General features: G+C 49.8%; 4 protein-coding genes and 1 long non-coding RNA gene across 8 annotated transcripts; 4 read left to right on the plus strand and 1 right to left on the minus strand.

Annotated features, from left to right (window-relative positions):
• Positions 1-11029: 11029 nt before the first annotated feature.
• On the plus strand, positions 11030-22345 carry TRIM63 (tripartite motif containing 63). Its single transcript, XM_032303112.1, has 9 exons — positions 11030-11423; positions 12275-12447; positions 14518-14686; positions 15443-15538; positions 16722-16955; positions 17712-17734; positions 18059-18183; positions 20392-20466; positions 21741-22345. The coding sequence occupies exons 1-9, from the start codon at positions 11265-11267 to the stop codon at positions 21749-21751; spliced, it is 1065 nt and encodes a 354-aa protein (XP_032159003.1). The 5' UTR covers positions 11030-11264; the 3' UTR covers positions 21752-22345.
• A 5924-nt stretch (positions 22346-28269) lies between these two features.
• SLC30A2 (solute carrier family 30 member 2) lies at positions 28270-35849 on the plus strand. Of its 2 annotated transcripts, none has more exons than XM_032302281.1 (8): positions 28270-28407; positions 29072-29292; positions 29989-30135; positions 31052-31205; positions 31915-32071; positions 32809-32914; positions 34022-34156; positions 34653-35849. In XM_032302281.1, the coding sequence occupies exons 1-8, from the start codon at positions 28346-28348 to the stop codon at positions 34796-34798; spliced, it is 1128 nt and encodes a 375-aa protein (XP_032158172.1). In that variant the 5' UTR covers positions 28270-28345; the 3' UTR covers positions 34799-35849. The 2 variants fall into 2 exon arrangements, with proteins under 2 accessions (XP_032158172.1, XP_032158171.1); XM_032302280.1 differs by having other exon boundaries at positions 34658-35849.
• A 1291-nt stretch (positions 35850-37140) lies between these two features.
• EXTL1 (exostosin like glycosyltransferase 1) lies at positions 37141-52944 on the minus strand. Of its 3 annotated transcripts, XM_032302277.1 has the most exons (11): positions 50849-52943; positions 44899-44989; positions 44524-44631; positions 43334-43453; positions 42587-42719; positions 42283-42389; positions 41405-41494; positions 40526-40612; positions 40001-40161; positions 38583-38754; positions 37141-38423 (listed from the first exon to the last, which is right to left on the minus strand). In XM_032302277.1, the coding sequence occupies exons 1-11, from the start codon at positions 51619-51621 to the stop codon at positions 38253-38255; spliced, it is 2013 nt and encodes a 670-aa protein (XP_032158168.1). In that variant the 5' UTR covers positions 51622-52943; the 3' UTR covers positions 37141-38252. The 3 variants fall into 3 exon arrangements, with proteins under 3 accessions (XP_032158168.1, XP_032158169.1, XP_032158170.1); XM_032302278.1 differs by lacking the exon at positions 38583-38754 and having other exon boundaries at positions 50849-52944; XM_032302279.1 differs by lacking the exons at positions 37141-38423; positions 38583-38754 and adding an exon at positions 39741-39865 and having other exon boundaries at positions 50849-52944.
• Positions 52945-69116: 16172 nt separating this feature from the next.
• Positions 69117-100727, plus strand: PAFAH2 (platelet activating factor acetylhydrolase 2). Its single transcript, XM_032301912.1, has 11 exons — positions 69117-69277; positions 76154-76294; positions 77258-77411; positions 77977-78073; positions 82641-82709; positions 83087-83228; positions 84206-84319; positions 87869-87960; positions 89782-89952; positions 91743-91897; positions 98802-100727. The coding sequence occupies exons 2-11, from the start codon at positions 76205-76207 to the stop codon at positions 98894-98896; spliced, it is 1179 nt and encodes a 392-aa protein (XP_032157803.1). The 5' UTR covers positions 69117-69277; positions 76154-76204; the 3' UTR covers positions 98897-100727.
• A 22374-nt stretch (positions 100728-123101) lies between these two features.
• Positions 123102-137542, plus strand: LOC116567468. Its single transcript, XR_004276224.1, has 3 exons — positions 123102-123379; positions 130319-130385; positions 137480-137542. It is a non-coding gene; the product is annotated as an uncharacterized LOC116567468 (long non-coding RNA).
• Positions 137543-139374: the final 1832 nt, after the last annotated feature.

Raw genomic sequence — 139374 nt, forward strand, 5'->3', positions numbered from 1 at the left:
CTCAGGAAGACCTCTCAGATTGATCTGGGAAGGTTAAAAATTTTCCCTAGCCCTAGAGTAGTGGAACTCATGGAGAATGAAACCTGGCATTGGTCATCATCATAATGTTGACAGAGGACCTTCTCTGTACCGAATACCATGCTTAGAGTTTTAACATTACTTTTTATTTTTAAAAATTTTAGCATTACTTTTTAAAAGCCTTACAATAATTTTACAAGTTGGATATTAATTTATATCATCTTTATAAATGAGGCAATTGAGGCTCAGAGAGGTCAAGTACCTTGCCCAGGACCACCAAGTAGCAGAACCAGGCTCAAAATCTAGGTCTTCCTTGGTTCCAGAGCCAAAGCTGTGGGTGACCTCGGGCAAATGGCTTCTCCTCTGAACCTCAGTTTTTTAAATCTGTAAAATGGAGATGCTAATACCTACCTCTTGCAGTCCTAAGGATTGAATAAAACCGCTACGTACAAGGCTCCTAACCACTGGCTGTTGTCCCCCATCCCTTACCCCCAGCAATCCGTAAATACCTTCTTCTAAGCTACTCAACTAGGCAGGTGACATTGGACTCAGACTTCTTCAGGGACTTGAATCCAAGACCTAGGCTATTCTAGTTACCACTGCCCATTGCCCCAACCTTGTTTCTTCCCAAGAGTAGGGGCAGAGGAATGAGGGGGGTAGAAGGGGCATTGGGAGGTCACCGGGTGGCTGTGGCACAGTGGACTGACCACGCTCTCACACATGGGATCTATTTTGGGTGGAGCCAGCCTCTAGGCTGCTGGCAGCCAGAGCTGGAGGTTATTAAGGCTGAGTTAACACGGCAGCCCCTGGGGCCAGATTTAGTGGTTGAGCACTGACCCCAGATGGGTGGCATGGCTGCAGGTACTGGACAGGACCCACTTTTGTAATTCCTAATAGGTGACCCCTGCAAAGACCTGTGGGCTGGGTTTCTGAGTCTTTGCTGAAAGCAGTCAGCTCATATCTGCTATCTTGGGCACCTCCCTCCCCAGCCCCGTGCACAGTCTCTAACTCCAGGTTCAGACAGATCTGGGTTCAGGGCCTGGCTATTCCATTTTCTACCTGCGTGGCTTTTGGCGAGGTACTTAACCTTGGCGTCCTGATCTACAAATGGAGATAATCATACATCCTTCCTAGGGCTGTGATGATTAAATGGGGTCCCCTCCTTTGTTCCCCTCCCCCACCACCACTAGGGCCCCTTGGGCAGGGCTGGTTCTCTTGTCCTCCCCCTGCCCGGCAGGAGCTCTTAAATGCCTTCTCCCAGGCCTTGACCTGACTGTTCCAGGGGTCCCAGGCTGCCCACCTCTTACTGTGCTTCCAGAAACCCTACTTCTAAGTCCTCTCTGGCCTGCTGGCCAGGGCCCAGCTCTGACAGAGGTGAGGGCCCAGGTCACTCAGCTCCAACCCTGATTTCCTGCTGGGCCTCCTCAGAGAGCCTCAGTAAGAAGCCTCTGCTCTTTGAGACCTAAAAACCTAAAAAGTCACAGGAACAGTGACTTTTTAACAGGGGGATCTCTTTCCAGCCGTTTCTATGTATAATATTTCTCATATATAAGTATATTTATGTAAACATATATATAATTTTAACCAAAAAGAATCAGAGTACATACAAATGGCATCTGTTTTTCTGCTTGTTGCTAACAATACATTGTTAACGTCTTTTCATATTGGTATTCACTATAGAAAGCTCAATGTCATTTTTTAAATTAGAGGAATGCTTACATATGCATACATGAAATATGCTTTGTTTTTTGTTTTGTTTTCTTGGGAGGGGAGGGGCAGAGGGAAAGGGAGAAAGAGAATCTTTTTTCGGTAGGGGGGGTACTAGAGAATCTTAAGCAGGCACTATGCCTAGCCCAGAGCCCAACACCGGGCTTGATTTCACAACCCTGAGATCATGACATGAGCCAAAATCAAGAGCGGGTCACTTAACCGACTGAGCCACCCAGGTGCCCCTGCTTTGTTTTATTTTTAAATAAACTTTTCCTTTCAGTATAATATGCATTCAGAAAAGGGCACAGTCCACAAGGGTACAGTTCAAAGCACCCTCACAAAGGGGGTGTGCTTGAATAACGCACGCAGATCAAGAACCAGACCTTGACCAACACATCCAGAGCCTAGCTTCTGGCTTATGCACCCCCTCACCCCTCCCCACCCTCCCCACCTCAGACCAAGGGCCGCACAATCTTGATTTCTACCAGCTTAGATTAGTTTGGGCTTTTGGAACTTTATACAGACAGAACCATTATGTATGTGCTCTTTTGCTCAACAGTCTTTGAGATTCATCTACCTCATTGCCCATGGCAATAATTGTTCACTGTTGCCTCTGTGCAGTCTTCATTATATGACCAGAAAACAATTTATTTATTTGTTTCATTGAGGGATGTTGGGTTATTTCCAAAGTTTTGCTACTATAAGCCAGATTGCAAAAAACATCTTTGTATTTAAATGGATCTATATAGCTGGTTTTCTATCTCTCTGTCTAGCTACAGCTAAATATATCTTTTGGTTGTTATCTTTCTAGTTTTTGGATAAGACAGATGCCTCAGAATATAACTGCTGAGTCACATGTGAACATACTCCACATTTTGATTTTGTAAAACTGTACACCCGCCCCCAAGGTCAAGGGTAGTGCCAGTGTCCATTGCCCTTCATGTCCACCAAACTTGTATATTATTAATCTTTAAGAGTTTTTTGCCAATCTGATAGAGGAAAAATCAGATTTTATTGTGGTTTTAATGAGATTTTAAAAATTAGTGAGGATAAGCCTCTTGTTTGTTTTTGTTTTGGGGGAGGAGGTATTGGCACTTACTGTTTTGTGAATTGCCTTTTTGTACCCTTTGCTTGTTTCTAAAACTTTAATGTATTATGGGCATTGACACTTGGTGTTCCCAAGTGTTTCTACTGTTCCCGACCGTCACTTGTCTTTTAGCTTTGTTTATGGAGCAACTGCTGGTTTAAATATAGTTTGTTTTCCTCCCGCTTACTGTTTATGATCTGGATTGCCCCGAGGGTGTGTGTGGCAAACCCCAGATTCAAGCTGTGTCGGGGGGAGCAGCGGGCCAGGTTGGGTGGGAAGCTGGCCCCCAGGACTGTCTCTCTGAGGATACAAGTGCCAGAACATCTGGGCCAGCACTGAGCCCTAGACCTTGAGTTTGCCACGAGGCTTCCTCCAGTCCCCTTGCCAGTCTTCCCAGCGCCATCGGACCCCACTGTCAGAGGAGAGTCTCTCTCTCTCTGCACAGCGCCGGGGCCAGGCAGGGAACAGAGCAAGTCATGGCCAGTGCTAACTGGGCAGTAGAGGGAGGGAAAGTTTGAGAGCAAGGGCTGAGAAGCCCATGCCTCTGAGTTCGAATCCTGTTTTGGTCTGCTCAGGTTGCCATAACAAAATACCATGGGCTGAGGGACTTACACACAGTGATTTATTTCTCACAGTTCTGGGGGTGCTAGAAAGAGGTGTGGGCAAGGTGGGCTCCATTCTGAGGCCTCTTCTCTTGGCTTGTAGATAGCTGCCAGTTTGCTGCATGCTCACATGGCCTTTCCTCCGGACATGAGTGTGAGGAGAGAGATAGGGAGCGGCCTCCCTTGTGTCCCTAAGGGCACTCATCCATATCGCCCAAAGGCCCCATCTCCAAATACCATCACAATGGGCGTCCGCACTTCAATGTACGAATTTTGGAAAGACATGGATATTAAATCAACAACAATGCCCCAAGCCATTTCCTAGAAGTATAACCTTAGGCAAGTTACCTAAATCTCTCCGTGACTCCGTTTCCTTTTCTATAACATGGGAATGATAATAGTATCAACTTCATGAATTAATAAATAAATTAATAGCTATAAAACACGAAAAGCAGACCGCGATAGCCTCCAAGATGGTTCCCAATAGTTCTCGTCTCTTGGTATTCGTGCCCCTGTGTGGTCTCCTCCTACACTCCATTGTGGTTGGTCTGCCTGACCAGTAGAATATGATGGAAATGATAGTGTGTTGTGTCTGGGGCTAGGTCATAATAGGCTGTTTGCTCTTCTGGATCGCTCTGTCTGGGGAAATCAGAGCCACCATGCTCTGAGGATGCTCAAACAACCCTGTGGAGAGGTTCCCGTGCTAAGGAATGGAGGCTTCTCGCCAACTTGCCAACCACATGAGTCAGCCATCTTGGAAGTGGATCCTCCAACTCCAGGCAGATCTTGAGATAAATCACACTGCAGCCCCAGCCAGCGTCCTTACAGGTCCTTAGACGCACCGAGCCAGGAGCACCCAGCTTAGCTGCTCTTGAATTCCCAACCCACAGAAACTACTTGAGATAATCAATGTTTATTATCGTTGTAAGGTGCTACGTTTGGGGAAATTCTGTTCTGCAGCAATAAATGATACACAGACCATGGGGTTATTCATAGTAACCGTTCAGTAAATGCCAGCCCATATTATTGCCCTGACTGTGAAAATATTAGCAACAGTGTTTTTCAAGTGTCTGTCATGCGCCAAGTATGGGCCACATGCTGGGCAAATGGACTCCTACCTCTGTGCCATCGATTTTCAGCCCATAGAGTGTTGGGGGCAGACAGTCACCTAGAATCCTAGACTCTTGGGCTTAAAAGACTGGAGATACCATTACTTGACCCAACTCTTGTTTTACAGTTGAGCAAACTGAGACACAGGGGTTATGCAATCCACTCAAGGTGACAGAACTCAGATCTGCCGGTGCCTGGGCGGCCTCTTTGTAGTTGCTCTGCTCTCAAAGACCTTATAATGAGGGACGATTGCTTCTCACTGTGCATGAAGTGCTTCCCATACTTTATTTTGGGATCATTAGTGCAGAATCCCCTCCAGATCCTCTAGGTGTCCCATATCCCCTTGAGCAGTCCTTCTCTCTAAAGGCCATCCGTGGCTCAGAGATCTCATAGCTGCCCACAACAGATGTCTGGACCCAAGGCCAGTGGAAGAGATGCTTGGAGCCCTAAGTGTTGAGAGCCCAGAACACTCTGGTCCCCTTCCATGGCATGTGGGCCAGGCCCAGTAGGCATTGCACCTGGGGCACTGCATCATACCCCAGACCCCATCGACCTGCCTCTGACAGCTGGTCTGTCTTTAGCCTCTGGGTTAAGTACCTACCAGTTTGATCTTGTGATTTGGGATGATTCTTTGTTGAGGATGACCCCGAAGCATGTGACAGAGATCTCAAGCTGTAAGAAAAACAGATTTTGTCCTCCCCACCCTCATCTGAGGGTGCTCAGGCACCACGGAGGCCTGAGGGGAAATCCACAGGAAGAGGCAGGGCTGCCCCCATCCTCCTGGGGAGGTCATGGGGGCAGGGGAGAGAACAACACACACGTGGAGGGCATCCGATCCACAATGTACCAAGGAAACATTTAAGCAAGCCCCAAGCTATGCGGAAATGAAAGCGGAGATGGCGGGTACTTTCCTCTCCAGCATCACCGCCCCCAGGCCTGCGTCAGCCAGTCATCCATCCCTGCAAGAGCTCCTCCAAGAATCCAGCCACTGAGGACATGGAGGGACCCTCGAGGAGCATTTCTTCATGGTCGCTGCCTTTGGCAAACAAGAAACTGAAGGTGGGTGTGGCTGTTGGGCATCACATTACTGGTCTCTGGCAGGGTTTTCTCCATCCAACCTCAAAATCTCAGGTTTCCAAAAGTCCCCTCTCTGGTAACAATCAAAAACAGCACAGAATTTGGGGTTAAGTTGACCACTTTCAGCTCTGCCTACGCTAGTCGTGGGACTTGGTGCAACTCCATATGCCAGTCTGTGCCTCGGTTTCCTTATCTGCAAAATGGGCATAAGTATGACCTACTGATGTGAGGCCTGAATGACATAGTGCCATGAAGCTCTTAGTAGATGTCCAGCCACTTGGAAGCCGTCAATCAAAAATAATAGTGTTTTAATTATTATTACCTTCCAACTCTCTTTTTCCTTGTCAGGTCCAGACCATCTCCCCCGACTGCTTTGCCTAACTCCTACCCAGCTGGGAACCCCTTGGTTTCCCATGGGTACCTCCTCCCATGGGTAACAGACTTTGGGGCAGTCCCAAATGAAGTCTGTTTCTTAGCTAGGTGATATTCTGCAAGTCACTTGACTTCTCTGGACTTCAGTTCCTAATAAGTCCAAGTGAGAATCATAATACCCTGAATCATTTCCTGACAAGTCAATGGCACAGAAGAATGGGAGGAAAGGCAATTACTATAGATTAAAAGTGATCAATGAGACAAAATCACCAAAATGCCGTGTGTAAGACCTTATTTGGATCTCATTTGTACAAATGAACTGTAAGAAGACATTTGAGGCAATCTGTGTCCTCTGAAAATGGCTTGGAAACTAGATAATGTCAAGAAATTCTTGTTATTTTTGTTTAGATATGATAATGGCATTGTGATTATGTAAAAAAAAATCCTTATTGGTTAGAAATGCTTACTCAAGTATTTATGGATGAAATTACTTGATGTCTAAGATTTGTTTTAAAATATATCAGACTCAGGGCACCTGGGTGGCTCAGTCAGTTAAGAGTCTGACTTGAGCTCAGGTCATGATCCCAGAGTCCTGGGATTGAGCCCCACATAGCAGGAAGTTGCTCAGCGGGGTGTCTGCTTCTCCTTCTCTCTCTGCCCCTCACCCCACTTGTGCTCGGTGACACTCTATCTCTCTGTCAAATAAATAAAAGAATCTTTAAAAAAATGTTTCAGACAAAAGAAGTGTGTGTGGGTGTAGATGAAATAAGATTGGGGAACTATTGGTAGCAGATGAAGCTGGATTTGGTTACATGAGTTCATTATACTCTTCTCTCTGCTTCTGTGGGTTTGAATTTTTCATTAATAAACAGTAAAAATTGGGGCGCCTGGGTGGCTCAGTAGACTGGGCATCTGCCTTTGGCTCAGGTCATGATCCCAGGGTCCTTGGATTGAGCCCCGTGTCGGGTTCCTTGCTCAGAGGGGAGTCTGCTTCTCCCTCTGTGTCTGCTCCTTCCCCTGCTCATGATTTTTCTCTCTCTCACTCACTTTCTCTCTCTCAAATAAATAAAGCTTAAAAATAAATAAATAAGCAAGGAGACGTGCAAAGAGGGAGACAGTAAAACAGTGGTCGAAAGCTCGGACTCAGACGCAACACTGATACTCCTTGTTTGTCTCTTCATCTGTCAGCCCATAGCTTTCCAGTATGTTCCAGCAACTGGTAATGATACTAGTTTGTAACATCTTGGTTTTGATCCTGGCTCTGCCACTTACTGGCTGGGGTACTTTGCCAAGTGACTTAACCTCTCTGAGCCTCCTTGCTCAGCTGCAAAACAGGGAAAATCATGATCCGTGCCTCACTGAGTTATTTTGAGGACTGAAAAAGAGAGGATGGACGGGAAGGACTTAACCCAATGCCCAGCACGCAAGAAGCACTCAGTAAATGCTTCAGCATGAAGAGCACCGGGTAAGGAGTCGGTCCGTCTTAGATGTGAAATCCAGCTCTGCGCTGCCACTTGTGGCTCTGTGACTTTGACCAATTAACTCTCTTAGCCTTGTTTCCTCCTGGGAAATAAAACGGAGATCATAATAACCCCCTTGCAGAGCTGTTGGGAGGATTAAGTGACAAGACATGTTTTGATGCCCAGCATGGCCCACGTGGGAATTCCCCTTCCTCACCTCTTGACTTTCAGCAGCGCTGGCCTGGCCCAGGCCCAGGCTGGAGTGGATCCCACTGTCCATTTGCGTGACTTTTGCACCTGGACTGCCAAATGTCCTGGACAAAGTCAACGGAACCATGTGAATGGCCGCTCGCAAATAGAAAACTATGGTTATGAAACACCAGCGAGGCTCCTCTGCCCTCGCACAGCCCTTTCAGCCCTCTCTAGGGGACTTCCTCCTGCAGGCCCGCATTGGCTGGTCTGCCCACCCACGCTCCCCTTCCCCCGGCTAAGCCTCGGAAGTTGGCCTCAGTTCATTCTTGACTGAGATCATGATAGGACCACCTTTCTCTCCCCTTCCCAGCATCTGATTCTCACCTCCATCTTCTCTTTTCTGTCCTCCCAACTTAAGACACAGAGTCTCCTCCTTTCTGAGCCTGGATCATTTACTCCATCCCTCCCCTCCCAATCTTCCAGTACTTTCTCTCCAACGTGTCCGCCGAAAAAACTTGCTCAAGTACCTTAATCTTTCCCTAGTCTGACAGTGACCCTGTTGCCCTTTTACTGAACTCACTCATTCACTCTCCATTCATTTAAGAAGTATTTGTTGAGTGCCTACTGTGTGCCAGGTACTGGGGGTACAGAATCAACAGAGGCAGCCTTTACCCTCAAAGTCTTCAAGGTCCAGAGGGAGAAACAGACTCACAAACAGATGATGGTAAGATGACAGGTGGGAAGCAAAGATAGGCCCATGCTTGATGTAGAGATTGACCAGGTGTGCAATGAGGGGATAGGGAGCCCTAAGCCAGCTCTCAGCTTTTTGGTCTGTGCAAATGGGTGAATGGTGGTGGTGTTCACTGTGACACGAGACAAGGAAAATGCAAGGAGGAGCTAGATGTGGGGGAAGATGGTGTGGTCTGTTTGGGGGGGTATGAGGAGTCGAGGGGCTGTTGGGACATCCCAGTAGAGATCTCCAACAAATCTTCAACTTAAGGAAAAGAGAGGTCTGAATTGGAACAAGAGATGTGAGAATTGTTGGCATATGGGAGGTAGAGACTTGAATGTACACAGAATGTTCTCTGCTGCAAGTAACAGAGTAATTCCACTATGATCACATTTGTTCTCTCAGATCTTAAATAGTCAGGTGGGGGGCAGTTCCAGGGATGGGTGAATTGGCAGCACAGTGATGGCATCAATGTTCCCTGTGCTTTCTACGGAACCTTCTTGTTGTTTTCAGAGAGTGGACATGTCCCTGAGACTTGTCTCCCATCTTGGCTGTAAGCTTGCTGCCCCACCCTCTCACAGCCCCATTCAAAGGCAAGAATGAAGCTTTCCTTTTGCCCTTCACTTTATCCTTTCCCTACTTCCTCGAGCCCTTTGGGTCTTCTAGGCCACAGCTACATCACCAAGGCAAAGGAGAATGGGATTAGCATGATAGCTTTAAGCCTTAGTCTCCCGTGGCCTTGGAGAGGTCCACCTTCCTGGAGAACAGTGCTGTCTGATATCTGAACAAAACTGAGATATGAGCAAGGAAGAAGGGATGGCCTCTTTCCAACCCTCCCCATCTTCCAGCCCGTAGCTGGCCTGGCAGTGTTGACCTGCAGTTCAGTAGACAGAGAAGGAAGATAGAAGGAGCTTGGGGTGGGGTTGGGGGACACTTGCATGCTTCAGTGGGTAGAGCTTTTGACTTTTGATTTTGGCTCAGATCATGATCTCAGGGTCATGGTATCGAGCCCCACATCCCATTGGGCTCCTTGCTCAGTGAGGAATCTGGTTTCTTTTCTCTCTCTCCTTCTTCCTCTGCTCCTTCCTCTGCTCAAGCATGTGCACTCTCTCTAAAAATAAGTAAGTAAGTAAATAAATAAATAAATAAATAACAATGGGAGTTTGGGCTCCTGAGTCAAGCATGCCTGCATTTGTGTCCTAGAGCCATTTTCTTGCAAGCTGTGTTACTTCATGGCAGCTGTGTTACGCTCTGTACTGCAGTTTCCTCATCTGTGGAATGGGGATGGAACAGGTCTTATGTGCTGGCTCTTGGGGTGATAAAATGAAATAACACTTACGAAGCGTTTAGCATGGTGCCTGGCACTCAGCAAGTGCTCAGCAAAAACTAGCCATTAACATTTTGGTGGGGACCACCCCTTCCTTAAAGTTCTGCAGTCTCATGGGGTGCCAGGCTGGCTTAGTTGGTGGAGCATGGGACTCTTGATCTCGGGGTTGTGAGTTCAAGCCCCTCATTGGGTACAGAGATTACTAAAAAATAAAATTGTAAAAAAAATTCCCTAGCCTCTTGTCCTCTGGGCCTCCTCCTCTTTCTGTGACTGGTTCTTGCTCTCACTTCTTCCCCTCACCCCACAGTTGGCTCCTCTATGTCTTCTCTCAGGGCTCTAACCATCAACTCTTCTTCAGGCAGAGGGGATCCAACCTCCTCTCCTACCACCCTTCTTTCATGAGACCCTGGACACTCCTGTATGTTCTATGGTCTCTTAGGCTCATCCTTGAGGCCCATTGTCACTGCCCCCACTCTTGCCCCAGTACCTGACACTGGCTGGCCCTATATCCCTTTGTGTGAGATTCTACCTTAAAAATAGTCATTGGAAATACTCTAATAACTTCTACCTGCCAACACAGAAGATGTCCAGAAGAACGTAGAGAAAAATTTAAATTTTTGCAGAGAGCAAAGGGGAACATCTGGATAACCTCTAAGTATCCAGGGCTTCATGGTACCCATGAGAGCAATTTCTGTTTGCCTCCCTCCCTGGGCTGTGAGATTCTCAGGGCAGGGAGAGGGATTACTCATTTAGCTGTCACCCTGGTGCCTGATGTATAGTTAGTACTCAGAGAAATGTCTGATGAATGAAAAAGATTCCTGGCTTTGCCACTGACTTATTAAATGACTATGAATAAATTCCTTTCTTTCTCTGGACCTCAGGGTCCCCACCGGGGCACTGGACTATGTCTCAAGGAAGCCCTTTCAACATTAGAGTGAAGTTAGTGGCCAATGGATGCAGGAGGGATGGGCTCGCTGGAGTGGGGTCGCGAGATGTCTAGCAATATTCTGTGCTCAGGGATGGGCTCAGAGAGAAGGGCTGCCCTGACCCCTCTTCTCAGGAGCTACTCGGTACTCTAGAGGAGGAGGTTGAGGGCAGTGAGGGACTTCTGGCAATTAATCCTGAAAATCTCAGTGGCCCCATTCCTTGGGTCCCCTTGCTAGCTTACCTGCCTGCTCTGGGAGACTAGTCTCTGGAGGAAACTCTGGTAGCCTTTCCTCCCCCCATGCCAGCCCACGAACAGGCTGTTCTTGTTTACGACCCTCCTCCCAGGAGAACAGCGATTGCTCATCCCTCCATGTGATTTGAGAGGGCCGGTCTTTCAGGCCTGGAGGAAACTCAAGCCCCAGCCAGCCACTTGGCACTGGAATGCTCAGCTGGTCCCCTCTTGGCGCTCATGTGACCGGGACCCAGCTATAAATATCAGAGGGGCCTCAGACCAAGACAGAATTCGGGCACCAGGAGAAGAAGGCAAAGAGGCTCTGTGTGGGTATTTTGTGACAAAGGCAAGACCCCAGGTCTGCGTAGAGCAAAGCCGGTGAAGGAGGCAGCCAGGTGAACCCCCACAGCTCCCGACAATATGGATTATAAATCAAGCCTGATCCAGGATGGGAACCCCATGGAGAACCTGGAGAAGCAGCTGATCTGTCCTATCTGCCTTGAGATGTTTACCAAGCCGGTGGTCATCTTGCCTTGTCAACACAACCTCTGCCGGAAGTGTGCCAATGACATCTTCCAGGTCAGTGCCGGGCGGGGCCGAGTCCCGGGCCCCAGGTGGCGGCTCAGCATTCCTGTGGTGGAAAGCCATTCTCTCTTAGTCAAGGGCTTCTAAACAAGGGCTGGCTTTCTCCGGGACAGAGAAAATCCTGGAGGAGACCTAGGGGCTGAAGGAGGCTCAGGGGCAGCTCTGGCTGCCCCATTCCTTCTCCATGACGCGCGTTTCCCGTCCCCACCCTGCCCCCAGCTCCCCCACTGCTGCCTGAGCCTGCAGTTGACTCTCCAGTCAGGAGTCAAATGCCTCAAGCGATAAGTGGGAGAGGCAGGCGGAGAGGAGAGAGAAACCAGACCCCAGGGGCTGGAGCCAGCTCCCTGGTGGCAAGGGGCCCAGAGCTTTAGGAGGAGGAAGGTGGCCAGGAGACACTGGGCAGTAGAGGCATCTTCCTTCTTGAGGCTGGTTCCATATAATATGGGGCTGGAGGGAATCCACGTGCTTCACAAGGGAATGGGAAGAGGCAGGACTCAAGGTTCCCAGAAGCACTTTACAAAATATTCTCTCACAATTTCGTCTTTGAATTAGCAGCCTTCCCAGCTGGGTCTAATAATCATGCCCCTTGCGTGAATGGGTTGGAGGCTTGGGGAGAGAAGGTTGCTTGCCCAAAGTCATTCAGAGGATGACTGTGACTTGAACCTAGGTCTGCTGATCCCAGACTTGCTTAGCTGTTTCAGGTGCTCCCCGCTGTGAGTGGGCTGGCTCTCATCTCAGGGTGGGGAGCTCCAGGTCAAATGGTTTGACAAGAATGGTTGGGGGGAACAGGAAGAAGGACAATCAGAGATTGTCCCAGGCTTCACCTCTGTCCTTGTCACCTGCAGGCTGCAAATCCCTTCTGGACCAACCGGGTTGGCTCCGTGTCCATGTCTGGTGGCCGTTTCCGCTGCCCCTCCTGCCGCCACGAGGTGATCATGGATCGTCATGGAGTATATGGCCTGCAGAGGAATCTGCTGGTGGAGAACATCATTGATATCTACAAGCAGGAGTGTTCCAGGTCAGTCCATCTGGCAGACAGGAGCCCATCCTTCCTCCCCAGCTGGTCTGTGCCTGGCTCTCCCAGGCTCCTTCCCATCTGCCTGGGGTCCAGTGCCCTGGCTGGAGCAGCTAGACTCTCCAGTCCAGAGAGCCATCTCCCTCTTCCTCAAGTAGAGCGGAGGCTCATCTTTATCCCCCAGCCCTGGCTCTCAGTGTCACTCAGGGAATCGGAAGAGCCCAGACATTAGGCTGCCCTCCTAGCAGAGACTGAGATAGGAACCAGGGGAAGGGCAAAATGTGACAGGGAGAGGGATGCACTGGGGCCACCTAAGTGGCCGCGACAGGCAAAGAAAAGTGCCCAGAGAGAACACAGCCGGTCTCTCTATGGTGAAGGTGACCGCTATCACTGCGGGCCCTGGGGAAGCTTCCTCTTGCTGCCCCACCACAATCCTGTGGATCAGGCATGACTTTCATCAGCCCCATTTCATGGATGAGGAAGCTGAGGCTTAAAGAGATGATGTCAATTGCCCAAGTTTTCCCAGCTGGGAAGAGAAGTGGCCGGAAGCAGCTCCGACAAGTCTTCCAGGCTGCTGCCCTCAGGCCTTTTGGTCCCAAACCGTCACTCAGTGGCTGCCTGCAGGCAGTGTCCTTCCCAAGCACAGGGGACAGTCCAATCTTCGTGAGAAAAAGCCCTGACTGGGCGAACCACTGGCGAGTCTGACTGTTACTAAGGCACTGTGGGAACTTGGGTGAGTCATTTTCCCTGCAGAAGAGGACGGTAGGGCTTGTTTTTGTGACTCTCAAATAGGGTGTTGATGGAAAATGTTAAAAGTATCAAATATTTGTGGAGGACCTCCTGTGTGTACCCACCATACTAAGCATTTTCAGTGCGTGACTCTGGTTTAATTCTGACGGTAATCCATGCAGCATTCTTACCCTCGTTCTCCAGTGAAGAAATGGAGGCTCAGAGAGGGTCAGAGGGTGGGGGTAGAGCCAGGTGGCAAAGGGAGACCCCTGCCAGGATGGGGGGCCCTGGGCTAAAGGATGAAAGGAAGGTAAGTCTGGAAAGGAATTTATTTAAGAACGGGGAGATAATAATGCCTGGGGTGTGACCAGTTGTGCACGGCTGTTCAGAGGCGAGGCATTGCCATGGGTGGGGGACGGTCATCAGCTGACATTTGTGAGATCCTCGCTGTGTTAGGGGCTGGGAAAGCAGCGGCAGTGTAGACACGGGGTTGGCTCTAAATGAGCGTATAGTCTAGCTGGGGAGGTAGGACTGAGGCCCAAAAACTGAGCCTCAGATGGGAAGAAACTGATGCCCCAAGAGAAACACAGATAACATGCCAGAGTCCCAAAGGAGAGAACACCACCGAGGGAGAAAAGCATTTGAAGAATGTGTGTTTGGGAAGGAAAAACCTTTCTGGACTTTAAGTCGAGGCTTAGGCTGAGCTGTTAGCCATCCCTGGGCTGCCGTGTTCTGGCTGTGTGACTTGGGACCCACACATAGCCTCCGTTGCTGAACCTGGGGCCACCCTCCCGACGTGTTTACTGATGTGTTCTGCCACCTGCCCCGAGTCACGCTCGCCTCCACGCCACGCGCTTCACGCTGCAGAGATGAGGAGAGGCAAGTCTCCTTGCTCTGATGGCCGTTACAGTCTGGTGGATTAAATATAGAATTCAGTGAGGCTATGAGTATAAATTGCTTTGTTCAGAGTCCGGCCCGCAGTCACCAAGAGCTACAGGGGCTATAATTAGAGCAAGTGCACTCTTGTCTCCCCTGCCCTGACCAGATGGGTGACCTTGGGCAAGTCAGTTCACCTTTCTGTCCAGTTCCAACCCTGGGATTCTACAGCCTTTACCATGTTCAGCACTGGCGGGGCCTACGGCCCACCACCAGCCTCAGAGTCCCAGGATATGAGGACAGCCTTGGTGTCACTGGCTTTCCTGTTTCTGGGTCTCCAGAAAATGAAGAGGACTGGAGACAGCCAGTCACTGAGAGCTCAGGCCCTAGATCGGGGGTGAGGGGGCGCTGGAGCTGGGCAGGAGACAGGGCCTCCCCCATCTGACTTGCGCTTCTTCTCCACTGCAGTCGGCCCCTGCAGAAGGGCAGCCACCCCATGTGCAAGGAGCACGAGGACGAGAAAATCAACATCTACTGCCTCACGTGTGAGATGCCCACGTGCTCCATGTGCAAGGTGTTTGGGGCTCACAAGGCCTGCGAGGTGGCCCCGCTGCAGAGTGTCTTCCAGGGACAGAAGGTACTGGCCAGGGTGGCCTCCACCTGGGCCCGCGGGGCATGGCTGGAGGATTCAGGATGTGGATTTGATCCCTGTCGATCTGCTGAGCCGGCCTTTCAGGAATAGTCCCTCTGGAGGGACTTCCCAGGCCACAGGAGGAGGTGGCTGAGCTCATGGGTTATACTTAGAGCCACTTGAGAGCACCTGGGTGTGGCCACAGGGGAGCGACCAGACCCCTGTGTCAGGCCACCAGGGTCCTCTCAGGCCACGACTTCTAAATCCCAGGGTGCTTCGGGTCCTAGATACCTCTGTGCTGTGCTCATTACCTCTCCTGTGGCAGAAAGTGGCCCAGAACCCACCCACCCCCCCCGCCGGGGTCCCCAGGCCTGCGGGAGTCCCATCATCCTTCCAATGCACTAAGCTGTGACCCCTCTTTCTGGACACTTCTTCCTTGCCTCCCACTCTTCTCTTGATCTCTCTCTTCTAGAACTTTCCAACTCTATTTCTTTTCTGCGTCCCTTCTTTCCTAGAAACAGACCCTTCCTCTGATAGTACATTGCTATTGTATTTTGGTCATGTCCCCTTTTCTGGGCCTCATCTGTAACATCAGGGACGCAATATCTCTCTGATGTTCTCTGCTCTGGCCCCAAACGGCAGCTCAGAAAGAGGCTCTTTCTGGCAGAGAGGGGAGGGCGGGTGCCACCCCCGAGAAGACAGGCTCTGAGACTATTTCTGTCTCTCCTCTCCTCATCCCCCCTCCACCCGTCCTGCCACTAGACTGAGCTGAGTAACTGTATCTCCATGCTGGTGGCGGGGAACGACCGCGTGCAGACCATCATCACTCAGCTGGAAGACTCTTGTCGAGTGACCAAGGTGAGAAGGAAGGGAGTTCTGTCTGGGGGTCCGACGCCTCTCGGGGCAACTTGGTTTCTGAGGTGAAGGTTCACCTGGGGGTAGTGGCTGCTGGTTGGGGCCTAGAGGCTGGGGTGTTCAAGCGGGGTTGGTGGGGTGGGGACTAACTGTTCCATTCATCCACTCATTCACCAAAGGCTTCTGGAACACAGCTGTGGGCCGGGCCCTGCCAAAGGCACTGGGGATGGGGTGATGACCAAGACAGACCTGATCCCTGACCCCAGGGAGCATCCCAGCAATAATTCTCAATATTTCTTCAGCACTAATAGTTTCCAGAGTGTTGTCTTCAATGTGTGGTAGACTAAAACTTCTCAAACTTAAAAGCGGTTCAGATCACCCCGGGATCCTGTTAAAATTCAAGTTCTGATTCAGTAGGTCTGGAGAGAGGCATGAGGTTCTGCATTCCTAACAAACTCCTGGGGTGTTGCCCAGCTTGTGGGTCCATGGCCCACACTGTGAGTAGCAAGACTAAAGAAGCAGAAGGAAAATTTTCTATCTCTGCAAAAGCAGCCATGATTTTCCATCTCCACTTGAGGTAGGGGAGCTAGAGAGGAGGTGGGGAGAAGGATCATCTTACTCCTGGTGGACGAAGAGTTGTGGGAAGGGAGGCTTCAAGAGAAAGAGGGGTGCATTGCTACTACTCATGAGATGCTCCCAGTCTGAGAGAGGGTAATAGAGGCCCCCAGTCTGATGAGATACTATTATTATTCCTATTTTATAAGTAAGCAAACCAAGAGGTAGCATCTGTGTTGGAGAGAAGGGAGCCTCAATGAGGAGGCCTAGAAGAGGCCCTGCTAGGACCAACTGAGGCAGAGCTTCCTGAATCCAGTCATGATCCTAAAATGGGGTTGTGGGGAGGGAGAGAGTGACTTAGGTGCACACAGAGGGCCCTGGAGTCTCTATTTTTGAGGAAGGGGCTAGCTTTCTCCACGACACCAGCCTCCAAATGTCACTGGTCTGCTAAGTAGCTATGAGATCTCAGTAAGTGCTTTCTTTTTGCTAAGACTTCATTTGTCTTCTGCAAAATGGGGACATAGTCAGATCTCTCCCAGCTTCAGACCTCTGATTCCTAACACACCCATCCCAGTGCCGGAAATAGGGAGGAGGACCCCACAGGGTGCGACTCCGAGAATTCTGTCCCCAGGAGAACAGTCACCAGGTGAAGGAAGAGCTGAGCCAGAAGTTTGACGTACTGTACGCCATCTTGGACGAGAAGAAGAGCGAGCTGCTACAGCGGATCACACGGGAGCAGGAGGAGAAGCTCAGCTTCATTGAGGCTCTCATCCAGCAGTACCGAGAACAGCTGGACAAGTCCACTAAGCTGGTGGAGACGGCCATCCAGTCCCTGGACGAGACTGGTGGGGCCATCTTCCTCTTGGTGAGCAGAACAGGAGGGGGTGGGCGGTCACTTCAACCAACGGGTCTGACTAAAGTGCAAGTCATGCTCCGTCACTGGTCACCCGTGTGCTCCTGGGAAAGCCCTTTAAGGCACTAAGCCTCAGTGTCCTCTTCTGTAAAATGGGCGCACAATGATTCCTAACTTCTTTCCTCTTAACTGATTTTGTGAGGATCAAATACGAGGATGTTTGTGAAATGGCATTGTAAACTGCAAAATACAGTGTCCATGTAGAGACTGTTCATCGAGAACATTCTACGGGTCAACCACAGAAGCAGAGACAACAGAGATGAACAAGACACAGCCCTGCCCTAGAAAAGCTTGTTGGGGGAGCACAGAAAAGGATCAACGATAGATTTCACAGCGCAATAAAAATTTCCCAAGCACATACTGTGGACCAGGGTTTGGGCTAGACATTGGGCATAAAACGGTGATTAGGGTATGATTCTCATCTTGGAGACTTGGGGGTTTAAGAGTGTTTAGAATGATACCCTGAAAATCCAAGCTTCCTGCCACGACCGTGGAAAGGTCCTAGAGTGATGACCAAAACCCGTGTAGACCATGAACAGAAGGAAAAAACCCAAATGCTGTTCAAGTCAGAGCAGGGAGCAGGTCCCACTGAGGCTACGGAATGGCACCAAGGGCCCACCTGTGGCCCAGTCACCGTTTTTGCTGATTTCTTGGGGCCACTTCTTCTGTATTCCTAACCCTTCGCTCTCTCTCTCTTTCCCCCCACAGAGTGCTAAGCAACTCATCAAAAGGTCAGTATCTCTCCAGGACTATGATCCAAGGCCCCAGCTCCCACCAAGGCCTTTGACCTCTGTCCAGTGGACCTCCCCCTGTGCATGAGGTCGGCTGGGAAGGTCTCAGCCCAATCTAGCTTTCCTGGCCTTTGCATCCGCTGCCTTTTTGTGACCGGACAGAAATACCCCACCCTCCAGGGGGAGCCTCTAGGTGCAAGGCCTGGGTGTGGGCGTAGATACATGCACTGATGTGAAGTGGAGCTAAGATACCCCCTTCTCTCACTGAGGCCCAGAAATCTCACCCTGCCCCTCCTTTCTCTCTCTCCCACCCCACCCCCACAGCATTGTGGAAGCTTCCAAAGGTTGCCAGCTGGGGAAGACAGAACAGGGCTTTGAAAACATGGACTACTTTACTTTGGACTTGGATCACATAGCAGACGCCCTTAGGGCCATCGACTTTGGGACAGGTAAAGGAGGTGGCAGTGCCACATGTCTATTTCCCCGATAACATTAATAATATTAATTATAATATTAATAGAATATATATTATAAAATAATAATATATTATATATTATAAAATAATATTATAATATTAATAATATTTCCCCGATAACATGTCTATTTCACCCCTGGTAATCTGCTTCCCTTCCACTGAGCCCCACCTGGACGCAGGTACACTAGTAAACAGCCAAACTTCGACAGCCAAGTTCTTCAAGAGCCCAGAGCCTAGCACAGCACCTGGCACATAGTCATCACTCAGTCAATTACAGATGGACCCGCTGCTGGGAGGCACATGGCAACTGTAGTCAGGCAGATTAAGTTCAAATGTTCGTTCTGCCAGTTGCTATCTGTGTGACCTTTGGTGAGCCCCTCTCCTTCTCCGAGCTGCATTTTTTCAATTTTTATTTATTTTAAGTAATCTCTACACCCACCATGGGGCTGGAAGTCATGACCCTGAGATCAAGAGTCACGTGCTCCTCTGCCTGCGTCTGCCAGTCGCCCCTGAACTGCATTTTCTAACTTTAAAAAATAAGTTAAAACATGGGCCTACTGGTCATGACCACACCAGGGTGCTCTTGCAACAGATAAGATAGTGATGCAGGGGAGTTTGCCACGTACTAGATAAAAAGTAGTTACTGCCTAAGGCTGGGCTTAGCTTCCGCTTCTTAATTCTCCCATCTCTGATACTTGTGCACCTTAATTTACCTGTTTTTCTGTCCTCATTTCTGTTTGTAATTACTCTACCACAGAGTACCTATAATAATTATAACAACATAACCATAACAATAATTAGGAGAAAGTAATAAGGGGAGATGAGGAAGCCAGATGAAGAGCAAAGATTTAATGATTTGCCCAAGGTCACACAGTTGCAAGGTAGCTATTTAGAAAGAGAGAGCGGATCCAATTTTGCTAAGTGTTGTACTGATTTGAGAGGCGATGCTCCAATGACCCGCTGGGAAAGCCAGAGCTGGCCCGTCCTGGGCTGTGTCCCACACCGGCTTTCAGAATCTGATGTTGAAGCTATACTCAGAATTCCAAAATACCCAACTCGTTAAATTCTGTCATTTAACTTAATGAGATAGTTTCTATTGTTGTCTCCATTTTGTAGTTAAGGAAAGAAAGCTAAGAGAGGGTCCGTAATTTGCTGGAGGCCACACAGCGAGTAAGTAGCCCAAGCAGACTCCACCAAGGAATTTGGCTCCCAAGACCCTAGGGAGGATTCTATGAGACGATATGTGTAAAGTGTTTGGTGCGCGCGTGTGTGCGCACACACACACACACACACACACACACGATGCTTGGCACATTTGGCACATAGTAAGTGCTCAGTAGATGCCGCTAAGAGCACTTAATTATGATAATAATTCAAAAACAACAACAAAACCCCCTGGGTTATGCACAGGTCCCGGCTATGTAGCTGGAAACTGGACTGATGTTTTGGAGGCATGATCTCTCTCAAACCTCTCCCTACACATTCTTGACAAATGCCCTGCTCTCTGGTGATTCCCGCACGGCCCTGAAGCATTAAGGAAGTGGCTTGGGAGAGGGTGGGGTGGAGAATAGGCACATTCCCTGTTAGCGAAGCTTGACGGCGACTTCCCGGGATGGGAAGGCGGGGACATAGGTCACCGTCTGTCTGTCTGGGGTTCAGCTTCAGAGAACTATCAAGGAGATGGCCCAGGAGCATCCCCCACCCCACAGCCACCCCTTTGTAGGCTGTGGAATGAGGAAAACCGGACAAAGAGTGGTAGGCAAGCAGATTTCAAAGTCTGGGCACATTCCTTCAAGACAAGGACTCTGATCCCTGAGGGAGTCGGGTCTCCTCAGGTGGTGTGTCTCTGTCTAACTGGGAGGCGTGCAGAAGCACAAAGCGTGCTCCCCGCAAAGTCCTCTCTGGACACTGGCAGCTCAAGCGATAGGAGCTGCTGTTGCTACTTTGGAGGGGTGTGAGAAGGAAGGAGGGCGCCAGGGGGAGGAGGAAGCAGGTCTCCGTGTAGCTTAGGTTCGGCAAGCTCGTCACCTCCGGGGCCACTCATGTCACCACATGGCCATGGGGTCCCAACTGGGGGTCAGCAGGGGTTTGGATAAGTGCTGTCTCCAGCCTGGTGCCCCTTCGAGCAGCTCTTCTGAGGAGCTGGCCCCAACCTAATACAGTGGTTCTTTGTCACACACAGATGAGGAAGAGGAAGAGTTCATTGAAGAAGAAGAAGATCAGGAAGGGGAAGAGTCCACAGAGAGAAAGGAAGAAGGTAAGAAATTCATCGTTTGTTTGTTTGTTCAGTCATTCAACACCACGAAATCCTGACTGTGTGCAAAGTCCTATGCTGGACCCCGGGGGATGAGGCCAGTATGTGGTGATGGCCCTGATATGTGTTTTATCCCTTCTGAGGGTAAAGTCCTGTTCTCTTTACCCTGAGAGGGGAAAAAAAAAAAAAAAAAAAAAAACCACCAAAAAATTATTCACAATAAAAAGCTCTCATTTTATATCTAAATGATCTTCCTGAGTGGAAAGCAATACAGTGTAACATAAAAAAAAACGTAAAAGACAAGGGAGTTATGAGCCAGGTTGGGCCCACTAACTTTTGTCTGGCCAGCACAATGTTTAAATTTTTAAAAATTAGCTGCCAACATTTAAAAAATTAGGAGATGGGGGGAGGTTTTTTTTGTTTTTTAAGAGAGGGAGAGAGAGAGAGGAGAGGGAGAGAGAGGATCCCAAGCCGGCTCCATGCCCAGTCTCACGACCCTGAGATTGTGACGTGAGCCAAAATCAAGAGTTGGAGGCTTAACCAGGCGCCCCTGTTTTTTTGTTTTAAGGAACTTTCAACTAAGAATCTGGATCTCTACCTTCTTGTAAAATTTTGGGAAGAGCTAACAATGCTTGCCCCCACCCGCCCCACCAATCCCAGAGAGCGGGCGCTGGGTAGGGACCGCCCCCTCTGCCAGTTTGCTCCTCCCACCACTGTCAGTCGGCCACTCAGTCTAGTCCTCCGCTGGCCCGGGAGCATCTGATCACCCACGTGCCCTCCCGCAAGTCATTTAGAAAACTCTCTGGGCTGCAGAGCGTGGTTAAGTGCCTGGGTTCTGAATGGCAGCTTTCCCAGAAACGAATGCTATAATCTTGGGCTGCTCACAACTTTTCAGAGTCTCAGGCTACCTATCTGTGCACGGGGAGCGATACTACTGACCTCAAAAGGTTCTGGTGAAGAGTAGATGTGATCATTTAACACAGTGGTGCATAGAAAGGACGTGTTTGCTAATTAGCACATGTTTGCTAATAGAATTTTTCAAGCCAAGTTACTATTGGAACTCAATTCCAATCCAGTTGAAAAATACAGGATACTCTTTCGGAGTTTTGTGTTGGATGTGCAATCCATCATGTTTTGACGACTAAATTCTATTTTTCTTTAAGAAGGCAGAGGCCAGGCAGGAATTGGAGTCTGATAATTTTGTCACTGGAGTTTGTTAAACCCCAGATCCCCCTGTGCCCTGATTCACCTTGTGTTTCTTTGTCTTTTTCTTGCAGGACACCAGTAAGGAACTGGATGAGGGAGAGACCTTCTGGATGCAGAGATGCCGGGGAGGGTGGGGAGGGGCCCAGCCACCTTGGTGACAGGCCCAGGGTGGGAGGGGTCGGGCCCCTGGAGGGGCAATGGGAAGGTGTGTCTTCTCTCCACTCAGAGAGCAGGGACTAGCAGTAGGACCCCCACTGCTGTGTCCAGTAGCCACTGAACCAGAATTGGAAACGTGCTTGAAACAACCACACAGGACACTTTTCTATGTTGGTGCAAAATGGAATATTTTGTACATTTTTTAAATGTGATTTTTTTTGTATATACTTGTATATGTATGCCAATTGGTGCTTTTTGTAAAGGAACTTTTGTATGATAATGCCTGGTCATTGTGTGACCAGCTATTGTTAGAAAGAGGGGAGGGAAGTCAGGCTGACAAAGCTGCCCTTTTCCTTTCCCGGGAGGGAGGGCTGGGGATCACTCACAGGCCTAGAAAGGGGTACTGTACCGAACAGGTGTCAAAGACCATCGATGACGTAGGGGATGGCACCTGAGTTTGTGTTACATGTTGTTCAATAAATGCACAGCGCTCTCTTTCTGTTATTATCAAAGAGCTGGGGTTTCATTCAGCCTGTTGTTCTGGAGAGATGAGCTCAGAGCGGATGGACAGATGGCCTGATGAGAAGTGTGCTGTGGGCTTGGTTTCTGCCCCACCAAAGAAGAAATTCTTTAAAATAGCATTTCCCAATGGGAGGGGCACGGAAAACTGACCCTGAGAGGGGGTCCCCAAGAAACAGGTTTAGTGCCTTGTTCTCTGGTTCTCCCAAACACTGGGACGGAAGCAAAGCCTCAATGCTGTAGCCTCGGTGCGATCCCAGGGCAGCCAGAGGAGCGGGAAGTGGCAGCGGGACAAGAAAGCAGGGAAGCAAATGTGACATGGGATGTGGGGCATCACTGAGCCAGCCACAGCATCACCAAGAGACCCCCTGCTGCTTGCTCAGTTCCATGAGATGTTTCTAGCAGGTCATAAAGAGCACTGCTCAAACCGGTTCATCAGAAGGAAGGAGGGAGGGAATTCTGTCTCTGTCTCAGGATATAAGTCTGCCTCCCAGAGTGTTAATTCCCTTGCACTTCTGGGTTTCACTTCCGGTTCCCTCCACCTTGAGGCAGCTGCAGGGGTGAGGGGTAGGCTAAAAGGCACACCTGACTGCAGGTGTTGGGATGAGCAGAGCCTCCGGGCCCAGTTAGGTTGGACATGGGTGCTGGCTTGACATGGTTGCTGGTGCGGCTGCTACTCTCACCACAGGCGGCCCAAGAGCGGCTCTGTGGGAGCCCAGCCTAATGCAGGGAAGGCCGAGCCAGCCACCAGAGCTAGGGGATGGGTGAGGCAGAGACCAAGGCTGAAATAGCATCCAGGGTCTCCAGGATCAAGGAGCCAAGGGGCCAGTAGAGAGGTGAGGCTGAGCGGATCCAAGGAGGGACTTACTGGGTCTGAGATGCTGCAAACTTATGCATTTGAGAAACACTGCAGAGTCTGTCCCATGTTTTGAACATTGAGAACACAGCAGCAAGGTAAGAGCTCTGAGCAGTCCTGCCATAAAGAAGGCGATTTAACCTTAGACAGTGATTGGTCCATCTAGTTCATGGTGTTTGAAATACCGCCGCTTGATATTTCCTGGTGGATTGAGTATTTAACCCAACATTTCCCAGCTTATTCATTCACGGGATGTCATCCAGAACTAGTATCCTGTGGAGTTCACTTTACAAAAGTGCTTTAAACCCATCACACCTTTGTCCATTCTTATTCTGGGACCAAGGCTCACTCAGTCCCTAACTTTGAATTTTTAAAATTTTCTCTCATTTCTAATCCTTTCTCAAGTTACTATTTTTTTTAACCAGTTACGGTGTCTAAATGGGGTGTATCTCCTGAGAGGATGAGGGCCCCCACATGTAGGGTGACATTGTGTGGAAGTCAGTGGTGCAGGCTGTGACAAGAATTCACCTGAGGTGGGACATCTGGCTGGCTCAGCTGATAGAGCATGTGACTCTTCTTCCTCCTCCTCTTCTTCTTTTTCTTCTTCTTCTTCAGATTTTATGTACTTATTTGAGAGAGAGAGTGAGCAAGCACAAGCAGGGGTGAGTGACAGAGGGAGAGAGGGAGAAGCAGACTCCTTGCTGAGCAGGGAGCCTGACGTTGACGTCGTTTCCATCCCAGAACCACAAGGTCATGACCTGAGCTATAAGCAGACTCTTTTTTTTTTTTTTTTAAGATTTTATTTATTTATTTGACAGAGAGAGAGAGATGACAAGTAGGCAGAGAGGCAGGCAGAGAGAGAGAGGAGGAAGCAGGCTCCCTGCTGAGCAGAGAGCCCTATGCGGGGCTCGATCCCAGGACCCTGAGATCATGACCTGAGCCGAAGGCAGAGGCTTTAACCCACTGAGCTACCCAGGCGCCCCTGAAGGCAGACTCTTAACCTACTAAATCACACAGGCACCCTGAGCATGTGACTCTTGATCTCAGGGTCATGAGTTCAAGTCCCACACTGGGCATGGAGCCTACTTTAAAAAAAAAAAAAAATCACCTGAGGCAGAATAAAGGAGATAGAAGTTTACTGAATATACCTGGAAGGGAGCAGAGGGCAGGACAGCAGAGGCCAGGCTGTCTGCAAGGAGGCAGGGGTCGCCGCTGTTTATAAAGGAGGAAGGTGAGACAGTGTGGTGAGGCATGGAACCTTCCCCCTTTTTGGTACTTGTGCCGTGTTATAAGTAGCCCATTGGTTACTTCAGGCCTATGGATATTTTGAGGGGGGGTCCCCGTTTGCCTAAAAGCGGCCCCTACACAAAGTAAACAAGTAAACAAAACGGGCTATGGATTTAAGAAACTGCTGCATAATGCTATTCTGAGTTGGGACTGTGCAAGGCAAGGAAGAGAACACTGCGAGCCCCTGGATGCCCAGGCGGCCCCCTCCTTGGAGGTAGCCACTGTCGTGCCTTTTTTAGGTAATCACACACTTGCTTTTCTTTATAGTCCTGAAATATCTTCCGATAGGCCATGACCGATGGAATTTCCGGACAGAAAGAGAAAGGTCTCCATCATTTTGAAATCACAAGAATCAGTATTACAACGTGTCCACATTCTGACTCCAGGTTGCTGATTACGTGAGAAAAGGCGTAACAGTCCACTATCTTCTGGACTGATCTCTTATCAGAAAGAACAGAGAAGGCAGTCAAAGCTAGTAGACAATGTTTTAGTTCCAGGGAAGTATCTCTTGATTGCAAATGGGAAGGTCTCTACTTGGCCACACAAAGGGCTCTGCTTATTCTCGAAAACCAGAACACTTAAGGGTAGTACGAAAGGCTCTTGATCAAAAACTTCCTTTAAGGGGCCCCTGGGTGACTCAGTGGATTAAAGCCTCTGCCTTCGGCTCAGGTCATGATCCCAAGGTCCTGGGATAGAGTCCTGCATCAGGCTTTCTGCTCAGCCGTAGCCTGCTTCCCCCTACCCCCCACCCGCGCCTGCCTCCCTGCCTATTTGTGATCTCTGTCAAATAAATAAATAAGATCTTTAAAACAAACAAACAAACTTCCTTTAAGATCATTGCTGTAAGAAAGGAAAGCTTCAAAGGGGTTATACCAGTGAATCTTCAATATGGTTCCATAGCCTGCTGCATTTGAATCACCAGAAAAAGTTAAATTTTTTTAATGTTTATTTTTTATTTTTTAAAAGATTTTATTTATGTATTTGAGAGAGAGAGAGATCCCAAGTAGGCAGAGAGGCAAGCAGAGAGAGATAGGGAAGCAGGCTCCCAGCTGAGCAGAGCCCGATGCGGGGCTCCATCCCAGGACCCTGAGATCATGACCCGAGCTGAAGGCAGAGGCTTAACCCACTGAGCCACCCAGGTGCCCCAGAAAAAGTTTATTTTTCCCTAAACCTTTAATTTGGGAAAATTTCGAGCATATGGAAAGGTAAAGAGAATAGTATAATGTACCCATCAGTCAGTTTCAACAGTTTTTGACACATTTGTTTCATCTCTATCATTACCCATTCCTAGCACTGAGATTATTGGGGTGTAAATCCCAAATATCAAATCATTTTATCTTTCAATACTTTAGGTAAAGGTACTTTTTTTTTATTATTAAAGCTTTATTTATTTGAGAGAGACAGAGGGGAGAGAGCAAGCACAGGTGCTGGAGGGGGGATGGGCAGGGGGAGTGGGGAGAGAGAATCTCAAGCAGACCTTGCTGAGTGTGGAGCCTGGCACAGGGCTCAATCCCACAAGCTTAAGATCATGACCTCAGCCAAATCAAAAGTCAGACACTTAGCAGACTGAGCCACCCAGGTGCCCCTGGAATCTCTATTTTTAAAAATAAAATTCCTTAGGTTGAGGTCTAGGAATTGCTAGGTCATTCCCTTAGGCCTCCTGGCATAAAATAAGGGGACCTAGCACTTTTTCACTGTATCAAAGTGTTGACTGGTCATACTCTTGCAAATCAATTAAAGTACATCTTGGAAAGTATTAATTTAAAGGAAAATTGCCATAAAAGGTTTTTACAAAATGAATACATACATCTGAATCCAACTTATAAATCTGCATCTATTAAGACTTACAATGTGCTCTGAATTGAAGGGAACGAGGGACACAAAAAATATGTTTTTGTTTTTTTTTTAAAGATTTTATTTATTTATTTGACAGAGAGATGGCAAGTAGGCAGAGAGGCAGGCAAGGGGTGGGGGGAGCAGGCTCCCCACTGAACAGAGAGCCTGATGCAGGGCTTAATCCCAGGACCCTGGGAGCATGACCTGAGCCAAAGACAGAGGCTTTAACCCACTGAGCCACCCAGGCGCCCCCAAAATATGCTTTTTAAACCGTAAACATTTGCCATCAAATAAGTCATAAGATTCTTTTTTTTTTTTTTTTTTTTAAGATTTCACTTATTCATTTGAGAGAGTGGATAAGTGGGGGGAAGCAGCAGAGCAAGAGGGACAAACAGATTCCACTCCCCACCCCCACCCCCACCCCCCACTGAGCAGGAGCCCCATGTGATTCCTGGCTCATTCTGAGGCTGGATCCCAGGACCCTGGGATCATGACCCCAGCCGAAGGCAGACACTTTACCCACTGAGCCACCCAGGTGCCCCAAGTTGTAAGATTCTGATTGAGTTAGTTTGATGCAGCCTTTTGGGAACCTGCATTTTAACACCTTTTCCAGGTAATGCTGGATCTTCTGGTTCTTAGATTATACCAGGAAAACCACAAAGCTTAAGGTAGACCTTTCTCACACTCATTGACCACAGAAGGTGGAAAGGCACTCAGTGGGTACCCAGTCTGGGTAGGCATGGTGCTGCCACCCTCACTCCTCACACCTGGTCTCCAAATAAAGTGACTCTTGTCCAGGAAAGACTGAAGGAACCGCTTTATCCCCAATGGTGTGGGCAAGTAGCTTGCAACTTAAACACTTGTCTACCTGAAGGGATGTAGCCGAGCCATGGTCCCCTAGACCAAGCGTACTGGGGATGATGAAGTGACTGGGCTGAGAGGTCAGCAGTCCAAAGAGTTTTCTATATAATAGGTCCCTATCAGAGTCCACCCATAAGGCTAGGCCATAAGGTCCCGACACCCGCGCCGAGCCCCAGCGAGAAGACAAAGCTTAAAGTGGGTAGGGCACCAAGCCAACCCAGTCGGGCCAGCTTCTCTGGTGGAACACCGCGTACAGCACCTTCCAGGGGCTTCCGTGAGCGGCGGAAGGGCGGGGAAGGGAGGGGGTTGGTGGTGTCGGTTCTCTGCAGATGGGGACTGCTGCTGAAGGCTACACTGCTCTACATAGGGCTGGAGATAAAGCTACTCCAGATAGTAATCGGAGCGCGAGCGCGCGGGAGGGGAGGAAGAGGCGCAGCTGCGGTGGCTGGGATGGGCCCGTGCGTCACAGCCAGTCCTAAGGAGGGCTCCTGCCCCAGCCCGAGGGTCCGCATGCCCCGCCCCCAGGAGACCCCCCACCCCGCCCTAGTCTGAGCAGAAGGACGCAGCCAACCCCAGGAGCCTTCAGCCTGAGGGGACAACACACCTAACTTCAGGAGCCACATTCCTGCTCTCAGGGGACCGAAAGCGGATTTCAACAAACCGAGATCCAAGAGCGCCTCGGCGGGCTGTGGCCAGCCGAGCGTAGGGGACAGTGCGCGCAGCAGTCGCCTAGTCCTAGTCACGTGGGGTGGGCTCCTCGGGCCCCAGGGGCGCTGAAGACTGGGTGTTCGGGGGCAGCGCCGGGAAAACCTGCGCAGCCGGCCTCCCCTCCCCCTTCCCGGCGGGCTTTTGCACACGACGCGCAGCGAGCGGCTTCACACGGGGTGGCCGGGGCAGGATAAAGCGGGCGGGCGCGGGGCGCAGCTGTGGGCGCGGACTGTCTGGAGCGGCCGGAGCAGCAGCGGAACGGCCCCCAGCGTGGTCCGGGCGGGAGTTGCAGCGCGGAGCAGCAGGCGGGCGGGAGGCGCGGGCGCAGGGGCGCGGGGAACGGCGCGCGGGGCCCTCCGGGCAGGTGGGCGCGCGCTGCGCAGCGTCCCGCGCGCAACTTCCAGGGCGCACTGGGCACGGCGGCCGCGCGCCCTCCCGGACCCAGCGCGGGGCATGTGGGGCCCCATGGAGCCCACGGAGAAACAGCATCTGGTGGACGCCAGGGTGGGAGCCCGGTAAGGCGAGAGTCTGCGGAGCGGCGGGGATTTCAGCGGCTCCGGACGCATCTCCTGGTTTGCCGTTTACAGTGGACGGTTTTGCCGGAGGCTTGAACTGGGACGGGGAAGGAGAGGGAAAAGAGGGAATCGAACCTGGACGCGGGGGTGGGGGGTGGGGGAGCTCCCCCGCCCCCGCGGCTGAGCACGGATCCTGACCCCTGCCCACTAGTGGGCAGTCGCATGCTTGGAGCCCTGCCCTTGGCCCGACACTTTGCCCCCCGGGCAGCTCCGCCCTGGGAGGCCCTGTGTCCCCAAGTGCGCGAGAGGGGCGTCTGCTCTCCTAGAGCTTGAGTTCTGTTCCTTCTCGGTGCTTGGCTGCACTGGCCCTGCCCCATGGCCGCGTCCCAAGGTCTTTTCCTTCTCCGTCTTTGACCCGGGTGGGGTGGGGGAGGAAGGAACACCCTGGGCCAAGACCTCAAGACCCCTGGACTGGTCATTTCCCCAGCACCCCACTCCAAACACGAGTTTTTGGTCACTCCTCAGCTTGGAGTGCCCTTAGGTATTCCCTGAATTGGACGCGTGGGAACGTTTGCCAAGACCCCAAAGAGAGATGGGACTGGAGTCCGGCCTCCTTGCCCCCAACTCAGAGCTGAGTCGGGCCTCTCCCATCCTCTCTGGCCAGGTCTTACACGGGATCTCTGTGGCAGGAGGGGACTGGCTGGATCCCTCTGTCCCCATCTGGCCTGGACTTGCAGGCCATTGATCTAGTCACTGAGAGTAATCATTACTGTCATGCCCAGAAGGGTCCTGGCAATCACTCCGACCCCAAGAAGGAGCGGGCCCGGCGACAGCTTTATGTGGCCTCTGCCATCTGCTTGGTGTTCATGATTGGGGAAGTCGTTGGTAAGAACTTTTGTGCTAATTAAACGAAATTGGGTGCATGGATAGTATCATGATCTAAAAGTTTTTTCTCCAGGATGTTCCCAGTAATATTAATTAACTAATAGCCTTGGGGCATCTGTCTGGCTCAGCCCAGAGCATGCATGGCTTGATCTCAGGGTCTTGAGTTCAAGCCCCACATTGGGTGTGGGGCCTACTTAATTAAAAAGAACCTACGAATAGCCCCATTTATTGAACATTCACTATGCTGAGTCTTTTACATGCAGGTTATTTCATCCAGTTCTCATGACACACTAATACTATTATGGGTGGTGGTCTTATTTTATAGTTGGTGAAACGGAGGCAGTTAGGATTAAGTAATCTGCCCAAGATTATGCACAACCAGTGTGTAAGGGATGGCCTGGATGCCGAGAAGGAAAGAGCATTTACCGAGTGCCTCCTAGGCTTTACAGGCCCTATTTGAACTTGATTTTCACAATTCCCCTCTCAGTAGATCGTGTCAGTCCCATTTCACAGATAGAAGTTGAGGCTCACAGGAAGTTAGTGACTTGTGCATGGTTACACAGCTCATGGGTGGAGAGGTCCCAAATCCATGGTTTTTCTCCAGACCCCATGGTTTGCCTGCTGCACACACAGTCTGAGAAGTTGACTCCATGGGTTGCTGATAAGGCCCCTCCATCTCGGGTCCTGCCCCTGCAGGTGGGTACCTAGCTCACAGCTTGGCGGTCATGACCGATGCAGCCCACTTGCTCACTGACTTTGCCAGCATGCTGGTCAGCCTCTTTTCTCTCTGGATGTCCTCCCGACCAGCCACCAAGACGATGAACTTCGGCTGGCAGCGAGCTGGTGAGGACCCCGGTTGGGGTGGGAATGGGGTTGGAAGAGGGGGCAGGTCAAGATGTGGGTTCTTTCGTGGCTACAGCAGGTAGATCCCTGAGTGAGGCCGGGAGGGTGACTTGGGGTGGGGAAGAGAATGTCAGTTTTAGCTTCTGTCGTTTGGTAGCTCCCAGTCTGATGGGAGAGCCCTGGTCCCCTGTTCTCTGGGAACCTCCAGAGGGAACCTACAGGGAAGGAGAGTTCACCTTTTTTTTTTTTAAAGATTTTATTTATTTATTTGACAGAGAGAGATCACAAGTAGGCAGAGAGGCAGGCGGGGGGGGGGGGGGAAGCAGGCCCCCTGCTGAGCAGAGAGCCCGATGTGGGACTCGATCCCAGGACCCTGAGATCATGACCTGAGCGGAAGGCAGAGGCTTTAACCCACTGAGCCACCCAGGCACCCCGAGAGTTCACCTTTCTAAGAAATGAAATGGCCAGACTTCAAGAACAAATGACTATGGCATTAACTCTGCACATAATTGCATATGGAATAATTTCCGGGGCAGGGAAAGGTCAGCAAAGCCTACTGGAAGATAAAGGCTTTAAGCCCCCTTTAGTTCATCTCTGGGCCGCACTATCATTTTCTTCTTGCCCCAGTCTCTCCTCAGAAGCCTCAGTTCTTCAGCTGAGCAATAGGTACATATTTTAGTAAGTCAGTTTCTTCACAAGTAAAACAAAAAGGGTTGACCTGGGTGACTTAAGTTCCTTCTAGCTCTGACGTCCTCTGAGGTTGTAAGGCGTGACCATGCCAGCCATACCTTCGGCAGAGCCCAGGTGGCTCCAGACCCTGACTTTGCAGGGATGGGGCAGGAGGATCGTGGAGGGCTGGGGAGGCCGCCTCAGTCTTAGGGCTGCATGCTAAGATGGGTGTTGGGTTCTTCCTCAGAGATCCTGGGAGCCCTGCTCTCTGTACTGTCCATCTGGGTCGTGACTGGAGTGCTTGTGTTCCTGGCGGTGGAGAGGCTAATCTCTGGGGACTATGAGATCGAAGGGGGGACCATGCTGATCACATCGGGCTGCGCTGTGGCGGTGAATATCATGTGAGTGTCGCTTCCGTTCCCTGTGAGTCCTCCTTCCCACTTTCCACACACATGTCTGCGTGCCTGCTCTCAGCAGAGGGAGGCCATGCACAGGCCACAGGATGAGAATTTCCCTAGTCTGAGCTCTAGTTTCTGGAATACCTCAGTTCTGCCTGAGGCCTAGGCTGGAGCCGTTGAGAGCTGGGAGTCTGGGGTGGCATCAGCTCGGCCACCTTCCCACCATATGTGTGCGGGAATAAACAGGGAGCCTTCATACCTCAAATGGGAAGGGGTCTAGCTCTTACAGGAGCAGATGTCTGTAAGGGCAGAATCCAAGTTCTTTTTCAAGCCGCTGGCCCTAAAAGTGGTGTCAGTGAGAGACAGAGTATGTGGAACATGGGTGTCTTGTTTGGGCTTCCTCTCCTGGCTCAGTGGTCTTGGGCAAGTCACTTCCCTCCCTAGGCCCCCGATGGGGGGAACAAAATGACCTCCATGGTGCCCTCCTGTCCTGAGAGTTAGCATCTGTGTGCCCGGATTTAGGCTGGCATTGGAACTGAGCCCATTCTCCCATGGTGCTCTGAACGAAGGCCATGGTGGTTGGGATCCTCACCAGGCACAGGGAACAGGCAGTTTGAAGATTAGGATTTTTGTCCCATAGGCAGGCCAGCCCTACTGGGGGGCCTCTCCCTGCTACGTCAGTGAACGCTTGGCTTTGTCTCTGCTTCTGCAGAATGGGGTTGACTCTTCACCCGTCTGGCCACTGGCACAGCCACGACCCCAGCCAGCAGCAGGAGAACCCCAGTGTCCGAGCTGCCTTTATCCATGTGATTGGAGACTTTCTGCAGAGCATAGGCATCTTGGTGGCGGCCTATATTTTATACTTCAAGGTCAGAGCTGGGGACAGAGGGAGGAAGGCTGGGGGGTGGTGGGAGTGGGCAGGAGAGTATACATCAAGTGGGGGCTCCTCTCTACACATGGCCCTTCCCAGGTTCTAGCTCCCTCCCCGCTATATGGGGAGAGGAAGGAACATTTTTACCCAGTGCCTACCAAGTGTCAGCACCTCCGATCTTCACAGTAATCCTGAAGAGCAGCTGGTGGTGTTTCTGCAGCTCAGAAAGGTTCAGTGACTTGGATGGTGTCACACAGCTGGGAAATTGTGGAGTCAGGTTCAGACCCCCAGGCCTGCAGGCTGCCGATGCATTGCCCACCGCACAGAGAAAGAGTGGTGTAGTGGAAAGAGCCAGGTGTTGGGATTGAAGCATGGCTCCAGCCCCTGAGAGCCACGTGATGGATAGTCCCCTTGCACTCACTGATCCTGTTTCTCCACCTATAGAATGAGATGGTGGACCATTGGTATCTAGGATTCCTTTTAGTTTTGTTCACACTTCAGTCCCTTGGGCAAGGAGGGGTGGGAAGGGCCTGTCTTATCCTGAGCTGTGATCTCTCCTGCCTGTTCCTGTGAGCACAGGATAAAAGGCAGAGAACTGGGAGGCAGAGCCCGGGGTGAGGCCTGTACCCACCCCGCAGAGGGCTCCTCTCCCCACCGCAGCGCTGGGTGGGAAGGGAGAGAGAGGCTGAGGTGTTGGGTGGTGAGCCGCTGCTCTGCCTTCCCCTTTTTCTGTAGCCAGAGTACAAGTACGTAGACCCCATCTGTACCTTCCTCTTCTCCATCCTGGTCTTGGGGACAACCTTGACCATTCTGAGAGATGTGATCCTGGTGCTGATGGAAGGTAACCTGGGCTTGGGGCTCTCTTTTTGTTCTGGGCTCTCCAGTACTAACAAGTTTGGTGGGGATCAGGGTGGGGGGAGCAGGAGAGTCCTAGCACATTGGCAGGGAGCCATGGTCTGGAGCCTTGCACAGGCTGGAAAACCTCCTGGGGCCCCAGGCCAGTCTTGGCATCAACTGGAGCCCTCAGGTGTGACTGTTCCTGGAAATTTGACCCTGACCGAATCTTCCCTTCCCTCTAGCCCCAAGGTGTCCCCCTCCCTGCTGGGGTGTGTCCTCCCTGTCTAGTCAGATTAACTTCTAGGTGGTGTATACCAACAGCTGCTCCGCCCCTCCCCCATACACCTCTGCAGTCTCTAGCTGCCTCCCCTTGGGCAGAGAGGGACAAGGATTCTGCCTCCCGTTGCACAGGTGGCAGACTGAGGCTCAGAAAAAAAGGGTGGTGGGTGTTGGACAAGACTCCCCAAACCCCTCCAGCTCGTTGACTTCTTTTCTGAGGCCTCTGCTCAGGTGCACTTGGCTCAGCTGGGGGCAGGGGGTCTTATTCTGCACTGGCAAATGGTCCACCCTGAGTTGCCACAGTCACCAGCTTTCTTGTGCCCTAGGGTCACGGGACCCTGGGGCTATGTGTGGCCAGGGTGCAGTCCAAAGTTGGGTGCTGATGTGGAGTCAGCCGGAGTGTTTGGCTGTGATTCAGAGCATTTTCCCCCAGAGTGTGACAGCCCTAGATAAAAGTGATGATGCTGATGGCCCGTGTGGGCGCGGGGGGTCCCCTGATGCCCATCTTTCCTTCTCCTTTCTGTTCGGGAAAACAGTCATTGGGCACTTGCTCTGGGCCAGATACTGTTCTAGGCACTGAGGATACAGCAGTAAACAAAGCAGACCATCCCATGCTCGTGGAGTTTCCGTTTTAGAGGGGGACATGAGGAAGGGACTGACAAGGTCATTTCAGACAGTGTCAGGCATGAGGAGGAAAATACAGAAGGGTAGTATGATGGAGATCATCTGGGGTGTGGGGGCAACATCAGATTTGCTGGCCAGGGTGCTCAGCAGAAACCAGCAGGGGCAGGAGGGAGCAGGCTCCTTCAGCCCCTATCCCCGCCCCCCTCAGGGACCCCCAAGGGTGTGGACTTCACGGCTGTCCGGGACCTGCTGCTGTCGGTGGAAGGGGTGGAAGCCTTGCACAGCCTGCACATTTGGGCCCTGACCGTGGCCCAGCCTGTGCTGTCTGTCCACATCGCCATCGGTGAGTGGCCAGGATCCTCAGGGCGGGGTGAGGGACAGAGGCTGCCGGAGGCCTGGGGCCATCCCTGAAGCACCCGAGGGCCTCACAAATCTGCAGCAATGCGGCTGGTTTTGAACTTGGCCCCACGCGGAGTACTTTATAGACCTTGTTCATTTGGTCATCACAGTCATGCTTATAGATGAAGAAACGGAGACTGGGGCTTGGGTGGGGGGGTCAGGTCACTTGCCCAGGCTCTGACAGTGCCTAGGTGGCAGGGCCAAGATTCCCAGCCTTAAAGCCAGGGCGGCCCCTGCTCTGGAGGGATGGTACCAGGTGTGGGAACTGGAGGGTGGCCCAGTGCAGGGATGGGACTGGGCGGGGGGGAGGGGTGCTCCCTGATGCCTGTACCATGTCCTGCTGTGGTTAGGGAATGAGCTAGGCTCCTGATCGTTCCTCAGGGCCCGAGTGAGTAAATCGTTGTCCAGTGCCTCCCCTGGTGTGTCCTCTCTGCCCCTAGCTCAGAATGCAGATGGCCAGTCTGTGCTGAAGGCAGCCAGCACCCGCCTGCAGGGCAAGTTCCACTTCCACACCATGACCATCCAGATCGAAGACTACTCGGAGGACATGAAGGACTGTCAGGCATGCCAAGGCCCCTCGGACTGACTGCCTGGCCAGGTGCCAGCGGAGGCATGGACAGGACCTGCAGCCGCTGGGGCTGAGTGTCCCCCAGGCCCAGCTGGGACTCGGGCTCCCCTGGCTGTATTATAAAGCGGGTCCCTCTCCTGACCTCTCCTCTGTGTCGAGTGTGAAGGAACCCATCCCCTGCCTCCCCCATCTGACTAGATAGCCAGTTTAAGGATGGAGACGTGGCAAGTGTAAAGCTAGTATGACCCTGCTCCTCCAACTTCTGGGTTGGTGCCTGGCAGGGCTGGGTTTGGGCCCCATCCTCATCTAATGCCTTCCTACACCAGCTTCTGGAAAGGCAGGGAAGCACAGTGGGGGGGAACAGAGGGGAGACTGGCTCCAACGTCCCCTTGCCCGCCTGCCTTATTCCTTATGTCAGTCTGGCCTTTGCCTTATGAATCTGTGAAGAAGCCCTTCTCCCTCTGCCTCTGACACTGTGGTGTGATTAAGCCTTGGGGGTTGGGAGTTGTGAAGACCCTGCACTCTCTGACCTGTCCCCCTGAGATGGGAAACCAGTGGGCACCTGAGGCCTGCCTGTGCCTTAGTCATTTCAGCTCTGAGCCACATTTCCCTTTCCTGGAGGGAGGAGGCTTCTGACCATGTCAGGACCTGGCCGGCTGCTTCTTTCCTTATTCCCCCAGCCCAGGAAGCCTTGTCCCGGTTGGTTGGGGGGTGGGTGGCAGCCCCACAGCCCCACAGCCCCTGGCCCACTTCTCTTGTCCTGATAGAGTCTCAGGGATCTCAGAGCCTGACTTCCGTGGGCCAGCGCTGTGGCTGGTGTGGCCTGACCTGCTCCGTTGGTGGCACAACGGATGGGAGGCATTGGCTTCCTGAGGCGTATGTAGATTTCTGAATTAGGGGCCACTTGTGTTGGCAAGATACAGAGGGGAGACTTGTCCCTAGTCTCACAGAGAAAGCAGCCACCTGACTCATTAGGTGGCTCTTAGGTCTCAGAGAATGAGAGACTAAGAGTGAACCTACCTCACAGGGTTGTTGTGAGGACTGGAACCAAAGTCTGTTAAGCACCTGGTGTTGTCTGAAGAGTGCGTACTTTGACTATCATGCTGGAAAGGTAGCAGCCTGAGGCCACCTTGCCAAAGAGCCAGGTGGGCTTCTAGCCTCCCCAGGGGCAGCACTGATTTTGTCTTGCCTCTGCCCTGATTCGTGGCAGGATGAGGAAGGCTTGGTCATTTGGCCTTCCTCTGTGCTTCTCTTTTCCCATCTACGAAATAACCTCTTGATGTCTTTCAGGCATTGTCATCCAGGCTTACCTGTGATAAAGGTCAGTGGCTTCTTCAGCCCCTCAAAATCTGTGGGAAGTCATCGGGCCTGGAAGTGTGAGGCAGGGGGTTGCTGTTGGCTGTGTTCTGCTCTGTTCCATTCTCTGGGGTATCAAACCCCTTCTCCCCTCCAGGCCCCAGGAACCTGGATCCTGAGAGGCTATGTACCTCTCAAGAGGGTCTACTTTTCCAGATGAAAAGACCAAAGCTCAGAGGGGTTGAGTCTCTGAAGTCACATAGCCACTGTGAAGCAGGTCTGGGGTTTCTGCCTCCCTCTACATCAGGAGCTGAAAACCTTCTGGGCTGTCACCAGGCCTTCCTCTACAGCAGGAGCTGAAAACCTTCTGGGCTGCATGTTGGTACAGTGTGAGCCCTTGGGCCTGGCAGTGCCCTCCATGGGTAAGGCCATGCCCAGGCAGTTCAGAGCCTGGGTGCCGAAGCTGTGAGTGGGAAGGGGAAGCCTCTTTCTCTTCGCTGGGCCTGGCACTCAGAGCCCTCCCCGCCCTGGGAAGGCTGCCTGGGACACAGCTGTGTGCTTCCTCACCCACCTTCAGCTGCTCTTGACCCTGGGCCAGAATGCCTTCCCTCCTTTTTAACTCCCAGGCCCCCGTCCACCTCAATAAGCTAGCAACCCCATGCTTTCCAAGGGAGAGTCCTCTCTGCACCCCAGCTGTGACTGGTTGCAGGGAGGACCCAAGTCATCCAGGGGCGAGAGGTCAAACTGGACGATGGGGGTGGAAGGCCTTGGAGAAGCCCTGGGGGACGGCATGTTCTGGCTGGCCAGGGTGAGCTAGTCAGGAAAGTTTCCAAAGCGGTGAGGCCGTCAAAGCAGGAAAACACCTGACGCCCTGGACCTGGGCTGGACCCAGCACCCCCACCTCTCTAGGGTCACCCCACTCCCCTGTGAGCCCTGAGTCCCCCACCCCGACACAGCCACTGTAGGAGTTATTTATAGCCTGAGCATGAGGGAGCAAGGACATGCACTTTATTTCGGAAGTGATAATTCTAGTTCCAGGTGGATGAACCCTGGAGAACCCAGCAGCCCTTACCCCACTCCACAGTCCGCCCCACCCCCGACCACGGCCCAGGATGCTCTGGACCACCCCATCTCCCACCCAGCCAACCTAGAAATGGCTTTTTAGTCCAGAGTATGTGAGCCAAAGGAGTGGGACTGTTCTTTCGAATTCCTCCCCCCAGTTTTCGGACCTCGGGCTGCACTCCATCAACACCCCACAGCCCCTTGCCGGGTCACCGGTGCCTTGACCGGAGGGGCGCCCAGAACTCCGGTCCCATTCCCGGAAGAGAGAGCGCGGGGCGGCGCTGACCTCTAGTGGTCATGTTCGGTAATGCAGAGCCCTGGGCTGGGCTGGGCTGGCAGGCCCCCTGGCGTTCCCGTCTGTCTGCCCCACCGGCCCCTGCTCTGCCAGATTCGGGAGGGAAGCCCGAAACTGGCTTCTCGGCGCCTCTTTGTACGAAGATCGCGCCTGGCAACCCAGGCATCTGCGGGTGGCTGCCTTACTGCCGGACTGAGAACCCTGAAAGGGGCGGGGGGACGGAGTTTTGTCTCACTTGGCACACTGTCCGCACTCTCGACTATGGCACAGGGCCAGGCACGCAGTTGAGGTCTTCTCTGTTCGTCAAATACTTGTGAAGCACCTGCCAGGCCAGAAAGAAGAGGACATGGCCCTGCCTTCCCGGGGATTCCAAGCTGGTCCTGGGGCTTGACTGTGTACTTTGCAAAGCAGCATGAACAGTGGGGAACGCTCAGCTGTAAAAGAGCAGAGGAACTGGGTCTGGGATGGGGTTCAGGCAAGTCCGTGGAGGTGGCGGAGATCTGAAAGACAAGTAGAAGTCAGCTCCTGCAGAGAAGCTGGGAAAGGCATTCCAGGCATAAGGTCACAATGGCTGAGGGCACAGTCCCAGAGCGAGGGCCCTGCACTTGTGACCTGCCACAAGCGGCGGGACTGGAGGGTGGGGCGATGCCCCACAGCTCCGGGCATTGGGGTGATTGGCTAATAGGGACCTGACGTGTTGGCTAACTGGCAGCCTTGATTGCTCTTCAGACGTCCCAAGGGAGGGGGCTGAGCCCCTCCCAACCCTCTGCAGGAGCAGCGCCCCCCCAGGAGCAGGACTGGGGGCTCTGCTGGTCCAAGCTAGGGCTTCTCCAGGCTGCGGTACTTCTTGCGCAGCACGGAGACCGGGTCCTTGAACAGTACTGGGTCCAGACGAAGGCGAGAGGAGACCAGAGGCATGTAGCCAAACTCGGCCACCATCTGATTGATGCAGTCCTGGGCCAGCGGCTGTGGGTCTGGGTCCCCAGGCGCCTAAGGGGGAGGAAAAACGCTTTGGAGGTCTTCTCTGTCCTCTAAACCCACCCCCCATGCCCCCGAACCCTGCAGCAAAGAAAGACTGGGGTTAGTGAGAGGGAATCCCTTCCACCGCCGGCACCCTCCCAGTTCCGACCTGTTCCCCTGGATCCTCACCAGGGGAGGGCTGGCCTCCAGATGCTGCTTCCCATAGGGCACCTTGATAGGGGGCAGCTTGGTGACTGCTGCTACCAGGGAGTTCATCAGGATGTCCACACAGCTGGGTGCTTCATCTGCCAGAGTTCTCAGAGCCTTGGGCAGGGAGTGGGTGAAGAGGGTGTGGTAGTATCTGGGCAAGGGGAGAGGAAGGGGCTGCCGTCAAATTTACCCACTACTTCTCCCTGCCAGGCCCCATTCTCCTCCTGACCCCACTCTCCCTTTAACTTCAATCCCCATGCCTCCTTAGAAAATCCTGCTCACCCCCACTCCCCCGCCCCAAGCCCTGGCGGCCTCAGAGAGCTCACACCAGAAATACACATCTCTCTCTCTGCTGTCCTGCACTGTGTGGGTTTGTCTGCAGCACATGGTGTCCTCCCTGCCCCCTCTGTTATAGTTCCATGGGGCCACCATGGAACTGAATTCAGACAGAATGGGGGGGGGGGTGTCAGTTGGTTCCAAGGCCATAAAAAATGGCAGCCCCAAAGACCAGCTTCAGGAAGGCTGTGGATTAACCAGACCGATGCTGCTCAGGGTGAGCCTTGCTCCACGCAGTCGTCTTCTACAACAACCTAGGCCCACCCTGCAGACCTTAGGGATAGTCTTCACTCTGCTGAGACTCCCTCGCAGAGCTTCTGGGTAAACCTACTAGAGGTTCCAGCCAGGTCACACATATTTGGTTTAAGCACATCTACAGAACCCTTCTAAAGGGGCCTTCCAGAATTCAGTCCCTACCCCAAAGATGGGTGCTTCAGTCAACTTCTGGAAGGCCTGGGGCAGTCCCCAGCCCACCACACACACATTTATAAAGCTTCAGGGTAGGGAGCCTGGTTGGCTCAGTAGATTAAAGCCTCTGCTTTGGGCTTAGGTCATGATCCTGGTCCTGGGATTGAGTCCCACGTTGGGCTCTCTGCTCAGCAGGGAGCCTGCTTCCCTTCCTCTCTCTCTGCCTGCCTCTCTGCCTACTTGAGATCTCTGTCAAATAAATAAAATCTTTAAAAAAAAAATGTCTTCAGGGCCATTCTCTTGCCATCACCATCACCATCACCAAATTCATATCCCTACCCTCTGCCTAGCTCTGTTTAAAATGACACTAGCTACCATTCATTGACCACCTGTGTGCCAAGGCATTCATATGGTTTTCTCATCAGATTATCATATCAGCCCTGTGAGGTGACAAAGAAAGTTGAGGCCTCACAAGAGCTGAGGAGATTTGCCCATCATACGACTCGGATGTGGTAGATCTGAGCCCAGAACCCGGGTCTCTAGGCCCTAGCTTGACGCGCTCATTCCCACACTGCCCTGCCCAGGATCAAGGTGGTGGTGGTGGGGGGGGGGCTCTGGCCCTCGGCTCCCAGTGCCAGGCCGGCCATCCGTACCTGTGGTAGAAGGCAGCTGATGTGAGAACCATGGAGAACTCGTTGGCCTTCTCGGCAGTGTGGCCCCAGCCACCCCGGGCCTCATCCCAGAAGTGGCTCCATGTCAGGAAACCCACCATCCGCTCCGGGAAGCTCTGCCATACCACAAAAGCGAAGTCCACCTGGGGAGATACTGAAGTGAGGTATGAGGAGGGACTTCCCGACCAGCGGAGAATATCTAGAGACATGAAGGCCAGGCCAGCCCAGCCGAGGGGACTCGAGAGAGGACGTGCGTGCATGATAGTTCCCAGGACTGCTGCGCTGGGGTGGGGTGGGGGTTCCCAACGGGGAGCTGGAAACTGTTTTTAAAAGTTTGCTGAAAGCTTCTGCTAGATGACTAAGGAGGAGGCCGACAGGCTCTCGGGGGGTGGTTTCAAAAGCAGGAGGCTGCACCCGGGCGCTGGTCCCAGGCTCCTCACTGCTCTGGGAATCTGAGGTGTCTCTGTACCCCCTCCACCCTGGGCTCCTCTCGGGCCGTGACCTCACCTCGCTTGTGGTAAGACTGCTCTGTGCGTCGAGGCTGAGGAGGGCATCCGTACTGAGGGCTCGGTGCGGGAAGAAGCGGTCGCTGGCCTGTGGTGGGAGGGAGGTGAGGCCGACTCAGCCGTGGCAACCGTCCCCGGGCTCCCACCGTGACAGTCTACACAGCCACGAAGCAGGAGCCCTGGCACGCAGGTGTAGAAGGCAGGACTTGACACAGCCGGGCCGCCTGGACCTGGGACCCGGAGCAGATGGGGCAGAAGGTATCCAGGGGCCCCTCCAGTTTCCACCCTTTGGGATTCCTCTTATCACATCACATGCTCGCCTCAACCCTGGGAGGGACTGTCAGACATCCTCTCTTTGAAAGAAACAGGTCCAGAGAGATGAAGGGACTTGCCCAGAGCCACACAGCATGCAGGGGCCTCCCAGCATCCCGGGTTCTCAGAAGCCACCCTCCTCTGGCTCCGTTTGCTGCCATCTGTTCTCATTTCTTCAAGACCCCACGTTTCTCCTCTGGCTCATCCGTGGCAGCCAACATATCCCCTCTGCCTTCCCTCATCACATAAAACCCCAGCTCTCTGGAGGCACAACCCACAAGGGCCAGGCATGGGAGAGGATCATCTCTATCGGGCCCACAGCTGAGACCTACGTCAGACAGCCCACCGTCCACTCCACGGAATTCTGCTGCACCCACACGGCACAAGCAGTCCGCCTGGGGAGATCCTTAAGGGACAAGTGAGGCGCGACTTCCTGACCAGCTTCGGGCCCGACTGGAAGTCCAGATCTGGCTCGGGCTCAAGCAAAGCACCCATGTGTGCCCTCCCCAGTTCCCAGCATGCGGGGGCTGGAGCCCTCCCTCCCATGCCCCTCCCCCCAACTCCTCACCTTCCTCTGCCCGGCCAGCACTGTCAAGGGCACTGCTGTCTTGGGCCACCTGGAAGGGGGTGGCTTCTCACTGCTCCAGAGAACCAGGATCTAGGAGGAAAAGGGGGTGTTCCTGAAGGCTGGGAAAACAGCTGTATTTCTGAGTTTGGGAGAGTTTACTTGGAGCCAAGGTCCGTCCTTTGCTGCCCTGTTTTTACCTCTGGGCATCAGGAAGGCAGGAATTCTGGTGTGACCCGAAGGTAGCTACCTACAGCATCGGAACTGGGGACAGTCAGTTGTGGTAGCCCCTCACCTGGGTCTTGGCCCCTCGTCCCATCCCCATCTTCTCTCAGAGGCTTTTAATCACTTCTGGTCCTTTATCATTCGCTGCCCAGCGCAAATGTCCCCTCTGTGGAGCTGCTCTGTCTGTCCCTGGCCGAGCTAAGGGCTTGCTTCCCCTGTTAAGTCCCCTCAGGAGGCTATGTGGCTTCTCTGGAAGTGACACCTGACAGCATGTGCTGGAAAGTGCTAACTGAATCTGAATCCGGGGCAGAATCCTTTCCTGCTTTTTCTCGAAGTCCTCAGCATCACCCCCACGGGCCTGGAGCTGAGAAAATGACTGATGGGTGAGTACACGCGTGATCGCCTGTTCACCTCTCCAGTGGCCGCAAGGGGTACCTGCTTTTTACATGATTTCATCAGTTTCCTTTGCGGGGGGTGGGAGGGAGAAGGAAAGGAACAAGAATGTTGGGACTTAAAAAACAGGGCAGTGAAAACCCCTCCTGGGCTTACCCCCAAAACATGTGGTTACGCTTGGGGTCTAGATGTCTTCAAGGGCCCTGCCCTTTCCCTCGCCCCCGCCCTGGATCCCAGGGCCCCCACTGGCAAAGGGGACAGACCTGGGCACAATGCTGGGAGCCTGCCACCGCCTGGATGAGCTTCAGTGGGGGCTGGCCTGGGGCCCCCACCCAAATCAGGGCACTGAACCTGCCGGCAGGCCGAGAGCCTAGGGAAATGAGACACAGGCTGTTAGGGTGGGAGGGGACAGGACCCCCTAAAGGGTGGCCTGAGCTGGGGACTCCAGGAGCCAGGAGAGATGTGGGTGAATTGGGGAAGGGCATGGCAGGGCTCTGTGGTTGAGGCTAAGACAGACTTGGGAAGAGCTGGTGAGGGGACTTCAAGTTGTCCCATCCCTAGGCATACCCCGCTGTAGGTGGTAGAAGGGGAAGTCCGAGGGGCTTGTAGAAAAAGTGGGCAGGGCCAGGAGGGCGCCTGGAGGGCTGTTCCACAGGAGCGAGGGGTGAGCAGGTGCTCCAAAGATCCGGTCCTGAATAATCTGTGAAATGAGAGAGGGCTGTGCGGGTGTGGTCATGGGCAGGGTCTGGGGAAGTTCAGATCTGGCGTAGCCACGCCCCTCCACCCCTCCCCCCCCCCCCCCCCCCCCCCGCTCCCCCTTCAGGCTCCTGGGAGGGCAACAGCTGCATCACTGTCCGAAGGGCTCAGGTGCAGAAGTCCAGAGTAGGGGGCACTCAGTGATGGTGTCCAGAAGTGGCCAGTGATGGTGAACTTGCTGCCTCCTTGTCCTTCCTCACTCAGGGCAGATGTGGCTAACGAGTTGCGAGTGCGACATTCTTTCCGGACCCAGACTCCCCTTTAACACAGCACTGAAGGCAGCCACTGACCATCACCCGGGCTGACACCTTGGCACAGGCTTCGAAATCTATTGGCCAGAGCTATCCCTCTACAGATGGGGGTAAACCGAGGCCAAGACTGGAGAAGGAACTTGTCCAAGAGCTCAGAGTCAAGCCTCAGATTCATCCCAGAAGCCCCTGCAGCGGAGAAGTCCAAACAGCAGGGTAGAAGATGTGTCTGGAGAGAGGGATGTGGAGAGCGAATGGGGATGAGGCAGGAGCCAAGCACCATGGCTCCCATCATGGAAGTCTCCCTCACCTCCAGAGTGGTATGGATGACCTTCTCCACTGAGGAGAAGTAGGCATCCCACAGAAACTGGGTCTGCTGACGCAGGGCAAGGACCCGGGTGGGGGGCATCTTCTGGAGGGCAGCGAGGACCTGAGGTACAGAGGGAGGAAAGGAGAAGGCATGGGGCCTTGTCAGGCTCTGACTGACTCTGAGATGGGACCACCCAGGTTGGAGGTCTGGGAACCAGAAGCCTTCTCCCCACAGTTTTCCAAGCAGCCACCTTTGGCCAAGTCCCAGGTAATAATCAAGGTCACACAGAGTTGAGCCTAAATGCCACTTAATAACTGTGTGACTGTGGACAAACTACTCAACCTCTCTGAGTCTGTGTCCTCATCTGTAAAGTGGGGATAATAACAGTACCTGCCTCATAGGGCGGCTGTGGGAATTAAGCTAGATTATACAGGGGCTCCCGGGTAGCTCAGTCAGTTAAGCAAATGTCTGCCTTCGGCACAGGTCATGATCCTGGGGTCCTGGGATCGAGCCCTGCCTCTGGCTCTCTGCTCATCGAGGAGTCTGCTTCTTCCTCTCCCTCTCCTTTTCCTTCCCCCCACCCTGACTTGTGTGCTTTCTCATTCTCAAATAAATTTTTTTTAAATGTCTTAAAAATAAATAAATAAATAAATAAGACAATATACGTTAAGTGCTTGGCCTATGGTAGCAGCTCAGTGCAGGCAGCTACTGTTACTAACTACCGTACTGTTCTCGCTTCTCAGGAGGTTGAAAGTGTACGCAGTTTTCTCATTGTCGGGCAAAAGTAGTTTCATCAGCTGGGAAAGTCACTGTGCATTTTGCTTTCCCACCCCAACCCCACCCCAACCTCCCTGGAGGCACTCAGATTTTGGATTTTTATGGCTTTCCCTTAAACTGGTTGAGTCATCTCAACTGGGCCCGTGGAGATCATCTGTTCTAACTTATCCCATTGTACAGATTGGGGAAACTGAGGCTGGAAAAGGCTCAGGACTTGCTCTCAAGCCGTCAGGAGTCTCTGCCTCTCTTTGATCCTGTGGGAGCCCCAGAAGCTTGGGGCTTGGAGCAAAATCATGAATATACACATACGGGGAGATAAGAACGAGGGATGAGATCAGCCTGGAGGCTGAGATCCCAGGCTTCTCCCACATCCTGGGTCCATTCCCCACCCTGTGCGCAGGACCCTGAGCTACCTGAAATGGGAGCCTCTCATCAGCCACGATGGCCGCCTTGGTCCAATCGATGACCTCGGAGAAGGGCAGCTCCCACCGAGGGCTGAGAAGCACAGGGATACAGCCGGCCTGGGGGAAAGGTAGGCACTGGGGAGCCCAGTCACATCCTACACACACTCCCCTCCCCCAGTTCCAAATTAGCTGCTGCTTCCATTGGGGGTAAGGGGCCCAGAGGAGAGAAAGGCAGTTTTTTGGGTAGCGGGTTGTTCTACACGGGGTGTGGTGAGTGTGGGTGGGGGCAGCTCACGGTCCCTTCCCTTGGGCCTGGCCGAGAGAGCCTGCCAGCTCAGGAGTGTGGGGGGACAGGGCCAGGGGATGCCCAGGTTGGGGTTGTACCTGCAGGGCTTGGAGGAAGTGCAAGGCGTCAGGTTGGTGGGCAGGGATGAGGCAGAAGGTAGCATTGGGGAGCGTTGCCCCAGGGTGGGTCCTAAGGAGGTACAGGAGGAGTACCGCACAGGTGAGGCCTGAGACACCAGCCCCTCACCCCACCGGCTCCCTCAATGCCCCCGCAACCCCCTCAACACTCCCCAGTTCACAGTGTGCAAATCCACCATCTGTGCTTCACATATTAACAAACACTCAAGCACACGCACAGCCACACATGAACACTGACATGAACACAAGCTTCACACCCGCCCCTCACCCATGGTGGGGTGGGAGGCAGGAGCCCTGGGTTCTAGTTCTGCCTCTGCCCTTGGGGTCTCAGGCATCTCCCCCTTCTCATCTCTGGACCTCAGTTTCCTCATTTGCAAAACAGGAGGGGGCGGGACCAGCTGTTTCCAAGGCCTAGTCTGACTGGGAGAGGCACAGGTTTGCACCTCCCCCTGCCTCCCACCGCTCTGCAGATTCTGGGGCAGCCCTCACCTGCGCGAGGCCTCCGTGCCCTGCCTTCCCCCCATCCAGAGAGCCCAGGCCCATGAAAAGCTCCTCTGTCAGGAGGTGGGCTGGGCCCCCAGCCTGGAACCGCACAGGAAGCTGCTGCCCAGAGGCCCCCTCACCCAGAGGACAGGCCTCCTCTGTTCCTCCCATCTTCTCCCCCCAAGCCCAGGACCACACTCAGGTTGTGTGTGTTTGGGGGGGGGAGGGGCTTGATTTACAGCCTCCCCAAAGCCACCTCCCTGTGACTGCCCACCCAGGGAAGCCGTGCCCATGACCTAGCTACTGGGAGGCTTGAGGAGGGTGTGGAGGGGCAGGACCTCTGAGCTCACAGGCCTGCTCAGAGTGGGACTGACGAATAGGGCCCAGAGGTCCCAGGACCCTCCTCAGCTACATCCTGTCTGGTCTGAGTCTGAACCATTGAACAGATGGGGAGACTGAGTCTCAGAGAGACCCAAGGACTAGCTTGGGGTCTCAGACAGGGTTAAGGCTGGAAGTAGAACCAAATAGGCTGACTCCTGTCCCTGGGTTATTTCTGCCTCCCCACCCCCCCTTCTGTCTCTACTGCTCAGGCATCCACCGGGCTTCTCCTGGAAGAACTCACACGCTAAACAACAGAACATTCTCTAACAGAAGCTGCCACAGCACCAGCCAGCTACAGCCCTCCTCCCTCTCCAACAAAGCCCTAAGGGACTGAGAAGCCCTAAGTTCAAGGCTTCCGAGAATCCAAAGAGCTTTCTGAATAAACTGTACTCCCCAGTCCTCACTAACCTCCGCTGTTTCCTCCTCGGTGTCTCCGTACGTCCTCGCTCAGCCTCGAGCATCCCTCTCTGCCTTACAACCCAAGGGATTCTTCGTACTCGATCTTTTTTTTTCATAATTTTGTTTGTTTTAAGATTTTATTTATTTATTTGAGAGAGAGAATAGGAGAGAGAGCAGAAGCAGGGGGAGCAGCAGAGGGAGAGGCAGAAGCAGACTCCCCACGGAGGAAGGAGCCCGATGCGGGACCTGGGGTCATGCCCTGAGCCGAAGGCAGACACTTAACTGACTGAGCCACCCGGGTGCCCCTCCTCCTACTCGATCTAAAGGTCTAAACTCAAACCTCACCTTCTCTGGGAAGCCCTCCTTGATCTTTCCAAAGATGGCTCCCTTCTCTCTGTTCTCACAGCCTGTGTGCCCGCAGTAGTAATGAGCCAGCCGACCTTGACTGAGCCCTGTGCGAAGTACTTTGGGGCAGTAACTCACTTCATTCTCACAGCACTCCCTGAAAGACGGGAGGTCTGCGCTGCTAGTCCCCTGCTTTACAGATGAAGGAATGGAGGCCTGGAGGGGCTTCACAGCTCCGAAGTCAAGGAGTCAGTGAGCAAGGCAGCTTGTACAGCGTCTCTCCGCTTAATGATGTGGGTCCTAACCGGGAACTTGCCTGCCTTTCCTACAAGATGGAGCAGCCTGAGGGCCGTGGCCCACATCTGCACAGCCTGGCAGAGCACCTGGCCGAGACTGGGCACGTAACGGCTGCTCAGTGAACGGATGTGTGATAAATTGACAGACCCAGGAGCCGGGGGCCAGGTGTCCAAGATGTCAGTTTCTGCACAAATTCTAATAATGGATTTCGCTGACAGTAGCCGGGGGGTGGCCTAGGGAGATGGTGAGATCCCCGTCGGTAGAGCTAATTAAGCAGAGCTAGATGAGCACCTGCCGCTGTGTGGTGTGTCTGTGTGCGTGTTATGGAGGGGACATCATGGAAACTGCCAATGAGATCTTAGGGTTCTGTGACCCTATAAGGCGCTTGCTACAGACTCAGGGCCTCAGTGCCCAAGGATGGAGTCAGTGTGGCTCCCTTGGGCCCTCTTGCGGGCTGGCTATAGGCAGGGCCACACTGTGACTTCCGTGTGCCATAGGCTCTTTGGCCTTTGGGGTCTCTCTGCCATAGATATTATATATAAATTACATTTGATAATTTCATTGGTATAAAAACAAAAACACTGGGGTGCCTGGCTGGCTCATTTGGTGGGGTGTGCAAACTTGGTCAAGATTACTTAAAAATAAATGAAAACATTAATATTATATATTAGGGGCATCTGGGTGGCTTAGTCAGTTAAGCATCTGCCTTCAGCTCAGGTCAGGATCTCAGGGTCCTGGGATTGAGTCCTGCACAGGGCAGGGTGCACGGCAGTCCCAGCTCAGCAGGGAGTCTCTTTCTCCTTCTCCCTCTGCCCCACCCCTACCCCTGGCTAGTGCTCTCTCACTGTCAAATAAAATCTTTAAAAACATATATATCAAGGGGCACCTGGGTGGCTCAGCGGGTTAAAGCCTCTACCTTCGACTCAGGTCATGATCCCAGGGTCTTGGGATTGAGCCCTGCATTGAGCCCTGCATTGGGCTCTCTGCTCAGCAGGGAGCCTGCTTCCTCCTCTCTCTGCCTGCCTCTCTGCCTACTTGTGATCTCTGTCTGTCAAAAAAATAAATAAATCTTTAAAAAAACAAAAACAAAAAACATATATATCAAAACATTTTCTTCCACTTAAATGTATGGTTTTTTTCTTCTGATTTTTAAAGAAATGAAAATCATTTCATCAAAATAAAAATTTTCTTGGGTCCCTGAAAGTACCACAGGACCTAGGCACTGTGCCTCCTAGATCCAAAGGAGACCTTAAAACATGCATTGAATTTATGTTTAAAAAAAAAAAAAGACCCTAAGTGGGAGAGAGCACACACATGCGTTGTTCGTGCACACAGAGTACCTCAGAAAAGAAACTAGAAACGGTGTTTGGCTCCAGGAAGGAAAACTGGGTGGCCAGAGTCAGGGGTGGGAGGGAGATTTACTGTATACCCCTTTTGTGCCTTTGGAATTTTGTAGCCTGTGAATGAATTCCCTATTCATAAAAATAAATAAATAACAATTTAAAAGGGTGGAGGCTTATTCCAAAGCAATAGGAGACTGTTCACCAAAGGTGGAAAAATACGGGTTTTGGGGCCAGAAGTGTAGGGCTGAAGCCCGGCTCCGTAGCCGCCCCATCACAAACTCGAGGGAGGCCATGATGAGTCAAGGAGTTCATCACCCAAGGGCCTTGGCTGGCTCCCTCCACCACTCTGAACCTCAGTTTCCTGTTCCCTGAAATGGGAATGAAAATGCTTCCCTTGCAGGGTACTTGAGGGTGTGTGACTTGTGCATAGGGGCTGGCACAGCACTGGGCTCCACGTGTTCACTTCCTCCCCTCCCCCTCGGCCTCCCTGCCTGCCCAGTGAATGTGGGACAGTGGCCGTGGGACAGTGGCAGGGACTGTGAATTGCCTCTTTCTCAGGCCAGTGCTTGTTTATTCAGGCCACCTTCGGGGGGCTGCCCTGTGGCTGGTGGCCTCCCTCTCTCCTTACTGTCTGGCTGCTTCAGGCAGCTGCCTGACACCTCAGGGAAACTGAGGCTTAAAGTTACTCCAGAGATTACAAGGCCTGTTCTCTGCAGGGGGTGGGGGTGGGAGCTGAGGTCAAAGACAGAACTTGGGAAATTGCAGAGGACGGTCAGAGGCTGCCAGGCATCACCCCTTGGAAATAAACTAACCCACCATGCTACTCAGAGGGCAGCCCCCACGGATGAGAAAGCCTTGACCAGTTCTGGCCAATTTGGGTTCCATCAGAACACATTCAGCGAGTCCGCAGTTCGCTTCCTGTGTGAAGCTCCCTAATTTACAGTTCCTCAAAGAAGTTCAGACCGAAATAGCTTTCAGATTCACCAGTGCAGTAATTAAAGTCAGCCGAAAGAAGAACTTCTAGCGGCGCCTGGGTGGCTCAGTGGGTTAAAGCCTCTGCCTTCGGCTTAGATCATGGTCCCAGGATCCTGGGATCGAGCCCCACATGGGGCTCTCTGCTTGGCAGGGAGCCTGCTTCCTCCTCTCTATCCGCCTGCCTCTCTGCTTACTTGTGATCTCTGTCTGTCAAACAAATAAATAAAATCTTAAAAAAAAAAAAAAAAAACTTATATAAGCAAGAACAGCTAAAAGTCTAATTAGGAAGGTCAGGCGGGGCCATGGTGAACAAGAGAAACTTGTTCACTGAAGGTAAGCTCTGTCTGAGCTCTGAGCTTCAGGGACCTGGGGGTGGGGGTGATCCCCGACCTTTCAGATCACTCCGAGGAGAGGATGGGTCCGGGCAGCAGGGCCTGTGGCCTAAAGAGGCCATTGCATTCCTACCTCTGGCTGTGGGGCTCCCTGGAGGCCGTGTGCCTTGAGGAGGTAGAGGAATTGCATTCCCGCAGAGCCCTCTGGCTGAGAGAAGCCCCTGAGAGGCAGAGGCAAAAAGGGAGCTTGGCCACGTGAAGAATTCCCGTGGGGGACAGGGGTGGTGAGCTGAGAACAGCCCATGTTGTTCTAGCAGAGAACAGGGAGATACCTGAGGGAGGGAGCAAGGGAAGGACACCAGAGTGACAGGTTCCAACTCGGGTCTGCCCCACGCATGGAGAAGGAAACTGCTGCTGCTCGGGGCCTGGACAACCTCAAAAGGAATGGAATACAGGCCTGCACAACCACTCTTCGGACACTGCCGGCCTCCCAGGGGCGCAGAGGGGTTTGGATACTTAGGGGTTAACTGCTTTATCACCTGAGGCCTGTCACTCCACCTAGCCCAGGGACAGTAGTTTCTGAACAACTCTCCATGTCCCACAGGCCACCACGCCCCTTACATGTCTCCAGGCAGTCGTGCTGGTGGGAAGTTCTTCTGCTGGTCTGACCTCATTCATATTTGCTGTTTCCTTAAGAGATTAATTCCCCAAATTAGACACAGGAGCAGCTTCCATCTGTGACTAGTCCTTAATCTCCACGGCTCTGAGGCATTTGATGGGTTGATCGTACACCCTTGGTTAAAACTCAGAATTCTAATGCTGAAGGCTTTGGAAACGGGCAACTCTGGATTTCAGCACTGTGCCCTGTCTGTCTGGGTGGCCTCAGACAAATTACTTAACCTCTCTGAGCTTAGTGTCTGGTACACAAACAAATGAAAGCAGTTAGTATTATTTTATTATAATGATTATTTATACTTTAGCACAGACCGAGCCCAACAGACATGTATGTTAAAATATTAGGGAAGGAGGAATTGGAACAAGAGAAAAAGAGTAAGTAGGAGTGAGTCATATTTTTGTGTTTACAGACCCCTAAGGGAGAACCCCCAAACCTACTTTGGATACCCCGTGTGACAAAGGACCTTCTGAGTGAGGTTTCTCTTGGTCTAACCTGATTCTCCCTCCTGGGGCAGCTGGGGCCAGAGTTCGTCAGGCCTAGCTGGTTCTCCAGTCCCATCTCCATCCCGCCCTCTACCCTGGCCTCTGGGCTCACTCCCACTGCAGATCCCTCCCACCCAGCACCCTCCTTACCCACCCCCCACCCCCACCCCGGGGTGGCAGAGGTAAAGGTCCACTTACTGCTCAGGTCCGTGGTCCTGCTCACAGTGCCCATCCCGGGGGCAGGCAGAGGACTCAGTGCCTGCCGTGCGCCACCCGCCCCTCTCCTCTGCCAGGGCTAGCAGGGGCACCCCAGGGTGGGGGCTGTGCTGTCCCAGCTGGCCAGGGGCCCCACCTCGCCATGGGTGGGCTTCGGGGAGAAGCGGGAGGGCCACGTCAAAGCCAGGCCGGAAGGTGTCCACTGTGGGGCTGGCCTTGGCCACCATCGCCTGTCCCAGTTGGAAGGTCTGGGGGCAGAAGTTTGGGTGGAGACCGAGGACCAGATGGTTCCTTCCACCGTTCCACTGCTGGGGCAAGGGGCTGCACTCCCCAGCTGGGGCTTCCAGGCTGAGGAGGAGGAGGAGGCAGGCCTCCTCAGGGCTGACGGAGCTGAAGCGGGAGCTCTCAATGGAAGCCAGGATCCCACGCTGAGTGTCAGAGATCGGTCCAGCCACTGGGTAAGCGAACACTTTGAGACCACCACCCCTGCACTTGGAGACATCAAAGCAAGCTCCCCAGTCGCAGCTGCCACCACGGGGGGCTGGAGGAGGTTGAGGGTCATCTTCTGGGAGCTCCCCAGGCTGGGAGAAACTCTGCAGGAGCTCTATGTCCAGCCAGTGGGGCCAGCCTTGGGGGGCACCCGCCCGGGGTCTGGCAGGCACTGCCAGACGGAGGAGGGGGAAGACTCTCAGAAGGACGAGGAGCCAAGAGGCCGACAGTGCCAGCCAGAGGGACTTTCTTCTCCACGACTGCATGTGGCCACCCGTGGCCAGGGCTGGGGGAAGCAGGAGGAGCAGGGGCTCGAGGGTGAGTCGCTGGAGCTGGGCTCTGCCTTCTAGTTCAGCGCCTTCATTGCACAGATGGGAAGACTGAGGCCCATTGAGAACGGGCGGCCTGTATAAGGTCAAACCGCAAGTCACCAGCCAGGTGCCGGGAAGCCAGGTAGGACCCGACTTTGTGGCCTTGCCTTCTTGCAGTCAGGAATCTGCTTCCTTGGCCTTTGGACAACCAAGCTGGGCTTTGCCCCTGCAGCAGGGCCCCCTGCCCCTGGGCACTGCTCAGGCTGATGCAATCCCCTGACCACACTGCAAGGCCACGTCCTTCTGCCCTCCTGGCTGCACCCCCTGACCTTGGCCTCAGCAGAGAGGCGGGCAGTCTGCCAGGCCATGGGGAACCCGTCAGGGCTCTCGCAGGAGGTGGCTTGGCCAGGGTGCAGGGCTGGACAGAAAGGGGGCTGACCTCTCCAATTCTCCCCTTGCCTGAGCGGCTCCGGAGTAGCCCACTGGCTGGCACTCCTGGGCTGTGGGCCCTGCGGCTGGAGCTAAAATTAGACCCCACACCCCATGTGGGCTATCAGGGTCGGCTGAGGTCAAGGCCTGGGTGCAGCCGGTGCCCCCTGCCTGGGGGGCTGGGAGTTCTCTGGGTCCTAGTCCTCTCCCACTCCGCGGCTGTCCCCTACGCAGGCAGCTCGGTCCCCTCCTCCCCCACCCCTAGCAGCTGGTCCTGCACCCTCTGACTTGGAGCTATCACCGGGCACACACCGAGGGCCCTGCCCCACGCCCAGTCCCACCGCCCCCTGCCCAACAGGCGTCTTCTCCCGTTCCCTCTCCGGGCAGCATCTGGCCGGACTGGATCTCTTTCCCAGCCTGGCTCCTCCCCTGCCAGCCCTGATTCGTTCCTGCCTGGGAGGCGGGGTCTCCACTTAACCCTTTCCAAACCAGTTTCCTCCGATGTCAGTAATTCTCACCGGCGGGACCCAAATCTCTCAGATACCTCAAGCTATCCCAGCCCGTCTCTGAATTCACACGTCAAGGCTCCAAAGCAAAGGTTTAGCCGTGTCATGCTTCACAGGGAGAGAAGCAAAGCTCAGAGAGAGGTGGTATCTTCCTAAAATGACAAAGATGCGGCAGGGCGGGGACTTAAACCTTGAACTCCAGGCCCTTCTTCTTAGAGCTCCCCACCGGTCACTGCAGCTGGTGGTGCGAGTGTGCGGAGTCTGTCAGTCAGAGGACGAGAAAGCCCACAGAGGAGAAAAGTGAAGTGTCGAGTGGGGAGAGGGGTAGGTGGGAGCGGGATGGGGTGGGTGGTATTGGGTAAGACGCTCCCACTTATTCCCAGGATTAGCCCCTCCTCCTTCAGCACCGCCCCCCAATCTCATCTGGCGGCAGGCTTTTCAGGCCCACTCCTGTCACCCCCACTCCTGTCACCGGCTGGTCAGGTGTCTGATGAGGTCTGCCCTCATCAGGAGCCCTAGAGGGAAGGTCTTGAGGCTCCCACTCCAGTCCATATGGAGAGTTCTGCCCGACGAAGAACTTGGCTATCCATTAGTCCACGGCTGTTGAGGGCTTCCCCTGCTTAGTACCTTGGTCTGTGCTCTGAAAGGGGGGGGGGGGGTTAGGAATGGGAGATGTCACCTACTGAAGTATCGCTGAGGCACAGACCCCTGGCCGCCAGGAGTGCCAGTCTGATGAGGGAGGCCACACTGGACCAGGCTGACGAGAGCAAACTCTGTCTCTTCCTCTCAGCTGGATGATGTGGGACCTCTGTCCCCTCATCTCTACATGGAGGTGAAGATCTTTACCGTGAGAAGGTTGTCAGGTTAAATCCAGGCCTATCCCATGGGGTCCCCCAACAAGTGGCAACCTCTTTTCCTTGCTTGCCTTGCCCTGATCTCAGAGGGCCACTGATCTGACCAGGGAGAATGTTTTGCCCTCTGTGGGAATGTTTTGTCGTCCATGGGCAGCAGGTCTGAGGGAAAAGCACAGTTCATTCACCCAAGTATGTCCTCAAAATGGCCAGCACAGGGGAAACCTGGCCTCTTCGCCTACAGTGTCCATCACTGAGTCATGGACTGACTTTCCCTGTACGAACAAGGCTTTCCCAAGGGGAGAGGGGCCTTTGCACTTGCTGTTTGCTGCTCCTGACATTCATCTTGCTCAGCGAACCTCCCCTCCCCCACCCCACCATCCAACAGGAATCAGCTCCCGCCTACAAGAAGCCTTCCTGACTCTCCTCGGGCTGGGGCTGGGCCCTCCTCTAGGTTCTCATGCCACTTCTTCATCCTTCTATCCCTGTCCTCTTTCATTCATTCATTCATTCATCCAACAAGTACTTACTAAGTACTCAGTGTGGGCTGGGTTTTGTGCCAGGCCCTGGAGATAGACCCTGAAGAACAATGACAGCTACCTTTCCTTTAACACTAACTATGTCCCACATGCAACTCCTAAGTGCAAGTGTATTAGCTCATTGGGTCCTCTCCTGGGGGGACTCTGAGGAAGGTATTGTTATTATCCCCATCTTATAGACAGGAAAACAGAGGTCCAGGCAATTTAGGTAAGTCGCCTAAATTCCCAAATATTAGCAAGGATTTGGACCCGGGCAGTCCATTCCGTCACCCATTGCACCATCCTGTCTCCTGAGTAAGACACGTACACCTCATTCTTTTAATTTAATTTAATTTAATTTAATTAATTTATTTGAGAAAGAGAATGAGAGGAGAGGACCAGAGGCAGAAGCAGACTCCCCGCTGAGCTGGGAGCCCAATGCGGGACTTGATCCTGGGACTCCAGGATCATGACCTGAGGCAAAGACAGTCGCTTAACCAACTGAGCCACCCAGGCACCCCCTTTTTAAAAAAAAAATATTTTATTTACGTACACCCTCATTCTTGCAGAAGGCAGCATCCCTGAGGAACACCAGGATCCTGGCAATTACAGGACAAGGGGGGCGGGGAGGATGGGAGTTCCCCAAGGGGCTGCCTCATGCAGTCATACCTGCCCTAACACTTGAAGGACACAGTACGTTTTTTAGAACCACTGGCTACCTACGTGGAGCAGACAGGAAATGGCAGAAGTGGAGACAGGGACTGCCTTTTTTAAATGACTGTCGCCCCCACAAGTCATTCATTCCCTCATTCCACGACTCTCCTTCCTGAGCCTGTACTGTGGGCCAGGTGGGTTCTCAGGGAAGAAAATAAAGCAGACAAAACCTTGCCCTCATGGAGTTCACATTCCTGGGCGGGGAGATGGGCAATGAGCAAAATGTAAATAAATTATCTTGTGTTATTTGGCAAGAAAGGCTGTGGAGAAGGGGAGGAGCTGCAGTGTTAGATGGGACAAGTCTGGAGGGACGAGGGGCGCACCGAGAAGCTGACATTGGAGGTGAGGGAAGTGTGTGTGTGTGTGTGTGTGTGTGTGTGTGTGTGTGTGTGTGTGCAAGGTCAGGTCACTTCAGTAGGGTGGGGAGAAGCCAGGGCACAAGTTCTGGGGGGCTGTGGATGTGTGACAACATGGGAGACAAGACCTGACTTGTTTTTGAGGCTCGGCTCGGATTCCAGGGAAGAAGTTGCTGCAGGGGCAGAGACAGAAGGGGGGAGCCCTGTTGGCCCAGGGGAGCCATGTATGGGAGCCCTGATGGTGCCTAGGACCAGGGTGGCAGGGGCGAAAGGGGTGAGAAGTCATTGGATTGTGGGTATGTTCTGAGCTAGGGCAAAAGGACAGATTAGCTGCTGGACTGGATGAGAAGTTCGGCCTGAGCCACAGGACGCTGCATCAATCGAGATGGGGAAGCCGGGGTGGGGAGCCGAGGTGGGGGAGGTCAGAGGTCCGGTTATGAGGCTAGGAATTTTGTCTCATTCACCCTTCTCATCCCAGCACTAGGGTAATAAATGGCCAACAAATACTTGTTGAATGAGTGAATGAGCCGACTGGTGGACAAAGCTGGAAGGGCTAAGAGGCCAAGGCCAGCCGGTGAGGGGCTTGGCAGGGGGCTCCTGCTCCTGCTCCCCCAGCCCTGGGTACCCTGGCTGGCTCCTGCCCGTGTCCACACTTGCATAGGCACAAGCCAGCTCCTACCTTTAGCCCTGCCTGGGGAGGCTCCTGGGCCCTGGGTTGGTCTGGTCTGTGATTCACAGGGTTGCCCTGCGGCTTGGATGCAGGAAGAGAAGGCAGGCCATCCTGGCAGTCAGGGCTGAGCAGGGCTCATTCTAAAAATACATTGCCAGGCTCTGCCAAAAGCTCCCGGGCCTCCATTGTCGAGCTCTTCAGGGCTCATCAAAGCCTCCCCGAGCTCCTATGCTATGCCTGGGCTGGGATCAATGGCCGGCCCAGTAACCCACACTCTGGGGAGAGGAGGTTGAGATAGGGCAGGGAGGAAAGGACCGCAGGGAGAGGGAGGAGGAGGAGGAGAAGGCCAAGGCACGGGCTCTGGTTCACAGCGGGGAGGCTTCTGGGAGAAGGCAGCCCTCTTGTTTCCCGCAGGGCAGGGTTGAAGCCGCCCCTGAATGGACTGGACACCAGGAGGTGCTCTGGATGGCATCCCCAGAGCGGGAGTGCTGCAGTGTCTGCTTCGGGGCTGTGGTGTGTCCCACTGCCAGGGGGGCTGCCCTGCCTGAGGTGCCAGGTCTCGTGTTGGCAAGGTGCCCAGGCAGAAAATGGGGACTAACACCACTGTGTTTGATATGGAGTGTTCCCTCTTTGCACCCTGGTTCTGCCTCCCTCCTGTCTTTCCTTCTCTGGAATGGGCCTGAAATTTCCAGAAGGAAGGTATCCAAGAGAAAGGGACCTGGAGCATTAACTCAGGTGCTCTTAAAGCTGTGTGTTCCTGTGCAAGTTACTTCACCTCTCTGTGCTGCTGTTTCCGCCTCTACAAAATGCTGAGTGTAGCACATTCCTGCAACACTTTCTGGGAAGAAGATTCAGTGAGATCATCAAAGGACAACCTTCAACATACTATGCCTGGCACAAAGCCAGCACCTAATAAATGCATCCTGTGTCCTCCTCGGACCCCCGGGGAGATGAGCCGGCCTGCCCCAAGCTGTCCATATGGGGTAGATCGGGGTGCAGACTTGGACTTTCTCCCCAGTGCCCATGTTCCTCCTGCTGCACCTCCATTGCTGTTCTGAAAGAAAGACACTTGGCGCTCCAGGAGGTAATCACCATGGCAACCATCTGCTGCTTCTCATCTGCTGCTGTTTTTTCCTCTAGCTTTCTGGGTGTCTCACTGCAGAATTCACACGTGTGGGGGGCTGGAGGTCATGGTAGGCTCCAGGGTCTCAACTCTCACTTGCCTGAGCACTGATGACCCCCAAACGGCAGCACATCCCCACAGGGCTGTATGATAGCGACCCAGCTCCAGTCAAAGTGAGTTTCCTCCTGAGCCCCCCCGACCACCACAATGCAGAGTGATTTCTGGCCATAGCGGAGAACTCGCACCTGGAACACAGACCTGGGGCAGACCCAGGGAAGCCCCCCAGGGGCCCTGGGGATGGGAGTCAGGGAATGCAGATCTGGCCTCTGCCACTCCCCTAGGTATAGCTGTGTGACCTTGGACAAGTCACATCCTTTCCCTGGACCTTCAGTTTCTCTCCATCACCCTAATATAGTCGCAGGACTGCGTTTTCAAGCAAAAAGATCTGAAATTCTTACTGAGAAGTGATTCTGACAGTTTGGAAACCCAATCCTTCCCTTTCTCATCCTGAGAGCACTTGACTTTGTCAGGAGCTGGTCCCCTGAACCAGCTCTGTCATCCTATAGTTTCCTAATGAATGAGAGAAATACAACTTCCACAGGCACTCGCTATGCAGCTGTATGATCATTTTCTTTAAAAACTTGGAAGAGGGCGCCTGGGTGGCTCAGTGGGTTAAGCCTCTGCCTTCAGCTCAGGTCATGGTCTCAGGGTCCAGGGACGGAGCCCCGCATCGGGAATCTCTGCTCAGCAGGGAACCTGCTTCCTCCTCTCTCTCTGCCTGCCTCTCTGCCTACTTGTGATCTATCTGTCAAATAAATAAAAAAAATATTTTAAAAAATAAAAAATGAAAACTTGGAAGATTATAATTTGATACCTCAGTGAACCTCATTTTCCTCTTCTGTAAAATTCAAGAGAGGAATTCAAGGGAATTTAAGGGAGGGGACAGGACATTTGCTCCCAGTGCCAGGCACGGACAGAACTCTTTGGATCCATGATTCCATTTAAGCCTCACGGTAAAATCACCCACATGAGTATCTGTTGCAACCATGGAACAGGTGAGATTAGTGAGGTTCCGAGAGGTGACATGATTGTCCCAGGGCTACACAGCTGGTGAGTAACAGGGCCTAGATTTGAGCCGCTCCCTTCTGCTTGGGAGGTTTATTACAAAGCTGGTTGAAGGAGACAACGCGTGGGAAAGGTCTTGGCCAACTGGACGGGCACACCCACGTGTAAATAATTATTGTCCGCCAAGGCTACCTTCTAACCAGCCACACCTAGACACAGCCCAGGCCTGGGTCCCCACCCCTGGGAGGTGGGGCTCTGCTTCTTACACAGTAGGTGTCTCGAAGCTGGAGAAAGCCAGAAGGGATTTGGGTGAGCAGGGCCAACCTCTTACCCACAGGGCACCATCCTTGCCTGAAACTGCAGGCTGAGCTTTCGGCCCTGGCTACTCCTTTGGGGCCTGTATTCCAGGGATCTCAGGGTAGACGCTGGAGGACGGCAGGACCAGACTGGTCAAATAAAGTAAATTTCAAACTCTGGCCCAAGTCATTCTCTTCCCTCCTCCTGAATGTTCCCCTTCAATTAGTCCCTCTCTGAAGGCTCCAAAGCCCGGCCCAGCCTCCTCAAGTTCTTCGATGGTCCCAGATCAGCCCACACCCAGACTCCTCGACCTCAGTCCTGGGTGCCAAGGGGTTAACTGACAGGCCAGTTTGGCAAGTGTTTACATAGCAGTGGAACCCCAGGTAATTAACAGCCTGCTTTTCAAAGCCAAGGCAGGAAGATTTGTTTCTCCTCTCCTCCCTCCCTAGGGATGCCACTTGGCAGAGTAAACACAGCTTTCTGTTGGCTCTTTGAGGAGATGCCCAGCAGAGGAGTGAGAGCTAGGGGCAGGATCAGGCGGGAGATGGGCTTCAAGGAGGAGATGAAGGGGGCTCAGTCCCATTTCTCTGGGAGTCTTGGCCCCACCTCCAAAGCCTGGCTCAGCTGACATTCCTAAAGACACGATGATTATGGCTGTAATCGATTATGGCTGTAATTGATGGGAGCCCATGTGAGGGCTGGGCCCCTTACAGACATGGAGACATTGCCTCATTTAATCCCTGCGATCACATTTTCTATTTTCTCACAGCAGCCAGAGGATCTTGTTAAAGTATAAACCCCATCCCTCCTTGGTAACTCTGTATTAACCACGTCTTTTTATTTTCTGTATTTTGATGCTTTGCCATGGGGGAGGGGGTGGCTTGCTGACCCTGGAGGGACTGCCCCTCCCAAGGCTAGCTGGTTCCTGGAAATAATAAGCAAGTAACTCTTTTTTTTTTTTTTTTAAAGATTTCATTTATTCATTAGACACAGAGAGATCACAAGTAGGCAGAGGGGCAGGCAGAGAGAGAGAGAGAGGAGGAAGCAGGCTCCCCGCAGAGCGGAGAACCCGATGCGGGACTCGATCCCAGGACCCTGAGATCATGACCTGAGCCGAAGGCAGCGGCTTAACCCACTGAGCCACCCAGGCGCCCTAAGCAAGTAACTCTTGAGCTTGCCTTGAGGCAAGCCGACCAGTCCAGGGCCCTTACTCCCAAACACCTCCTGGAGGGCTCAGGGCCACTCTCCCCCTGCCCTATTCACCCCAAGGCCTGTGCTAGACAACAGGGGGGACCGCCCCTCTGTCTCAGAGCCTGCTGACGTTATTCACACCTTCCCCTACCTTATCCATTCCTCCCACAGAAACCGCAATAAAGGCTCTTGCCCAGGCTTTCCCCCTTGCTCCCTCTGCCTCCTGACGGAGCTGGTGCTTTCCCACGTGATCCCCTGGAGCATGGGATGGCCCCTCCTCTTGGGATCTGGGAATCTGTTGGCTTTGCCATACCTCAATAATAAAACCTTTTTTTTTTTATAAAACAACCCCTCCCCCCACCACCCTGTGGTTCGCATCACACAGAATAAAATCAGAGCTTCCTTCCACGGCCTAGAACAGGCCGTGTGTGATGTCGTCACTGCCACCCTCCAGGACCTTGTCTCCGGCCCATATCTTGGACTCATCGCACTCCAGCCCGTGGCCTGATTGCTACTTCTCAGACCTAGCAAAGCCACTTGCCACCTTGGGACCTTCCCTTCGCTCTTCTCTCTGCCTCGAACATTCTTCTCCCAAGGTTTAGCAGGGGCTCCCCCATCCAGGGCTCTGTGTACACGTGGCCTTCATGGAGAAGCCTTCTCTGAATCCTGGCCATCACGGAATCATAACAGTAACACGTCTTGGGTGTTTCCCCCTGCCAGATACCATTTCACACTTCCCGTGTTTTCACGGGAATCCTCACCACAAGCCTCTGAAGGGAGGTGTTATTATTATTTCCATTTTGCAAGTGAGGTCACAGGCTCAGAGAGGTTAAGTGACAGGACCCAAGTCTCACAACTAACAGGCAGGAGGGCTGGGACCCGAACGTGGCAGCCCATTTCCAGAGTTCTGGTGCCCTGAACCACAGCACCTTATTTCCTGGGGTGGAGTCAGTTTGTAATTACTCGTTATTGTTGCCATTGTTAACAGAGGCTGAATTTTATGCTCCAATTTTCTTTTTCTTTTTTTAATGTATGCATTTTTTTAAAGATTTCAAAATTTTTTTTTATTTTTTATTAACATATAATGTATTATTATTAGCCCCAGGGGTACAGGTCTGTGAATTGTCAGGCTTACACACTTCATAGCACTCACCATAGCACATACCCTCCCCAATGTCCATAACCCCACCACCCTCTCCCTCCTCCCCGCCCCCGCCCCAGCAACTCTCAGTAAAGATTTTATTTATGTACTTAGAGAGTAGGAGAGAGAGCAAGAGAAAGCACAAGGTGGGCCAGGTGCAGAGAGAGAGGGAGAAGCAGGCTCCCCACTGAGCAGGCCTCCATCCCAGGACTCCAAGATCATGAGCTGAGCATGACCTGAGCTGAAGGCAGACACCAACTGAGCCACTTGGGTGCCCCCCCCCATTTTTTGTTTTTAAGTATTTATTTGATTGAGAGAGAGCAAGACTGAGTGTGCGAGTGGCAGGACGGGCAGAGGGCGAGAAAGAGAGAGAAGCAGACCCTGCTAAGCGTGGAGCCCAATGTGGGGCTCCATCTCACAGCCCTGAGATCATGACCTGAGCTGAAATCAAGAGTCCGAGGCTCAACCAACTGAGCCACGCAGGCATCTCTCTCCTATTTCCTTCCATGGAATTCAAATTCCTTTAGGCAAATCACTCTGTCCAGTTTGCCACCATCATTCCCATTCCACAGCGCCTTACACCAATTTGTTTGACTTGCATGGACCCCGAAGTCATTCGTGTTTCCAACCCCCTGCTCTGGGTGTCTCTTAATCATTCACTCATTCTCTTAAACAACACCCACTGTGCCCAGCGCTGTGGTAGGCCCACAGAGAGGAATAAGAGGGCATTCTTGCCCTCAAGGAGCCCATGGCCATGTGAGGAGACAGACCTGTCATGGGGATGCCGATGCGTGTTTGGGAAGCACCAAAGAGCATAGGGGGCTCAATCAGGATTCCCCAGAGGAAGTGATATTTGTCTTTGCTGGGTTTGGAGGGCTGGACAGGAAGCAGATAGGACTGGTGCAGTAGGCACAAATGGAAACAGCATAAATCACATGGAGGTGGCTGAGCACATGCAAGTCTAGGAAGCAGGCAGTCCCTTTGCAGGAGAAGAAAGGGTGAATCTGACTGCCTGAAGGAAATTGATTCAGATCTTGAAGCGCTTCTGGGCTTTCTGGTGAGGATCCTGGGCTTAGTCATGGAGGCTGAAAGCAGTCCTAGAAGAATTTTGAGCAGGGACTGACAAGGCATTACTTATGTTAGTAAGGAATCCATCCCTACACACTCCCATTTTCCCAAAGCTGCCAAGAACTTGGTCCCCACCAGGCCAGCTCGTATTCTGCAGGCTGGCCAGCCTTTACCAGACATTTGATGGGCTTGATGATAACAAGGCTGGGGGCCAGGAAGAAAAGATTGAAAGTGGGAATTTAGGACCTCCTTGGCCTCTGGACATCCCTGAACTGGCCTAGCTTCCAAGAATAATTTTTGATGGGAGGTTCTGGGAAGCAGGCCATTGCCAAGGCCAAGTAAACACCTGAAGGCATAGAAGGAGTCAGGAAATTGAAAGGGTAATGCCTTCAACAGTTTTCCCCTCTCAGGTGGGGTTGGGCAAGATGTTGAGCTTCTTCCTTTGCAGGAAATCCCCTCAGCCTGAACTCTTTCTTCTGGGCTCCACAGTCCTTGCCCCTCTCAGCCGGCGGTCTAGTGACTGCCTTGGGGGCTGTCCCCTTAGCTGCAGAGTTAGGTCTGATAGACGGGAAATGTCGGGACAACCTCAGAGACCCCAATGCCTACCCGTCCCTCCAGTCAGGTACCACGCATAGGAGCCGAACAGGTAGATCTTGGTTTTGGTCCTGGCTTTGCCAGTCATTAACTGTAAGACCTTGGGAAAATCATCCCACCTCTGTGAACCCTGTTTCCTGACCGGCCAACTGAGAATGGCACTACAGACCTCTCAGAATGATCGTGTCAGTGGAATGAGATCAGTTTGTGGCACTTGGCACAGATGTGATTCTTGTCAGCTCTGGACACTCACAGCTGGAGTTCATCAGGTGGAGGGCGCAGGGACGGGTGAAGGTGGACATTAGATGGACCACAATGGGTGGCCATGGCAGAGGACACAGCACTTGCAAAGACAAAGAGGGTGACGGGGTATGGTCGGATTGGGGAATGCGATGTCCCCAAGCAGTTTGCTTTGCCCGGAACAAGAGGTGGCTGAGAACGAAGAGATTGGACAGGAGCAGGGAAGTTCAGGATGGGAGGGGTGTCAGGTGGGGCTAAAGGGGCTTGGGTTCCATCTTCATTCAGTCTCATTGAAGACGGTGGAATGCGATCCACGTGAACCTGAATTCCAATTCCAGTTCTGCCACTTGGTTGGGTGGCCTTGGGCGAATCACTTAGGCTCTGTCTTAGCTTGAGTCCCCTCAAAAGCAGACCTCTGGGACTTAGGTGCTTGTAGTCTACCTGGGAGGTGATTTCAAGAAGCAGAAATAAAGGCATGGAGAAGATGAGGCCGGGAGAGGAGCTAATACGGGCGGGTGCAATCGTGGGAAGCTTGCTGCCATCGGGCACTGGGTTCAGTCCCCCTGGGGACTCTCTGAGACACAGTGTGAAACGCACCTCAAAATCACCTTGGCTCAGGATGGGGAAGCACAGATTTCCTTGATGGCTGAAGGTTGCCCTTGAGGTGTGGAACATGACACCCTCTCACCCTTCCTGGTTCACAGATGCCCAAGAAAGCCCTTGGGGCAAGGAAGCAAGCAGAAGGAGGAGCCTGAGTGGATGGGCCCTCAGCTTGCTGGAAAGTACCACATTGGCAAGGGACCTCAGAGAATGGATGAGGGGAAAAAAGAGGCAGGCATCAACACTCCTATTACCTTTTGAGCCTCTGTTTTTTTTGTCTGAAAAAACAGAAAGACTATGCCATACTTTCCAGAGGGATTAAATGAAGTAAAGTATTTGAAACTTCCTAATGACGTGTCTGACACATAGTAGATAGTCAAGAAATGGTAGGTGTGGTTGGGCTCAGCATAAATGTCAGCTCTTCATAGAATCCTTCCTGGACCATTGTTCTCCATCAAAGCATCCTGTCTGTTTCCTGTAGAGCACTTAATGTAGCATGTAATTATCTTGGTTATATGTTTGTTTATTATCTGTCTCTCTCAGATAATAAACAGAATGAAAGCACCATGTGGGTAGGAAATTAATTTATCGATTCACCACTTGATCTCCAGTGCTGAACACAGTGCCTGGGACATACCAGGGGCTCAATAATTTTTTTTTTAAGATTTTATTTATTTATTTGACAGACAGAAATCACAAGCAGGCAGAGAGGCAGGCAGAGAGAGAGGAGGAAGCAGGCTCCCTGCTGAGCTGAGAGCCCAATGCGGGCTCAATCCCAGGACCCTGGGATCATGACCTGAGCCGAAGGAAGGGGCTTTAACCTACTGAGCCACCCAGGCACCCCTCAATATCTTTCTGAATGGGAGAAGAATCATTATATTAACAATAAGAGAGAAGGACAGATACTATTTTTGACCTTTATGAAGCATATACTGCATCTGTTTACAGGACATTAGACCTCGCTGGATTCATTCGGACTCCAGGTAGGGCCCAAGGCTGAAAAGAGTAGATGTAGCTGTATTCAAAGTAGGACCCATCAATTCCTCCTACATGAGCCCACTAACTACCAGTCTGTAAGACAAGAAAGAGCTAAGAGTATTCAAGCAGATCTCAGCCAGGGCAAGGGTATTTGGGGAGAGCTTGTTTGAAGGCAGTGATTTGAAAAGAATGAAGCTATTGCATAATTTTGCCTCTTCCCAAGGTCAGAGTTGTAGAGAATGTAATGAAGTTTAAGCTTTCAAGTCATTTCCGAGGCCCTGGAAGGGGACCTAGCAACGTGTGCACGTGGCCTCGTGTTTTACAATGTTTGGAAAAGTACGACATTGAAAATTCTTTTTTTGTTTAAAGGGGGTCTCCCCAAATTGGATAAACACCTAGCCTCACAAAACCTGGATCCTCTTCTGACAACCATCAGATCCATGCCATTTAAGTAACCAGTGATCCGTGCATGAGCTCACTTGTTCCTTGCGTCAACTCTATAACGTAGATGCTATTGTTGTCCTCGTTTACAAATGAGCGAACTGAGGCCCAGATCTCAGTTAGTGAGTGGCACATCTGGGATTTAAAGTTCGTAGCCAGGGCACCTGGGTGTTTCAATGGGTTAAGTGTCCAGCTCTTGGTTTTGGCTCAGGTCATGATCAAGTCCTGCGTCGGGCTCTGCACTCAGTGGGGAGTCTGCTTGAGGATTCTGCCTCTCCCCCTTCTCCTCACTTGCATTCTTACTCTCTCTCTCTAAAATAAATAGATAAAATCTTAAGAAAAAAAGCTTCATAGCCTATCTCCAGGGCTCAGTGCTTTCCAGTGGTCTATATTTGTTCTCTTGCCCGTTTTTCCTACCAGCCATGAGGTCCCTAAAGACACGATGGCAAGTAATTTCTATACACCCAGCACACAGCCCAGAGCAGACATCAACAAATGTTGGTATATAAGGAAGAAGAAAGCAGCCCCTGACCTCCAGGACCTGTTCTGGGACTCATAGTTCTGTTCCTAAGCTGAATGGAAACAATTTCACAAGAACATTGACATCAGTGGGACCACTATGTCCGTTATGTGTCAAGATACAAACAGGACCTTAGCACCTGGGTGGTTCAATCAGTTACGTGGCAGTGGGACCACTATGTCCGTTATGTGTCAAGATACAAACAGGACCTTAGCACCTGGGTGGTTCAATCAGTTACGTGGCTGGCTTCAGCTCATGATCCCGGGGTCCTGGGATCGAGCCCCTCATCAGGTTCCCTGTTCAATGGGGAGTCTGCTTCTCCCTCTCCTTCAGCTGCTCCCCCTGCTTGTGCTTGTTCTCTCTGTCAAATAAATAAAATCTTTTTAAAAAGATTCAAACAGGAAAATTCCATAATCACCTCTGAATATAGACAAAATGAACATTGAACATTGTCCAAGCTACAAGAAACACCAACCATCCCCTATCCTGGCTAATAAAAGAGACTATTGCTTCTTATTAACAACAGCTGTCACCTTAGTGTTCTTCCCTCCTTCTAGATAAAATTAAGATCCCTAGTCATAGAACTACCCCTACTTTTGGATAGCATCCAATCCAGAGCAAAGCCCTGCTTCCTTCAACAATCCCTGAAATCATCTAACAAAAGTCCCAATTCCAAGTCTTTTCTGATACCCTCTTTGTGAGATGGCCCACAGTTCTCGATCATGTCTGCTCTCCCTCACTGCAATGAGTACCCAATTTATTCAATTGCAGCTCTGTTTCTGGTGTTCTTTTACTGCAGTGACATTAACACAAGTATCACCCATTGATGGGTCATGGAGCGTAAAACATCACTGTCAGACGTTCCAAAGTGTTGCTCACCCAAAACTAGTTGATAACGATAGGAAAAGAGTGGCTCCCTCTGGAGGATGAGCAGTTATTAACAGGGAAGGGACATGAGGAAACCATTCAAAGTACTGGAAACATTCCACATTTCAAACTAAGTGATGATTACACCTCTTTTTTTTTTTTTTTAAAGATTTATTTATTTTAGAGAGAGAGAGAGAGAGTGCTGGGACAAGGAATGGCAGAGGGAGAGGGAGAGAGGGAATCTCAAGCAGAGTGCCCACTGAACACAGATTCCTGACTCTCTTTGGGGGCTCAATCCCAGGAGCCCAAGATCATGGTCCAAGTCGGAACCAAGAGGTGGATACTCAACCAACTGAGCCACCCAGGCGCCCCTATTTATTTATTTGAGAGAAAGAGAGAGCTTGTGTGTACGTGAGGCGGGAAGGGGCAGAGGGAGAGAACGAGGGACAAGCAGACTCCAAGCTGAGTGCAGAGCTTAACTTGGATTCAATCTCATGACCCTGAGATCATGACCTCAACTGAAACCAAGAATCAGACACCCAACTGACTGTGCCATCCAGGTGTCCCGACCTACGTCAAATATCTTTTTAAAAAGATTAAGCTGTCCACTTACTAGTAGTGCAACTTTACATACTTTATTGTGTGTGTGTGTGTGTGTGTGTGTGTATAAAACAGTTTGATTTTAAAAAGTATTGTCCAACAATTTTGGCAGGTAGTGCAGAGAATAGGAGATCCAAACTGGTCACTTAAATATCAAGTTAGTAACTTAGCAACAAGGAGAAGGCTGGAGTGGGATGGCAGCCAACTGGAAGGGAACCTTGGGCTGTTGGAGGGCAGGATTTATGCTGAAAGCCTGGAACATCAGCTGCTTGCTAAAAATTTAAAGCATTTGGGTTGTTTATCTCCAAAAAAGACGAGACTGGAAGGAAATGCAATTGAACTTGAACATTCTATTTTGCAACAGGAGTTTGGGCCCAAGACAGATCTTCAGTGACAAAGTCAGTGACAAAGGAGGTAAAGGAGGCTGTGATGTCCCTGTCCCTGGGTGCCCAGCAAATACCCTCATCGTAGGCTGGTCTGGGAGTAGGAGACAGAGGAATGACCCCAGCTGCTCCTTTCATGACGGGATTCTGGTTAATCCTTGGTGTTCTGGGCCAGGTGCAGAGCACCAATTAATTAATGCCAAAGAGAGCATTCTCCGATGTGTGCTACGCTTTTCTCATTCTGCTGTCAACGCCACTAACCACAGCTTTAATTAAATCCGGGGCTTAATTACCACAGTGCAGTGCTGCCGTCACTCTTTCCTGATGACTTTATCGTGGCTCCCGGAAGGATGGTGGCATTGACAGAGTCAGGAGCAGGGGTGAACCTAAAAAAGACCAGAACAGGGACTCTGGACACTTGAGGGTATGTGAGGTGGGGGTGGGCGGGGATCGCCTGTAGGACTCAGCACCTGACCTCAGAGACTCACAATTTCTTGCTAAGCCCCTACATGAGAGGTGTGCACAAATATCCCAGCAACTGAGCAGGGCAGAGGTCCTTTGAGACGTGAGGAATCAGGGAAGCTTCATGGGGAGGAGCGCCTAGCAGGATCAGACCAGCCACCTGGCAGCATCTAGTGGAGGAAAGAGCATGAATGAAGGTGTCGAGGTAACAACAAAACCCAGATGCATCTCGAGAATGGCAGGAGGTGAAGGTAGCTAGAGGCAGAGCAGAAGAGAGGACATCCCTGTCAGAGTGAGCAACACTTCTGGGGAAGTAGTGGGGGGCCAGGTTGAGGAGGACCTCCAATGCCAAGCCGAGGCACGGAAACTGAAGGGATCCCATGAGAGAAAAAGCTGTTTTTTGTTTTTGTTTTTCTTCCTTTGTTCCTTTTTGGGCTTCTATTCTTGCTAGACCTGCACCCTTGCCCTACACATGCCTTATTGTATGTATGTCCTCCTTGTAAGGGACATACATACTTTGTCCCTTGTAAGGGACAAAGAGTTAATGATATATTTGGAGCCTTCCAGCACAATAGATAATATCTAAGGAACTACTAGGCAGAGCCATCTTGTGCATATTCCAAATCCCTGGTGCTAGAAATCTCAACACCAAGACCCCTAACTCTGAGGAGTGCGTGACCTGGGACCTTGTCCTTGTTTTGACCAGTTCCTGGATGCCTGAGAGGACACGTGCATGGTACCATGATTGTCTGCAAATCCCCCAGACCCCAAGCAAAGATGAGACTCACGCTCTCTTCCTTTCTGAGTCTCCCAGACGCTTTGCCTGTATCTGCTGTTTCTATAACCTCAACAAACCTCGTTTGTTGTTGAAATTGGGACCTCGTTCGGTAGGTAGTTGGAAGGTGTTGACAGTTTTTAAATCGCTTGAATGATCCAAATGTCTTACAGAAGTTTATAAGACTCGAGGACGTGACTCTATCTACCTCCCCAGGTGTCTCTCCACTCCCTCCCTCCACTCCTGTGCTCCATCCCGCCTGAATCTAAGGCATTCTTCACAATCCCCTTCCTGGCTAAGTCTAAATCCCTCAATTCTCAGTTTTAGCGTCTTTCTAAGATCTCTAAGAAGCCTTCTGTCACTGTTCCATTTTCCCGAAGCCTGCGCAGGTGCCTCCTTTCAGGGTTCCCACAACCCCTCTGTTTCCCCTATTAGAGCACGTATCGCTGGTGGTGTACTTCTTCATCTGTCGGGATCCTCCGCTAGATTGTGATTTCATTTGAAGCTAGGGACAGTATCTTGTTCACCACCGTGTCCCTAAGAACCAGCACAGGGGCTGCAAAGGGATGTCGGCTGAAGGGGCTAGGCTGGAGGGGGTGGGGCAGTGATCCCTCCGGGTCCTTCCTGTTTTCTGTCGGTGAGTTTCTGAAGGACAATGGAAAATCCCAAGTGTCAACAAGTATCGGTTGGTAGAAAATATGCGCTTAACTTGAATGATCAGTTTCATATTCTCACAGAGTGCAAAGTACGGGTAAATCAAAAAAAGGGCCATAACTCCCCAAAAAGCCCGCACTCCCTGAGAAAAGACGAAGCCACGGGTATTAGTAGGCACGCCCAGGAATTATTTGAGAAATGGTGAGGCGGAGGGTTACTAACCGGAACTATAAGCGGTAACCCTCCGCTCGAGTCTTGTAATCGTGGAGGCGACGTCTCAGACCGCCAGGGGGAGGAATCGCGCCGTACCCCGAGACTTGGGCGGTATCATTCAACAATGAGGGGACGCGTGGAACTCTGGGGATTGTAGTTTTAAGGGTCGCAATGCGCAGTCCTGCGCGATGCACCTCGGAAGTTGTAGTTCTATGCGGAGAGGAGGGGAGTGCTTTTAAGGGCCAATGATGAGTTCTGAAAACTACACCTACCCAAGGGCCACGGGGTTCGGAGTAGTTTCTGGTTTCGGTGGAGTTGACCTTCTTGGTTACTTCTGAGGGGTCAACTTGGCTGGGTAAGTTGGCTTGGAGAAAGCTCTTGTTCTGAGCTGAGCTATCAACCGGTTTTTCATTCTCCAGCCGGGTTTGGGGGCTGCTTGTCTCAATCCCAGTAACTCTGAGATTAATCCTTCATTCTTTCCTGTTTCCTCTTCAGACACTTCCAGTATCTACCCTCACCCTTAATGCTCCCACTATCATCTCGCGCCTCCCGGCGCCCCTGGAATCCCACCCTGAGCTCTGGTGGTAGGACCCAGCCCCCCCACAGCCCCACCCGCAGCACACAACGTGACGTCCCCGAAACCTGGGCGTCTTTATGCCCCACGCCTCCTGTGTGCTTCTCTCTTCCCTTCACTTACCGCTGTTTCATGCTCGTGGAAGAAAAGTCGCCATTCCCTCTTGTCACTGTGGAAGAGCCCTGGACTCGGCAGACCCAGGATCTGCCCGTCCTCCCGCAGCTCACTCGCTTTGTGACCTTGGATCTTGGGCAAATCAAGCAATCTCCCCGGGACTCCCGCTCTTCGTTTACAAAATGGAAATGGCAATTGCTCTGTCAGTCTTAGGGTGAGGCTCTTCGGTGGAGCCAATAAGCTAATATGTGTGAAAGGGCTTTTTAAACTGTAACGCTTCCACAAGCCAGAGAGGTTATTTTTATTAGAATTATTAATGCTCTGGAACACTCTTATCTTGGTGTGTGGGTTTTTTTTTTTTTAAGATTTTATTTATTTATTTGACAGACAGAGATCACAGGTAGGCAGAGAGGCAGGCAGAGAGAGAGAGAGGAAGGGAAGCGGGCTCCCCGCTGAGCAGAGAGCCCCATGCTGGGCTGGATCCCAGGACCCTGGGATCATGACCTAAGCCAAAGGCAGAGGCTTTAACCCACTGAGCCCAGGCGTCCCTTTATCTTGGGTTCTTTTCTCTCTCTTCCCCCTTGTTGCTCAAGCTAACCCCTTGAATGCTTGGTGTCTCCATTCTCTAAGAGTAGGATATTTCCTCACTTCCTCCAGAGACCAAAGGTCAGATGAGCTTTAAGTCTCCAGAGAGCTTTGTCTGAAAGGAAGCCCCAGAACTGCTTCTCTTGGACTCTGTCCTGAAATAGCCAGTGATGAAAAGTCCACACAGCTGGCAAAAGGGTGGCTGGTTTCTGCTCACTGGAAACAGGATCCCAGCAGGAGATGGGACAGCTGCATTGTAGGAACCATCCATCTCCTGGGCTCTTGTGGGCCTTTTTAGTACACTCTGATTTTTGCTGGGGTGTTTCAGACTCAAGAAGGCTGGGAGAAAGGTTCCACTTTGCCAAAGGTTTTAATACAGAAAAGATGAAAGAGACCTTGACCCCTTGGCCAGGTATGATGAAATAGCATTGTTAATTAATTTTTAACATTTTGTGAGCACTTAAAATGTACCAAGCCTTAGGCAATATAGCACTTTTCTTATTTATGTATTTTTTCAAATTTGTATATATTTTCTCAATTTTTTTATTTAAATTTAACTTTTGAAGTGGCTTCATTTTACTTATAAAGAACTTGGGCTTAGAGAGGTCATGCTGTAGTAATTACTGTAGTTAGAGTTATTATCTCTGGTTATAGTGCCTTCTACATGTCAGGTGTTTTATATTCATTATTTAATCATCGACAACCTCATGGGTGCTGTTATTTCTGCCGTATAGGATAAATTCTCAGAGGCTCAGAATTTAAGGATCTTGCTCAAGATCACAGCCATTTAAGAACTGGAATTCGGACTGTCACCAAAGCCTTTCTTTTTACACTATGCCATATAGCCTTATTTTTGGATTAAAAAAAAAAAAAGAATTGAGTGGTTTTAAATCAAAGCCAAGTAAAGGAGCATTTAGTGGGTCCTTACTACATAAGGAAAACATTAGGGTAGATGGTTCGGCCTACAAAGAAGTATAAAATACAGCCTTTGTATAGTATGTATATCCAAAGAAGTGAGGCATAAGTTGTGTAAAAATTAAATCAGATTCATTGGATAAGTTAATTATTGAGACCAGTTTTATGCAAGGCACTACATTAAGCCTTGTGATTGGCAGGAACATGGTTCTAGGTAGCCACAGGGATTGAACCCAGTGAAATCCATGGTCATTTCATTACCATAAAATGGTGGGCTAGAACATCGTATACTCTCAGCAGGTGTTTGTTGCGTGGGTGCATCTCTGAATAAAAAGTCCTTTGTGTCATCTGGGCCAGAGGTTCTCAAACCTTGCTGATGAGAAACATGGGAAGCTTTTAAAAATTGACCTCTGGGGGCACCTGGGTGGCTCAGTGAATAAGCGTCTGCCTTCGACTCAGGTCATGATCCCAGGGTTCTGGGATCGAGCCCCACATTAGGCTCCTTGCTCAGCGGGGAGCCTGCTTCTCCCTCTCCCACTCAGCCTGCTTGTATTCCCTCTCTCACTGTCTCTCTCTCTCTGTGTCAAATAAATAAATAAAATCTTTAAAAAAAACTGACCTCTGGGAATGAGGACCCTAAAATCTGTATCTTTGAAAGTTTCCCAGGTGACTGTGACAGTAGACTCAGGAACTTCTGCTTGGGCCACTTGTAGGCAAGTTACTGATAGAAAACTGCTAGAATAGGTAATTACCCAAGAGCTATCCTAAGGCGGCCCGTGATTGGTTAGCAGGTGAGGGATGCGGACAATGCTTAGAGTGGAGAGGAGGGCAGGTGAAAGGACTTGTTAAAGCACAGAGAACCAGAGATTTCTGTGGGCCCTCATGGATGGGGCAGGCTTGCATGGGTGGAGAGGCTTCTAGATGGGCACCATCATGAATTGTGTGGATGAGCTGAGCAAAAGAAGGTAGGCACACCTGGGCCGATTTCCTTGGAAAATTACATGACATTTATTAGAAAGGACTCTGAATACTGTGGGTGGGTGTCTCTTGGGCAAAATAGGATTTTCCCATCTCCCTACTTCCTTGGGCATCAGTTAATGAGAGCCCAGAGAACGCAGATTCATTTTTGTGTATGCCTCACTCTGGCCAGTTAGCTTTAGTTTGTATTTATTTCCAAACTGATTCTCCCAGAAACTTTCCAGGACTACCAGAGAGTTCTAGTCCTGTATGTTCAACAGTTTTAACTCTACTCATCCTGATTTCTATCCCAAGCACTCTTCTCTATATGGGATAAGACTGAAATGTCTTCACGTAAGAAGTTACTATCATTCTGGTCACCCAGTCCTGAAACCTGACTCCTCTTTGGCTCATCTATCTTCCTTGCCTCGCCAAATCCACTCATTTGCCAGATCCGTTGTTTCTACTTTCCACTCAGTCAACAAGTACTTCCTGGATACTTCGAGAGAGCCAGGTACTATCGAGGTGTTCTAAATGCATTATTTCATTTCACCTCCCTAGCAACCCTACGAGGATGGATAGTTTTCCATTGTACCCGTGGGGAATCAGACTCGGTGAGATCAGAGGATCTGCCCAAAGTAAAAAACCTACGCAGCAAGGGAGCTGGGCTCAAACTTGGCTCCTTCAGACTTAATATCACTCATTTGAGGAGTAGATTCAAGCTTCTTAGTCTAGCACTAGAGAGACCGCTACCTTCCATGTCCATTGTACCTTTCTCTTCTCCCATGTGCTTTCTTACCCCTCTGTGCCTTAGCTCACGCACTTTCTTCTACTTGAAAAGTCAACCTTTGCCATCTTCCTCTGCCCTCTGCTGCCAAGCTACAGAAGTGTGCTTTTTTCTCAGAACTCCTGCATCAGATCCTCTTATCTGACCCTCTTTTTTGGCAGCTAGAACTCGGAGCTGCTTCATTGTCATGTGCTCTGTGTCATACGTCCCTGCCTATGTCTTCCGTGTGTGCCCTCAGCAGCGAGGGGGAAAAGGTCAGGGTGTGAGACTAAGTAACACATACTCAGCTTCTCTGGCTAGCCAGTCCACTGACTGCATCCGGACCTCAGTTCCTTCTTTTCTAAGATTTTATTTATTTGAGAGAGGGCAAGAGAGCACAAGCAGAGGGAGAGGGAGAAGCAGGCTCCCTGCTTAGCAAGGAGCCCGATGCAGGGCTCGATCCCAGGGTCCTAGGGTCATGACCCAAGCCTAAGGCAGTTGCTTAACCTACTGAGCCACCCCGGTGCCCTGAGCTTAGTTTCTTTTTAAAAAGAACTGCATTCTACTACTACTGAGTAGTAGAAAGAAAATCATTTGTTATATTCCTACATTAAACAGAATGACATTCAGATTTTTGGTTATTTGGGGTTTGCCATTGGACCAGACATTTGGAAGTTGGCAGCCAGGAGTTGTATGTGTGATAATAGTTCTGCTTGCGACGTGCAGCTCGCTTAACTTCTGAGGATCTGTATGTAGTGGGGAGGGTGGGAGATGATTATGGCAAGGATTGATAGAAGTGGTTTATAAGGTCTCTTCTTGCCCAGACACACTTGGATTTGAACTTTCTGATCCATCCCAGAATGTCTTAAAAAAAAAAAGCAGAATAGTGTAGTGACAAAAAAATTTGAGTCTGGGACTCAGTGTATTGGTTTAGATGCTTTTGGTTCAGGCAATCGAAATCTAAAGTCATTTGGTTTTAACAAAAAAGGGACTTACTGACTCATGTAACTAGAAAGTCCAGAAGCCGGTCAGGTTTTTCAGGTAGTGTCTGATCTAGAGATTCTTTTTTTTTTTTTTTTTTTTTAAAGATTTTATTTATTTTATTTGACAGACAGAGATTACAAGTAGGCAGAGAGGCAGGCAGAGAGAGAGGAAGGGAAGCAGGCTCCCTGCTGAGCAGAGAGCCCGATGTGGGCCTTGATCCCAGGACCCTGAGATCATGACCTGAGCCGAAGGCAGCGGCTTAACCCACTGAGCCACCCAGGCGCCCTGATCTAGAGATTCTTAATGTCTTCACAGATATGACTCAATTTGTCTGATTCTCTCTGTGCTGCTGTCCTCTGTGGGTAGCTTCATCCTCGAGGTAGCAAAGTGGCTGCAACATTTCAAGGCTTCATACCTGCTTATCACTGTACAAGAAAGAACATTTCCATCTTCAACCATCAAGGTCCTGGGCTTTACTCTGAATGGACCAATTATGTCATGTGCCCACTCTTCATCCAGAGGCGGACCAGGGGACACCAAGGACTGATCGGTTCAGGTCAACTAAGGCCCAAATCTAGAAGTTAGGGAAGGGGTGTCAGACCCACCCAAGCCTCCCAAGCCACAGGGATACTGCATAGGAGGGCAGGATAGAATGGATATGGAGAAGTTTGGCCATATTCTCCACTGTTAACAGCCATGTTGCCCCTGATCAAATTCTGGCTCTGTTAGCTAGATGTTCTTGGAGAAGTTACCGAACTTTGCCAAGCATTAGTTTCCTCATCTCGGTTTTTCAATTAATGATGTATTAAAGCACATAGTGTAATTCCTGGCACTCCGTAAGTGTCGTGAGGATGATGATGATGCTGTGGATGATGAGATTGAAGAGGGAGAGAGCAACGGCATTGACCCCAATTTAGGGAGCAGCCGAGTTACAGGAATGTTTGCTAGTTAGGAACACGCTCACCTGCTTGATGAGGCTGCTGCTTGATCTGCTGCCTCGTCCTGCTCTTCTCCATCTCTGCCCTTATGTCCTCTGTAGGAATGCTTTCCTTCCTCTCCCCTGCCTCTAAATCTACCTCAAGGCACAGCCCAATTGCTACTTTTTTAAAAAAATATTTTATTTTTTTGATAGAGACATCACAAGCAGGCAGAGAGAGGGAAGGAAGCAGGCTCCCTGCTGAGCAGAGAGTCCAATGCGGGGCTCGATCCCAGGACCCTGAGATCATGACCTGAGCTGAAGGCAGAGGCTTAACCCGCTGAGCCACCTGGGTACCCTCCAAGTGCTACTTTTATAGTAGTTTAGGTCTGTGTTTGTGTAGACAGGTAACTGAGTCTCCCCCATGAGCAGGATCAGTAGATCCAAGTAGACCTAAGAGCTTAGGTCTGGATTAGACAGACCTGGTTTTGCAGCCGGGAAGCAGGATCACTTGGGAAAGTTATTCAGCCGGTTTCCTCATCTGTAAACAGGGTCTTCTTAGGCCCTTCTTCGGAGAGTTGTGGAGAGAATGAAATAACGTACTATATGGAAGGAGCTTAGCTCAGTGCTGACACAGAGCGACTAATGCATCTTATCCTGGCCTCATGAGGTCACAGTCTGGGTTACAGTCTCTGAAGAAGTTACTGCCATGCTGGGCACATGGTAGGTGCTGAGTAAATACTTGGCAGTGGGTTTTGTTGTTTTTTGTTTTTAAGAATTTGTATTTATTTGAGAGCTAGAGTGCGAGTGAGGGGAGGAACAGGAAGAGGGAGAGAATCTTATTTATTTATTTATTTATTTATTTATTTATGAGATCACAAGTAGGCAGAGAGGGAGGCAGAGAGGAAAGGGGAAGAGCAGGTGCCTTGCTGAGCAGAGAGCCTGATGTAGGGCTCAATCCCAGGACCCAGGGATCATGACCTGAGCTGAAGACAGAGGCTTTAAACCCACTGGGCCACCCAGGCGCCCCGAGGGAGAGAATTTAAGCAGACTCCCTGCTGAGTGGGGAGCCTGACAAAAGGCTTAATCTTATGACCCTGGGACTATGATCTGAGCTGAAACCAAGAGTCGGACCCTCCTGTGACTGAGCCACCCAGGCGTCCCCTTGCGAGTGGGTTTTGGGGAGCATGGGGGCTCTTTTTCCCCAGCTGTCCCTTCACCCTGCTCCCAGCAACAACAAAGCAGCCCTTAAACCTTGGCGAAGTCAGTGTAGCAAAGTAGATGACGTGGAAGACGGAGTGAGTCCCTGGCAGGGAGATGGGGTGATAAGGAGCGTGGGACACGGGTGACAGATAACACATAGAAGCAACAGGAAGCTAAAAGGAAACCATCAAGAGGCTGTTCTGTGTTCTGCCCTCAGCCATCAAGTCCGGCTCTGCCCAGGTCGTTGTTTGTTTCAACTGGTGACAAAATGGGGGTGAACCAGTCTGTGGGCTTCCCGCCTGTCACAGGACCCCACCTCGTGGGCTGCGGGGATGTGATGGAGGGACAGGGTCGCCAGGTAAGTGCTTCAGCTCCATCCCCGCACATCCCCCCCCCTTCTGTGCCCTGTCAATAGCCAACCTAACAGGTGTGGTTCTCAGCAGGGGAAACGGAGTTAGAGCTGGATTTGCTGATAGAGCCCCCAGGTCCGTCTTTCCTGACCTTTTTCTTCTTCTTTCCTGTTAGAAAGCTCTCAGTAGCCAGAGATGGATTCTTTTGCCAGCTAGGAGGAAGGCAGGGGCTCCAGCTCCAAAGGCAGCTCTCGGATCCCCTGCGCAGTCTTGAGAGCAGATGCCGGATCTGGAAAGGTTTCCAGTCTCGTCCCAACCTGAGGGTGTGAGGGGGGAGCAGTGGACCGTGTGCTGTTGGCCTTTTACTCTCCAAACTGGGTAGGAAGACCTGCTCCTCCTCCTCCTCTCCTGCCTTTATCCATTTTCCCTCCTGCTTTGGTTCTGGACTTTCCATCCACCAGTTCCCAGGTGCTTCTCTGCCGGCCCTTGGACTCCCCCTTTCCCTTGTGAGAGGCACATACTTCATGTTGACCTGTCACCCACTCCCATGTGAAACAGTTGTGTTGCTGCTTCCTAAGGGCCAGCCTCGAGAACGGGTCTGGGTAACCCCCAGATGCTGCCCCCCCAGCATGAGGGCTAATCTCATTCCCAGGGCTCCTCCAGGCCTGGGCTCAGGGACAGATTTAAATCCCTCTGATCCAAGCACTGAAAATATTTCAGTGCCCCCCAGATGTCATTGAAAATATAGTCGGCTATTTGAAATAACATAAGCCTTACGTGTATGCTAAAAATAAAACTGCTACTTTCCGGATTTTCTGGATGAAAAATTCAGGTATATGAATGGACGCTTAAGTGCCCCATTTTGCTGGCCTGCTTTGCTGCTACCGCACATACCGCCTGAGTGTGCCTGTAGAGAAATCTCACCAGGCTTGGATTCTTGCTCTGAGCAGTTGCTGTCTTCTTTCCTACAGGGAAGCTTCTTTCGACTCTTCTACCCCTGCCAAGAGGCAGAAGAGACCCCAGAGCAGCCACTTTGGATTCCCCGCTATGAGTACTGCACGGGCCTGGCCGATTACCTGCGCTTTAACAAGCGCTGGGGTGGGTTGCTGTTCAGCTTGGGTGTGGGTAAGTGCTGCCCCCCCCCCCATTCCCAGCTTTTTAGTTTTGTTCCTAGGAGATCCCTCTGCAGGCAAAGCACTGTTAAAGCTGGCATCATCCAGCCCTCTTGTAGTGGGGCATGCATGAGCCGATGTGGTGTGGAGAGTTAAGAGAGGATTACATACATTGGTTACAGAGCTATGTTGTCCTGGGTTCAAATCCACACTTCATCATTGAAAGTTTCTCCTTAGCTCTCCTCTCTCTGGGTAAAGTCATGTTGAATCATCTACTTCCCCCAAAGGCCTCACCATGAGGAACTCTAGTTAACTGCCTTGGCATCTCAGGGGTTTACCCCATAGTTGTTTGGTACTTCTTTGCATTTATCTTCCCATATTCTATCATATTTGTACTTTCTAAGGAAGAAAGGGGGAAAGCAAAGGTGATTGATTGCCCTGGACTGCTCAGGGGTAAAGGTGCTTCTGTGCTTCTCCAGTGAGGAGGGCACATGTCCCCACCCATGCCTTTGCCCAGACTGCCCCTGGGATTCCGGCTTCAGGGCAGCTGGAGGTAACATAGGCCCTGTCTCTGCTAGGATCTTGTCGCCTGCCTGTTAGCTGGAATGGCCCCTTTAAGACAAAGGACTCCGGATATCCTCTGATCATCTTCTCCCATGGCATGGGAGCCTTCAGGTAAGAGCTTCTGTCCCTCAGACCTTGTCATAGCCCTTAACTCATGGCAGCTGCTGAGTCTTGACTTACTCTCAGGGGGCAGAGAGACAGACATTTCCATCTGCCAGCACTGGGTCCACCATCCCATGAAGGCCGTCCCTAAGCCTCTGTCGCCTGGTGGGGTCTTTCTGCAGGCTTCCCATCCTTTACTTCTCGTGGTCCTGCATGGATAAATGAATAAGCAGACATGATTGCATGTTTATATTATATTTAAAAATAAAGAAACATTTATAAATAAACACTTCTAGCTCTCTTCCTATATACACAGCACAGAAGTCTTAGAAGGAGCTGGAGTGTTCCAGCCAGACTCGTTCCCTCAGTGCCTGTGGAGGGACAGCTCTGCCATGGCGCCGACGTGGCGGTGACACGGGCCCACTCCCTGCATGCCTGCAGTGCAGGGCCCAACCTGGGAGGCTGTGACCCATGGCAGCGCAGGACAGCCGTAGAACTCTTGGGGCCCTGATATCCTCTGCGTGGTGTGTGAGGGTTCAGTTAGGCGGGCACCTAGCAAGCGTGCACACACAGTGCTCGCTCTCTGTGTGGAGGACACGGGCTGGAGAACTGTAAGGTCTCTTACCAGATTCAGGAAACTCTGCCTGATGTTTGTAAGGCAGTATCCATTCAGAAGCCTTCCTGTGGAGCCTGATTTCCCCACCTTGCTGTGTTGGGTAGCTTTTTTTTTTTTTTTTTAAAGATTATTTATTTATTTGACAGGGATCACAAGTAGGCAGAGAGGCAGGCAGAGAGAGAGGGGGGAAGCAGGGTCCCTGCTGAGCAGAGAGCCCGATGCAGGGCTCCATCCCAGGACCCTGAGACCATGACCCGTTCCAAAGGCAGAGGCTTAACCCACTGAGCCACCCAGGTGCCCCTCGGTTAAGTAGCTTAATAACCGTAATTCATATGTTGCTGTTTAATTTTGTGACTATTCTGTCTCTGTGTTCATTATCAACATATAAGTCTAGTTTATGTCCTAGAGTGTCACACATCATAAAGGTGTCTGTTTTTGCCTTCCCACTCCCCAAACCATTTTCCATACTGTAGCCAGGGAGATCTGTTTGTTTTGTTTTTTATTTTTATTTTATTTATTTGACAGAGAGAGAGACGGTAAGAGAGGGAACACAAGCAGGGGAACAGGGAGAGGGAGAAGCAGGCTCCCCGCTGAGCAGGGAGCCTGATGCGGGGCTCGATCCCAGGACCATGGGATCACAACCTGAGCTGAAGGCAAGCACTTTAATGACTAAGCCACCCAGGCGCCACTTGTTTTGTTTTTTAAAGATGTATCCATTTATTTGAGAGAGAGCTAGACTGAGCATGAGCAGGGGAGGGGCAGAGAGAGAGGGAGCGAGAGAATCTCAAGCAGGCTCCCTGCTGAATGTGGAGCCCGAGGTGGGGCCTGATCCTAGCACCCTGAAATCATGACTTGAGTCCAACCAGCTGAGCCACCCAGGTGCTCTGAGGGAGATCTGTTTTAAAAGCAAATATGACCTTTAATTTCAGCACCTAGAACAGTGCCTGGCAGAGAGTAGGTGCTCAGTAAATAGTTGTTGAATAAATGAATGAATGTCGCTTCCCTACTTCGTCTTTACAGTAGCCCTTGAACTTACTTCAGCTCCTGTCATTGTCTTACCTGGATGCATGTCCCCGACAGTCTCCAGCCTTGTTTCTTACTCCTTGCCCCACTCCAACTCTCTAGACACACTGACCTTCTTTCACTTACATAAAGGTACTACGTTATTTTCTGCTTCAGAGTTTTTATCTGTTCTGTGCTTTGTGGTTCTTCCCTTTGCCTGAAATATTTGCTGTTCTGCTCCTCGCTTCCTCCTGTGCTCCCCACCCCTTCATCTTTGCCTGGCTAATTCCAGATCTCCCTCAAGGTCTTAGTTTGGATGTGGCTTTCTTAGGGACACCCATCCCTTAAACATTAGTTCACGTTTTCCCCTAATATACTTTCATTAGATAACCTGTACTTTCCAATATTTAACACAATTGCAGTGAAGGAATTACACATGTGATTATTCTTTAAGGTCTGTCTTTCCTACTGGATTGTAAGCTCCATGAAGGCAAGAACCATATCTGTCTTCTCTCTCTTTTGGTACCTAGGACAATACCTGGAAAGTCGTAGTTTCTCAAAGAATATTTATTAAGTGAATGCAAGGGCTATGTTTTGCTAGGTTTTCATTCATTTAGCAAGTACGTGGCATAAGAAGAAGGTGAGTCCTCTGGAGATAAGTCAAAGAATTGCATTTCCTCGGGGAGCCCAAACATGGTCTCTCATAACTGTAGCCTGTGGCAGGAGAGTGAATGCAGAGATGAGGCCGTAAGGCAAGTGGATGGTTTTCAGTGTCGCTTTCTTATTCAGCAAATTTAGTACCTGCCATATGCTGGGCCTGTGCTGGGGTTTTTTACTCATTAGTGAGTAAGATAGAGTCCCTTCCGTCAGAAGGACTATAGTCTAGCAGGAAAAAGAAGTCAGAAACATTCTTTCCTAAGCTCACAGGTATTTTATACAGAGAGCGGGTGAGCACATGACTGGAGAGTGGTCTTTTAAGAATCGGTATTGAGACTTCACACCTCAGTCGACCTGGGTGACCCAGTTATAAATACTCTTCATTCGCTAGAATGAAACTCCAAGCCAAAGGGCAGTGAGGGAAAGGGGCCTGGTTTCCTCCTGTTGCGTATGTGGTTAATTCAGGATCTGAAATCCTTCCAGACCTATGTGTCCTCACCCCAGGGAGCAGTATGTGCATTTAAACGTTCCCTGCTTGCAATGTGCTATTGTTCCTTTGGTTTCCACACAGTCCCGTGAGGTAGGCGGTGGGGGTGTGTATCTTACAGATGACCAAACGGGCTCTGAAAGGCAGACTTGCTGAAGGTTACACAGTCTGAACTGAGAAGGGATCAGAGATCTCTCTGGTTCTGCCTCCCTCGGAAAAGTGAGAGAAGGTGAAAGGAAATGTAATGTCTGTCCTTCCTGACTTTTCTGAATCAGTTAAGATCCAGGCAAATTGTAATAATAGAAAAACCGCCAACAGTAGTGGCCTAAGCAATAGGAAATGTGTTTCTTGCTCAGCTCAAAGAACGCTAGTGGTAGACAGAGATGATATGGTACTTTCACAGAGTTACTGGAACTTCTTTTATCATGCTCTGCCCCATGTGGCTTCCATCTCTAAAGCTGTCTAATGATGTCAGGGGGCTGCTGTAGCTCCTGCCATTCATCTACATTCCAGGCAATAGGAAGGGAGAACTCTCCTGAGACCTTTTTTTTTTCCCCTGAAAGTTCTATGGAGCACAGTCGGTTACGTCCCAATGACTAGAGCTGCTCTGTTCATTTTAGTAGCTTTTAGCGACGTGTGGCTGTTGAACATAGCAAATATCGCTGGTGTAAACTAAGATGTGCTGAATTATAAGATACTGGATTTCAAAGACTTCATATGGGAAAAAAGAGCTAAATAAAATATTTCATTAATTCCACATTTCTTTTTTTTAAAGATTTTATTTTCATTTATTTGGCAGAGGGAGATCACAAGTAGGCAGAGAGGCAGGCGGAGAGAGAGATAGGAGGAAGCAGGTTCCCCGCTGAGCAGAGAGCCCGATGCGGGGCTCGATCCCAGGACCCTGAGATCATGACCCAAGTCGAAGGCAGTGGCTTAACCCACTGAGCCACCCAGGCGCCCCCCCACATTTCTTTTTTAAAGTAATCTCTATACCCAATGTTGGTCTCAAACTCATGACCCCGAGATCAAGAATCAGATGCTCTACCGACTGAGTCAGCCAGGCACCCCTAACTCAGACATTTTGATTGTATGTTAAAATGATAATGTTTTGGCTCTGTTAAATTAAATAAAATATATTATTCAGATTAATTCCACCTTTTTTTTTTAACTTTAAAAAATATATCTACTAGAGAATTTCAGTTACTTATGAGGGCAGCATTATATTTCTGTTGCCGGGCTGGAACTTAATCACATACATAAACCTGGCTGCAAGGGAGGCCACAAATGTCATACTGATATCTGCATCTTCAGCTGATAATCAGATTCTGCTACTAAGGAGGACAGAAAAATAAGTGTTTAGGCAGTTGACAGTGTCTGCCGTATTCCTTTTTTTCTAGGAAGTTGGAGGCTGGACAAATTGACATGCTAAATGACAGGTCCATATTTGCATATTACAGAAAGGGCCAGAGTGCCTGTCTCCATGGATCTGACCTGCTAATTTGGGAGACCTACAAGAATACGTAGACAATAAAAATGCAATTGTTGGAGTAGCCAGACTGTATTGGGGGTGGGTGGAGAGGAATCAGGGTTTGTGTGGGGTTGAAAACACCATGGATGGATTTACACATGCTTCATGGAGCCTTGGGGAGACGAGTGCTCTGCTAACCAAAGAAAGCACCTTGAAGAGGGAGGGTTGCTGCAGGTGAAACTTCCTCTCTTCAGTCTTTTGAGATGGTCACCAGCAGAGCATGGTTGGAATGGGGGCTGCAGGGGCCCATTCTTCTGAGCGCTCCTCTTGTCTCTCGCAACTCTAGGACGCTGTATTCAGCCTTCTGCATGGAGCTGGCCTCCCACGGCTTTGTGGTTGCTGTCCCGGAGCACAGGTGAGGGGTGAAGGCCATAATGAACTCTTGGATTCGCAGCCGCCAGTGGGCTGGGATAGAGGCTAGTCCCTTACCCGTATATTATTTCTAATCTTCACAATGACCATGCAAGGCGGGTATTCTACTCAATTTCAAGACAAGGAAACCAAAGTTCAAAGGTTCACTTGCTGGAAGGGACACAGCTGAGTTGGGGCCCAAGTCCAAGTCAGTCTTTAAAATCAGTGTTTTTTTCTACTCTCCTGTGTATGGCCCCAGATCTTTCTCCCTGCTAGCCAAAAGATGACCTAGAGTGTCTTGGCGGAAATGGAGGATTTGGCAAAGGGGAAAAATAAGCTCAAGGGTGTCCTCTAGTTTCTCCAGCGGCACGTGTATTTCAGGGATGGGTCCGCCGCGACCACCTGTTTCTGCAAGCAGGCCCCGGGGGAGAACCAGCAAGCTCCCGAGCCGCTGGAGGAAGAATGGATCCCTTACCGTCAGATTGAGGAAGGGGAGAAAGAGTTCCATGTCCGGAATTGCCAGGTAGGCTTGTGCCTGTTGGGGAGGGGGAGTTCATAAGCCTGTCCTCCTGACACTAACAGTCCCTAAGAAGACTGAACTAAGAAGACTTTGATCTTCTGTCCTGAAATCTCACTCAGAGTGGGTCTGAGCTTGCCATGGCAGAGAAAGGGGGTAGTAATCAAGACTCTTCACAATTGTAGGTGACAGAAACTTAATTTAATCAAACCAGAGAATTGACCGGCTTATACAGGCTGCATGTAAGGGGCAGGACCACTGGAGCCCGATACCATCAAGATTTTTTTCCTTCTCTGTCTCCTCTGCTGGTTGGTCTTATCTGCAGACTGCCTTAGAACCACAAGGTTAAGACCACAGCTCTGGACAGACTGAGTTTGCATATACTTGGCCTCACCACTGGAGAGAATAGGGCTCTTTGGAGGGTCGTCCCGCAGTTGTCACACCTGCCTCAAGCTGCAGAAAGAAAAATCCTGGAGGGAGGCTTCTGGGCCCAGGAGAACTATCCAAATGGGAAATTTTCATCAGAAATAAGTTGACAGATTTGAGGGGGTCACAGTCCTCAAAAGTGAGGGGTAGTGGGTGAATTGGGGGTATGTGAGCGCTAGGCAGATGAAAACAATAGATGTATGCTATAAATAGGGAAGTCAAATCCAGTACTGGGTTGATTAAAAAAAAACACTCTTATTTCTTTTGTGTTCAGGGTGCTTTCCTATATGTTGTCTTATTAGGTCCTCCTGACGCCCCATGGGGAGGGGGGCAGTGTGAAGGGCCATGCTGACTCCAGTGGACCGTTAGGTGGCGCTTGTATGGAGCTGCTGGGAGGTTGCCGAGCCTTTCTCAGGCCATGGAGCCCACGGTGCTTGCTGAGCACTAGGTGGGCATGCTCTCCCCACACCCTCCCTCGGCTCTGTCAGAGAGTGAGGTTCTTGCCGAACGGTTGTGCCGTGTTCTGTTCCCGCCCCCACCACGACTCTGTGTTGCAGGTGCATCAGAGGGTGAGCGAGTGTACTCGAGTGTTGAGGATCCTGCAAGAGGTCACTGCTGGGCAGATCGTCCTCAATATCTTGCCCGACGGGCTGGATCTGAAGACCTTGAAGGTAGGAAAGCAATTAGTGTCACCTGGAGCATATGTGTTCATCAGGACCTTGGAGTCTGTTCTGTTCCGCATAACAAAAACCTAACTCATTGGCTTAAACTAGAAGAGAATTTATTGGCTCTGATAAGTGAAGAAGACCAAACGCAGACTGGCTTTAGGCCAGCGTAGGGAGATCCAGGGTCTCAGACATTGTCATCAAGGCTCTGGCACTCTCTCTTCTTCTCCTGGCTCCCTTCCACTCAATGTGTGGGCTTCATTCTCACCGGACTCTCCCCATTAGGCAGGAACCCTGGTTGCTGGCAGCCCAAGCCTATATTTCAATGCAGCTTCAAATTTAAAAGGAAAAGAGATTCTCGTGGCTTCCACTGTTCTGAGAAGGCTGTGGCCCTGCTTGGGTTACATGTCCCTTCCAGACCGGTCACTGTACGAGAGGGACAGGGTGTTCTGATTGGCCTGCCTACGTTATACACCCACTTCTGGGTCAGGGGAACCTGAGCGCCAGGACTGGCATCCCTACAGGGCCACGTGGATAAGGGAAAGATGTCTCGTTCCCCAAAGGAAGGGATGTTGAGCAACGAACAACCTGTGTTCTTTTCTAATTCTTTCCTTTGAGGGAATCCCAAAAATCCTTCCAGGAGGATAGAAACTGTTCCAGCTCTGGAATCTGGTTCCTATGCAGATACATTCCCAGCACCCCGCACCCCCCCATCTTTCCCACCTGAGTTCAAAAGTAGCTCAGGCTCTATTTAGAGAACCAAGAAATCACACAAAAGCATAAAGAAAAAAAGCTTTTCTTTTTGCATGTTGACGTTTGTCTTTCCAGTTCCTTTAAAACGCGTAACACATATGTTTATGTTTTTAAAAACAATAATGTTATTATTTAATACATGCTGTTTTGTGGCCCTTTTTTTTCACTTAGCATACTAGTCTGAATGTCTTCTTATGCCAGTTAATATTTTTCTATGGCATGATTTTTTGATAGCCATGTAGTATGCCATTGCACAAATGAGAATGGGGTGTGTGTGTGTGTTTGTATATGTACATACATACATACGTATATATAAATTAACAACTACTGTTGTATGAGTACTTAAAATGATAAGAGCCCCTTACAGAAACTTATGCAGCAAGCATTATTAGCTCTTTACATAAAAAGAAACCAAGGATCAAAGAGGCTAAGAATCTACCCAAGGTTACACAGTCAAGTAAGTGGTAGAGTCAGACTTCAAACTGGGGCCTTTTGATCCCAAAGCCTGTGCTGTGTGCCCCACAGACTTACTAGCAAATGCCTTTTAAAGGCTCTGGTCGAGTCAAGGCCAGCCAGGGCACGGTATCTGCCTGGAGGGCAGCTGGGAGCCGACATCTGAAGCACTTCTCCAGCAGAGCGCTGTGTGCTGCCGGCCCCTAGCAGACAGACAGGGTTCCGGGCACTGAAGTACAGGGTTGCGTGCCTCTGAGCCTGTGACAGGCCTTGGGCAGGCTGGAGTTCAGTTGGATTATCATTGGGGGAAATACGGCATAAAAACAGCTAAGAACACTTTCACCTAGCAGAGTAAGTTCTAAAAATTGATTACTCACTCTTGTTGGCAAAGCTCTGGGGAAGCAGATACTGTGCTGGGTTGCCCGTGAGAGTACAGATTGCCCCACGCAGAGCAGTTTGGCAATAGCTATCAGCAGTACAAGCGGGCATATTCTTTGACCTAGCGATGTCCAGTTCTAGGAATGGATTCTGTAGATATCTGCACGTGCAGCTTGATAATATGTACAAGGTTATTCGTTCCACTGCTGTTGGTAATGGCAAAAGACTGGTCATATCCTAAGTGTTCTCCAGTAAGGGAAGTCGTTGAATAGATTATGGGACAATGGATATTAGTTTTGATAATGCTAATTGCTGTAACTACTAAGTCCCAGACCTCAGTAGCTTAATGCAATACAAATTTACTTCTCTCCCACGCCAAGTTGCAAATAGGTGCTCCTCTTGCAAGGGGTGACTCAGGGATCCAGGCTCCTTTTAGCTTATAGCTCTAGCCTCTTCCACTTGTGAAACCCAAGGCCACTGTGTGCATTAAGCCAGGAGCGGGGAAGGGCATGGAGATTTATACAAAACACTTTTTTATGGGCCAGGCCTGGAAGTGGAGATACCGCTTTCATGCTCCTGTTGGCTGGAACTCAGTCCCAAGGCCACGTCCAGCTGCTGGGAAACAGAGTCCAGCTGTATGTTGGGAAAGAAGAAAGACAGATTTGGTGATCAGCCAGCCATCTACGCCATGGGGAAACTAGATGTAGCTATAAGAAAGGATAAGGAAGGTCTTTCTGTAACTAATATTATTATGCACAAAGGTAAGTTTTGTGTAAAGAGTGGGGATGTAGAGATTCGCATTTACCTGTGTGTGCGTAAGTAAGCTCTCCAAAGACACTGAAGAAACTGACCCGTTTGGGGACATGTGTTGGGCCACTATGTGGAAAGGGAATGTGGTACGTGGGTGACTTCTTATATGCTCCTGATTTTCCGCATATATAAATATATTAACCTGTGAAAAAAAAGTAGAAGCGGCCATCAGCCAAGTTGTTGGTCTGAAGGTACTAAGCAAAGGGAGAGAATTTAGGTACAGGGCCTCAGGATGGAAACTGGGGAGAGCAGAGGAGAGCACAGGTTCAGGGCAGAGCCTGGGCCACAACGGCTAGAGAGATTTCCCAAACCCCTCGGCAGGCAGCTGCAGTGGCTTCTTACATAACCGTGCCCTAGAGGCTTCTGGGGACAACTTGAAATAGATATTTGCAGAGCAGGAAGAGCAAGCCGACTCATTCTGCCCGATCAAAGTCAGGACAGATACCCAAAGGAAGTAGAAGCTGGCTTTGTTTCTACACAAGCAGCCCTTGCCTTCAGAGGGACATGGAGGAAGCAGGAGCTTTCCGTTCTGTCCCCCTACTTGGCTCCTGTGTCACCCTTTGGACTGGCTGTAAGGCAGGGATCTAGGGGTTGGAGACGGTTCTCATTCCTAACATGCTCGCACGGATGGATCTGTGTGGAATCCATCATTTAGGCCCAGTCATTTCTTCACGTATATTTAGCTGTCTCCCTGGTCCAGGCATCACAGGTGGTATGCTTACAAAAATGAAGATGAGGGGCGCCTGGGTGGCTCAGTGGGTTAAAGCCTCTGCCTTCGGCTCAGGTCATGATCCCAGGGTCCTGGGATCGAGCCCCACATCGGGCTCTCTGCTCAGCAAGGAGCCTGCTTCCCCCTCTCTCTCTCTGCCTGCTTCTCTGCCTACTTGTGATCTCTGTCAAATAAATAAATAAAATCTTAAAAAAAAAACGAAGATGAAGAACATAGTTTTCAGAATTCCTGACTGCAGGAAGTTGTCTGGTCTGGGGATTGGCTAACTGGCCGCTCTCTGTTGAGCACGAGGTTCCTGCCCTACAGGCAGGACCTCATCCACTGTACAGTGCTTCTGCCTCATTGTCTCACTCTCTGCCTCCTGTCTCTGAAGAATTCCTGGAAAAGCAGGCCCACATTTCTGATTTGGTTCAGTTCTCTGCTTTCCTCAGGGCAGCATCAACATGAGCCGCGTGGCTGTGATGGGACATTCATTTGGCGGGGCCACAGCTGTCTTGGCTTTGGCCAAGGAGACCCAGTTTCGGTGAGTGTCCTAGCGACGCTGCTGTTGAGCTCTGCGCACTGTTCCGTCATTCAGCAAGTATTTGTCACACGAGCGTTATGTGCTAGGCACTGGTTTGGGAGCTGGGGATTCAGTGGCGAACAAAAAAATAAGGTCTCTGACTTCATGGAATTACGTTATTGTGGGAGGAGACGGATGAGTAAACAAGCTAACAGCCAAATCCCCAGCACTCAGGTACAGTGAAGAAAATAAACAAGGCTGATACGCCAGAGTAACTGGAGGCTTCTTTCAGGAAGTGACGTAAGCCAAGACTTCAGAAGCCAACCGTGTGAAGGTCTAGGGAAGGATCATTCTAGGCAGAGGGAACAGGTAATGCAAACACCCTGAGGTAGAAGGAAGCTTGCGGTGTCAGTGTGGGAATGGCACAGTGAGTGAGGGGGAAGTGGTTCAAGATAATGATCAGAGAGATAAACAGGCTAGATCACACGGCCTTTTGGCCAGAGTGAAGAGAGTTCAATTTTATTCTAAGTACGATGGGAAACCATTAAGGGTTTTAAGCAGAGAAAAATATTTTAAGTTTTTATTTATTCATTTAACTAATCACTACACCCAACGTGGGGCTCAAACTCACAACCCCGAGATCAAGAGTTGCATATTCTTTTAACTGAGCCAGCCAGGCGCCCTGAGAAAAATCTTACTTACATGTTAAAGTGTTAAGAATACAGTGCTGATAGTTCCAGCAAAAATCAGTGGATTAAGTGTCTAACTTGATCTCAGCCCAAGTCCTGATGTCAGGGTCCTGAGTTCAAGCCCTGTGTTGGGTTCCACACTAGGTATGCAGCCTACTTTAAAAAAAATTAAAAAAAAAAAAAGAATTAAAAATTTAAAAAAAAAAAAAAGATCCCTCTGGCTACTGTATGGCTACTCTACTGTATGAAGAGTAGATGGTTGAGGACAAGACTGAAAACCAAGAGGCCGGTTAGAGGAAGGCTGTTTTAGAGTCAAAGTCAGAGGTGATGGATTGGCATTCAGATGGAGGAGGCAGGATGGAGAGATGCGAATTGAGTCAGGATATGTTTTAGAATTTGAGTGGGGGAGATGATTGTCCTTTATTGAGATGGAGAAGACCGGAGGAACTCTGGGTAGGGGAGAGGAGCTAATCTTAGGGCCTTCGTTTTGCCCCAGGGGACAGATTACTGGACACACTGGCCATGTCTTTGAGCTCTGGCACCACAGAGGCTTTTCCTGACCTCCTGTGCTGTGCACACTGTGGGCTCACATAGCTCCACGTGCAGTCAGGGCACTAAGCTCTATTTTGTTCCCTTGTCTGTTCTGTCTCCCCTTGATCCTTAAGAGCAAGAACTGTGTTATGTGTCTCTGTATCCACAGCATGGGGCTAAGCACATAGTAGGTACTCAGTGTTGAATGAATGGCCTTTGAGTAACCCAGGTCAGCTGCCTGAGAGTAGACCCAGGAAAAGGTCTGATCCTTGCTGTCAGGGACTTTAAAATCTAGAAGGATCTGGGGTGTCTAGCTGGCTCATTGAGTAGAGCATCCAAATCTTGACCTCAGGTTGTGAATTCAGGTCCTGCATTGGGCATGGAGCCTATTCTAAAATAAATATCAACAAACAAACAAACAAAACCTAGAAGCATCTTTGGTGACAGGTAAAAGGGATGTCTATCCATGATCCTAACTGAAGGGTCTGGGCCCTGGTACCCCCTTCCTGGCTTTCTGAGCCTTCCTCCCACTGAAGGGAAGAACCTTGTCCCTCCCCAACTGGCCTGACTATCCTTGCCTTGGTTTCTGCACAGCAGTTCCAAATGTCTGGTCCTGTTGCAGGTGTGCTGTGGCTCTGGATGCTTGGATGTTTCCTCTGGAACATGACTTTTACCCCAAAGCCCGAGGCCCTGTGTTCTTTATCAATGCTGAGAAATTCCAGACAGTGGAGAGTGTCAACTTGATGAAGAAGATATGTGCCCAACACGAACAGTCCAGGATCATAACTGTCCTGTGAGTAAGCCCCAGGGTCTTGATCGGGATCCCCAGTGTCCTCTCCGTTTGCTACTTGGTGATGGCTCTCTTAATTTTTTGTAAATTATCTGTAAGTTCTACCCATTAATACAATACTTAAATACTTCCTGAAATGCAAAGTGTTAATTCCTTTAGGACTTCCGGTCTGTCCTCCTTCATCTAGCTCTACCTACAGCAATTCCTTTCCTACTTTATATGACCCGATGAGGGGATTTACCTCTTGCTTCTGGAAGAAGAGTATTGTGGGATTGTGAGTTGGAGAGGGAAGGTATGGGTCGATGGACTCCAGAGATCTCTAACCTCATTTGGGAGTTTTATGGAGTCTTTTGAAGAGTGTAACTACAACAGACCCTTGACATTCACGAGATAGACTTTTGGAGACCTTGAATACCTCAATTCAGATATCATCCATAAACCATCTATATTCTCCCCAAGAGAAACCACATTCACTTCCATTACTAGCACCGTCGGGTGGTTTTTTCACGGGAGCCACTTATCACAGAAAGAACATTTTGAGTGACCTTTAGATTTTGTACCATAGATCAGAAGTGGCACAGAGTTCAGGTGCAGGGCTGAGGGCCCATGGACAAGTCTCCCAACTTGCTTCTGCCCTGCACTCGAGCCTAACAGAGCCTGACCACATATGCCACAAGGGTCCCAGGTCCTAGTTCAGCAAAACGACAACGAACTACATGTCCCAGGCTTCTGGAATCACTCGGGTAGTTGAAATCCTAAATCCAAAGCCCTGGAATGCTGGGAGTCCCGTAGTCAATGCTTCTTCCCATGCTTCTCTTGGCTAGGCTGTCTTCCTTAGGGCCAGCGCTCCCCTGTCCTTCGGATCTCATGGCTGCAGGGGACTGCTTGACAGTTTCCCCAGCCAGTCAGAGGGAGGATAATAGTGACCTCTGGAGGGAAAGGATAATAGTGACCTCCGGAGGGAAAGGAGGCGAGAGCAGTTGGCAAGGAGAACCCAAGGGCGATCGGACTGTCGGCACTGTATTCTTAAACCGAGTGTTGGGTACCCAAGTGTCCATTATATTATTCTTTCCACTTTTTCATCTGCCTTAAACAACACATTTTTAAAAACAAGTCGGGTTTTCTGCATGATGTCAGCTAAAGTTTAGCGTTTAGATTTTCTTCCCTCATTGAATTGACTAGTAAATACTTAGCTGTGAGTCATAGCCCAAAGTGAACCTAGTGGGCATTTCACTTTTGAATTAAATGTATTTGATAGCTAGGAACTTAAATTCTAATCCAAAAGCCCTCTTTTATAGGTGTTTGCCCTTACTTTTCTGATTACTCCAATAAAGGCAGGTGGTTCCTTCTCCTGTTTACTTTGTGGCACTGTTCTGATGAAGAAGGAGCTGATATGTTTTGTGACCATTCAAACATCACCAGGGAAAAGCCACAGTGGTTTATAATGACAGTGGAATGACAGTATGGCAGGCCTTGCCTCCTCGCCGCCTCGCCCTGCACCTGCCCTACTCTACTTAACTCAGCCTTTCCTGGAACTGTCAGACGTGGTCTGGGGGTTGAGGCAGCTTTGAAGCCAGACACACCTGCATTCAAGTCCTAGCTCTCTTCCTTCCTGGCTGTGTGACCTTGGGCAGATCATTTCCTCTGATTCTATCCAAAGGAAAATGCTTCCCTTCCGAGACTGTGGTGAAGTGGTGCACATAAAGCCCCTTGCCCGTGGTAGGTGCTTAGCAAATATTCGTGTGCTCTCACCTCCAGACCTGTACCAGTTACTCATTTCTCTTTGCCTCTAGTGGTTCTGTTCATCGGAGTCAAACCGACTTTGCTTTTGTGGCTGGTAACTGGATCGGTAAATTCTTCTCCGCGCAAACTCGCGGGAGCTTGGACCCGTATGAAGGTCAGGAGGTTATGGTGAGGGCCATGTTGGCCTTCCTGCAGAAGCACCTAGGTAAGTAGAGAACGGGGGTTTGTGGGCAGCCCTGGGGGTCCCTTAGATTTCCTTACCCAGTGGCCTATCCTGACATGTCCCAGGTCAGGCAGATGTATGGCAAAAGGAAAAATCTGAGTGAAGGAGAGGGTTACGTAGAGTTGCAGACAGAATGCTTAGCTGTAAGTTTGCAGACCCTAACTCTTGTCTCTTACTCCCCAAATTGACCTTGGCCTAGTCATTTTACTTCTGAGCCTCGGTTTCCTCACTGTAAATGGCACTTTCACCTTTCTCTCTCTCTCTCTCTCTCTTCCATTACCTGTGTCCTAACTCATTCTCACTCCCCTCATCTGTACCGCAGAGGAGGTTATGACGCTACATGGGCTAAGTTTGTAGACATACTTTTTTTTTTTTTTTTTTTAAGATTTTGTTTATGTATTTGACAGAGAGAGATCACAAGTAGGCAGAGAGGCAGGCAGAGAGAGAGAGAGGAGGAAGCAGGCTCCCTGCTGAGCAGAGAGCCCGATGCGGGACTCGATCCCAGGACCCTGAGATCATGACCTGAGCCGAAGGCAGTGGCTTAACCCACTGAGCCACCCAAGCGCCCTGTAGACATACTTTAAACAAAACAAAGCATGGAAGGCTTATGACCAGTGTCATCCGTCACTGACCAGCTAAGTGGCAAGGCCTGCAGAGGTCTTTGGTGCAGCTTCCACCCTGGGCACGTCTCCTCTCCCTTCGTCCCACCACAGAGTCAGGCAGCATGGAGAGTGCGCCGCTATGAGGGTCAGCCCTCTCTGCCTCTCCATTTCCAGACTGATATTCTAGTTAGGCTCCTTTTGGTTACGAGGAATGGAGAGTCCATCATTTACCTGGAGAAAAAAAGGTGAGTTTGTTTATGAAAGTATATCTGGCCACGTGGGAAGTGAAGAGTTAGGGGAACCGAGGTAGCTTAGCAGGACTGACCGCTCTCTCTCTGGTCTCTCTCATGGGCTCAGTCTCTCTGTCTCTTCTTCTAATGACATCTGTTTCTCTTACCTCTGGTCTGTTTTCTTCTTTTCTACTCTGGTTTTTCTCTTGCTGATAGCATCTCCTTATTCATAGGTAACTATGTTCCTCACAGCTTCGGTTGGCTCAAACCACGGCTTGATCTCCCAACTTCGTGGCATCCTTTTCCTCTGTGGCTCTCGGTCCTCACTGCATATTTTCTTGGGTTTCTTCGACCAGATTCCCAAGGGAGACAGCTTGATTCTCCTGGCTCACCTTTACTTAGCAGCACGATGTAGGCCAGTGCCCCACTGAGGCCTGGAGCTCTCTTGACTGATGTCTTTTTCTAATCCAGCCAGCATAGAGGAGGTGAGGGGCTGGGTGGCTCAGTCGGTTAAGTATCTGCCTTTGGCTGAGGTCATGATCTCAGCTTCTTGGGATGGAGCCACGCATTGGGCTGTCTGCTTAGTGGTGAGTCTCCTTCTCCCTCTCCCTCTGATCTCTCTTGCTTTCACATTCTCTCAAATAAATAAAATCTTTTAAAAAAAAAAAGAAAGAAAGAAAGAATGGAGGTGGCCACCACTGTGTGCCCTAGACTGAGCCCTCAGTGGTGTTACACAGTACAGTTCCTTCAGAAGGGAGCCAGGCCACCCCAAGTGTCCAGGGTCACCTCACTCTAGCCCAAGACTGAGATCTGATCCTTTCTGACTCCTCTCTGCTTGGCCTGGTCATCCCCTCGAGGGCCACCCAGCGAAGCTACAGACCCTTTGCACATGGCAGCTATTTAGGTATTCAAAGTCCCCAGTGGTGTCTTCTCTGCGTTTTTCTGTTCGGTAAGCTCGATGTCCGTGGTACCTCCCACCTGTTCCCCAATGCTTCCCCATGGTTCCCCATGTCACCATTTATTATCCCCTCTGGATGCACTGTTTGTCAGGATGCCTTTTGATGTGCGGTGCCCTGACTTCAACCTGACATGCTGGATGTGGTACATAGAGTAGGACGGTCACCTCTGTGCTCTGGACACTAGACGTCTAGTTGTGTGGCCTGAGTGCCTAAAAAATTTGGTGTGAATTCACTTTGCTTTCTTTTTTTAAAAAATATTTTATTTATTGACTTGAGAGAGATAGAGTGAGTGAGAGAGAGCACAAGCAAGGTGAAGGGCAGAGGGAGAAGCAGACTCCCTGCTGAGCAGGGAGCCCGGTGTGGGACTCGATCCCAGGATCCTGGGATTCGGGACCTGAGGGGAAGGCAGATGCTTAACCAGCTGAGCCACCCAGATGCCCACGGATTCAGTTTGCTTTTAAAATATATTTGTTCTGTTATGAATGTATTGACTCTCTTAACCGGAATTTACATATGTACATACATGTTCATTTCATCTTGCTCCTGTGAGCCATGATGCCCCCTGGGTTTAGAGACCTTAGGGTTAATACTTTAAAGCAGCGCTCTATCACCTCATGGGAGAGGGAATGGATCCGTGACCCTAGACTGCGGTGAGGACTGACTACATGGTCCTCGGCCCACTCTCCCTGGTCACTCTTAGCATCGTGTCATTAACTAAAGAGTGAAAGACGGCAGCAGAGGCCACAGTGGCTGGTCTGGCTGCCTTTAGGAACTAAGATGTTGAGCTAAGACACTCATTACTGGAGACCAACAGAAGAGCTGGGAAGGAGAGTCTTAGACCGTAGGGAGATTATCCAGAACTTGCTTTACGCCAGGCCTTCACTAAGTACTCAGATTCATCATCACATGTAATCCCGAAGACGACCCTCTCTGGTAGGTACTCGTTTTATTAACGCCATTTTATAGATGAAGAAATGAAGCTTTGGAAATTTAAGTAATTTGTCCGCAGTTATCTGGTTATGAAGTGGCAAGGCCAGAAGGCACCTAAATTGCCTGATTCCAAAGCCCACATACTTAGCGGATGCCCTGTCCTGTCAGCGACTCCAGTGATTAGGGTGTAGCCTCAGTCTTGAGGAGACACAGAGAGCAGGCACCAAACTGATGGAAAGGAAAGGACAGCCAGGAGAGGAGGCTCCCCAGACAAAGTGATCCGCGTCTTTAACCTTAACAGATGAGTCTGGTTCACCAGGGAAGGGGCCCATGGCTTGTCAACAGAAGGCACAGAGGCTTGTGTGATCGGTTTGGAGAAACTGGGTTTACTGTGCCTGGTGCCCGGGAGAGTGAATTGGCAGAACTTAAAGGCAGAGAAGTGGGCAGAAGCCAAGTGTAAAAGCCACGTATTTGCTGGAATGAGTGTGGATTTTAGTCCTTTGGCAAGGCAATGTCACGAAGAGACGTGTGTGGGCTGTCCAGCTGCGTCATGGAGGACGGGCGATGGGCCTGTCTGAGAGGCTGAGGGTCCCACTCCGAGGTTCTGGTGTCACTAGGCGAGAAGAGATGGGACAGAGTCTGAAAAGGCAAAGCCTCTCCGTTTGGGGCAATTAGCTTTGCAAAGAAGAGAAAAGCAGTTTGGTGGCCACATGGTGCATGTCACACAGGAAACCAAAGTGGGTTGCAGCGAGCTGTACCTCTCCCTGCTCCTAAAAATGCCTCTGGGAGCACATCTGCCACGGACCCAGGGATATTCTTTCTCTTTTATTAAGAAGATTGGGGCTTCTGTCCTATGAGCTGTAGGCAGCTTCTGTCTCCGCTCTTCCACTCTCCCTTCTCCTTTCTCTGCAGACCTCTGACACCCTCCCCTCCCCTGTCTCTGAGCTGATGAACTTGGCCTCCCAGCTCACGGAGAGAATGGAAGTAGCCAGTACTTCCTTGAAATCCCAGCATCTCATCCACCCGCCTTTGTGTGATGCTCTGCTCCATGCCTGGCCACTAGCTCCCAGTCCATTCTCTAAGGCCAGCCCCACCACCCACACACCAGGATCCCTTCTCTCCCAGCCGTGGGTTCAAGGTGATTGTGACAACAGGTTTTTCCTTTTATCTGCAGACGTCAATCTGCCCCTCTTGACCTGGTTCATTTCACCCTGAGATTTCTCTCTCTCTTATTTTATCTTATTTATTTGGGAGAGAGAGAGAGAGGCCGCACAAGTAGGGGGAGAGGCGGGAGAGGGAGAAGCAGACTGCCCGCTGAGCAGGGAGCCTGATGCAGGACTCGATCCCAGGAGCTTGGGCTCATGACCTGAGCCGAAGGCAGATGCTTAACCAACTGAGCCGCCCAGGTGCCCCTCACTCTGAAATTTCTCTTAAAAGATACCTACTTGACCCCACTTCCCCCTCCAGTTAGCGCCCCATTTCCCTGTTCCTCCTAACAAAACTCCTTGAAAGATTGTCCGTCTTTACGTTCTCTGGCTCTTCTCTCCGCGTTCTCTCTTAAGCCCACTCTAGTGAGGCATTTGCATCCCAGTTCCCTGTGACAATTGCTTTTGTCAGCATGGCCAGTGACCGTCACAGCCCTCAGCCGGGTGGCGAGTTCTCCTTCCTCATCTGCTGCCGTGCTCAGCTTCTTTTTTTCTTTTTTCTTTTTTTTTTCTTTTGGTCAGAGAGAGCGAGCATAGGCAGACAGAGTGGCAGGCAGAGGCAGAGGCAGAGGGAGAAGCAGGCTTCCTGCTGAGCAAGGAGCCCAATGTGGGACTTGATCCCAGGACGCTGGGATCATGACCTGAGCCGAAGGCAGCCGCTTAACCAACTGAGCCACCCAGGCGTCCCTGTGCTCAGCTTCTGAGAGAGCTGGTGACGCCCTCCTCCGTGAAACCCCGTGTTCACTTCCAGAATACCCCACTGTGGGTGTTCTCCTGTCTGGACGTCTGCTCCTTCTCCGTCTGCGTTATTGCTTCTGGGGCTCAGGGCTTGGACCTTGTCTCTGTATCCCCTCACGTTATCTCTCCATGCTCGTGGGTAGGTCTCAGGCTGACAACACCCCACTTTATGTCTCCAGTTCGATCTATCGAGCATCAGATCCGTATAACCCATCACTCAGGGCTTCTCCACCCAGTAGACATCCCCGACCAAACCCGATTCCGAGTTACTCAAGCTGATGTCTTCATTCTTGTCTCTGCTCCCCTTTCCGATCCCTCAGAAATCCTCCTGGCTCTCCCTTTCGACTGCATGTGGAACCTCGTCACATGCCCTCACGCCCGTGACTGTCACCCTGTCCAAGTTGTCTCTCCCCACACGGTCTTTTCTTAATCGAGTGGCCAGAGTGAACCTGATAGAAATTAAGTCCAGTCTCTCACACCCCTCTTCCGAATCCTCCGTGGCTCCCCATTTCTCTGAGAGTCAAAGCCAATGTCCAGTGTCCTGCTGGCCCCGTATGATGTGGCCCTCGGTCCCTCCTGACCCCGCTCCCTGCTGCTCCTCCCCAGGCCGCCTTCAGTGTTGCTGCGCAAGCCTCCGGCACTCCAGGCACACACCCACTTTGGGGTCTTTGCGCTGCTGTTCCCGCTGTCTGGGACACTGTTCCGTTCGGTCCCGTCGCTTCTTCCCATCTCCTTTAGGTCTTTGTGCAGATCTCTCCAGTGAGGCACACCCTGACCACCCTTTTATTTCTTATTTTTTTAAGTTATTTTATTTTATTTTAAAGATTTTATTTATTTGTTTGACAGAGATTATAAGTAGACAGAGAGGCAGGCAGAGAGAGAGAGGAGGAAGTAGGCTCCCCGCTGAGCAGGGAGCCCGATCCCTGAGCAGGGAGCCCGATGCGGGGCTCGATTCCAGAACCCTGGGACCATGACCTGAGCTGAAGGCAGAGGCTTTAACCCCCTGAGCCACCCAGGTGCCCCTTAAGTTACTTTATTTAAGTAATCTCTATACCCAGTGTGGGGCTAGAACTCATGACCCTGAGATCAAGAGTCATATATTCTTCTAACTGAGTCACCCAGGCACCCCTGATCCCCCTTGTTACATCCCTGTACCTTCCCTTCCTCGCCTCACCCCCATCTCCCAGGCACCACCACTGCGTCTCTTATCCGCTCTGTTTTTTCCCCATAGTACTTACTACCTTTTCCCACGCAATGTAATTTATTGTGTTTGTTGTTATCTCTGCCTATTAGATTATGAGCTCTATGAGGATAAGGGTTTCTGTTTTTGTGTGGTATTTTTAGCACCAAGAACAGATTGGCCCATCATGGGTGTGCTTGATAGTTTCTGAATTGATGAATATGTAACACTTCCTTGTTGAGGAACTCTTCCCTGCCAGGTTTGTGGCAGGGCACTGGGGATCCAGAGATGAAGAAGAGTGGTCCCTGCCTTCTGTCCCAGCTTTTGTTTGTTTGGAACAAAAGCACCATTTGCCTGTTCAGCTGCGCCCTGCTCCCTCCGCCTGAGGCCTTCGTCCCTTTTGACTGTTTTTGCTATGGTAGACCCATCTGCCTGCGATCCCAGGGCCCTCTCTGGAATCCTATCCGGTATTGGGCTGCCTCATGATGTTGCCGTCTAGTTCTCTCCCGCTTGTCATGGAGGTCCCCCAGCTGACGTGCAAAGATCCCTTCCTTCCTGCTCAACGGCTTCCCTGGGCTTTCCATTTTCTCATGCCTTTGACCCAGGTTTGAATTCTGTCTCTACCACTTCTCCGTTGGAATGACCTCGGGTGAATCGGGTAGCTTCTCTGAGCCTCAGTTTCCTCCGCTATAAAATAGCTAATACAGGACTTTCTGCATAGGGAGATTGTGAAAATTACATGAATCGGTGCGTGTCTGGCCCAGTTTCTAGGATGCATTACCCTTCAGTAAATGCTGGCTTCTGTTACTATTATTACCCTTACTGGGTTGTTCCGGGTCAAGCAAGTCTTCTATGAAGCACACTGATAAAACATTCAGTGGACACTAGTTACCATACTGCTCTCACCGTCACACCCACCATAACCAGTCCTTTCCGTATTCCTGGTGCTCCTCTCCAGGATGACCCCCGAAATCCACGGTAGCTACTCCTTGAACTAACCTTACAAAGATTTCCCTAACCTTCCTGTTTTTTTCCCACACAGACCTACAAGAGGACTATGACCAGTGGAACAGCCTCATTGAAGGCATTGGACCATCACTCACCCCAGGGGCCCCACACCATCTGTCCAGCCTGTAGGCACAACCGGCCGTTTGTGAAAGGTCACTGAGCTGAGTTCCCATTCGGGGCCTGCCCAGGGACACGTAGCCTCCTATCAGGAAGTGGCTGATGTGACCCTCACAGATTAAGAGGATGTAATTGTGCTGCTGATTGGATAACTGGATACTTTGATCTTGGACTTGCTGATCTTAAACTCACGCTGGGACTTGGATCACTTACTGATTGGCAAATTGACTTTCTGGGAACTGAACACTGATGGTGTGGGGACTAAGCAGTGGGGTAGAGCTGGCGGGGGCCGGGGTTGCTTCAAGCTTTAAGCTGAACAGTATTAACCCAGAGGCCTACTCCCTCCCCTTGGGCCATTGTATCTTCTGCCATGGAAGAAATGAAACCAAAGGATGGAGTGAAATTCCCACCTTCAGGACCTCTAGCCCAGCTTAGCACTACCTCTTCCTACCTCTCAGCCTTTCCCTCCCCAGGGCCATTTGGTAAGTTCTGAGCACTTTAGGTAACTTTCTAGGACGTGGACCACCATCAAGATTCTCCATTTATTTTCTTGTTCCATGAAACATGGTCAGGACTCAGACTTGTGAGCCCACGGAGGAGGGCGGGAGTAGTGTCCTCACGCCATAGGGAGAGAAGCTGAGGTCCAGAGTGGTATCACAGAAGCTCTGGGTGTCATGGAGGTTTGCCAGAAATGTACCTTGACAGGAACCCACACAAGTTGGTGGAGATGGAGAAGGTAGGTTAACACCATTAAGTGGCTGTTTGAACAGGCCCTTGCCACAGGAGGGAGACGTTTTGGTTGGTTATAATTTAGCCCTCCCCCCCCACCCCCCCAGAGATATCTAGGAACACTTTGGTCTTTCTCTTACCTCAGGTATCAGGAGCCTCCAACATGCCCAGAATCAGGGCACTATAATTGTCTGTTTTCCGGCTCTGAGGCCCTAGCCTCAAATGTATGTCAAGATATAGACTGAATTTCCATTCTGTTCCATTTATAATATGAATGATATTAATACTCATGTTTGCCTAATGATACATTGGAATATTTTCTTTATTTAATCTACATTAGAGCAAGATGGCGAGCCATCTGGAAGTAACTTTTCCTTCTGTCTTTCTTTGTTCGCTTACCACTTATGCCCATGTGGGAAAAAAAAACTTTAAAAGGAAAGGAAATCTTCCTGGAGATCTAACTCAAAGTTGTCCGGGAACATCATCCTGAAACTGTCCTCTCCACTCCTCTAGACGTCATACCTCAGCCCAGGTAGGGGACCCCGGAGGAGGCAGGAGCAAAAAGGGTCTACACAGTAGACCCAAGGTCAGTGCCACCAAAGCAAGCAGGGACCATGTCTCCCATCTCAACAGCTGTTCTTTCTAAGACACGAAATACCAGGTCCACTGAGACTTGGGAGGATCTTGGGAATTCTGGCAAGACAGAGTATAAAGAGAATATCCTTTATTAAAGCCCTGGGCTCTAGAATTTTGTATCCTGGTTTTGAGTCCCGGCTCTACTGCCACTGTGTAAATTCGAGCAAATTGTGTTCTCTTTCCATTCTTAGTTCCTGACTTTCTAAAACGGGGATCTGCACCATGAATTGTTCAGCAGATTAAGTGTAAGGATGTGTGACCCATGGGTTATTTAAAAAGTATGTTTCCTACTTTCCAAATATGTGAGATTTTTTAAACTATCTTACAGCTTTTGTTTTCTGGCTTGATTGTCTGTGGTCAAAGAAAATAACCCTATGGTCTTCATCCTTCAGCATTTGTTGAAACTTGCTTTTTGGCCCACTGGAAGATCAGTTTTATAAATATTCCATATATGATTTAAAAGACTGTATATTTTGAAGTTTGGGACTTACTGTTTTACTCAACAACACATTATGGACTTCTTCTAGGAGAGTGCATACAAGTATTTTAGAGAGCCTGCCAACCCCGTACAGGGACCAGAGCCCGTCTGCACTCACAGAACCAGCAGATGCCACTTCTTGTGCCTGGGGCTGGTCCTGCAGGTGCTGGGGGCCAGTGCTGGCCGCATTAGCCCAGGAGACCCAGCAAATATGTCCCATGTCTATGTAGGTATCGTTCAGAAGGTACTCAGAAACTGGACCCACCTCCCCCATTCGGTTCGTGATCTGGTAATGACTCATTTATCCGGCAACACTGGAGTAGGGGAATCTTCATATAACTGAAAATTATCCTTTAAGCTACAAAACACAATACTGACTATTTTGAGTGGCAATCTACCAAAAAGATAATGCACACATTTGCCTAATGTGAGCCGACCTCTGACATTTTAGGATGTTTCTGTTAAGATAAACTAGATTATGTAGCTGTTAACAAGCAGTCCCCAAAGGTAACAGGTATATTTCTTGCCCATGTCCTTGATCTCTGTCGGTTGGGGAAGCTCTGCCTGGTGGCATCTTTATCTGCATTTGGGGACCCAGGCTGGCTGAAAGCGTTTGCTGCCAGCTGTCGTGATGGAGCGCCTGCTAGCGCTTGAACCTTCTGCCCAGAAGGGCCACTCCCTGTTTCCATTCACATTTCATTAGCCAGAGCAAGTCATCTGGCCATACCTAGTACCCCACACCACCCCCAGGAGAGCTGACCTATATCGGTGGGCAGGTCTGAGGTCTGAGCAGCGGTACCCTCTGGTCTGCAAAGACGTGGAGAGCTGTTCGCTTCGACCGTCTGCAGCCCCAGTGGCTGTCCTTGGAGCTCTCTTGATTGCTTTTCAGAGTCCTGCTGTCTTCCTTGTGGTCGGACTGCCAGCTCTCACTCCTCTTTGCCTTAATGGCAGTCTTCCCTGATCCCTTCAAGTCTGTGACCTCTGATCAGCCACCTTACTTAACAATTGTCTAAAGTAAAAAAGCAGGTAGTCAGAGAGGGCGTTAGAGACTCTCCTGCAGTGAAAATGCACTGCCTTTAGCGCTTGGACTTTGTAATCCTTTGCTCAGGAGGGATGTCACAAGGCCTTTGGTCCTTTGTCCTGAGTTGTGGGTTTTTGTTGTTGTTGTTGTTGTTTTTTAAGGTTTTCTTTTTTCTTATTTCTTTTTTAATTTTTTCAATTTATTTATTTTCAGAAAAACAGTATTCATTATTTTTTCACCACACCCAGTGCTCCATGCAATCCGTACCCTCTATAATACCCACCACCTGCTACCCCAACCTCCACCCCCCCGCCACTTCAAACCCCTCAGATTGTTTTTCAGAGTTTTTTAAGGTTATTTATTTATTTATTTGACAGAGATCACAAGCAGGCCGAAAGGCAGGCAGAGAGAGGGGGAAGCAGGCTCCCTGCTGAGCAGAGAGCCTGATGCGTGGCTAGATCCCAGGACCCTGGGATCATGACCTGAGTGGAAGGCAGAGGCTTTAACCCATAGAGCCACCCAGGTGCCCCTCTTTGTCCTGGTGGGTTTTTTTTGTTTTTTTGTTTTTTTTTAAGATTTTTATTTATTTATTTGACAGAGAGAGATCACAAGTAGGCAGAGAGGCAGGCAGAGAGAGGAGGAAGCAGACTCCCCGCTGAGCAGAGAGCCCGATGCGTGGCTAGATCCCAGGACCCTGAGATCATGACCTGAGCTGAAGGCAGCGGCTTAACCCACTGAGCCACCCAGGCGCCCTGTCCTGGTTTTTTGTTCGCTTCCAGGGGATTGAAAGATACCAGCTAATTGGGCCTTTAGGTAAATAAGGTAATTGTGCATATTGTTTGTCATTTGCTGGTAAGTAACCTTCTGGTGAATTACCTTTCCAAAAGCTAAGAAGAGGTTTTGGGTTTCTTTTTTTTTTTAATTTTTAGAAAAGATTTTATTTATTTATTTGACACAGAGAGAGAGATCACAGTAGGCAGAGAGAGAGGGGGAAGCAGGCTCCACGCTGAGCAGAGAGCCCGATGCAGTGCTCAATCCCAGGACCCTGGATCATGACTGGAGCCAAAGACAGAGGCGTAACCCACTGAGCCACCCAGGCACCCCTTGGGTTCTTCTGCATCTTGTTCCCCATCCCATTCTGGACTGTACCTAGGGAAGCCTCCTAGTGGTACATGGTGAAGCTTCGGTGCATGGGATGCCACGTGAGGGAATTTCAGTCAACACAGAGTGGAATGAGATTCCCCATCCCTTCCCCTTCCCGGATTTGTCACACTGAGGCCGATCGGGTTCTTGCTGTGCCCCCAACACAGTCCCCAGGTGCCTTTCCTATGTATGTCCTGACATGGCTGCCTCCTTGCCCATCCTCAGGAGGACTATGGGGCTCTTGAAACATCAGTGGACTTCAACTGCGTGTCTGGGCCTTGTGGGGGGTCCTATATCTGCTCCCCTTTTCTTCTGGGGTCCCTGGGCCTGCCGAGTGACAGAGGGACAGGAGAGCCTGCACTCTATACTCAGGACCCATGCTCATTAGGAAGATTACTTCCTGTCCTGTCACAACCACATGCAGATGCCCAGTGTCCCCAGCCGGTGCCGCATGGTGAAGGGACCGAGATGATGATCGCCACAGCCTGTGTTTACTGGCCCTTCCTGGGAGTCAAGGATTCCACTCGGCTTCACACGCATCATCTCGCTTGCTTCTCACCTGAACCCCCTGAGCTCAGGTGCTGTTGGCCTCATTTTATGTATGAGGAACTAGAGCCCTAGAGAAGTGACTCAATCAAGAGGTCACAGGAAGAGTTTGGCAAAGCTGGCATTTCGGCATCAAAATCCAAGCTCCCAGTGAGTCGTACTGTTGGTTACACAGTCTCAGTTTTGCATCTTCCTCTGTCTCTAAACTGTCAGGATAAGAAAAATGTAATTTCATCTATGGACTCTGAAAAACAATCTGAGGGGTTTGAAGCGGCGGGGGGTGGGGGGGGTGGGAGGTTGGGGTACCAGGTGGTGGGTATTATAGAGGGCACGGATTGCATGGAGCACTGGGTGTGGTGAAAAAAATAATGAATACTGAAAATAAATAAATTGAAAAAATTTTTAAAAAATGTAATTTCATGAGGAATGGAATCAAAAACAGCAAATTCTATGGGGTGCCTGGCTGGCTCAGTCCCTGGATGGAGCAGGCAACTCTTGATCTTGGGGCTGTAAGTTCGAGCCCCACATTGGGCATAGAGCTCACTTAAGAATAAAATCCTTTTAAAAAAAAGTCAAGACTCCAGCAATTTTCTGTAGGACTATTTAGACTCAGTGACACCTCAGCATTATCGAGAGATGGGTCGGGGAGGGAAGTGCACCTCTTCAAGGACTGTGGCTCAGGTGTTTGGTTGGTATAAGCCCTATGACTTCAGGCTGTTCGTGAACTTCGGTTTCCTCGTTTGCCAAGTGAGAATTCTAGTAGTATTTCCCTCTGCGAGCTGTTGGAACAATTAGGTAAGGTACTGTGTGTAAAGCCCTTAGTCTGCTAAGGGCTTCATCAGCACTAGCTGTGACCAATACTGTATTCTTCGGTCCTCCTGACATGCCTATACGGTCAGGTGTCGCTTGCCCTTCCCTGAGTGGACCCCGGTGGCCCTGGCCTCAGCTCTTACTGCAGCTTCTCTGGTTTCCCGGGTATTTCCGTCACAAGAAGCCGCCCCCTGCCACCCAGCTGCTCTCACTGTGCAAGGGAGGAGCTAGATGAAGACAGTTTTTCTGTTCTCTTGGCTCTGATTTCCGGCTCCTCACATCAAAACTCAAGACCCGCCCCACAGTTCTAGCCTGGTAGGCTGTCTTCCCCACCAGGAAGGGTCTATGCTCTTAGGTTCTGGTCTGGGTTTTAGTTTCACTCCTGATCATCCAAGCACACGTGTCTATGCAGCAGATAGAACCTGGAGGTCCTAAAATGTTGAGTGGGAAACTCACAGGCCTGTTTAGATGGTCGGAGGGAGGAGGACCTGGAGGCGGGGAGTGTGTAGTGGTTGTAGTGTCTTCTGCTGTCTCTGAGGTGGGCAAAAGGGGTTCAAATGCCCCGTGACCTGCTCAGGAGACACCCCTGAGGCCTGACAAGGGCCCGCGAATGACCTCAGCTCTCCCCCTCACTGCCGGCTCTGATTTCCCACCAGCTCCGCTGTGCCCTCCCCGATGCTGGTTTCCGGGTCCTTTGAGGCCAGTCTGACCAGCAGCTTACCCCTGGACTAATCCCTTTCCCCCGGCGTCTTGCTGCCAAATCTGCCCTAAAACACTCCTTTTGTATCAAAATGCCAGTCTGGCAAGGTGGTCTGATGGGAAGAGGACCAAACTGCTGGTCTGGAGCCAGGGTACTCGTCTTGTCTCTGTCATGGTCTCTCTTGCTCCGTGACCTTGTGTAGGTGCTTTCCCTCCGGTGACTTCGGTCTCTCTATCTGTATATGGGGCTTTGGGGTTGTGGTTGTTGATCTGGCTGATCCCTGAGGCCCCTTAGGTTCTGCCATTCCAGGGCTCTGGCCTGGAGTTTTCAGGGACCTGCAGGACTCCCTTTTCCCTGTAGGATGGCATCTCGCCTCCCCACTCCATCTGGTCTTGCCCTATCCCTGTCCTCTGCTTCTTACCACGCACTCTTTTTCCCCAGTCCCCCTAACGTGCCCACCCAGTTCCCCAAACGAACATGCATGCCCTTTCTCATGATGTTTCTTGCTTGGAGGCGGGGAGGGCTCCCAGCCCTCTTCCTGTACTTCCAAGTACTACTAATCCTTTAGGCCCCTTTCGAGTTCCCCTCTTCTCTAAAAGCCTTCTTGATTAGATTCAACCAACATTTGATCCCTTGGCCTCCTGCTCCCCAGGAGAAACACATCCGTGCCATACTTAGTGTTGGGCTGGATTACATTATTTTAGGAGCAAGACCCATCTGTTGCATGGGAAAGCATCCCCGTTGACTGACACAGGGAGCAGGGATCAACTGTCCCCTCCCTGCTTGTCCCCTTCTTGTTCCCCAGCCAGACTTGGGAACAGCTGGTGTTCACCCAGCCCTCTGATGGCTCCAGCTGCCCCTGCTTCCCTTCCTTTTGGTTTTCTCAGACCCCAGCTGTGGGGCCTGGGGCAGAGCCAGTGACGATGCGGCCCAGGGCAGCTGGAGGGAACAGAGATACAGGGACGAGGGGAGCCCAAGAGTTAGAAGGAAAGCAAAACTGAGCACAGATCACACTGATACTGAAAACGAGGGAAAGTTTGCCAGCTTATTTTCCCCATCTTGCTTTCGTCTAAAAAAAGAAGCTGCTCCAAAATCCAGTCCTCCTCAGCCTGTGAAGCCAGATGGTCCCTACATACTCAGCCTGCCAAGTGTACGCGTATAATTACTCATTTGCATGGTATCACACCCAGGTCTGAAGCCAGACACACTTTTTTGCCATTTGATCTGGAGCCAGTGAACCCTTCCGAGCCTTCCTTTTCTGTAAAATGGGGTCACTGATGCCTGCCATGCCCACCTCAGGACTGGGGTGGAGGGAGGGTTTCAGTGTCGGATGTAAGAGCGGCTTTGTAATTTGCAAGGCACTAGACAAATATATATCGCTATTAATAACAGAAGTGCCATATTTTGTTTTTGCCAGGGTGCCGCTACATAATGAGCACTTGTTTCGGGCCAGATTCTATGCTAAGTGTTGCACATACATTGTATCATTTAAGCCTAACGACATCCCTGCAAGGTAGTGCGTGTTCTCCCCATACCATAGCTCTGGAAAATGAGGTTCAGAAAGATGTCCTGGCTCAGCCACAGTCACCAGCATGTGATAAAGTTCTGGAGCCAGGACTTGAACCTAAATTGTCGGGTTCTAAGGCCAGTGCTCTGAATTTCTGAGCATTCCCATCTCACAAAAAGAAAGCAGCTCTTTACCCTATGTGGGCGAAAATCACCCATGATTTGCTCTCCAGTAAATGCCCTCAACGGTCGGATCATACAAAGAGACATTTTTGTTGATAATCCAACTGGGTCCTGATAGTGCACCTGGAACGCTTTTCTAGCAGTTTCCAGCAGTCGAGGTGGGCTGGTTCCAACAGTCCATCTGTCATCTGTCCACCGCACAGAAAGTGAACAGTTCAGAGAACAAAACCATGGGGCTGACCAACTGGCAGGAAAAAAATCTCTGACATACAGGGTAGATTAATGATTCTCAGCTGTAGACACACATCTGAATTGCTTTGGAACTTTGTACAAATACGGATGCCCTGGCCATGTCTCCAGAGACCCAGAGAAGCTGATTCAGAAAGTAGAGGGTGGGCTTCAGGGGTGTATGTGTGTGTGTGTGTAATAAGCTTGAGGGGTATTCCTGATAAGCAGCCTAGCTTGAGAACCCCTGCTATGGTTTAACATTATTAGCCTATTTTTCTCTTCTTCTTCTTCTTTTTTTTTTTTTTAAGATTTTATTTATTTATTTGACAGATCACAAGTAGGCAGAGAGGCAGCCAGAGAGAGAGGGGGAAGCAGGCTCCCCGCTGAGCAGAGAGCCCGATGCGGGGCTTGATCCCAGGACCCCTAGATCATGACCTAAGCCGAAGGCAGAGGCCCAACCCACTGAGCCACCCAGGGGCGCCCTATTTTTCCCTTCTTTATGGAACAAGAGAACTAGCTGAAAATATAGAATAATTAAATTTTAGAATGGGAAGAGCCTTTTGATGCATGAGGAAACCAAAGCTCGGAGAAGTTCCTCAGGAAGTTGGTAGAGAATTAAAATCCAGATCTCGGGCTGCCGGGGTGGCTCAGTCTGTTAAGTGTCTGATTCTTGGTCTCAGCTCAGGTCTTTCTTTATCTCGGGTGAAGCCCTGTGTTGGGTTCCACCCTGGGCATGGGACATACTTAAAAAATCAAATCCAATCCAGATCTGACTTCCATTCTAGTGCTCTAAATGCTTCCAGAGATGCCAGGGTTTTATTGGATTCATGAAGAAAATCCTAAGGACCCACTCACCATGACATCCATGGTTTCCAACAGTCCAACCTTGGAGTTTTTGTGTAGAGAAGAAGCCTGGGCTAAAAGATCTGTGAGAATCAACTCAGATGGCCTTTCTCACATGTGTTCATGTACTCTCAATGGATGGCCCCGTCCTCATGAAACTGAATCTAGAGGGCAAGAAAGGCCAACAGTTAGGCCCCGTGTCACGAGCACTGAACCAGAGGCTATCTGAGGCTCTGAAGGGGCACAGGGTGATGAGTTCAACTTCAGCAGAAAAGTTCTCGGTATTATATACTTGAGCTTGGCATTTGTATTAGCCATCACAGCATAATAACCCTAAATTTAACAGCTTAGAACAACAAACATTATCTCACACTTTACGGCTCAGGAATTCTGGAGTGGCTTAGCTGGGTGGTTCTGGCTTAACATCTCTCTTGGGGCCGCAGTCAGGATGTCGGCTGGGATTACTGTCATCTGAAGGCTTGACGAAGATTGGAGGATCCATTTCCGGGCTGGCTCACTCACATGGGCGCTACCAGGAGGCCTTACCTCACGGAGAGCTCCATGGGGCTGCTGCTCAAGACATGGCCGCTGGCTTCTCCCAAAGCAAGGGATCCAGGAGAGAGTAAGATGGAAGCTGCAGTGTCTGTTACGACCCATCCTTGGAACTCTCATTCCATCGTATCCATAATATCCTGTTATTTTTTGGGCCAGGCCTGTTCAGTAGGGGAGGGGATTCTACAAGGGTGTCACTACCAGGATGTGGAGATTACTGGGGGGGGGGGGGGTCATCATGGAGGCTGGCTGCCACAGAATTGAGGACGGATGGAATTTTCCAGATGGCTAAGGGAGAAGGACTTCTGAGCCCAAGAAATAACGTGTAAAGATCCAGAAATATAAATAGCAAGGCATAACATATTCAGGACATTGTAACTGGTTTGGAGAAAATAAGTGAAAAATGGGAATATAGGGAAGCTTACCGAAGAAATCAAGGCCTTTTGTGTCAAGTGAAGGAGTTAAGCCTTTAAGATTTGGCCAGTGGTTTTCAGATGTTTCCACACGTATTGGAATCATGTGAGAAGATTTTAAGACTTCCAATGCCAAAGCCACACCCATATCAAGTAAGAATCTCTAGGAGTGGACCCAGGTATTAGTAGTTTTAAGAAACGTCTCAGGTGAGGGGTGCCTGGCTGACTCAGTCGGTGGAGCACGTGACTCTTGATCTTGAAGTCATGAGTTCAAGCCCCACATTGGGCATGGAGCCTACTTAAAAAAAAAATTAAAAAGTTTCTTAGGTGACTATAATATGCAGCCAAGTTGGAAAACCAGTGCTGTAGGCCACATGAAGTAACCAAAAAGCTTGAAACAGGAGAGTTAGGTGACCACACTTCCAGACTCTTCTAGACTCTTCTCAGGGGTGAGGAAGTGAAGCTGTACTTTCCCTCTCGGCTCACCTCGAAAGTTACCGGTAGAATTAGAAAGGCTCCATCCTCTGCCCTCACCCCTCACTCAGGTAGTCCATGGGTCATCCTCTTTACTACCAAAAATGGAGCAAAAGTATCTAAACTTTAGCAGCCCCGAGTAACTTCTCATCATCCTAAATTGCCTATTTATAAATTTCCAAACCTGGTGCGGATGCCAACTTTCTTACATTAACATAATCACTCTTGAGGATTTTTTTCCCACCTGCTTCACACTTTCATATATCCATTTGTCTATCTCTGCATGGTCCTCCTGTCCAACAGGGGCATGTGAGTGAGGGCGGGAGTCTTCTCGGTCAGATGGACCTCTGGATTGGAGTCCTGATGTCATCCCTTATTAACGTGTTGGGTGACTGAACCTCTCAGGGCTTGAGCTAACTCATTTGAAAAATGCAATCTTATCTGCCTCAGAAGATGCTTGAGGATATCAGAGGAGGTCCTGCACGTTAAGACCTCTCCTTGGTGCCCGGCACACAGCTCGCCATCAACGTTCACTACCGTTCAGCATTCCAAACGACACTTTAATTTTCCGTTGCATCAAACACACCACCCTCCCATTTGGGTCTACTTAGCAGCTCTCCCCCTTGCCAGGGTTTTGAGCCATTTTTAGTTGTTTTTACAACTCTGCTATTTTACATTTCTTTGTATAAATTGGTGGGATTTCTCTTTAACGTTCTTTCCCTAATGTTTGAAATGTAGAAATTGAAAATTGTAGAGAGGAGGTAACTTGTCAAATGAAGGTCTTTCTGCTTGTTAGTGTCAGAACCAGGACGAGGGCCAGGTCCCAGATACCCTGAGGCTTACCCTTGTGTTCTTTCTCCCCTGCCACCCATACCCCGTACTCACTGGAGACTTGAAGACTGGCCCTTCTTGCCTTCTCTTCTCCAGGCTCTGTGATTCGATCTCCCAGTGTGCCCTCTGAGATGCCCTCTCCCACCCTTTCATCATCCTAGAGGCCCCTCATCAATTTCATCAATCCACTCTAATTGGAGCAGCAGCCCTGCTGGTCCCCTGGGGGGTGGGAGCAGACGATGACTAATGCTTTGGAGACCTGGACTCCTCTCTCGGCGCCTCTGGATCTCTGTTGGTTGATGTTGTGCAGTCGGATGGGGATGGGGATCCGTCTGACTCACACCTCTCTCTCCTACCTGGAACATGGTCTGCTTTCATCAAATCCACCTTTCCAGAACAGTGGAGCGTAAAGGAACCATAGAGATGGTGCTCTAACTAGCACCTGTTATCTACACAAGGAGGAGACAGACTCGGTGGTGCAGAGTGATCAGCAGCAGATCTGGGACTGGGACCCAGGCCAAGAGATTCCCAGCGTGGTGGTGGGGAGAGGGCTCTGGAGCTGGGCAGGCCTGGCTATGAGTGAGTCCCAGCCGTGTGAGCTTGGGCAACAGAGTTAAACGATGCCCAATTTCCTCTTCTGTAAGATGGTGATGCCCGGCTCAGGGATTCAATAAGGAGTGAATGAGGTAATGTTGAGTGTGGAGCACTGTGGTCCATAAATGGTGCGCAGCCAGTAGAGCACAGGGGTTAAGAGTCTGGGCTTTGAAATCAGGGAACTGTTCAAATCCGAGACACCCACTCATGAGTTGAGCTGTGCGATCTTGAACGACTTATTTAACAAGAGCTGATACTTAGTGAATTTACTTGTTCCAGGCATTATGCCAAGTGCCTTAGAGATATTATTTCATGTAATGTTCACCATACTTTATGAGATAGGTGCCGTCAATATCCCTGCTTGTACAATTGGGGACACTGAGGCATGCACAGATTTAGTAATTTTACCTTTCTGGTTATTCTCGACTTTAAATTCTTTTCTGCCAAGCACACCCATCTTCTTCCGTGAATGATGAAGAATTTCCTCTTGCTTTTGAGCTTTGAAACAGGCTGTAGTCTCTTCTATCCCCTCCTCCTCTTCTCTTCATCAGATTCGGTTCCTCCCCTCTGTTCCAGTGTTGCCATGGACTTTTCTCTGGAAAAACCCAGCCTGCAAACCTCACACAAGCTGCTCCCCCATCTTCTCGCCCCTGCCTGCTGCCAGCACCCAGGGCCTACTCCTCGGGGCTGTTAGCTTCTCCCAGCCAGGTCCTCATGCACACTGGCTCCCCCCTTACACAAAGGACCCCGTGAAGGACAGGCATCCCTGGCCAGTTCAGTTCAACCAACGTCATACTTGCTTGTGTCACTGCTGGACCAGATGTCAGGCACTCTCCCGATGGTTCAGATGGTTCAGCCAGGCTGACAGAGCCCCGTCTGCTCATCCCTACTCTGTAAAAATGAAACTCAAATTTCACACCACAAATGCGGAAGTCTGAAAACACGAATGCCAGCAAAAATGTGGACCTGGGGGGAATACTCACGGGGAATATTCACATCCTTGTGGTGGCACACCAGTCAGTTGGTGCAACCACTTTGGAAATATCTTCCAGAGTCGAAGATGCACATACCCGACGAGCAGCAAGTCTACTCCCAGACAAACCCAAACAAACAAACAAACAAACAAAAAAAAAACCCCAAAGCATGAACAAAAACAAAAAACACCACATACAGAATCACACATATACCACAAAAACCACACATACACAAAAAAATCACACAGACACAACAAAACATCACATACAGATTTGTTTTTCTTGTAGCACACAAATCTTTCTTCATTGCAAAAGTTATTATTTCCCCAAAAACTCCTAAAAAAAAAGAAAGAAAATCTTGAATTTTTCTAAAAAATCACGTTTCCTTTAAAAGAAGTTTATTGTAAAATATACATAACATGAAATTTACCCTTTTAATCCCTCTTAGGTGTACACGTCTGTGGTGTTAAATGCATTCATATTGCATAACCTGAAAATCCCATGTTTCTTGAGGAGCACAGATTTAAATACCTAGATGGTACAATCTAGTGAATTAGGAACCACCTATTTTGTCAACAAAGCATTAAATAAGCTGTGTTTTAATTTATCCTAGCATTTAACTGCCCCCTTTTCTTATTGACACAAAATTAAATGTGCTGCCTAATTTTTTTCTTCCTGATCCTTGTAATTCTATTTTTTCCCCAACTTTGTGTTATGAAAAATTTCAAACATAGAGAAAAGTCGAAATCATAGTACAAAGAACACCGCCTGTAAACCCACCACTGGATTCAATAATTTGAGACTCTTTACTCATGTAGTTCCTAAAACATCGCCATCACGTGTCTCTTGGGTTGGTCCTCTGTTTCCTGTATCCCATTTGGGTCCATTTCTTTCCTGACTTCCTTTTCCCTTTTGCGTGAGTATGCATACTGCTTTGAATGATTGTGTGACAGGGAAACGTGGAGTCCTTTAGGATCTCAGATGTGTATGTTAATTTGGCTGGGGAGAAGATTCTAGGTACAAATTCATTTTTTTCCCACAGACCTTTGAAGACCTCACTCCTTTGTCTTGCAGCATACAGTACTGTTGGTAAGAGACCTGATGCCAGTCCAAGTCTTGATCCTTTATCTCTGGGAACTCTAGAGGCCAACTTCTATCCTCAGAGGTCAGGCACTACACCAATATGTGCCTGGGTATGTATCTCTTTTTGATTGAAAGACATTTATGAATAAATATTTGGTTGATTAGTGTAGATAGACAGCTGGTGTGGGTTCCTCTGGAGCCTGGGAGGTATTTTTTCACAGGGGATCACTTTTTTCCCATGGGAGGTCTGATTATATGGGCTCTGAGAATAAGGGCCTGTCAATAAGCAAGCCTCCCATCAGACAATCTTAGGATTCCCAAAGTTCTAAAATAAGAAGTGGAACAGTGTGTTAGTGGTCTGTTAATTGCAATGGACAGAAAACAGGCATGATCCCACTTAAGCAAAGACAATTCATTGGCTTAGGAAGTTTGACTAGGGTTGCTGACTATCTGCATGGTGGCAAGATGGCTGCCAGCAGCCCCACACTGCCATCATCTTTATAGTCCACAATCCCGGAGGAAGATCCTAGAATGTTCTCTCCCAGGCACCATATTATTAGACCTGTGGAAGGAGGCTGACTCTGCTTGGTTTCTGTACCTTCGTCTTAGACCACTCGCTGTGGACAGGAGATAGGTACTAGAATTGGCCAGGCTTGAGCCGTGGCCCACTTCTGTTGCCTGGGGCAGGCAGGACACTGAGACTGTTTACCAGAACCACATGGGATGGCAGAAGGGCGGGCAGCCCCGCAAAGGACCAAATTCCAGGCAGGCAGACCACCTATATCCTCAGAAGGATTCTAGGGTTTTTCATTCCCGGATGGAGCTCTTTTTCCCTTCTGGGACCTCTGGCTTTTTCACCTGAGAACCAGCCCTCCCTGAGATCTCTAGCTTTGTTTAGAAATCACTTGCAATACCTTTAGCAGATTTAAAAGTGGCCATTCAGGGGCGCCTGGGTGGCTCAGTGGGTTAAAGCCTCTGCCTTCAGCTCAGGTCATGATCTCAGGGTCCTGGGATCCAGCCTCGTATGGAGCTCTCTGCTCAGCAGGGAGCCTGCTTCCCCCCTCTCTCTCTCTGCCTGCCTCTCTGCCTACTTGTGATCTCTGTCTGTCAAATAAATAAATAAATAAAATCTTTAGATAAAATAAAATAAAATAAAAGTGGCCATTCAGCCCTGGAATGCATCGGCACAGCACTGTTCATATGAGGACTTCAACCCAAAAACCGAATCATTAAATTTATAACCTTTTTTTCTGTCAAGCTATACAGGCAAAGCAGACATCCTCACTTCCCCTCCGAGCCCCGCCCAATGCCAGCTCTCACTTCCGAAAGTCAGGAATGATCTGCAGTGGAGAAGCAGTCAGAGAATAGTAGAAATCAGGAATGGAGTCAAGGTTGGATGTGGAATGAGCGGGGGAAGAGGAGGGTCTGTGAGAAAGTAAGGGTTGGAAAGGTCTTTCAGAAGTTACTTGGTGCTTTTTTTAAAAATTTTTCTAAAATTTTTTTTAGACTCAGTTCTACCAAAATGTCCCCCATATCGAATTGGCTTCGCCCAACTGCCCTGCTCTGAGGCCCAGTTGGAATGAGACTCAAATCAGCTGACTCCCAGGCCAGTACTCTTAGCAGATGGTGTACAGTCTCCTTGCGGGAAAGACCCAGACACAGACAGGGCAGATTCCTGACAATTCCTGAGGCTCTGCTCTCATTTGTCTCCCGTGGGTTTCTGCCTGAGCAGATGCTCCACCCATCCTGTGTCCCGCTCCCCACACGCCCTTCCTCTTCCTCCTGGGTTCAGATCAGGAAGGTGAGTGTGGAACGGGCAAGGGTCAGCTAACTGGTGGCTCCCACTTTCTAACCCCTGCCCTTCTAGTCTCTCCGGCCTCCTTGTCTTTCATCATTGAAGGTTGAGGCCCAGAGGATGCCCTCACTTCCTTGTTCCCCCCTGTTCGCAACCAGAGCTCCAGAGCCTGGAGACTCCCTCCACACCTCGGCGGTACCTGGGAAAGCCATAGGCCTTAGTGGTCGTCACAGCCCTGGAGTACTGGGGCAGACAGATCAATTGTTTCCCAGGGGACAGTCCCTCCTCATGGTGGGGTCTCAGCCTTGAGTGAAAACTTTTGGTATTTAATTTGGTTTCTCTTCCCTTCTTCCCCTCTTGTATTCCCACCATCCCCCAACACACACACACACCCGCCACCCCCATTCTTTGAGTAAGAGATACTCTCCTGTTAACTTGGGCTGCCATAGCAAAATATCACAGACTGAGGTGCTTAGACAACAGGCATTTGTTTCCCATAGTGTTGGAGGCTAGGAAGTCCCAAAACAAAGGTGCCAGCTGATTTGGTTCTTGGGTCACTCTGCGTGGCCTGCAGACAGTTGCCTTCTCCCTATGTCTTCACAGGACCTAGGGAGAGCAGTCTCTTTCTCTTGGTCTTCCATTCCTCTAGAACCACTGATTCCATCATGAGGACACCACACTCAATCCCATCGGAACTCTATTACCTCCCAAGGGCACCACTTCTCAATGCTATCACATTCCCAGTTAGAGCTTCAATGTATGAATTTTAGGGGGACACAAATATTCAGTCCATGTTGAGGATACAGCAAGATGCCCGCCTCCGAACCCAGAGAGGGACTCTTACCAGACATGTTATCTGCCGACGCCTTCAGCTTGGACTTTCCAGCCCCTAGAACCGTGAGAAGGAAACATTTGTTTTTTAAACCACCCACTTGCTGGTGTTTTGTTATAGCAACCTGAACAGACTGAGGCTGTTACCATTGGGGAAACCTAGGCGAAAAGTATAGACAATCTCTCAATATTACCTCTTATAACTCCATGTTAATCTAAAAATTAACCCAAGGGGTGACTGGGTGGCAGCATTCGGTTGAGCGTCCGACTCTTGATTTTGGCTCGGGTCGTGATCTTGGGGTCATGAGATCGAGCCCCATGTTGAGATTCCATCTCCCTCTCACCCTCCCCCTGCTCATGCGTGAGCCTGCTCTCTCTCTCAAATAAATAAATCTTTAAAAAATAAATAAATAAAAATGAACACAAAATAAAAAGTTTTAAGGAATGTATTATAGTGGACATCTTCTGGATGTACCTGTATATCTCAACTTCTAAGTACTTCCTTTAGGTTGATTGCTATGAGAGAAATTATTCATTAAAAACTATTCATTTCAGGGCGCCTGGGTGGCTCAGTGGGTTAAAGCCTCTACCTTCAGCTCAGGTCATGATCTCAGAGTCCTGGGATGGAGCCCCGCATCGGGCTCTCGGCTCTAAGGGGAGCCTGCTTCCTCCTCTCATTCTGCCTGCCTCTCTGCCTACTTGTATCTCTCTCTGTCAAATAAATAAATTAAATCTTTAAAAAAAAAAACTATTCATTTCCACTCATTAGCAGAAAAGAAGAGCTCTGGATCTCAGCACACTGAGGCTTCCTGGCTTTCACCCAAAAAGCCTTGTGGGCATAGAAAATTGATCTGTATGTCAGCAGAGGAGGAGGGGTTAGCCATACTCACAGATTGTTCTATTAAACCCAGAATTCTAGCTCACTATTTACAATGAGAAACGTTAGCTAAGGGGACCAGACTCCCGGTCTCTTGGCCAGAGATTTCACTCCTTGTAGGCCCTCCACTGGCAGAGTCAGGGGAATTAGGTGACATGATTCAGATGTTAAAGATACCAAACTACACACATTTCCATAGTAGGACTAAACCATTGTCACCAGGGACAGATGAATAGGTTCTTGGCCCTGGACATTCCTCCCTAAGCAATGCTTGAATAGGGACAGCCTGTGTTTGCCATTTCTGTGCTCCCAAGGTTGATTAACCCCTGTTTTGGTTAACACATTGATTCTTTAGGTATATGATTATATTCTAGTGAATTACAGCCAGATCTTGTTGACCTTGGAGCCCTTCTATCTCATTAAAGCACTTTTTCTTAACCCCTTATTCAGTAGAGCTGGAAGGCTCTAGAAGGCTCCTAGTCCCTGTGAAATTGTCTGCAGAATTTTGACATTTGACAGAAATTTGACATAGTCAAATGTGCATTTTTCTGGAGAGGGGGTGTGTTCATTTATCAGATTTTCAGAAGTGGATATCAATTTAATAGTGAACATCCATGGCTCCCATGTTCCAGATCTTGTACTCAGGGTTTCACATACATTATCTCATGTTATCCCCACTGAGTCAAGAAACTCAACCCAAAGTTACCAATTTAGGCAAGTTAAGAACTACTTTCTTTCTTCCCTCCTTCCTTTCTTCCTCCCCCTCCTTTCTTTCTCTTTTATAAAGGTTTATTTATATATTTGAGAGAGAGACAGAGACAGAGAACCCAGTGGGGAGGGGCAGAGAGAGAGAGAATCTTAAGCAAACTCCCAATGCAGGGCTTGATCTCCAGACCCCGAGATCAGGGCCTGAGCTGAAAACCAAGAGTCAGAGGATTGATCGGCTTTACTGCTCCGGCACCCCAAAGAACCACTGCTTTCAGGTGACTCTGAATCCTTTCTCCAGTGTACAGTTGATGTCTGTCCTACAGGGAAGTCTTACTCTCACCCCGCCTCCACCTTTTTTTATCTTCCTAAATGAAGAAAGAGTTATTGGCAGCAGCATACCCACGTCCCATGCCAGATGAGGCTTTGGAATGGCTTTGTTGATTCTTCCTAGAGACTGAGCCCCACTGTCTGTCCCAGCATCTCTGGTTACCTGTTTTATTCTCTTATTCACAGATCCCTGTGCGCGCTCCAGTTAGCTAGGGAACTAGCGCCTCGTGTCTGCGACTCGCCCACCTTGGTCTCTTGGATAGCACCTTCTGCAATCCTTTCTTCCCAAAGGCAGGCCCGCTATCTTTTTACTCTCCCTTTTACTCCATCAGAGTCTAGAAACTTCAGATTTTCCAAAAGACCACTGGGTTGCTTTTTATCAAAAGCAGTGGGCATTTCAATGTTAGTTTTCCAGTAGAAAGCCAGGCAAGAGGCTTTTCAACCTTTATTTATTTGCTAGATATTCCTTAGTCTTCTAGGTACTGTTCTAGGCCCTACAGATATGGATAAACATCTTTGCCTTCGTGAAGCCTAGGTTTTAGGGGAAGAAAACAGATAGTAAAAAAAAAAAGTAAAAATATAGTAGGTCAGATGCTTTTCGGTGTTGAGCAGCGGAAGAAGATAGGGGCAGAGCATAGAGAGTGCCAGGGACGGGGCTCTGCATTTTTGTTTTGGGGGGTCAAGGAAGACCTTGCTGAGAAGTAACAAGTGAGCAAAGGCCCCTGTGGTGTCTTGGAGAAAATGTGGATTTTGCTGCAAGACAGGCCAAGTTCAAATCCCAAGTCTCCACTTTTAACTCTGTGGCCCTGGGCTAGACCTTTGCTAGACCCAGCTTTAGTTCCTTCCCTTACAGCATGCAGATCCAAGGACCTACTTCATGAGAATGCTGTAGGATTGGAACCAAAAATATCTATAAAATGTCTGGCACCGAATACATGAATGGAAACTACTGTCCTAGCTTTTGTACATGATCCTGAGGGTCCTTCCAGTCCAAGGTCCTCTTAGTTTCGGAGGAAGGTCTTACTTGGATCCACAGTCCTCAGGGGGAAGGTCTAGAGTCTCCTCCTTTCTTGAATGCGGCACCAAGAGAAGGTCTGAACCTTCTCTAGTGATGATTTGGATGCGGGCCGGTCTGCAGCAGTAACATGAACACTCCTTCCTGAAAAGAGAGGCTTTTTGTTCTTAAGGAATAGTCCATATTTCTCTCTTCTCCCTGCCTGACAAGGGTGTGGCCTGCCATCCGTTCCCTGATTGCACTGATTCCACACCCTTGATCTATTTCCATCTCTCTAGCACTTGTTTAAAATAAGGAGCTCATTGCTATTCTGCCCACGGCTGCGTCTAAATCATAACTGGGCTGGGAGTTGAATACATTTTTCGCTCTTCTGCTAAATACCACTTTTATCTTTCCGAGCCCGCAAGCCCTTGGACGACAGTCCGCTTTAGCAGTCCAGGCGAGGGCCCGAGGACCCCTCCCCAGCTCAGAGTGAGCCTCCCCCCCATGACCTGTGCGTCTCCCCCTAAAAATCCTCCTGCACCAAGAGCTAGCCAAAGCCATCTTCCGAGCTATCCCCTCCTGTTTTTGCTGTCCTTCTCTCCTTGGCGGGCGTGGGCGCTCTGTGAGCCTGTGAGTCTCCCGTCTGTCCTGTGAAGGCTTGAGTCTCAGCACCCTCTGGTCTCCCGCCTCCCCCCTTTTTGGACTCCTGTTATAGGAGGTAGGAGACTGGCAAAAATGAGGGATCCAGGGAACTCCAAAAAGCAATTTCATAAACACGACTTAAAGGCGACTTCTGATTCTGAAAAGAAATGATGTCATACTCTAAATTCAGCCTGAAACTCGTGCTTTTTCATCTCTAATCTTTTCCCTTCTAAGCCTTAACTCCTCCCACGTACCTCTTCTTCCTTCCCACGAGAAGGGTCAGCATTATTATCATCATTTTATAGACCATCAAATCAACCCCCCAGGGGAGGGAGGCCGTGGCGTGGCCCAGATTAGGATGTGAGGCTCCCCCGAGGACAGACGGGCCTGGAGTGTCCCTCCACTGCCTCATTATTTTCATCGTTACGAATTTTTCCGTATTACAAGTCCCCGTGCACTTGTGATAAGAAACCCTTGCAGTCATGGGGTCTAAGGAAGAAGGATAAGTGCCCCGTTCTGCTGTTGGGAAAACAGAGAGTCACTGGGAAAACAAAGAGCAAAGGCCCCAGAGAGAGTTAGGAGGACCAGATAGAGGCTCAGGACCGGGCTCTGCCTCAGCTGCAGAAATGGCCTTCCAAAGGAAAGACTTCCCCAGCAGGGGTGGTGGGTGGCCGGGTACAGGCTCTGAAGCTAGTCAGCCTCTGTTCAGTCCTGTTTCTGCTCTTTCCCGGCTGTGTCACCCTGGACAAGCTATCTTGGCTTTCTGAGCCTCAATTTCCCCATCTGTAAAATGGGAATCATTACATTTCTACCTTCAGATATTGTTGTAAGGATTACACGAGAGGATAAGCAAAAAAGTACGTAGCGCAGTGTGCGACCACCAGTAGCTGTAATTATTAGATGCCTTCAGTGCACTGGGCGCTGTGCCAGTCACCGGAAATACATGAATAAGGTGGATTCCTCGCCTTTGAGGAGTTGACCGTCTGGTGGACAGTAGAAGAAGCCAGCAAACATGTACCACACTGGGCATTGGGAGTGGCACTGTCTACAGCAGGGACGAGAGCTCTCTGTCTCTAAGCAAAATTGTATGTTGAGGACAGAGACTGAACCCATGACCTTAATAGTGGACATGTAAAAAAATAATAACAACAGCAAGTAGTAACTGGCCATTTCCGGGGAGAGGGTGTAAAATGTCACAGCGGCCTGTGATTATCATTTCCTCGTCGGCGGGTCTGGTGATGAGTGATGGAAGCACCGAGCGTGGATTTTCTAGGGCCTTAATAAAAGTAATCATGCCTCAGGTCAGAACTGGTATGGTACGGGCTCCCCACCCACCTCTTGGAGGGGAAAATAAGTAGCAAAATGGCCAGAGGGTGATTTGGGAAGAGGCTGCTGGCCAGAACCCGGGAAAGTCTACTAGGCAGATCACCAGGGCCGAGGCTATGGCAGGCGTCGGGCTGGCTCAGTGGAGAGAGCGAGCAACTCTTGATCTCGGGGATGTAAGTCTGAGCCCCATGTTGGGTGTGGCCATTACTTAAAAATAAATAAATAAAGTGATGGCAAAGTAAGCAGATGGTTTTTCTGAGGTCAAGGAATTTAGGAAAACCTCTTTTTGCAGGTTTAGGTTAAAGTGGAACCCTCTCCACGTGCTTCCCTCGGTTACCCACGAGCATGGCAGGAGAGGTGGGAATGTTAGGACAGAGGGCAGTTGACCCTGGCGCCAGCGGCTTCTGCCCACACACAGGGCTGCATCTGAGGGCATGTTCCCGCGCGAGCTCAGACTTGAGGTCTTGTCCACCGTGCTTTGTTTGCCCTGTCAGTTTTGTTTTTCCCCTCACATGCGTATGATACTTTAACAGGGCAGGAATTCTTTTCAGCTCTGGAAACCCACAGATTCTGTAACACCTCTGTGAAGCAAGTACTTGTCACTTCTTAGGAAACTGAGGCTCAGAGAAAGTAAACAACTTATCCAAGATGAAATCGCTAGAATATGGAAATTCCCAATCTGGAACCCAACTCTGTTGGCTGTGTGCCCAGTGCTTCCGCAGTTCTAGATGCTTCCTTCCCTAGGGCCGTGGGTTTGGGCTTTTGCTAAGAAGGAGAGGGTCCTGCAAAGGGCTGAAGATCAGTGTGGCCTCAAAGCTCCCTTCCTTTTCTCCATACTCCCTTTCATGTGGGAGGTCACAGGGACATCAGGAAGCCAATGGTGTGTGTGTGTGTGTGTGTGTGTGTGTGTGTGTGGAATGAGCCCCAGCTTCAGAAGCAGGAGGTCAGAGCTTTCCTCCAACTCTGAGCCATCTCTCCTGTGACCTTGAGCACGTCACTGCCCTTCTCAGAGTCTTGGGGTCCTTCTCTCCTGTGGGGAGTCTGTGTCCTCTCCCTGCCTACCTTGGGTATGACGAGAATCAAAATAACTAGTAACATCAGAAATGCTTTGAGAGTATGAAAAGCGTGGTAACAAGTGCCAGACACGATTCTGAACATCTTCATACGAACATGAGGTCTGGAGGCCCTCAGACTGTTTGCCTCATGCATTTGCTCAGTGCTAGAAAAAAAAAAAAAATGCTTATAGAATCCTTCCCCTGGGCCAGACACTGAGACACTGTGTTCAGTACTGGAGACCTGAGGAAATCTCCAGGCTCTGGGGAATGCAAAGGGAGAAGAGACAGATCTAGACAAAGAATGATGGAACCTAGACGCTAGGAGTTTAAAAGGATGTCCACAGGCAAGACCTCTCACTGAGGTGTCCCGAGGTGCTGTGGGAATTAGAAAGGGGTGTGGTGAGCACCAGTTGGGACCAGAAAAGGCCCCACAGAAGGCAGATGAGTGGGAAGGTAGTAGGGGGGCTGTGTGGAGCGGAAGGAGCGTGCCCGGTGTGTGGACAAGTCTGTGGGTCGTGCAGTGTGGTTGGAGCATGGGCTGGTTGAGGACGTGTGGTAGCTGTTTCTTATCGTCGGAATGGAGCCCCAGGGTCCCCCTGGAGTTCTCTTTGCGCCATGTTTAGGCAGGTATGTCTGTGTGTATCGGGTTGCCTTTCTGGGTTACAAGAAGCCCATGTAAATGAAACTCAGTGACGAAAGTTTGTTGCGAGGCTTCCCTGGACGGGGAGAGATTTTCTGTTGCTGTTTTAAACTGTCTCAGCTGCTACCCAGCCATGCTCAGGATCTCCTGCTTCCACGTGCAGAGCTGTTCAGTTATGGCCTGAGCTGTAGGGTCCCTCTGGCTCCGCTGGCTGCCAGTGGTGGCAGTTCCGCAGAAAGAGGCCGGGTACCTTGGTTCGCTGCCAACCAACGCAACTCGCCCCAGTATATGGGGTTTTCAGTCCAGCCCCCATGGCAGGAGCTGGTTTTCACTGGGCCCAGCATCCACCAGGCCATCCCATCCCGGGTCCAGAGAAGACTGGTTCTGATCACAATCCGCTACAACTTCATACAGAGAGAACTCAGGACGCCTTCCTCAGAAGCGACTGTGAAAAGGGCAGGTCACTTAGCTTTCCAGAATTCATCTCAGGGAAGCCATTTCATCTGCATAGACAGTGTTATTTATCCTGTGAGCCCTTTTCCATTGGGACCTTAGGGCCCAAAGTTACCATCCCATGATTTCTTTTTTCTTTAATCAATCCTGATCTTGTCCCAGTTTCCCCTACAGAAAGCTGTGTGGATTTCTGTCCTGGGCAGAGAGGGTTGGAGCAGAGGAGGAATCTTTACAGATCACAGTTCCACTTCACAGATGGGGAGAGTGGGGCCCAGAAAAGGCAACAGACTTGCTCCAAGTTGCACAGGAAGTTAGCTGCAGGGCTAGGCCCAGAACCTGGTCCTCTGATACGTGTCAGATTTTTTTGGTTGGGGTATAAAGGTGCTTTGGAAGCGTTCACGAACCCATCTGCTGTGTATGAAGCAATGAGCCATATCCTGGGAAGAGACGGCCGTATAATCCCTGTCCCCTAGGAAGTTACAGCCAGGGTAGCAGAGCACACATAGAAAAAGCTAGTTGTTTGATTTCAAACGGCCCAGGGGAAGCCAGTATAGTGAGGCAAATTTGACTATGTCTAGGGGAGAGATCTGTAAACTCCGAAGGCCCACCTAACCCTTCATGCGCTACTGAGAGAGGCGATCATCAAGGTTTTTTGTTTAGAAAAGAAAAAAAAAAAAAAAAAGACTCCAGTCTTGTTGGAACCACACAAGCCACAGCAGGACTTCTGCACCAGCCACAGGCTAGCAGAGAGCAGTGAGGAGCCTGAGGGAATGCAAAGTAGTAAGACGGGGGACCTTACGACAAGTGAACCTGTTCCCTAAGCCATCTGTTTAGGCTGATCCCTCCTAGCAGCCCGGAGCTACTAGGGAGCAGGACGGGGGTCTCTGAAACACAAGTCACCAGTGGGAATAAGGCCACTGGGCAGGAGGTTGTTTGTCTTTCCTCCCTCTCAGTGGGTGGAGTTTGCAAAGGACACACGGAGTATTTTTTCTGGCTGGCCCCATGTCCTTCCCGTGCAATGCTTAGGGGATGCTACCAGAGGCTCCTGGGAGTGGCAATGGACTGGCTTCCAGAAAGACAAGTTAAAACCCTGCTCCAAGGTAAGCTCCGGAGCCTGGACCCTGGCAAATTAGTCTTTTGGCCTGGTTGCCATGGAGACAGACAGGCAGCAGCTGCGCCGGGAAAGGGACCAGCAGCTTCACCAACATCTAGGATTCTGAGACAGCCATGAAGGGGGAGGGGGCTTGACACTGCCCTTTCTCCCCCAGATACAGAGGCTCCTGTCTGCCCCCCTACCCCCCGCCCCAGTGCCCAGACTCGGAGGATCTGGTGAGTTGCCAGGGTCACAAAAGGGGCCACAGCGGTGCTGGCTCCTGAAACCCTGCTTTTCTTCCTTCTAGGCCACCGTAATTGTCTCCTGCTCAGCTTTTCGAGCAAACAGATCTTCCAGAGCTGAGCTCCTGGGCCCTGGGAAGGTTCCCTATAGCTCCCTCTTGGAGGTGAGTCCCAGGGTGTTGGCCACCAGAGACCAATTTGGCCCCATCTTCTGTCGCAGTCTCTCTGGAAAACCTGGCAGAGGCCGTGTGGGGATGTGACCATCCATTGTCTGGGAATGGAGCTTGAAGCTGAGCCTAGAGGGAACTCGGCAAATGATGGGGTTTATTGTTCCCTCATTTGATGCTAACTGATATCATTAATGTGTGGCTTCAAGCCCTATCCTCCCTTGCCTAGTGGAAACCAGTCCTTGGCACTCCCTTCCTATGGGTTATCTCTGGAAATTGAAGGTGGGAGAGCAGGGGCCTGGGATCCAGGTCGCCTGTGTCCACTTTCCCGGCAGAGCTGCCAGAAGGTTGGGTCTCAACGTCCCGGTTTCCTCCTCTTTGGTAAGAGGAGAAATGAGCCTGGTATTGTCCAGGGCTTTGTACGCCTGGGCAGTGCATGTGACTGGGGTTGTTACCTAAGAGAGCCCTAAAACAGGAACAGAGGAGAGCTGGAGAAATCCAGAGGACTTTCGATGTTGCTGTTGTAATTATGAAGGTAGTTCATGTGTGGGCGTGGGGGGAAAGTGCCAGAATATATAAAGTAACATTGGGAAAGCGACCCATCACTTCCAGCCCCAATCCCTCATTCCTGCTGAAAACTACTCATAATTTTGTTGTCTATCTTTTTAGATCTTTCTCTGTGCACACACTTGCCCCCATATTAGATTATGTTTTAATTACATAAATGATATGAGAACACATTATTATTATAAGAGAAACAAACATGGCAGATAAGTGTAGAGTCCAAAGCAGAAGTCTCCTTTTCCGTATGTTCCCTCCCCCAAACAACTATGGGTCAAGTTTAGCATCCTCCATACAGTTACGTACAAACACAAACACAGAGTTCCTGCTTTTCTTTCTTTAGCATGAATGGAATCATAACATCCGTATTCTTCTGCAAGTTGCTTTCCTGTCACAGTGATATGTTACCCTGGGGTGCCTGGGTGGCTCAGCGGGTTAGGCACCAACTCTTGATCTCGGCTCAGGTCCTGATCGTGGGTTCATGGGATCGAGCCTCACCTCAGGTTCCTTGCTCAGTGTGAAGTCTACTGGCGATTCTCTCTCCCACCTCCTCTGCCCCTCCCCCAGCTCACTCTCACTCTCTCTCAAATAAATAAATAAATCTTTTTAAAATATATATTTTTATAAATAAATCTTTACAAAATATATCTTACCCTGTAGATTTTTCCACATTGGTATACCTATTTCATTCTCTGTAACTGCTGCTTACTATTCTCCTTTTATGTATATTCTGTACTTATTAAGTGATCTCTTCTGATAGACACGTGAGTTGTTCATAACCTTCTGTTTTTCATATTACACTCTGAACATTTGTGCGTCTATCTATGTTGGGTTTATTTCTAGAAGTAGAATTGCTAGGTTAACATGTTTTTGTGTCTTTAATTTTTCTAACTACTGTGGGGATTTATTTTTAAGTGTGTGTGTGTGTTTGTGTGTGTTTAATTATCCAAGACATGGACGCTGGTTGCAAAAAAAGGTGGAAAAGTATAGAAAGCTGTGTAGGAAGAAAAAAGTCACTGACCGTCCCTCCGCCCACTTGCCACAATTGTTTACTTTTTGGCATGTTTGTTTCCAATTATTTCCTATGTCCAATTGTGGTTACAGTGATCAGATCATACTGCAGAGAAAATTTCTGTCCAGCTTTTTTAATTTAATGTAATAAGCATTTTCCTATGTCACTAAAATATTTTTGTAAGCATCCTTTTTATGATTTCATGATAGGTATTGCATGTACATACATTCCTTAACCATTCCTCTACTGTTGAACTTTAGAATTGCCTGTATCTTTTTCACTGTAACACCTCAGTGAATATCTTTTTGTATAAATCTTTGAAATCCAAAAATTTCCTTAAGCTAGATTCCCAAAAGGAGAATTACTGGGTCTAGAGGTAGGATTTTAGTGCATCTGTTTCTTAAGTGGAATTTCAAATTGCTAATAGGCATGCATGTACATAATTCCAAAGGTACTATTTCATTACACAATGAAAAAAAAAAAATACCTGTATCGTATTTGGTCCCTCAGCTAGGGTGTTCCTCCATAAAGGCAACACTATTACCTGGTTTCTTCTGTATCTTTCTTAGAAAAAAAATATATATGCATATACATATACACACATACATACAAAGACACATATATATGGAGATATATATTCATTTTTCATATAGAAATAGCATACCAGATGCATACTCTTGTGCTTTCTCTCTTCACTTAGTATTTTTTAAAAGATTTTTTACTTGTTTATTTGACAGACAGAGATCACAAGTAGGCAGAGACGCAGGCAGAGAGAGAGAGAGAGAGAGAGGAGGAAGCAGGATCCCCACCAAGCAGAGAGCCCGATGTGGGGCTCGATCCCAGGACCCTGGGATCATGACCTGAGCCGAAAGCAGAGGCTTTAACTCACTGAGCCACCCAGGTGCCCCAACTTAGTATTTTTTAAAATATTTTTATTTATTTATTTGACAGAGAGAAAGAGATCACAAGTAGGCAGAGAGGCAGGCAGAGAGAGAGGGGAAGCAGGCTCCCTGCTGAGCAGAGAGCCCGATTCTGGGCTTGATCTCAGGACCCTGAAATCATGACCTGAGCCGAAGGCAGAGGCTTAACCCACTGAGCCACCCAGGCACTCTTCACTTCATATTTTTTGATGATTGGTCCATATATGAAAAGAACTGCCTCATTTTCTAGAAACATTGCATAGAATTTCTTCAAATGGATGTGCCATAATGAATTCCATTGAAAGATTTTTAGGTTGGTTCCCACCTTTTGCTATTGGAGCTGTGCAGTATGGAATGTCCTTACATGTATACCCACTTTGATCATGTATGTGCTAGCACACCCATCTATAAAATAGATTCCTTTCAGTGGAATTTCTGGGTCCCTGGAAATGTGCGTTTTACACAGTGCTAGCTAGTGTGGTCTCCCTAGATGGTGCCAATTTCCTCATTAAAGGGCAAGGAAAAGTTTTTAAAGCTCTCAATCCAAATGGCCAAACTGCTTTCCAGAAAAGTGTTATCTATCTCAACTCTTGCCAGCAGAACCCAGCACTCTGCTCCCTCCTCCCACAGAGTAAAAATAGCTAATGCTTGTGGTGTTTGTGCTCAGTTGTCATTTTTTCAAAAAGGACCTGTGAAAGACTAGTGGAAGTGAGCAAATAGTTAATTTTTAAACCTAAAACAGTTTTTAAAACATAGCATCTGGGAAAATGTCCTAATCCCACCTTGGCCACTTCTGTATGTGTGACCTTGGGAAATTGCGTATCCTCTCTGAGACTAAGGTCTTAGAGTTGTCCAGAAGAGGAGATGAGAGAATGCGCTTAGTACAGCTCCTGGCATATAACAAGGGCTCAAAACGTGGTCGCTAAGAAGAAAAGTTAGCTGAGGAAAAAATGCCAGCCCTCCAAATAATCCCAACTGTGAGAGGAACGGAGCTCTGAAAAGAAGGCTGGGCGGTGCCAGCTTTGTTCTTTCCCTCAAATTCTCCCTCTGGTCTTTCCTGCCTTGAAGAAAAAGGGAAATACGGCCAGCAGCCCCTGGGGAGAAGCACCTAACAATAAGACTAGCTCTAAGGAGGGTTGGAACCTGGGACCTCACCCGGATTCCCCTCCTGCGCCTCGCAGGGGGATCACAGGCAGGATTAGTCTTCATCCTGCGTGGGGGTCCCGGTCTCAGAGCTTCCACAGCCCCCTTGGAGTCTGGGAAGTGAGAATTGCTGACCGAGCCTTGGGTCTCTTACTCGGACCTAACAGCAGGCAGCTGCTGCCAGTGCCTCCAGGGTCCAGCATCTCAGAGCTGCCCCGGTGCGCCGGCGCGGCTGTGTGCTCTCTGGCCCTGGGAGGTCCTGGTGACTTGTCCTTAGTACCGTTCTTTGCAGCGGTGGCTCCCTTCCAGCCACTCAGGCGCTGGCTGTGGGGCCCCAGGCAGAGCCAGCCCACCCTCGAGGTGCTGCAAGTGGCAGGGAGGGGTCGCTGGGCTCGCTCTGGGTGCTGGGTGTTGTGGTCGGCTCGGCGAGCCTGGGATGCAGGGTGGCCTCCCTGAGCTCCACACCTGCAGGAGTCCCCAGAGACTTGCCCTCCCCCAACCTCCCGGAGCAGGGATGCAGCATTGAGAAAATCAGCGGCTTAGAGACGCCATTTCTGTCCCCACCCTTGTCTGGGCTGGAAGAGCCAATCACGATGCCTGGGTGTAGCTGTGAAAGCTGCAGGTAGAAACCACCTCGGGTGGGAGAGCAGATCCGTGGAGCACAGTGAAGCCATTTTCTGGGAGGATTTGGAGGTCTGTCCACTCACAGTATAATCACCATGCTGGAGAATTTCAGCCATTCCCTCCCCACCCACCGCCTTAGAGCCTTAGACACTAGCCTTTCCCTTGATTTTCCGGGGAGAACCAACAGTGACTATGTGGATTGAGCCCCGTGGAACCAGGGGGTGTGGGGGCTCCTCTTGGCCCTGAACGCAGCCTGCTCTATGACTATGAGAAAGCAGTACAGCCCCAGGCCTGTCTTCTCATTTATAAAGATGCAATAAGGAATAGAGTTAGACCATGTCAAGTGTTGGTGAGGCTGGGGGGAAATGGGTTTATACCCTGTGTCCTGACAATTCTATTTCTTGGTTTCTACCCTGGAGAAATACTTAGGTGGTATATTCAAGGAGGTTGGCCACTGCAGGCGTGTATCTAATAACAAAGCATGGAAAATAGTTCAATGGCCATCAATAGGGAAAGTATAAATAAAAGTCTTTTTTCATAATGGGTCACTAGATTGCAGTTAGAAGGAATAAACTGGGTCTCTATATGCAGGGCCATGGACAGAGCTCAAAATATATTAAGACAGAAAGTCGCAGAATAATGCATACAGCATAATACAACGCTTCCAACATACCAAAAGGAGCTGTGGTATATTCAAACATATGTAATGTATTTTTTGAAAAATGAAAAGATACACTCCCAACTCAGAAGAGTGGCTTTCTCTGGGGAGAGGAGCAGGGAGTTGGGATAGCCAGTGGAGGTGAAAGTGAACTTGAGCTTTCCTTGTAACATTCTAACTTTAAAAAAGTGACAGTGCATTCATATATTGTCCAAGGAATTTAAAACCATATAGTCAAAAAGAAAACACTGGGAAACAAAATATGTCAAAATGTAAACAGTGGTTAATTCCAGGGGGTCGGTTATGTGATTGTCTTCTTCTTTGTACTTTAAAATGCAGGAAAGGGGTTCAAGAGTGACCCATCAAGTCCCTCAGCTCAAAGAGCCTGTGATCTTGTGCTTCTAGGGCAGCATCCTAAAGACCTTGCCACCCGCTGAAGGGCTTTCAAGGGCCCTGGTGCTCCTGCCCCACCCATTCCCCAGACTTCAATCCAGTCTTACCAGTTAAAACCCAAGACCACTTGCCGTTCACTACTGTGCTTGGCTGACTCTCTCTTCTGGGCATTTAGTTACTCCGTTTCCTCTTCCTGGTACCTTCTTCCCTCTGGAGACTACCAGAAGCTAAAAGCACAGCACATTCTCCTTCATAGCTCTCAGAAGGAATGAACCCTGCCATCACCTTTGATTTCAGACTTTGAACCCAGAACTATGCACTAGCACATTTCTGTCTGGGGCACCTGGGTGGCTCAGTTGTTAAGCGTCTGCCTTCGGCTCAGGTCATGATCCCAAGGTCCTGGGATGGAGCCCTGCATCGAGCCCTGCATAGGGCTCCCTGCTCGGCAGGAAGACTGCTTCTCCCTCTCGCACTTCCCCTGCTTGTGTTCCCTCTCTCACAGGCTCTCTCTCTCTCTCTCTCTGTCAAATAAATAAATAAATGATCCTTAAAAAAAATTCCACTAAATTCCTGTCATTAAAGCCACCATCCAGCTCCAGCTTGTGGCCCTTTGTTAAGGCAGTCCCAGGAAAGTAACACACCCCACACCCTCCTGCTTAGATGGGGGGCGGCACTCTCCAGGGACCTGAGTTGGCAGGGGTCCCTGCTGGGAATGGATTTGAGGGAGGGGGCGGGTGGGAGACCAGTGAGGAGGCTGCTGCAGTAATCCAGGGGCGTGGCGGGGTCTGCCAGAGCCCAGCAGTGCAGATGTTAGTTACTAATCAATACAAGGGCTCAGCAATAAGCCCATGAAGGTCTATAAATCAACCCTAGTTCCAGCGACACATGAGCTTCTCTTCCCCCGTGTGTTCAATCTTGTTCAGCATCCCACCCTTCTCCTGACACCCCAGCCACCCCCCACCTTCCGCGCTTGAATTCTACTCCGTCTGTACTTTCACCCGCCCTCCAATGGGTGTGATTTCAGCAGGCTTGGTTTCAGCTTCCTGTGACAGCTGTAACCTCTGTTCTCACTGAATTGCTAAGATCGCTGATAAACGCCAGCTGCTGGGAAGTTTGGGAAGTAACTGGGAACATGTCCCCCATGCCAAACCGTGGAGAAGTGGTCTATGGAATGGCCCAGAAATTTAATGAACTAAAAGTAACCCGTAAGCCCCCTCTATATTTAGGTCTACAGGTGTCCATTCAAGAAGAAGATTAGATCTTCGGACACGAAAGTCATCCTCCTAGTCCCAGGTGGGAAGAACAGTCCACTTCCTTGTCTGAAGTCCCAGAGGCCCAGGAGAGGGCAAGTGCTGTGGCCTCATCGTCCCCATACCATCTTTCTTGCTCACATTTTGACTATTTGGAAAAAGGGTGGTTGGAAGAAATAATAGAAAGCAGTCACCACAGCCTCCACCTTAGAAGAAATGTCACTGGGTAAGGAGACATGATGCTCCTTACAAGGTGGTTTTCTAAGTTGGATCCTGGATCCGATGGGAAAATGGAGAATCCAGTTAAAGCCAGCCATTTCCTTGTACCAGTGCTAATGTCTTAGTCCGGATAACTGTTCTATGACGATGTAAGATGTTAACTGTTAGGGCAAGCTGGCTGAAGGGTCTATGGGAATTCTGTCTACTACCTTCGCAACACTCTGGAAATCCGAAATGATTTCAAATTAAAACCTAAAAACAAGTAAAAAAAAAAAAAAAAAAAAAATATATATATATATATATATATGTAAAAAAAAATATATATATATATATATATATATTTTTTTAATGTTCCTGGGATGGTATTTTTTGAATAGCAGGAGGCTAGACTCCAGGATAAACCCTCAGTTATACTGTCTGACCCTTGGGCCTAAGTGTTGTTTAGTGGTCAAAAAGACGTCAACCAAAAGATTCAATATTTGCTGAGTGTCTATTCATGGCACTGCAGGAATGCGAGGAGGAAATCATATGTAATCCTGCCCTCAAGGAACTCACTGTGTAGCGAGGAGGAGAAAGATGTGTATGGATAGACTCAAAACCAGGTATAGTCTGGAGGAGGCAGAGAGATTAATCAAGACCTTGAGGGTGGGGCATCTGGGTGGCTCAGTGGGTTAAGCCTCTGCCTTCAGCTCAGGTCATGACCCCAGGGTGTTGGGATCGAGTCCCACATCGGGTTCTCTGCTCAGCAGGGAGCCTGCTTCCCCCTCTCTCTTTCTGCCTCTCTGTCTACTTGTGATCTCTGTCTGTCAAATAAATAAATAAAATCTTAAAATAAAAAAAAAGACCTGAAGGCCAAGGGACTTCAGGCAGAGGATTGTTATCAGCAAAACACTGAAGCATATTAGCTGTATGACTTTTCATGGAGCTGGGAATGGTGGAGGAGGTCGTGGGAGGGTAGGGATTTCAGAGACATAGGAGTACCCAAGATCAGTCAGGAGGACAAAATTCTTTTCTGTTTTTAATACAAATGATTCATAATAATAAAAATAATCCATGTTCACTTTAAGAAGTTTGGAAATTTCAGACTAGTACAAAGAAGAAAACTAAACTCAATTGTTGTTTTACCCTCCAAAACAAATATTTTGGTGCATTTTATTTTGCTCTTACTTGAGCTCATGTGGTACATGCAGTTGGGTAGCTTTTGCTGGTTTCTTTCATTGGCATAATATCGCAAGCCTTTCCCCATCTCATTAAAGGAGATTCTTTTTTTTTTTTTTAAAGAAGATTCTTAAAGCATGAAGGGAGTCCATCTTCCTCCTAATGCAAGAATCCTTCTTGTATTCCCAGCAACTGACTGACAAATCTTTGTCTGGATACTTCCCATAGCGAGAATCTCATTCATTCTCAGGAGGTCCATTCTGTTGTTAGCTAACCCCTTCCGTGTATCTTAATTGCGCTATTCTATGACTATCCTTTTTTGAGATGACAGGTCTTCAAATGCATCAAAAACCAAAGAGTCTCAGTTTAATTCATCTTGAAGTAGACTTCAGTTAGCTCATGGAGGGTCTCAAATGCCATGCCAAGGATGACCCTTGTCACTATAAATCCAAGGGAGTCATCAAAAAAAATTTTTGTTGTTGTTTCAGGAACTTGTATGTTTCTCATATGATGTGCCCCAAGGTTTAATCGGTCAAATATTTTCAAGCGGAAAAGTGGCATGATCAGAGCTGTGCTTAATGACTAACACTGCAGCTCTCCCCTGTTGAGGGTTTATTATGTATGCATCAGATTATGCATTTAATATTCCAGGTTGTTGTTCCTGATGACAACCCTATGAAGTTGGGGCCTTTCCCCGATTTCACAGATGATGAAATGCAGGCCTAAAAAGGGAGAAGACATCTGCCCATGCTCACACGAGCGGTCACTGAGCAGTCCCTGGAGCATCATTTTTTTATTTAAGATTTTACTTATTTGTCAGAGAGAGAGAGAGAGCACAAGCAGGGAGAGCTGCAGGCAGAGCAGACAGAGGGAGAAGCAGGCTCCCTGCTGAGCAGGGAATCCAATGCAGGATTCAATCCCGGGACCCTAAGATCAGGACCTGGGCCGAAGGCAGCAGCTTAACCAACTGAGCCAGCCAGGGGTCCCTGCAACATCTTTTAAAGCATAGGATTCAAATTCCTGCTGTGACATGAATTAGCTGTGGTACCTTAGGCAGCTGTCTCAAGTTCTCTGGGCCTTTTCCGCCAGTTTGGAAAATAATGGGGTGAGCCAGCTAAAAGCATAGACTTGGAGACAGGCTGCAAATCTCTGTACTTCTGTGTAGCCTGGGTGGATTAGTGATTTATTCTCTGCAGGCCTACTGCTTACATTTGCCAGACACGAGGCAGGAGGATTAAGAGAGAAGCCCACATACCTAGGTCTGAGTATGTAAGTTATAAATCAAGCTAACAAACTATTTTTTTAAGATTTTATTTATTTATGTGACAGAGAGAGAGAGAGAGAGAGAGAGAGAGATCACAAGTAGGCAGAGAGGCAAGCAAAGAGAGAGGGGGAAGCAGGCTCCCCACCCAGCAGAGAGCCCCACACGGGGTTGGATCCCAGACCCTGGGATCATGACCTGAGCCGAAGGCAGAGGCTTTAACCCACTGAGCCACCCAGGTGCCCCTAACAAACTATTTTTTAGAGATACATATTTTATCCTTCTACCTTGAGAATAATCCCTCCATAATAAACTAGAATGCCAGGTTTTGAGCTGAGAATTCTTGGAGTCCGTGGAGTTCCAGGTCAGAGCGTGACAGAGCCAGCCCCCTTCATTTCCTTTTCCTGGCCCTCATGTCCAGGTTCTGTCCCCACCCCTTACAAGTAACCAGCCCTGCACCCCGGCAGGGAAGTTTGCCCTTGGGGAGATGAAGCTGGGAAGGCACTGGTAGAGATGCTGCAAGTGGACTCAGGTCATTTGGACTGGGAATTCTAGAATCCCGGATACCCACAGTGTGGTTTCAAAGGGGTGCCCAGGTCCTAGCTTGTCTGGGAGAAGGGACACAGCTGGAGGGTCAGAGCGCAGCCCTTGGAAGTGCAAGGCCTAGGGCAAGGACCCTGTTTGGTATGTCTAAGGAAGATACAGTGTCTCTATGTCTCAGTTTCCTTTAGGATGACCAGATCATCCAGGTTTGGCTGGGGCTTTCCTACTTTTAACACTGAAAGTCCTGCATCCCAGAAAACCCCTCAGTCCTGGGCAAGCCAGGCTGGTTGGTCACCCTCCTTTCCTAGGCTTTACAGTTAGGCTAATACTATTTCCTAAGATTGTTATGAGGATTACATGAGTTATCTCATGGAGAGTATTGAGATCAGTGCGTGCCTCATGGTAAACATTCTGTGAGTATGTTAGCTATTATCATTTTTTTCCATTTATGTTTATTGTATTAAAATACACATATAAAATTTGACATCTGAACTATTTTTTTAAGATTTTATTTATTTGTTTATTTTAGAGAGAGAGAGTGTGTGCCAGTGGGGGAAGAGGCAGAGGAAGAGGAGAGAGAGAGAATCTCAAGCAGACTCCCTGCTGAGAGTGAAGCCCCATGGCACACTCAGTCCCACAACCCCAAGATCGTGACCTGAGCCGAAATCAAGAGTCAGATGCTTAACTGACTGAGCTACCCAAGTGCCCCCTTAACTACTTTTAAGTATTCAGTTCAGTGATATTAAATACATTCCTAGTGTTGTGCAGTCACCATCACCACCCAACTCCATAACTCTTTCCACCTTGTGAAACTGAAATTCTGTCCCCACTAATCACCACCTCCCAGTCCCTTCCCCCGTCCCAGAGGCCCAGGAACCATCATTCTACTTTCTAAACCTCTATGATTTTGATGACTCTAAGCATCTCATATAAGTGGAATCATACAGTATTTTTTTTTTTGTGACTGGTTAATTTCACTGAGCATAATATCCTCAAGGTCCATCCATGTTGTAGTCTGTGTCAGAGTTATTTTGGGTGTATACCCAGAAATGGAATTGCTGGATCATATGGCAATTCTATTTTTAATTTTTTGAGAAACCTTCATACTGTGTTCCACAGTGACTATACCATTAACGTTTCCTAAAGTGTACAAGGGATCCCGTTTCTCCACATCCTCTCTGACACTTGCTATTTTCCTTTTTTTTTTGTTTTTGTTTTGTTTTGTTTTGTTTTGTTTCATAGTAGCCATCCTAATAGGTGTGAGGTGGTCTTGATTTGCATTTCCCTAATGATTAGTAATGTTGAGCATTTTTCATGTGCTTACTGGCCATTCGTATATCTTCTTAAGAGAAATGTCTATTTAAGGCCTTTCTTTGTTCATATTTGAAGTAGGCTGTATGTTGAGTTTTAGAAGTTCTCTCTGTATAATGGATGTGAATCCCTTATCAGATATATAATTTGCAATTATTTCCTCCCAATCTGTGGGTTGCTTTTTGATTGTGTTGATATTCTTTTGATGTACAAAATTTCAAATTTTCATAAAATCCAATTTGTCTATTTTTTTCCTTTGTTGTCTGTGCCTTTGACGTTACATCTAAAAAATCATTGCCAAATTGAATGTCATGAAGTTCTTGCCCTATGTTTCCTTCTAAGAGTTTTATAGTTTTATAAAGATTTAAACCTTTGATCCATTTGAGTTGATTTTTGTATATGGTGTGAGCTAAGGGCCCAGCTTCATTCTTTTGCATGTGAATGAATATCCAGTTTTCCCAGCACCATTTGTTGAAAAGACGGTGTCCTTTCCCTATTGAATGAATCTTGGTTTCCTTGTCAAAAGTATTTGACCTCATATACAAGGGTTTATTTCTGGGCTCTCTATTCTATTCCTTGGGGCGTCTGTCTGTCTTTATGTCAGTACTACACTGTTTTGATTCCTGTAGTTTTGTAGTAAGTTATGAAATCAGGAGGTGTGAGTGTTGCAGCTTTGTTCTTTTTGTAGCTATTATCATTTTAAAGATTCCGTTCTAGTAGAAAATGCTAAGTTACCATAATTGGAGGCTTGGGCGAGAAAGAGGAAAATGTTGAGTCTGACTGAAGCTTTAAACCTGGGGGGGGGGGGGGCGGTGAGTGTCTGGCTAAATGGGACACTGTGATGGTTAGAACTCAGACGAGAGGATTGGCCGGATCAGTACCATCTTGGCAGTCGTTCCACTCACACATTTACCATGTTTCGACCAAAAATGCCATTGATTTTTAAGATACCATTATTTTATGTCCAACTGAGAAAATATGCTCTCAGTAATTATGACATGCTATTTATTAACCATGAGGCACAACTAATTCAGAGACACAAAAATGTGGGGGAAAACATATGTCTTAGAATTAAGTAAGATGCATGCCAGGTACTGTGTCAGGCGTCATGGCAGGGGAGTGGGATACAGTCAAGAAGAGACCCTGCCTTCAAAAGGCTTCCAGTCTCAGAGCGACACCTGCAGACTCTGACACCGCAGGGAGCAGTGGGAGGAGCGCTATTGCGCAGGCGCCAGAGCTGTTCTGAGATCAGCTGCTGCTTGTCAAGTATTAATAGGAGGTATTAACATAGACAGAATTGACAGGCACGTCTTTCTTGGGATTTCTAGTCCTCCCCCTCCTTTTCCCTGATGCCTGAAATTTGTAGGGACAAAGCCTTTCAAACCATTTTTGAATGAATTGAGATAATGAATTAAAACACCACATGGTGAGTGTTGAACTAGTACAAATCCAAGGGAAGGCAGGTTGGCACTGTCCAAATTTCAGATGCGCTCATGCTTTGACTTCACAATACCACTCTAGGAAAATGTCCTGCAGATCTACTTACCCATGTGTGGAAAATGCCACATTATATAAGGTTATTCATTACAGCAGTGTTTGAAATAGGAAATAATTAGGAATAACCTCAAAGCCATGGATAGGGCACTGATTAACTAGATTATGGAATATTTGTACAGTGGATCTGAGATCACGGAAACACTTAATGTATGAACAAGAAAAAGATCCCTGAAATGTATTGTGAAGTGAAAAAATGCTAAGTGCAGATCCGTTACAGTTAACTACCATCTGTATGATGAAGGGGGAGTAAGGATACACATCTAGAAACTTGTTTTTGGTTTTTTTGTTTTTTAAAGATTTTATTTATTTATTTGATAGAGAGAGGGAGAGAGATCACAAGTAGGCAGAGAGACAGGCAGAGAGAGAGGGGAAGTGGGCTCCCTGCTGAGCAGAGAGCCTGATGCAGGGCTCGATCCCAGGGCCCTGAGATCATGACCTGAGCCGAAGGCAGAGACTTAATCCACTGAGCCACCCACCCAGGTGCTCCTAGAAACTTGTTGAATAGACTCTAGGATATCCAGGAAACCAATGATAGTGGTTATGGTCGGGGAGGCTTGGTGGATCTGGCAGATGGGGACAGAAAAGGGAAGAGGACTTTTTATTCCTTCTTTTTTTTTTTAATTTTTAAGATTTTATTTTTTTAAAAAAGAGAGAAAACGTGAGAGAGAAAGAGCAGTGGGGAGGAGCAGAGGGAGAAGCAGACTCCCTGCTGAGCAGGGAGCCCCATGCAGGACTCCATCCGGGGATCCTGGGATCACTAACTGAGCCAAAAGCAGACAGACGCATAACCAGCTGAGCCACCCAGGCGCCCTATTTATACTTATCTCTAAACCACATGAATGGGTTATACAAAATGTTAAATTAACTGCATTTTTAAAAACATCAAATATGAAGAGTTAATCCAGTGACTCTGATTCCTATCAAAGTGTGGAAATTCATTCATTCATTCATTCATTCATTCATTCATTCAATAATCCATTCATTCATTCCATAACCTAGGTAATCAGAGCTAAAATGTGCCAGGCATCGTGCTAAGTGCTCTCCTGGACAACATCTCATTTAGTCCTCACCACCTCTCTTTGGCGCAGGTGTCTAGCATCACAGAGGAGGAGACGGAAGATGACAGAAGTGGCTCTGGCGCTCAAGACCATGCAGGTCCCACAGTCCTCGGCCAAGCCCCATTGTGGGCCTGAGAGATGAAGAGACCCAGGCACAAGGCCCGCCCTCTTGGGCGTGTAAAACAGATTCACAGACAGGGCTTAAACAGGGAAGGGAGTGTTAGAGCACAGTGCCTGAGGATTAGGAGACAAAGGGAACAGAGTGGCTGGGGACAAGGAGAAAATCTCTCCCACAATATCCTTTTGCCAAGGACAGGCCCCGTAAGCACTGGAACCCGGTGGCGCCCATGCGAGTGAGTGACAACCCCAGCAGCCTCAGAACCAACAATGAACAAAGGCTGCGGTGCTCTGTAAGAACAGAGGCGATCTGACAACAGCCCAGCTAGTTTGATCAGTGTAGACATCCCTTCTAGACTTTGAAGACTGAAGTGTTCTCCTTTAGCTGTCTACACAGATCAAATAAGCCGGAGGGCTGCCATATCTTGACGTCGCTTTGTGCTAATCCATAGTCTCAGCAAACCATCTGAGCAGAGGCAAAAATAATTCTCACGGGCAAGGATAGGCAGTTCCAGGAGGGGAACGTTAACTCCTTGCTGCCCCTTCAGGAGGGAGTGGCTTTTGAAGGGAGTTTCAGCCAGCTTCCCAGAAAGGAGCTTCTGCCCCTCTCCAAAGCGAAGTGGCAAAGCTGTTTTCTCGCCTTGGAGTTGAAAGCCCTTCCTACTCCAGGGCTCGTGCCCCTGTAGAAACACCTTATAGGCAGAGTAGACAATTAATAGCTGTGGTCTGGCTCTCAGAACAGCAGCCCTACCTAGGAAACAGGGATCACCTCACCACGCACGCACCTTTTTATGCAAAGGATTGGTAAAGGGGCAGTCTTACCCCCGCACCCCCTCATGCCTCCAGCAGCAGTGAGCAGCTCAGGAAATCCTTGTGGCAGGACTAGGCACCTAACAACAAACCCGCCAGCTAAGTAGCATCGTTACAAAAGATTAAAAATCTCCATGAGTTCTAACATCTTCATTCCTAGCTGTGGTTTCCATGGAAATAGACATCTGCTCTAGGGAAAAAGGAAAGGTGGGGGGAAGCGGTGTAAGTGCTTTGAAATAATCAGTGTTTTGAAAGATTTATTTTTTTTTCCTGTCACAACATGAATAGTCAGAAATGTTAAGATTTTTGCAGGGCAATTTCTTGTATTTAAAAGAAGTACGCATCCAGTGGGTGGGACCTTCCTCTGCAAACCTCCAGTTCAAGTACAAAGACTTCAAGATAAAGGCTGGTTCGGGGATAATAGACCTCTTGGCCTTGGGTTGCGGTGTGGTGCTGGTTTGTGTTGCCTGCCAATCTGTCACTTTCCGGTGAGCTCTCATCCCTACCCTTCTCCAGCCTTTCTAACGATTTCTGAGATTTTGCTCAGAAAACTGACAGATGGAAACACCTGGCCGTTTTGTGGCTAGGTTCGGTCTCAGAGGAAGAAAGCTTTCAGGGCTCAGAATCTGAATTATTCCTGGTCTTGCTCACATGCTAAGGGAAAACCACTTCGATTGGGGGCGGGGGAGAGGCTGACCCCACACAAGGGCGATTGTTGGAGAAAATGCCACAACAAGCATATTTCAGGCAACAGCGAATTGCTAATTGTTTGCTTTGTGTGGTATGTCTGCTGCCTCTATGATCCGGTTTTCCTTGTCTCAGGCACCCAGTAATTGTGTTTATCTCTAGCACATCCCCAGTGACTGGCTGGACATGGAGAGTCTTTCACAATCAGGACTGTTGTTTCCGCAGTTAGTCATATTTGTTTCTTGGTATGGGGACCCCAGTGATCAATAAAATGAAGGTGTCCTTCCACCCAGGCAGGATCTCAGAGCAGG

This window comes from Mustela erminea, chromosome 10 (genome assembly GCF_009829155.1).
Source record: "Mustela erminea isolate mMusErm1 chromosome 10, mMusErm1.Pri, whole genome shotgun sequence".
NCBI lineage: Eukaryota > Metazoa > Chordata > Mammalia > Carnivora > Mustelidae > Mustela > Mustela erminea.

What these genes read in the sequence shown, in the direction of transcription:
- TRIM63 (XM_032303112.1), top strand. Translation starts at nt 11,265, where the DNA reads ATGGATTATAAATCAAGCCTGATCCAGGATGGGAACCCCATGGAGAAC. An exon ending in ACTCTTGTCGAGTGACCAAG is followed by an intron (nt 15,539 to 16,721) that starts GTGAGAAGGAAG and finishes TTCTGTCCCCAG; the next exon opens with GAGAACAGTCACCAGGTGAA. An exon ending in GGCCATCGACTTTGGGACAG is followed by an intron (nt 18,184 to 20,391) that starts GTAAAGGAGGTG and finishes TGTCACACACAG; the next exon opens with ATGAGGAAGAGGAAGAGTTC.
- SLC30A2 (XM_032302280.1), top strand. Translation starts at nt 28,346, where the DNA reads ATGTGGGGCCCCATGGAGCCCACGGAGAAACAGCATCTGGTGGACGCC. An exon ending in CATGATTGGGGAAGTCGTTG is followed by an intron (nt 29,293 to 29,988) that starts GTAAGAACTTTT and finishes CTGCCCCTGCAG; the next exon opens with GTGGGTACCTAGCTCACAGC. An exon ending in GCTGTGGCGGTGAATATCAT is followed by an intron (nt 31,206 to 31,914) that starts GTGAGTGTCGCT and finishes CTGCTTCTGCAG; the next exon opens with AATGGGGTTGACTCTTCACC.
- EXTL1 (XM_032302277.1), bottom strand. Translation starts at nt 51,621, where the DNA reads ATGCAGTCGTGGAGAAGAAAGTCCCTCTGGCTGGCACTGTCGGCCTCT. An exon ending in TCATCCATACCACTCTGGAG is followed by an intron (nt 42,720 to 43,333) that starts GTGAGGGAGACT and finishes CTCATTTCACAG; the next exon opens with ATTATTCAGGACCGGATCTT. An exon ending in TGCTGGCCGGGCAGAGGAAG is followed by an intron (nt 40,613 to 41,404) that starts GTGAGGAGTTGG and finishes CTCCCACCACAG; the next exon opens with GCCAGCGACCGCTTCTTCCC.
- PAFAH2 (XM_032301912.1), top strand. Translation starts at nt 76,205, where the DNA reads ATGGGGGTGAACCAGTCTGTGGGCTTCCCGCCTGTCACAGGACCCCAC. An exon ending in GCTGTTCAGCTTGGGTGTGG is followed by an intron (nt 77,412 to 77,976) that starts GTAAGTGCTGCC and finishes TGTCTCTGCTAG; the next exon opens with GATCTTGTCGCCTGCCTGTT. An exon ending in TCCATGTCCGGAATTGCCAG is followed by an intron (nt 83,229 to 84,205) that starts GTAGGCTTGTGC and finishes TCTGTGTTGCAG; the next exon opens with GTGCATCAGAGGGTGAGCGA.